At 47.0% G+C, this 116,134-nt stretch overlaps 1 protein-coding gene across 1 annotated transcript; it reads left to right on the top strand.

Annotated features, from left to right (window-relative positions):
* Positions 1–9,746: 9,746 nt before the first annotated feature.
* SH2D4B (SH2 domain containing 4B) lies at positions 9,747–89,038 on the top strand. The gene is made up of 7 exons (XM_056120992.1): positions 9,747–9,920; positions 32,958–33,121; positions 34,294–34,441; positions 47,787–47,934; positions 59,476–59,692; positions 63,106–63,233; positions 88,950–89,038. The coding sequence occupies exons 1-7, from the start codon at positions 9,747–9,749 to the stop codon at positions 89,036–89,038; spliced, it is 1,068 nt and encodes a 355-aa protein (XP_055976967.1).
* The last annotated feature ends 27,096 nt before the right edge of the window (positions 89,039–116,134 follow it).

The following is a 116,134-nucleotide window of genomic DNA, read 5'->3' as shown; positions in this document are numbered from 1 at the left end:
CTCATCCTGCCTTCGGGGAGAAAGGCTGCATGGCTGGAGCTCGTTGGTCGTCTGTGCCCTTTAGTGTTGATAAGAATCAGCCCTGGGTGGCGGCTGCGCCAATCTGTTGTGCTTGTGCCAAGCGGCCTGGCTGTGGGGGTTTCAGAGGGAGCAGAGAGCGTTCTCATGAGGGGGGCTTTGGGAGGGGTGCAGCCGTCTGTGTCGAGGGCAGCCAGCTGAACCCCAGGGCTCTGCCTTGGCAGCTCCTGCAGCAGGTCTGTCTCCCCACTGCATCTCTCCAGCCCAGGAGGGCTTCCTGTGGGGAAGCGGCGACCAGGATGGGCTCCATAGGACATACTTAGTCCCGCCAGCAGCCCTAACTTTAGCCAGACAAAGGGGAAAACTGGAAACCTTGCCTGTGGTGAACCCCCAGCCCCCATCCCCCAGGGCCGTGGTGTCAGGAGGTGTGGTCACCACCGGGAGGTGGGCAGCTGGTGAGGGTGGGGCCCTCCTCCTGGGTGGGACCAGGGCCCTAAAGAGAGAAACAGCCCCCTCCCCCAGTGCTTCCCTTGCCCCTGCTGCCTTGTGATCCATAGGCGGGTGGCAGAAGAGTGAGAGATACACAGGCATCACACACACACATGCACAGAGCCAGTACAATGGGTTGTAGACACACTCACACATACTCATGTACGCACGCACGCACTTACAGAGCCAGCACCATGGGGTGTAGACACACATGCACACACGCACATGCACACATGCACAGAGCCAGCATGGGGGTATAGACACACACATGCACGCACAGAGCTAGCACCATGGGGTATAGACACAACACACACATGCACACACGCACGCATAGAGCTAGCACCATGGGAGTGTAGACACACATGCACACACATGCACACACACATGCACACACAGAGCAGCACCATGGGGGTGTAGACACATACACACACGCACGTACAGAGCCAGCACCTGGGGTGTAGACAAATACACACACACACACGCACACACGCACAGAACCAGCACCATGGGGTGTAGCCAGACATATATACACATGTACACGCACACACGCACGCGCAGAGCCAGCACCATGGGGGTGTAGACACACACACACGCACACACATGCATGCATAGGGCCAGCAGCATGGGGGTGTAGACACACATACACACATACGCATGTACAGAGCCAGCACCTGGAGTGTAGACAAACACACACGCACATACGCATAGAGCCAGCATCATGGGGGTGTAGACAGACATACACACACACATACACATGCACGCACAGACACACACATATATATAGACCCACACACGTACAGAGCTAGCATTAAGGGGATGTAGGAACCCAGGATAGTAGACACCCACTGAGTGGAAGGGGTCTGCAGGCTTGTTGCAGTTGGGGGGACGTTCACAAGGCAGAGGCACCAAGGCCGGGTGCCCAGGCGGGGGACGCACATCACCCTGTACAGACAGGCTGGACTGGGCGCTGAGGGATGGGTGCTTTTTCCTCTTGGAATCTGCTTCCTCTGCACGCAGACCCTGTCACCATGAGTCCCAGCAGCCCCCCTTCAGGCCCCTGCTCCACAGTCAGTCTCAGGCCCCAGGCTCGTGTCCCTCGGGACTCTGCTTGGTCTTCTATGCCAGGAGGAGTGTGGGGAAGCATGCTAGCATCTACTCACCACCCCTACTCCTGGTGGCATCAAGGAAGCAAGACCCTCTCCCCCCACCGCTGCCCACCGGGAGCCTGGCTCCCTCACGCAGCTTAGTGGGGGGATGCTGAGAGCCCCTCGGACTGCCCATAGTGCCCACACTCAGGAGAAGAATGTGTTGTGGGTGCAGGTGCCAAGCCGGAGGGTCAGGAGGCTGTGCAGTGCTGGGCACAGCCACTGTGATCAATAACGTGGGCATGTATGGCCAGAACCAGCCTCATTCAGGAATGGATATGTCGAGAAACTCAGGTATGCAGATTTTGTGACCAAAACCTCCAGGCTCTCACAGAGTTGGGGTTGGGCGACCTCCCCCCATTGCCCCATTCTTCTGGGAGCCTGGCAGTCACGACCATGAACTTCCTCTGGGCCATATAAGCTCTTTAACTGGCCATGATCCAGAGACTCATAAATCTCAAAAGAGATCAACAAGTTGCAGAGATGCCTCTGGACCCCAAAGTCACCATCCAGTTAAAAATTTAACTCCAGCTGTATCATCCCATTCAAAATTTTAGAATTCCTGGACTGTGCGACATCTCAAACTCTACACGGCTACATTAGAAGTAGTACACCACATTGGATGGGATATAAAGTAGAAGGTAACCGATCTCAATTAAGAAAACATTAACAGAGACACACAAATGAATCTCGGAACCAAGTGGCTCTTGGCAGAAATGCCTTCGGACTTTGTGTTAGGCCAGCTTCTCCGGGTCATTCCAGATGGGAGCAGGTGCCACCCTCTGCCTGTTCCCCAGGAATCCTGGTGGCCGCCATCTTCCAGAACTCATTGGAAACCCAGGTATGGGCCAGCAGTGACGGTACATGCCAGGCCTCAGGATAGGGGAGGAGCCGGCCCTTTCTTCTCCTCTGCCCCACGGGATCCTGAGATGATGCCCACAAATAGCCCCCAGCTACTTATTAAGCTCCTTAATGGCCATGATCCCAGAGACACACAAACAAATCTCAGAACCAAACAACTCTTGGTAGAAATCTCTCCAGACCCTAATTATTAAAATTTTACAATTCAACACTGTAGCATAACATTACATCTACCCATAACCAGCAGTACAAAACAAATTGTCTAACGTTGCCTTTTTGGCAGGTCTGAGTGTTGGGGGGAAAATTCCAAATAATAGTGGTAGGACTGGTGTCAAAATATTGAATGTAATCAAAGTAGAGAGAGAGAGAGAGAGAGAGTAATATGGAAATTATCTGCCAGACAGATGGGTAGGGTTGGGATGGGGGTATAGACACTTTTCTTCTTTTTTTTTTTTTTACAGATTAAAAAACTTATTTTTTCATTTTTAACCTTTGGGGAAAAGCTACAAGTGGAAAAGGCAGAGATGCTGGAACAGGTGATTTTGTTCAGGCCAGAGCATTGTTCCAATCAGGCCAGATCTCTGTCCAGCTCTGCACATGCTGCTCCCCAATCCCAATCCACCGCTTGCAAACTGGCTTCACGTCATCTCAGGCTCTAGTCCCAGAGCATGCATGGCTTCCTCCAGGCTGAGAATCCCTCTCTGCTGTCGCTGGCGGTGCCACTCGCCAGAGATTGCAGCATCTACCTGGTCTGCAGCTTTTGGTGGTGGAAAATGTGCACTGGTGAAGGGATGAGTGTCTGATCATTGTATGACCGAGACTCAACCATGAAAGCTTTGTAACTGCTCTCATGGTGATTCAATAAAGAAGGAAAGAAAGAAAGAACATATTAACATATAAGGCTCAACCTGTATCAGCATCTTTGTAATCTCTTACACAAAGGCTTAATGGCTCCAGGGTAAGATATAACAGTCTTCATGTACTTTCTTCTAAGGGAATCTTTTTTGATCACTTATAGTGAATTATTCATAACAAGCAATATAAAATAAATCATAGAGGGCCTGCTAATGGGGGCAGGCTTGGATGGTGGCTGGGAAAACTGGAAATAATGGTGTGGGATTGGTGTTGGAATACTGAATGTAATAAATCAGCGCGAACAACTTTACAAAAATAAAAATCAAAAAAGAAAAAGAAACTAAAAAAAATGTGCATGCGTGTGTGCATGTGTGTATCCTTTTGGACTGTTTATAGCTGTCAGTGTGGGTGGCCTGGCCCTTCAGAAGCCCCCAGACCCCACCCTGAGGGGGAGGCCCGTGGCCGCCCACTTGCCTCCTGCTCCTTCCCGCTCCTGTGGTCTTCAGCCACCTGTTTGTTCTTCGGCTGTGCTGGCAGAATGGGAAGAATTCGTGCCACACCCCCCACCCCCAAGTAGGTGCTCTCCCCACAGTAAATGTTAAAATCTTTTTGGGGAGAAGGGATGAGGGGGATGATAGGCTGCTGGGAAGTCACAGGGGAACATCAGTGGCGGGTCTCGAGCATGTGGGTGATGCCAGTGAGTCCCAAAGCCAGAGCTGTCAATCACTCAGTAACGGGGCAGGGGCGGGAGAGGCGTGATGGAGTGAACACAGGGCTGGGGGGAGGGTGTGTTTTCTGGGAAGCTCAGTGGCCGGCTTGGGTAGTAACCACATCAGCACAAGAAACTTAAACATTATTGAACCCTGTCACGTACACAATACACAATGTTTGTTTTTCCTTCTTTAAAGTAGGGGAAAAAGCCATTCTGATGAAGATCTCAGCCAGGGTGGTCACCAACCTCCAGCTGGGTGGTCCCCTCTCTTCTTCCCCAAACAGGAGCCCTCCCTGATTTCCAGGCCTGAGCAGCTCAGGCCGGCCCCTCGTGACCTGTGGCATGTGTGTGTCCAAATCCAGCCAGGCGGTGGGAGGCACTGAGTTTCTCTAGGTGGACCCACATCCTCTCCTTAGAAGGCAGTGGGATTTGAGGAGCCAGTTTCCCTAAGACAAAAGTGGGGCAGTCGTGTTCAAGACCCTGTGAGCCCCCTGGCCGTAGAGCCCGAGCACCCTTTCATGCCAGCAAACGCTCTGCAGACATCAATTCTTGGCCACTCCACCCTTTAACTCCCCACAAGCACATCGGTGATTTGACGTTTCACCACCTTGACCGGGTCTGCTGTGGCGGTCCTTGTGATTCGCTTCGTGGAAATCCCCCGAGGTCACGGCCCGTAAGGGAAGTAAGTCCTGGATGATTCCCGGGCGGGCATCCAGGTCATTATCCCACAGAGCAGCCTTCCTTCCCCCTATTACTACCTTCGTCCCTATTACCAGCATACAATGAACAATCACAAATCGATTTGTCTGGGCTGCCTGTTCTGAATCCAAATGAAAAGTTCAAATACAGCGTTTGTTTAATATTCCTAGACTTTTATCGCAAGTTCATTTTTGGGACTCACAAAGGGGATATTTCTCAAGCCTTCTTCTACATCCCCATTTAACTTTTTTTTGGGGGGAGGGTGGGGGCCACACCCAGCACTAAATGCTCAGGGGTTACTCCTGGCTTGGCGCTCAGGAAAGACTCCTGATGGTGCTTTCCGCCCAAGCATATGGGATGCTGGAATTGAACCTGGGTTGGCAAGTGCCCTACCTGCTGTACTGTCAGTCCAGCCCCACCCCCATTCCTTTTAGGTTGGACTTTAACATTGTAGTAAGAGGCTTGATGAATCTGAGATTGTGTTAGTTAGCAGCTAGTCACAGAAGACCCCAGAGTTTAGTCATTTAAAATAATGCTGAGATACTAGATCCCCTTTCTGAGGGCCTGAGGGTCAGGAATTTCAGTAATGGCCTAGTGGGTGACTGTGACTTAGGGTCTCCCATGGTATGACATTAAAGTCAACCCCATGGTCCTCAGTGGACTATGAAGCCACCTGCTAGCTTCACCCACTGCCCTTCTGTGGGAAGCAGCGGTTCCAACTTGCAAGATCCGCATAGCCTGCTTCCCCCAGGGGTGCAAAGTGTGTGTGTGTGTGTGCGTGTGTGTGTATGAGAGAGAGAGAAAGAGAGAGACAGAGAGAGTCAGACAGACAGAGGAGAGAAAGAAGGAGAGGGGAGAGAGGGAGAAAGGAAGGAAGAGAAGGAGGGAGAGGAGAGGAACAAAGGGAGAGATGAGAGAAAGAGGAATGCGGAAACGTTTCTTGTAACAATCACAAAAGTGACATCATGGTGGGTGAGTGTGCATGTATGCATGAGTGTGGGGGTGAATATGAGGGTGAGTATATGTGAGGGGCTCCCCAGTGTCCTGGGTACTGGGAGGCGAGGGTGGGGGACACACGAAAGCCCTCTGACAGGAATGACCATTCACAGTCCAGTAGTCCTCCTCAGGGGCCAGTAGTGGATGCCTGAAGCCTCACTTAGCCTGGGCCCCAGGTGGGCAGCCCTTCCTGTACTTGCATCCCTGTGACCAACCCAGGTTATCCATCAGGCCCGGAAGAGGTGACCAGCAGCCATGGACCCGACAGCTCTAGCCCTTGTCCCATCATGAGGGGCTGGGCCTGGGCTTTCTCTCAATGATCTTGTGCGGATGTTTTCGACCATGGGTGAGCGTAACCCAACCTTGAAAAGTGAAAGCGCAGCTCCCAGGGGTGCGGTTTCTCTGAAGCTGAGTGACACCCTCCTACCCCACTCCGGCCCTGGGGTTGTTGTCAGTGAAGTTTTGCTCTTCTTTTTTCGGCAGGGGGGTGGATTTTGGGATCACGCCCAGCTGTGATCAAGGCTTACTCTTGGCTCTGTGCTCAGGGGATGATACGAGGTGCCAGGAATAAGACTGGGGTTGGGTCTCCCCTGCAAGCCCCCCTCCCCAACCTCCATGTGGGCCCTCTAGGAAGGAGGTTGCAGAGTGAAGAGCCCACAAGCTTGTCTCCTGCTGCAGTTTTTTTTGTTAGTTTGCTTGCTGTTTGGGTCACACCTGGCAATTCAGGTATTACTCCTGGCGGTGCTCAGGGGACCATATGGGATGCCGGGAATCGAACCCAGGTCGGCTACGTGCAAGGCAAACGCCCTACCCACTGTGCTATTGCTCCAGCCCCACCTGCTGCAGTTCTTAGCACTGCACCTGCCAGAGTCTACCAGACTCTCCAGGCCAACAAGGGTGCCAGGGTTGAGCAGTGTCGTCAAACCCTGCTCTAGCTTAGTGATCCTGAGACAAGTGTCTTCACGCCTTCTCTGGGGGTGGGTGCGCGGCCCCCATGCAGACCCCTGGCCCACCAACACTGGACCTCCAAGGCAGTTTTGGGGGTCAGTCATTCGACCTTCTCCTAGTCCTCTTAATGAGCTTACTCTTTAGGTTACATAATAGAGAATTGTCCCCGCGGTGGTTCCCTCCCAAGAAGAACAAGAAACCACTTGTGCCCTCTTCCACATTTTCCCTTTGTCCACACACAAGTAGTCATCATAAAAGTGGTAAATTCAGTAAGAGTTCGCTGTGCAAGCTGTTGCCCAGGTCGCCTTTTCATTCTGTCTGCGGATGACACACAGGCGGGAGCAGATGGATGGGCCGGATCCCTTGTGACCCTGCCATGCTTCCTCCTGGGCGCCCTCCACGCCCTCGGAGAAGGATATTTAGGTGATTTCCAGCCGCTTGCACAACAGCAGCGTTCGCGTGCGTGCAGCCCGGGAGCCTCGCTGACGCTCTGCACATCGCAGCCGCTCCTGAAGGGCGAAAACAAAAATAAAACGGGGCAAAGGCGCCGGGAATCCGCCTCTGAGGTCCCCCAGGGCGCTGTGTCTTGATTTGAGTTAGATGCTCTCTGGGCTGGAACCGCTCCGCGTTGGCTAGCGGCAGCCCACAGCGTCCCGGTCCCGCAGTGCAGGGGGTTGGGAGGAGCGTTTTCCCCCACCCGCCTCTGTCTAGGTCTGAGACACTCGGGGCTGGATGCGCTCAGGGCCCGCCCGCAGCTTCCCCGCTCCTTGCGGCGCCCCGCATCGACCGCCAGGGGGCGCCCCGCCCCGCCCCGCCACCTGGCCGCCTCCACCCGGGAACGCGGAGCCGCGGGCGACCGCCAGGGGGCGCTGTGTGTGTGTGTGTGTGTGTGTGTGTGTGTGTGTGTGTGTGTGTGTGTGTGTGTGTGTGTGTGTGTGTGTGTGTGTGTGTACTGCCACTGCCGTGTTCTCCTGGAATGCAGTCACTACCTCCTGCACCACTTACCACACTTACCAGGGACTGCTATAGGGCACCTCCCCCCAGAAAGATCCTCCTTGGAATCCTCAACCCACTTCTTGGGTTGGGGGGCAGTGTCGTTCTCCTCTAGCCGTGACCCCTCCCCCCTTCCCTCAAGTGTCTTCAATAAGGACTACATGTGTCATCCTGTCAGAGGGTTGGACCTAATGCCCAGATCCGGCTGCTCTGTGCACAGTGCTCTCACGGGCTGCAGCTTCGCTTGGACACCTGGCAAGGAATAAGGATGTGGCCGGCAGGTCAGACTGTTGGGGGATGGGATCTGAGGTGGGGACTGGACACATGCAGCTCCCACCTGCCACAAGCGCTGTGCTGGAGGCCAGAGGAACAGGGAGCCCTGTGAGAAGATGAGGGCGGCAGGATGTCATGAGGGGAGCACTGGAAAGGCCCACAGAGGAGAGCAGAGAGCCCAGGGCCATCCTGGGCAGAGACTCCGAGGTGCGCCAAGGTGGCTGGGCCCACCAAGGTGCTAAGATCAGCTCCAGGAGCTCCCTTCTCTTGACCTTGCACCCCTCTGGGATGCAGTGCCCTTCGCTCCCGTCTCATCTCTGTTATGGAGAAACTGGCCAACCCTGTTTGTTTCCCCCTGTAGGGCTCCGTTCCCAAACCAGCAGACGGTGCCCAGTTCCCGACTGCCAGGGCCTGTGAAACTGGAAAACTGGGTAGAGACTTTGCGTGGCCATTGACCAGACTTGGCAACTCACCTCCTTCCAAGCCCACTGTTGTCGTCCCAACAGAAGGGAAGGCCGGCATCTCTGTGTCCAGGTGGCGGAGCTGAAAGGGAGGTGTCCGCTCGGCAGAAGCAGCAGCTGGCGTGGTCCAGGTTGTTTTAGAGTCGGGGCACACAGAAGCAGCGGTTTCTCTCTTTCCGGTGATGACCAGACACTTGTGACCAGCCCCGAGGAGATCAGAACCACCCTAAGCACTGGAGGCCCAATGGTCAGCACTGACCTGGCTTTATCTTTTGGTTTTGGGGCCACACTCTGTGGTGCTCAGGGCTTACGTCTGGCAGGGCTTGGGGGGCCATGTGTAGTGCTGGGGACCGAGTCCGGGTCAGCAGCTTGCAAGAAAAAGCCTGACCTGCTCTAACACCTCTCTGGCCTCAGCCTTGTTTGTTTCATTTGATTTTCGGGCCACACTTGGCAGGTGTTCAGAAACTGCTCCCACTCAGTGCTCAGGAGTGCTCACACATTCCAGGTGTGCTCAGGGGACCTCGCGCCCCAGAGCACACACTCTTTCCCGTTCTGTGATTGCCAGGTCCCCCGAAGGGCCTCTATGCAGGGTCAGGGCTGAGCTGGATCCCAGGGGAGAACCCCGTCCCGCTGCCCATCTTCTGGGCCTGCAAAACAGCCGGTCGGAAAGCGCTCTCCTCCCCCAGCTTTGAAAAAATAATGGCGCCTCACAATGCCAAGTGTCCTGGAAAATAAGAAGGCTGTGGCGAGGACGGGGCTGGGCCAGAGGCTGAGGAAGCCTAGAAACTTCTGGCTGACTCCTTCAGCCTGTTTGAAATGGGCTCAAAAGCCATGGAACCAGCAGGCAAAGGCGCCCCTCCTCCTCCTCTTACGGGCTGAGGAGAGATCGGTTCCCACTGGCCCGGGCAGTGTCATCGATATAGCTGGTGTCACTATTACCTTCCACTAGCAGATCACTCGACACCTGTCCGCGCAGCAGGACCTGCCCGGGCAGTGCCACTGACCCTCCTCTGCATTGTCCCAAACCCCAGGGGAGGCCAGGACACAGGCGCCCCCACAGAGGGTACATTTCCCTCTTACCACGGTCCCGTTTCCCCCCACCCCCCCACCCCCACCCCAGGGTCCCTCCTTCCCTGCTGCCCTCCCACCCCGACTGCTGGCCCAGGCAGCGTCTGCTGCAGGAGGAGATGAGCCGACGGCTGCTGGCCGGCAGCCGTGGCCCCGTGGCCATGTCGCAGAGCTTGGAAGGGGCCCCGGTGTGAGGCGCAGGGCAGAGCGCGGGGGCCGGGTGGCACCATGCTGCACCAGATCCTGCAGGACATGTACATCGATCCCGAGCTCCTAGCGGAGCTGAGCGACGTGCAGAAGCACATCCTCTTCTACAAGATGCGGCAGGAGCAGCTGCGGCGCTGGCGGGAGCGCGAGGCGTGGGATGCCCTGGCGGAGGCCGACGGCCTCAGGCCCCCGAAGGTCAAGCGAGGTAACGCGTGTGCCCGGGAGGGGTAGAACCCCGACCTCCTCCCTTGGAGATGGAAGAGGGCTCTTCCCCTTTAAAAAAAAAGGGGGGCTGGGGGCTGAACCTCTTGTTCTATGAGCCTCTGGTTCAGGGCGTCTAAGTTTGATCAGCTCTGGCTGTGTGACCCGTTGCGCAGGGACCCGGGTGGGGTCCGGGAGTGGGCACCTGCTTCTCCAGTGCCCGGGGGCCCTCCTGGTGCGTGCGGGCTCCCGGTCAGCGCCCGCACTGCCTTGCAGCGGGTCCCACCGGGGCACGGGCACCGCTCCTGTCCTTCTCATCCTCGGGTGGCCTCTGGAAAGTGGGTGTCAGGGCATATACCCATGTCACGAGCAACCAGCCCCTCTTGGTAGTGGCACCTGCAGGTGAGAAGCCAGGGTTCAGCCTGGCTCTGCCTGGTTGGAGACTGCCTACCGCATCTCAGACGGGTGCACCGGGGTCCTGAAGGTGGGAATCAACACCGTAGGTCGGTAGTGGAAAAAGATCCCGGAGACTTGTCCTGGGACTCAAGATCCTCCTGGTGGTGGTTCTTTATATGGAGGTTGCACTCTATTTTGGGGGGAAGTCACTTAATATTTATGGTTTGGGCCACACCTGGCTGTACTCAGGGCTCACTCCTGGCTCTGTGCTCACAAAGCACTCTGGAGGTGCTCAGGGAGCCAAGTGGGGTGCCAGGGTTAGGAGTGGGGCCAGCTTCAGGCAAACACCTTAACCCCTGAACTGGATCTCCTGCCCACAGATGCTGCACCCCAGTTTGCAAAGCCATCTCTCGTTCATGCCCTGTTCATTCATTACCCTGTCCTGTGGCCTCATGGTGTTCACACCCAGGTCACATTCAGACGGAATCAGTGAGGCACTTCAGTTCAAGTCCTGTTCCTGGGTTGGTCACACAAGCTGCTTAGTGATTGGCTCCTGCGGGCCATCCCCACACCCATGGGCACATGCCTGCTTGGGCTTCCGCCTCTGTCAGTTTTCCTCTTGACACTCTGGTCTGTCTTCCGCTCTGGACTCGCTGGTCTTTGCAGGATTCTTCTAGCAGCAGGAAGGACTTGCTCTGCAGCTGCCCACTCGGAGGCCCCCTCCTAGCACTTGCCACACTGACATGGTCACCTGAGCCCCAAGGCTGCCTCCAGTATCTGTGTGGTGACTCTTCCCAGATGCCTGAAACTTTAAAAAAAATTATACAAGTTTTATTGGATCACTGTGAGATAAGTTACAAACTTGCATGATTGTGTGTCATTAGAAGAATGCTCGAGACCCATCCCTCCACCAGTGCACCTTTTCCACCAAAATTGTGCCCAGTGTCCTGCCTGCCACCCCCACCCTGCCCCACTCCCTGCCTCTGTGGCAGGTACAGTCTTTCCTACTCTCTAATTTTGAGCATTGTGATTTGCAATACAGACACTAAGAGGTCGTCGTGTTTGGTCCTTGGTCTACTTTCAGCAAACATCTCCCAAGATGGGTGATCCCTCCAGTCATCCCTTACTTAGTGGGTCTCCTCTCTGTCCTAACTGCCTTTCCCCCCAGCTGTGAAACTATTTTTGTGGTGATTTGTCACACATTGATATCCACATTGTCATTGTATAAATTATACATTCAACTCTTTTGGGTCTCTGATGCAGAAGATTTTTTTTCTGTAGATAATTAATTTCCTGATTGATAAAGGATGGAGAGGAGGAGGCAGTGAAGGAGCAATGGGTCTGTGGTGGGTTGAGTCAGGGTCCCGCTTGGGGTTCAGCTGTGTGCTGTAGGCCTGCCTTTTGCGGGGACCCCCTGGGGCTTCCTCCAGCCTGCAAAGAGTTTCTGGCTGTGTGTCTAGCCTGCCCAGCCTGCTTCCTGGCCCAGATCATGGAGAAGGTTTGTCACTGCCTACCCCAGCCCGTCCATGAACACTCTGGTTCCCTCCCTAACTGCTTCTGGAGGCTGGAAATCTGTCTCACACAAGGGACCATGACACAGCAGTGACACAATCCAGCCAAAGTCCCTCTGTGCTCAGAATTGGAGGGGACATACCATGAGATATTGACCTGGGGGATGGGGGTGGTTGGCGTTCTGTTCACTTACTTCTGATCCTCTGCTCAATGTATGACCTGTGCGTGCATGCGTTCTTTCACTCATTCATTCAGTCTGTTGCCTCTTCACTCATTCACGTATTTACTCATTTATCCACTCACTTATGCATCCATTTGTTCATTCACTCGTACACTCACACATCCCATTTATTCATCACTCGGTCATCCACTTACTCACTCACTCACTGCACGCTTTTCCAGTTTGTTTTATTTTGGGCCACATCTGGCCATGGTGGTCAGGGCTTATTCCTGGCTCTGTGCTCAGGGATCATTCCTGGCAGTGCCGGGGATCAACCAGGGCTCAACTGTGCGAAGGCGAGCTCCTTGCCCACTGTCCTCTCTCTCCAGTTTGATCGTCGCAGTTTACAGGCCCTCAGCGTTTGGACAATCCTGAGACACGCATTTGCCTTCACACAGGAGTCAACCGGGCACATGTCCCTCCCAGCCACGCGGGCGTGTCTTCCTCAGTCTCGCTTTATTAAAAAAAAATGGTTTTGTAATAGCTTCCATCTCTTTGCGGGAGTTGGAGCTCGTCAGCCCAGGCTGTTTCTCAGCTGCCGTCTTGCCTGCTGTTCTTTCACATTCGGACAAGATGCGATGTCCGGTGGGAATCCGTGTCACGATGCGGCGCCTCTGGGACTGCGGGACGTCATGTGGAATGACAGCCACGCCTGACAGCCCTGCTGGAGCCTTTGCAGCTCGTCCCCCGAATCCCTTCTTGTCCTCCCTTGAGTCCCCCCTCCCCGCTGCGGGGCCCCACACCTGGCCAGGAGCTGCAGCCTACACGCACCCCCACCCCCACCCCCTTCTCTGCTTGCCCCGTTCCTCCAGGGCCCTGGACTGAGTTAGGCGTTGCCTGGGACATGGGACTCAGGACACACGGACACACTCCCTACTCTTGTGACCCAGAAGTTTTCCTGCCCCTGCAATCAATTCCATCCTGAGGGACAGTTTCTGCCATGGTGATGTCTGGGTCTCTGTGCCCACCCTCTGTGTCACCTGGACGTGCTTTGTCGTCATCTTCCTCCACTTTCCTTTCTGGGTTCTTTTCTGAGGCAGATGCCAGCCACATAGTGGCCCAGCTGGCATGCAGCTGACTGTGCCCCAGGACAGCTCCGTGTCAGGGTGCCCTCCTCTGTTCCCTTATTCCAGACCATGGAAGGCTCCTTCCCCACGGATGCCACGTCCACGGCTTGCCCCACCCCTGCCTGTGCTCTCGCAGGGGCAGCCTTGCCAAGGCTTGAGGAAAATGCCTCCTTCACACCCTTCATGCCAGCGCTGTGCTGTTGACCGCTTGTTGGCGCTGCACTTGGCATCTCCGGCCTTCATGAGGGTGCTGGATGCTGCCCTTGCCCTGGGCATCTGCCTTCTGGGTCTTCGAGGAAGCCTCCAGGCTGCCTGTCCTGTGGTGGCCTGGGCCCTCAGCCTTGGTTCGAGCCCTTTCTGGGCCTGGATGTCCTGACGGGGGTCACCAGCCCCACCTGGAAGTTCTCACTGACCCACAGATGGTATTTCTTCCACAGCCCTGTTCTCCGTGGGCCCCTCAGGGCCGCCCCTCCAGCCCTCTCCCATCTTCCAAAGAACCGTCCAGCTCTCCTCAGCTCTTGCAGCTCCCTGCCTCAGTAGCCCTTACTGCCAGCAAAGAAGACACGAACTTGCCTCCCCCAGCTCGGCGGCTCTCTGTGTGGAGTGCTCTTTCACCTGGGTCCTCAGCAGCCTGCTTCCCTCCCATCTTCCCTCCCATCTTCCTTCCCATCTTTCACTTCTCAGTTATATGCTCACCGGCACCTGCCTGTTCCTGATTTTCACCCATTATCTGCTTTTCTCTCTCTCTCTCTCTCTTTCTTTCTTTCTTTCTTTCTTTCTTTCTTTCTTTCTCTCCCTCCCTTCCTCCCTTCCTTCTTTCTCTCTTTCTTCTCTTTCTCTCCCTCTTCTTCCTTCCTTCCTTCCTTCCTTCCTTCCTTCCTTCCTTCCTTCCTTCCTTCTCTCTCTCTCCCTCCTCCCTCCCTTCATCCCTTCTTTCTTTCTCTCTTTCTCTCCCTCCCTCTCCTTCCTTCCTTCCTTCCTTCCTTCCTTCCTTCCTTCCTTCCTTCCTTCTCTTTCTCTCCCTCCCTCCCTCCCTTCCTCCCTTCTTTCTTTCTCTCTTTCTCTCCCTCCCTCTCCTTCCTTCCTTCCTTCCTTCCTTCCTTCCTTCCTTCCTTCCTTCCCTCCTTCCCTCCTTCCCTCCCTCCTTCCCTTCCTCCCTTCTTTCTTTCTCTCTTTCTCTCCCTCCCTCTCTCCTTCCTTCCTTCCTTCCTTCCTTCCTTCCTTCCTTCCTTCCTTCTTTCTCTCTTTCTTCTCTTTCTCTCCCTCTCCTTCCTTCCTTCCTTCCTTCCTTCCTTCTCTCTCCCTCCCTCCCTCCCTTCCTCCCTTCTTTCTTTCTCTCTTTCTCTCCCTCCCTCCTTCCTTCCTTCCTTCCTTCCTTCCTTCCTTCCTTCCTTCCCTCCTTCCCTCCTTCCCTCCCTCCTTCCCTTCCTCCCTTCTTTCTTTCTCTCTTTCTCTCCCTCCCTCTCTCCTTCCTTCCTTCCTTCCTTCCTTCCTTCCTTCTCTTTCTCTCCCTCCCTCCCTCCCTTCCTCCCTTCTTTCTTTCTCTCTTTCTCTCCCTCCCTCTCCTTCCTTCCTTCCTTCCTTCCTTCCTTCCTTCCTTCCTTCCTTCCTTCCTTCCTTCCCTCCTTCCCTCCTTCCCTCCCTCCTTCCCTTCCTCCCTTCTTTCTTTCTCTCTTTCTCTCCCTCCCTCCTTCCTTCCTTCCTTCCTTCCTTCCTTCCTTCCTTCCTTCCTTCCCTCCCTCCCTCCCTTCCTCCCTTCCTTCTTTCTTTCTCTCTTTCTTCTCTTTCTCTCCCTCTCCTTCCTTCCTTCCTTCCTTCCTTCCTTTTCTCTCTCTCCCTCCCTCCCTCTCTCCCTCCCTTCTTTCTTTCTCTCTTTCTCTCTTTCTTCTCTCTTTCTCTCCCTCTCTCTCCTTCCTTCCTTCCTTCCTTCCTTCCTTTTCTCTCTCTCCCTCCCTCCCTCTCTCCCTCCCTTCTTTCTTTCTCTCTTTCTCTCTTTCTTCTCTCTTTCTCTCCCTCTCTCTCCTTCCTTCCTTCCTTCCTTCCTTTTCTCTCTCTCCCTCCCTCCCTCTCTCCCTCCCTTCTTTCTTTCTCTCTTTCTCTCTTTCTTCTCTCTTTCTCTCCCTCTCTCTCCTTCCTTCCTTCCTTCCTTCCTTCATTCCTTCCTTCCTTCCTTCCTTCCTTCCTTCCTTTTCTCTCTCTCCCTCCCTCCCTCTCTCCCTCCCTTCTTTCTTTCTCTCTTTCTCTTTCTTCTCTCTTTCTCTCCCTCTCTCTCCTTCCTTCCTTCCTTCCTTCATTCCTTCCTTCCTTCCTTCCTTCCTTTTCTCTCTCTCCCTCCCTCCCTCTCTCCCTCCCTTCTTTCTTTCTCTCTTTCTCTCTTTCTTCTCTCTTTCTCTCCCTCTCTCTCCTTCCTTCCTTCCTTCCTTCCTTCCTTCCTTCCTTCCTTCCTTCCTTTTCTCTCTCTCCCTCCCTCCCTCTCTCCCTCCCTTCTTTCTTTCTCTCTTTCTCTCTTTCTTCTCTCTTTCTCTCCCTCTCTCTCCTTCCTTCCTTCCTTCCTTCCTTCCTTCCTTCCTTCCTTCCTTCCTTTTCTCTCTCTCCCTCCCTCCCTCTCTCCCTCCCTTCTTTCTTTCTCTCTTTCTCTCTTTCTTCTCTCTTTCTCTCCCTCTCTCTCTCCTTCCTTCCTTCCTTCCTTCCTTCCTTCCTTCCTTCCTTCCTTCCTTCCTTCTTTCCCTCCCTCCCTCCTTCCCTCCCTCCCTTCCTCCCTTCCTTCTTTCTTTCTCTTTCTTCTCTCTTCCCTCCTCCCTCCCTCCCTCCCTCCCTCCCTCCCTCCCTCCCTCCCTCCCTCCCTCCCTCCCTCCCTCCCTCTTTCTTTCTTTCTTTCTTTCTTTCTTTCTTTCTTTCTTTCTTTCTTTCTTTCTTTCTTTCTTTCTTTCTTTCTTTCTCACACCTTGATATGCTCGGGGATTACTCCTGATCCTGCACTCAGTAATTACTCCTAGCAGTCCTCAGGGGACCGTGTGGGATGCCGGGGATTAAACCCCAGTCGGTTGCATGCAAGGCAAGTGCCTACACGTTGTACTATTGCTCAGCCCCTCACCTGCCTGTCTTCATGGCTCTGAAAGGAGCTCAAATTTTTTTTGGATGCTGACTAAGTACATAACAAAACATAAAAATGTTCTATCCTGGGCCTTTTGAAGTGTAACATTCAGCGACACATGGTGCATTTGAGGTAGTGTGCAAATACCACCCACATTGCATTCCAGAACATTCTCCTTTGCCTCACCAGGAAAATGCAGTCTGCTGAGCATTCACTCCCCATACCTGCCTCCTCCGCGTCTTCCTCTTCTCTCTCCTACTTCTTTCCCTTCTCTTCCTCCTCCTTTCCTTCCTGCCCCTCTCCCCTGCCCGCTTCCCACTGTGTGCTTGTTTGCGTCCTCCCCTGACCTAATAGCGGGGAGATCGTGCTACTGCCGCTGCCTTATTTCTGTTCTGGCCTCTGGAGCCAGGCCCAGGTGCATGACTGTGGGGTCAGGGGGCTGCAAAGACCCTGGCATGGGTTTGAGGGCTATTAAGTAATTAAGAGATTAATTTTTTTTCATGAAAAGGTTTAATGCTGTGCAGTATGCTTCTTCCTCAGGGCTGAAGAGATAAGATAGGGGGTAAGGGATTAAACCCCAATTAAACCCCATTACAGTGGGTAAGGGGCTTGCCTTGCATGTGACCCAACCCGGGTTCCATTCCCGGCATCCATATGGTTCTATGAGCACTGCCAGGAATAACTGAGTGCGGAGCCAGGAACATCTCTAAGTGTGATCCAAAAACTAAAGCAAAAAAAAAAAAAAAGAAAAGAAAAGAAAAGAAAAAACCAAAATCCAAGCAACCAACCAAACAAAAGCAGGCATAAAAGTATCGGTTCAGAGTCTGTGGATGGGATGTAGCACAATGATAGAACACTTGCATTGCAGCATGAGGTTTGATTCCTGGTCCCACATATACAAAAAGAAAGTAAGTTAAAAAAATAAAGTAAGTTTAAAAAAAAAGCACAAAAAGCCGAACCCCAAAACAAACCTCTAATACTCAAGGGGCTAGAAGATGGTCTAGAAGTTAAGGCACTTGCCTTGCACATAGCAGTCTCCAGTTCGGTCCCTGGAAGCACCATCAGGGAGGACTCCTGAGCACAGAGCCAGGAATAGCTCGTGAGCACCACTAGATGAGGCCCAAGAAAACCTCTCTAATAGTGATGCCAGGGATTCAACTTTTGTTTTCTGCATGCAAAGCAAGAAGAGCCTTACTTGCTGTACTATCTCTCCAGTCCATACTTAATATTTTTTCAAGAATAAAAAGAGTTGGAAAGAAATCTTCAACTTTCTTTATCTCTTTAAAAAAGATTTTTTTTTAAATCACTGTGAGATAGAACCTTACAATATTGTTAATGATTAGGTTTCAGTCACCCAGCGTTCCAACACCAAACCCGTTCCTCTACCAGTGTACATTTCCCAGCACCAGTGTCCCCAGTGTCCCTCCCATTACCCCCATGGTCCTCTCCCTCCCTCTCTTTCCTTTTGGGCAATGTGGTTTGTAATACAGATACTGAAAGGTTATCAGGAATATACCTTTGCCTTCTTGTCTAGCATGATCATGTCCAGCTATTATTGTCTTACCGGTCCCTACTCTATCTTACCTATCCTCCGCTCTACATACTTGTGGTTAATTTCAGCCATTGACCAGTCCTCCTAACCCCTGTTTTCCTTGGCCGTGGATATTAGTCTTTTAACACACACATACACACACATATAGTTTTTGCTTTTTGGGTCACACCTGGTGATGCACAGGGGTTACTCCTGGCTCTGCACTCAGGAATTACCCCTGGCAGTGCTCAGGGGACCATATGGGATGCTGGGAATCGAACCCGGGTCGGCTATGTGCAAGACAAACACCCTATTCGCTGCGCTATCACTCCAGCCCTGACACACATATATTTTTAAGAAATTTTAAACTTTCTTAATAAGGTTGTAGTTGCTTCAGAATTAGAACACCATTATCATTATTTATTCATATCTGAAGGGCTAAAGCATGGGTATAGAGTATTACAAACCAAGAAGGGCTGCCATGTTTGAGTCCACCCCCCTCCCCCATTCCCTCCCTGCTCCTCTCTCAGCCTGGGGGCCCACAGGGTGGTTTCCAGAGAGGCTGTGGCTGTCTGCTCCGGTCTAGTAACCTGAGCCCAGGTGCTGGGCTGAAGTCCTAGCTGCCCAGGCTGCTATCCTGGCTATCTCTCTCAGTGGCTAGCATTACTGCTTTCCAGGTTTTTTCTCACGTAAAAAATGAGCAGGACGGGAGATGTGGCATAAGGGTTAAGAGTTTGCCTTGCATGGATCAGCCAGTTTGATCTTTGGCACTGCATACCCACCTGCCCCCAACAACCTCCCTGCCCCCAACCCGTACTTCCTCCTCCCCATCCAGCACCACCAAGAATAATTCTTGAACACAGAGCCAGGAGGAAGCCCTGAGCATCACCAGGGTGTGGCCTAAAGACAGAACATGTGAACAGAGATTCTTAGGACTTTCTTGTTTGGAACCAGACTTTATTATTCCACACTGGGACCTAACTTGTTTGGGGTTTGTACGGTGAACAATTTTTGTCTTGGATAAATGGTCTGTCTGGTTTACCCAGCATTTCTATGTTTGACAATACAAAGTTCTGCATCTCCTCAGTTCCAGACAAACTAGAAATGCTGGTCTCTGTAGGGTACAGTAGTATCCTCATGACAGAAATGTCCTCAGGCAGAGGTGGATTTAAGGAATAGGAAAGTGGTGAGTGGCAGACAAGAGCAGAGGAGTGAGGAGGGAAGGGGAATCTTCCCGGGTAAATCCCGGAGAGTCACCCTGAGTCTGGGTCTTGGAGGAAGACTAGGTAAGACAATGTGGCATTGATAGCTCAGTCAGCCCAGCACTGGATATCCTATTTCCTAGAGGGAACTTGGGAGGTCAAGACAAAGCTCTTATTTTTTTTGAGTGAGAATGTGGACACAGAAGGAGAGCAAAATACAGTCAAGGTTCTGATATTTTGCGCTTTTTTTTTTTTTTTGCGTATGATTATCTAAGTTTTCCAGTACTGCTTGATGGGAAACCGTATGATTTCTTCATGTAGTTTTCTTCTTGCCAAGTACTTGTGAAAAGCAATGTGCCGAATATGTTGAGGTTAATTTCTAGACTCTATTCTGTTTCATTGATGCGTTTATCTTTTCTTACACACACTAACTGAACTGAATCCTCCCAGCAGTGCTGGAGCCACCAGGACAATACCTCTGTGGTATTAGGGAGACAAGACAGTTCTGGGGTGAGACCTTGAGACTCTGAGTTTGCCAGGCATGTACCCCGGTGCTTGGAGCTCTTCTGGGCCTATCGGTAGCTTTTTGTTGTAGGACTTTACACAGATTGTGTGAGTTATTCAACTTTGTTCGTCTTTAACATTGTTTTGCTTATTAGAAGAACTTTGCTTCTCCAAATAAATTTTATTTATTTATTTATTATTTTATTTATTTATTTTTGACTTTTTGGGTCACACCTGGTGATGCACAGGTGTTACTCCTGGCTTTGCACTCAGGAATTACTCCTGGTGGTGCTCAGGGGACCATATGGGATGCTGGAAATCAAACCTGGATCGGCAGCGTGCAAGGCAAATGCCCTACCCGCTGTACTATTGCTCCGGCCTCTCCAAATAAATTTTAGAGTCAGTTTGTTAATTTCTGGAGACATCTTACTAGTAATTTGAGATGACCAGAATGTAAAATAAGACCAGTTTCTCAGTTATATTTTTTGTTCAGAAACATTGTCGTTAAAAAAATAAGTGTTATTTGTATTATTGAATCATGATTTAACATTATTTTATGCATGTTTAAAATGTTCAGTTTTATTATTATGAATATTCATAAATATAATCCCCATAAACAAAACCTTTTTGAGATATTCAATATATATATATATATATTTTTCCTTTTTGAGTAACACCCAGCGACGCTCAGGGGTTACTCCTGGCTTTGCACTCAGGAATAACTCCTGGCGGTCCTCGGGGGACCATATGGGACGCTGGGAATCGAACTTGGGTTGGCCGAAAGCAAGGCAAATGCCCTACCCGCTGTGCTATGCTCCAGCCCCAAGAGATATTCAATGTTTTTAAAGAATAAAGAGAGATCCTGTGATCTAATGACTTGATAATTATGCTGTAAAGGGTATATTATATGGAGCAGGTTATTTTTTCACACTGTAGACTACTGCATACCACCTTCTATATACCAGAATGAGAAAAATAATTCAATTGCACGTAATAGGGCTTATTTCTTTTGCAAGATCCTTGCCTGGCATATGCCCAACCCAGGATTCAATCTCTGGCACCACATACGGTCTGTGTCCTGTCAGGAGTAATTCCTGAGCACAGAGCCAGGAGTAAGCCCTGAACACTACTGAGTATAGCTCAAAAGTCCCCTACCCCAATACGATGACAAATTTGAATAATATTATTAACAGAGTTCTATTTGACAACTATAGAACTTTATTATTATTTGAATATTGAAATTATGCTCTTTCCCCTTTAAGCTTGCAATAATAAAAGATACTGCATATCTTATTCTTGAGTAGTGCACAAGTTCTAAATCAATGGGGAAAAGTAGCCATTAAAAATTCTAAATGTGGGACTGTAAAAATAGTACAGCGGATAGTGCACTTGCTTGGCACTTGACCGACTCAGGTTTGATCCCTGGAACCGCATATGGTCTCTGGAGCCTTCCTAGGAGTGATGCTAGAGTTTAGAGAGAGGAGTAGCCTCAGAGCACTTCTGGGTGTGGCCACCAACCCCCCATCCCCCCTGCCCCATACAGACAAAGGAAGTAGAAAGTAATTCAGACTTAGGTTTATACTGATGGGAGTGGGAAGGCAGTATGCGCCTACATTTTAGGTATGAATTGTGAAAGAAAGGGGACAAGAAACGGTCAGTATTTTAGCGTAAGAGATTAAATGGCTATTCAAGTTCCTGGAATGGGTGATATGGAAGAAACAACTTGGAGAAATCATCTTCTGTGTCTAGGCCAAATTAAGTTTGAGATGCTTAGTAGATGTCCAATAAAGAGTTGAATTAGATAAAAATTCACAAAGGTTGGAGCTAAAATAGAAAATGTTGGGCTGGAGCGATAGCACAGCGGGTAGGGCATTTGCCTTGCACACGGCCGACCTGGGTTCGATTCCCAGCATCCCATATGGACCCCTGGGCACCGCTAGAAGTAACTCCTGAGTGCATGAGCCAGGAGTAACCCCTGTGCATTGCCAGGTGACCCAAAAAGAAAAAAAAAGAAAAAAAAAATAGAAAATGTTGACATCATAAATTGATGAAGTCCTTAAATCCATGAAATTGGAGAAAAGTGTCAGAGCTTGTGTGTAGAGAAGAGGACAAGGACACAAGCTCAGGACACAACACCTGGAAGGAGGAGAGACAAATAGCCTGTGAGGCAGGGGACACTCAGTGACAACAATGTCTCCAAAGCCAGGGGGAGAAAGAATTTAAGGACTCAAGGAGAGACTGACTATGACAAAGGCTGTTGGTGGCAGATAGACAAAGACTGAGCGTGGTCCACAAAATCTTGCAACGCAGTGCTCGCTGGTGAGCCCGACTAGAGTGCTTGCTTGAGTTTGTGGCAAGGATCCCTTGGAAACTTTAAAATGTAAACACACATCATTCTAACTTTGAGGAAGGAAAGAATTTCTTCTGTAAGACCAAAAGAATAAACTGCAAGAGATTAGGTTGCTAAATTTGAATGTAGATTAAAGCTTAAGATTCCTATACACAAACAATTTTTTTTAAAAAAAAATGTTATTAGTGAAACACCATGAGGTATAGTTGTAGACTTACAAATTTTTGTGCTTGGGTTTCAGTTATATAATGATCGAGTACCCATCCCTCCACCAGTGCCCATTCTCCACCACCACTGATCCCAGTATCCCTCCCACCCCCATACCCCCATCCCACCTTGCCTCTGTGGCAGGGCATTCCCTTTTGTTCTCTCTCTCCTTTTGGGTGCTGTGGTTTGCAAAAGAGGCACCGAGTGGCAATCATTTTCAGTCTATAGTCTACTTTCAGCATGCATCTCCCATCCTGAGAGGATCCTCCCACCACCCTTTATTTGGTGCTCCCTTCTCTATCTGAGCTGCCTTTCCCCCTAGCATGTGTGGCTGGCCTCCAAGCCATGAGGTAAACCTCCTGGTACTTATCTCGGCTATTCTTGGGTGTTAGTCTCCTATTTTGTTACTTTATGTTCCCCAGATGAATGCAGTCTTTCTATGTCTGTCCCTCTCTTTCTGACTCATTTCGCTTAGCATGATACTTTCCATGTAGTACCACTTGTATGTAAATTTCATGACTTCATCCTTTCTAACAGCTACATAGTGGGGCTGGAGAGATAGCACAGTGGGTAGGGTGTTTGCCTTGCACGCGCCCTCCCGGGGTTCGATTCCCAGCATCCCATATAGTCCCCTGAGCACCACCTGGAGTAACTTCTGAGTGCAGAGCCAGGAATAACCCCTGTACATCGCCAGGTGTGATTCCCGCCCCCTCCCAAAAAAACACAACAGCTACACAGTACTCCATTGTGTATATGTACCAAAGTTTCTTTAACCAGTCATCTGTTCTCGGGCACTCAGTTTTTTTTTTCAGATTTTGGCTATTGTGAATAGTGCAGCAATGAACATAGAAGTGCAGATGTCATTTCAACTGTACTTTTTTGCCTCTCCGGGATATATTCCGAGTAGTGGTATTGCTGGGTTAAATGGGAGCTCAATTTCTAATTTTTTGAGAATCGTCCATACTGTTTTCCAAAAAGGCTGAACCAGTCGGCATTCCCACCAGCAGTGAAGGAGGGTCCCTTTCTCGCCACATCTGCGCCAACACGGGTTGCTTTTGTTCTTTTGGATGTGGGCCAGTCTCTGTGAGGACACACACAAAAATTTGAGGCTATGGTTTAAAGGCCATAAAATTATAACTGTAGTTAATAATATTTGTGACAGTGCATATTTGAAAGTTGCTAAGAAAGAAGTAAATATTTTGTTTAGTTTTGTTTTGTTTTGGGACCACACTCAGCAATGCTCAGGAGTGACTCCTGGTTCTGTGCTTGAGTATCACTCCAGGTGAGATGAGGGACCATATGTGATGCCAGGGATCAAACCCGGGTCAGCTGTGTGCAAGACAAACGCCTTACCTGCTATAGGTACTATTTCTCTGGCCCCAAGAGAGTAAATCTTAAAAATCACTTAACAGAACAGGAGACATAAAATGTGGTTCATAAAATGTGCTTTCCAAGCACAGAGCTGGGGTAGCCCCTTTGTCCTTCTGGCTGCAGCGCCCCAATGTCATCACACGCATAAAACTCAAACTTTGGGATGGTAGGTGGTAAATAAATTTACTGTGGTTATCATCTTACATGTATATAAATATAGACTCATAATGTTGTCTGCAACTAATATAATGCTACGTGCCAATTAAACCTTAATTTAGAAGGACAATTAAAACGAAGCCACCAGCAGAGAAGATAATTCATACACATAATTGTCAGATGTCTATAGCAATTAATAACAGCAATAATAACCACTAATATCTTTTAATCATGATTCAACATATTTTACCTGCCTTATTCTAGAATTTTTTTTTCTTGAGGCCACACACAGTTGTTCTAGGGCTTACTTTTGGCTCTGCATTTAGGGATTATTCAGTGATGCTTAGGGACCATATGTGGTGTTGGGGATTAACCCTGGGTTAGGCGTATGCCAGGCAAGCACCTTACTTGCTGTACTACCTCTTTGACTTCTACAGCATTATTTTTTTTATAAATATTTATTAGTGAGACACCATGAGGTACAGTTGTAGACTTACAAATTTTGTGCTTGGGTTTCAATTATACAATGATCAAATACCCATCCCTCCACCAGTGCCCATTTCCCACCACCACGGATGCCAGTATCCCTCCCACCCCTTTAATTTTTAAATTTTGGGGCCATGCCCAGGAGTGCTCAGGGCTTAGTCCTGACTCTGTACTCAGGAATGACTCCTGGCAGGCTTGGGGGAACATATGGGAAGCCCAGGATCGGACCTATGTTGGTCATGTGCAAGGCAAATGCCCTACCTGCTATACTATCGCTCTGGCTTACCACGTTATTTTGAATTAATTTTTGTAAGCAGAATCATACCAGATAGTGTTTGGACTGGGGCCACACATGGTTGGTGGGAAAGGGTAGAAACGCTCAGTGCTGGAGACTGAACTCAAGGCCGCGTATGTAGTAGCCATACACTCCATCTTTGAGTTATATCCCTGGTCCCTTTAAATTGCACTGTCACTGTAGCAGCACAGTTTTCCCATTGTTCATTGATTTGCTCGAGCGGGCACCAGTAATGTCTCCATTGTCAGACTTGTTACTGTTTTTGGCATGTCGAATATGCCACGGGGAGCTTGCCAGGCTCTGTTATGTGGGCGGGATACTCAGTAGCTTGCTGGGCTCTCTGAGAGGGATGGAGGAATCGAACCCCCGTTGGCCACGTGCAAGACAAATGCCCTACCCACTGTGCTATCTCTGCAGTCCTCCAAATTATTACTTAAAAAAGCCTATTTGAGTAACAAAATAGGAGACTAACACCCAAGAATGGCCGAGATTAGTACCAGAAATTTTACTCTATGGCTTGGAGGCCAACCACACATACTAGGGGAAAAGGGAGCTCAGATAAAGAAGGGAACACCAAATAAAGGTGTTGGGAGGATTCTCCCAGGATGGGAGAAGCATGCAGAAAGTAGACCATAGACTAAACATGATTGTCACCCATTGCCTCTTTTGCAAACCACAACACCCAATAAGAGAGAGAGAACAAAAGGGAGTGCCCTGCCACAGAGGCAAGGTGGGATGGGGGGGATGGGGGGTGGGAGGGATCCTGGGATCCGTGGTGGTGGGAAATGGGCACCGGTGGAGGGATGGGTATTTGATCATTGTATAATTGACACCCAAGCACAAAAATGTGTAAGTCTGCAATTGTACCTCATGATGTCTCACTATTAAAAATTTTTTTAATAAAAAAAAGCCTATTTGAGCATTGTGCCACTATATTCTGAGATAAATATAGTGAAACTCCCCACCACGAGCACATAAGCACTTTCAAATCCTTCTTTATTAGTAGGAATTTTTGTTTCATGCTTTGCTGTGTGGTACCAGGCTTTACACTGTTATATCTTCTTTGTGGGTTGCATCTTTTATGCTCACATAATGTCCTTGTTTTGTTTCAGCACATTTATCTTTGAATTTGCTTTGTCTGCTATGGCGGCTTCGGCATTCTCTTCCCCCCTCCCCCCCCCCCCCCCCCCATGGGTTGCTACTGCTATGCTCTTTATTTTTAGTCTTAAAAAAATTTTTTTAAGTGGATGTTTTCTTGTGAAGTAAAAGAAATTTTTCCCCCCTTTTTTGGGCCACATCTGGTGATGCTTAGGACTTACTCCTGACCTGGCACTCAGGGATCTCTTGCAGATCACCTGGTGGGATTGGGAATTGAACCTGGGTTGGTTGCATGCAGACTAAATGCTTTAGCCCCTGTACTACCTGTCTGGTCTCAAAAATATTAAGCATTTTTACCTGAGAGCCTCGGATTTTAAATAGGAAGAATATATTTTGTTCCCGTTGTTATGCTTACAAGCATACTTGGGATTTTGGGCCTCTACGTTATTTTGTGTTTGCTGTCTGCTTCAGGGATGTGCTGGACTATGAGGAGCAAAAACTGTGAGTAATGGTTACTTCATGAAAGAAACATTTCCTATGGATGTTGTCGCAGAAATTCTTACCGAGAGCCAGTGAAAAACCAAGCAGCATTCTCTGAGAGTTGAGAGAACTCAGGTTTATTATACTGGAGGTCCCAGCCAACCAAGCTCATACTCCAAAAGCTGGATCTGGAAAAAGACCAGAAGTTTCATTTTCTGGGGCATCTGATGGGGGAAGAGGCATTTGCACACAGCTGGCAGGAGAGTACAGAAGCAAAAATTCTCAAGCGTGTTATTTGCAAAGTAGGGTCAGGACCACGTCAAGGACACTGAGCATGTTCTGGTCACAGAGCGAGGAGGACTAGCTCACGGAGCACATTATTTTTTTTTTTTTTAAAGTTTTTGCACCACATCCGGTGATGTTCAGGGTTTACTCCTGGCTTTGTGTTCAGGTATCGTTCCTGGTCATGCTTGGGGGACCATGTGGGGTGCTGGGATTTGGACTTGGGTCAGCTGTGTGCAAGGCTAGCATCATGTCCACTTGTACTGTTGTTCTGGCCCCTTCAGATGCAACCACCCATCTTTGGAAGCTCTCATTTCTCTGGTTGTTCATGTTTTCATGATGAGCACAGAGGCCTATCTCCCTTATCAATGTGGCCACATTCACTTGAACAGTTCTAGAACTTCATTCCTTGCGGCTCCATATTTTTTATATGTGATGCAAAGTCTGAGGAGATGGGGAGATAGCAAAGCTGGTAGGGCACTTGTATTGTATGCAGCCAACCTGGGTTGGATCCCCAGCATGCCCTATGGTCCTCTGAGCCCACCAGAAGTAATTCCCGAGTGCAGAGCCAGGAGTAATCCCTGAGCATCTATGGGTCTTCCCCCACCACCCTTGCCTCACCAAAAAACACCCAAACCCCAAATCTGTGTTATTTGCTAGTGGGTGGTGTGGGCCTCAGTGTTCAGTGAGATCGTGCGGGATCCATTTTCTTCTGTCCCAGATGAAAATGTTTTCTCATGTTTTGCCTGTGGATTTCTTCCTCGTGGCTGCAACAATCTTCCAGTCACTCTGGCCATCACTTCAGTCTGGGCAATACCCCCCTCCCCCCAAAAAAGAAATAACACAAAAAAGAAGTTGAGGTAACAGGGTAAAGATGGAGACCTTTCTTATAGGAAGTCCTCATCTTGGTTTGGAGAAGAAAAGCTCTTTGCTGGGACTCCTTTGTCAGAAATGGGGACGTTGGGTCCCTTCTAGATCAATTACTTGCCAATGAGAATAATACTGCACAATGGTCTTAGACCAGTTCTATTTGTTCTTTGATACAGGAGAAACTTGCCTTTCCTAAAATAGAATAACTCCATCACTCCCTAAATGAGATTCCATGCCTTTCTCCCCGCCCCCTTCCCCGTTTTTGTCTTCTTAGGACCACACCTAGTGATTCTTAGGGACTATTTCTGGTTCTTTGTTCAGGAGAAACCCTGGTGGTCATATATGGTCAGGGGGCCATATGTGGTGCAAGGGATTCAAATGAGGTTGATCATGTGCAAGAGAAATAAGTGCCTTACCTCTAAACTATCTCTTTGTTCCCTGAACTGTTTTTGTTGTTGTTAAGGGAAAAAGATGGTCTGGAAAGGGCAGTAAAGACACAGGGGCCAGGAATGTTGCCCCATAGTTGGAAGCCTGTCTCTTAAACTGGAGGAGAAGGCAGGTGGAATGGAGAAGGGATCACTAAGACAATGGTGGTTGGAGGAATTGTTCGAGATGGGAGATGTGTGCTGGAAGTAGATAAAGGACCAGACGTGATAGCCTCTCAGTATCTGTGTTGCAAACCATAATACCCCAAAATAGAGAGAGAGTATGAGGGAAATTGTCAGGCAGGGGGAGGGTTGGAAAGGGGGGAATATACTGGGGACATTGGTGATTGAGAATGTGCACTGGTGGAGAAATGGGTGCTTGATTGTTGTATGACTGAAACTCAAACATGAAAGCTTTGTAACTGTATCTCACAGTGATTCAATTAAAAAAAAAAAAGATGGGCTGGGATAGATAGTGAAGGGATAACTCCCAGCATCTGATGTAAGAGTGATTTGTCTTTTTAGTTTTTTCTTTTCCCTTTAATTGTTTTTTTGTAGGATTAATCTCATTGGTATTTATCACTTACTTTCCCCACTATTAATTTGGAACTTTTAGAATTTGAGTCATGATTGCCTTTCTGCTTCTAGCAGTCATCATTAAACCTGTGTTCCTCTGTTACTATATTGCCTTAAACATACTAAAAGATTGCATTACCCTTATATATTTATTAGTCAGGGGATGAATGCTGCCATCTGCAGTAGATAAATCTTGAAATTTTAGTGGGTTAATACAATGAATGATTATGTCTTGATTACATCTCAGTTTGATGTGAATTGAGTTGCTCTTCTGTGTGGCTTTCTTTCAAATGTCTCATGGATCAAAATGCTTTTGCTTCGCTTCTTTTGCTATTCTACCATCTTGGAGCTATTTATTTCAACTGTGTGAATAAGCGAGATTGTGGAAGTGTAACTGCACCCTGCTTTGACCCGAAAGTGGCCCAAATTATTTACCCTGATATTCCATGTACCTATATTCAGCTGTATGGTCCCTTGAGACTAAGGGAAGTAGAGAGTAGTTATTTGGTGGCTGAGGGATCGGAAATGAGATGCAGGACATAGCATGATCATTGTCACAAATGATCATGCTAGTCCCTACATGTTTTCTTCTCCCTCCTATAAATATATTCACCACTTCATTTTTTTGGGGGGGGTGGGGGTTTGTGTGTGCTCAGGGGATCTGGGGGTCACTCTGGTGATAGTGGGCCATTGGGATGGACAATTCAATCCTGAAGCTTGGTGGTACAGAGTTGCTTGGGTCCAGAGGTGCAGGAGGCTTTCAAAGCTACACTGGGCAGTACCTACAGAATACCGGGGGGGGGGGGGGCGCGTTTTGCCAGGGACGTAACTCAGGGATTTTGACACGTGATGCATACACCTCTGGTCTCTAAGACCTCCAAGTCTCTTTTGGTCATTGCCTTCAGCTTCAAGTTCGTGGTGTGAAGAATTTTGCATTACCACGGTTTGAAGAATTCTACAATAGTCTCTGCAAAAATTCTGTAGATAAGGCTAAAAGGACATGCCTTCTAAGTATCCCATACCTTTAGACACAATTGTCAGTGATGAAGTAGGAGCAGAATATCCACTTTGGCAATGGGGAGATGGTGAGCCCCACAGTTCCATGGCTTTCCTGTATCCTGTAGATCAGGCACTGAGTTCCCCAGCTAGTATGAAGGGAGTTGTGAGTGGCCACTGGCCATCGAGGTGCTTTTCCTGTTCCTCCTTTCCCTTGGTCTCAGCTGGGGTGAGCACTGAAGATCAGTTCTCTAGACCAGCCTTCTCTTCCTAAGGTTGAATACTAAGGATTATTTCAGTCTTGAACAAGCAAAGACTTTTTAAGTCCAGACTCAAAATCTTTGAAGCCTCCTGACTGCTTCATCTTCATGTTCTAGAAACTGTCACTGTCACTGTCTTCCCATTGTTCATCGATTTGCTCGAGCAGGCCCAGTAACACTGTGAGACTTGTTACTATGTTTGGCATATCGAATATGTCACAACCTCTAAAATTCTTTTATAGTTACATTTCGTAAATGGACTGAGCTTCTTTGCTTCTTCATCCATGTACACACCCCTTCAATGGAAGGTTTCTTGGTAGGTTCTTGGTAGCAGTTTATGTGGCTCGCTTTCTTGATGTGTTTGTGGTAGCCTCACTTCTCTGGGGAGCAGAGACAAGGATGGAATTAATCTCAGGTGGGCTTATTTAGCGATGCCTGGGAGAGGAAGACCAGGGCACTAGAGGGACTGGGAGAATCTGTACTCCCTGCAGTGTAGAGAAGAGGAGGCAGCTGGGTGCAGGGATTCTGGGATGTCATGCTGTCTAGGGAAGGTTCTTGCTCTTTAAGTTTCTCCTCAGGGCATCCAGCTCTTCCAGGAATGAGTGTGCCGTGCTCAAAGGCTTGGGACAACTCCTAGGAGCATGACTTTGGGACAACACAAGAGACGGGGAGCTGTAGACTCATCACTAATGCTCCCTGCCTCCTCCCTACTAGAGGTCTGTTTGGTACATTCTTTTAAAAAAATTATTTAAAAAAATTAAATCACCGTACAATTCACAGTTGTTCATGATTGGGTTTTGATCATACAATGTTGAGTACATTTTTGTGGCAACCAAGAACACTTATTCACCTGACAACCTTCTTAAGGCTCTATCAAGCGAACCCTTCAAAAACCCTATCACTTGAAACCTGGACCTTAGGGGGAGGTGGTTTTTCTGATCCTATGAAGCCCCAGACTTCTGTGTTTTCTCTATTCCTTTTTGTTTCTTTGCGTGAAGCACTCAATTATTTTTTTTAAATTTTTTAATTTTTATTAGTGAGACACCATGAGGTACAGTTGTAGACTTACAAATTTTTGTGCTCGGGTTTCAGTTATACAATGATCAAATACCCATCCCTCCACCAGTGCCCATTTCCCACCACCACAAATCCCAGTTTCCCTCCCACCCTCTATCCCGCCATCCCACCCTGCCTCTGTGGCAGGGCATTCCCCTTTTGTTCTCTCTCTCCTTTTGGATGTTGTGATTTGCAAAAGAGGCATTGAGTGGCAATCATCTTTGGTCTATAGTCTACTTTCAGCATGCTTCTCCCATCCTAGGAGGATCCTCCCAACACCCTTTATTTGTTGCTCCCTTCTCTTCTGAGCTCCCTTTTCTCCTAGCATGCGTGGCTGGCCTCTAAGCCATGGAGCAAAATTCCTGGTACTAATCTCGGCCATTCTTGGGTGTTAGTCTCCTATTTTATTACTTTATGTCCCCCAGATGAATACAATCTTTCTATGTCTATCCCTCTCTTTCTGACTCATTTCACTTAACATGATACTTTCCATGTAGTACTACTTGTATGTAAATTTCATGACTTTATCTTTTCTAACTGCTACATAGTACTCCATTGTGTAGATGTACCAAAGTTTCTTTAACCAGTCATCTGTTCTTGGGCACTCAGGTTTTTTCCAGATTCTGGCTATTGTAAACAGTGCTGCAATGAACAAACACGGACGCACTCAATTTTTTTTTTTTTAATTTTTATTAGCGAAACACCATGAGGTACAGTTGTAGATTTACAAATTTTTGTGCTTGGGTTTCGATCACACAATGATCAAGTACCCATCCCTCCACCAGTGCCCATTTCCCACCACCACGGATCACAGTATCCCTCCCACACCCACCGCCCCCATCCCACCCTGCCTCTGTGGCAGGCAGGGAATTCCCTTTTGTTTTCTCTCTCCTTTGAGGTGCTGAGATTTGCAAAAGAGGCAATGAGTGGCAATCATGTTTGGTCTATAGTCTACTTTCAGCATGCTTCTCCCATCCTGGGGGGATCCTCCCAAAACCTTTGTTCCCTTCTCTATCTAAGCTCCCTTTTCCCCTAGCATGTGTGGCTGGCCTCTAAGCCATGGAGCAAAATTCCTGGTACTAATCTCAACCATTCTTGGGTGTTAGTCTCCTATTTTGTTACTTTATGTTCCCCAGATGAACGCAATCTTTCTATGTGCATTCTCTTTCTGACTCATTTCGCTTAACATGATACTTTCCATGTAGTACCACTTGTATGTAAATTTCATGAGTTCATATTTTCTAACCGCTACATAGTACTCCATTGTGTAAGGTAAGGTAAGGTAAAGGCCCTCCCGTTGATCATCGATTTGCTCGAGCGGGCCCAGTAACGTCTCCATTGGAGACTTTGTTGTTACTGTGTTTGGCATATTGAATACGTCACGGGGAGCTTGCCAGGCTCTGCCGTGCGGGCGAGATACTCTCGGTAGCTTGCCGGGCTCTCCGAGAGGGGTGGAGGAATCGAACTCGGGTGATGTACCAAAGTTTCTTTAACCAGTCATCTGTTCTCGGGCTCTCAGGTTTTTCTCCAGATTCTGGCTATTGTAAAGAGTGCTGTAATGAAAAAACAGGGAAGCACTCAATTCTTACTGAATTCTTTTTTTCTCTCCATTTTTAGCATTCCTGCCAAACACAGCTGCTTGCTACCAACGTGCCCTACTAGTGTTCTATTTACCAATCTCTTCCCTTCAAGCATAAAGTTCAGAAGTTAAGGGGGCTTGCTTTTCAAATTACTGTACCTGACAACTTTCCCAATTGTCTTGCTCCCGCATCCCACGGATCTCCAGCCATTCAGCCTGTTAAGTGTCATTCTTCCCTCACCTTGTGGCTGAAGTAGGGCATGATGGTTCTGCTTCTGTTTTAGCAGTTCCTCATTGTGGCAATAGACTGCCATTTTATTTCATTTCATCTTAATTATTGGTTTGGGAACCATGCCCAGTCATGCTCAGGAGTGATCCCTAATGGTCTTGGGGGTGGGAGTCCTATGCAGTTCTGGGGATTGAATGGGACCAGCTATTTGCAAGACCTCCCCCTCCCCATTCCCCATACCAGCTCTCCCACCCAGATTTCCATTTTGCTTGTAATAATTAGTGTAATCTGTTGCAAGAGCTAAACTAAAAAAAAAAAGATCTCAGAGGGTTACTACAACACAGGTCTATTTCCCTGTCTTGTTGCTATCTGCTCTTGGTCAGGGAAGTTCAGGCACTGATACATCCTGCAGTTCCATTAGTTCCTATTCCCTCTTTCCAGTTACTGCAAAGAACTGGTGGATGGGGGGCAGTTAATCTCTCAATTACTAAATCTCCAGTCTTGGCCTGAGGTGACTCAGTCTCTCCTTCAGAACACGCTGAGCTGTCTCACTTGGTTTGGTGTCAGGGGACTTCTTCTGGTGATGCCAGTGGTGGGCACCAGCCCTGGAAGGCTGGCCTTGCTGCTGCTTCCTCGAGAGGGCTGGTATCTTCGCTCAGGTTTTTTTCCTGGTCTCTTCCATAGATGACAGTGTTCTGCACAATTGCTGCAGGATCATACACCCCTGACCTATGTTGGCCCTCTCTCACGAGAGCTCACATCTCTTTCTTCTCTCCATCCTGTTCTGAGGCAGCCAGTGACAAGCACATCCAGTGGCTCCTGGGGGCGGACGGTGAGGTCTGGGTCTGGATCATGGGAGAAGGCCCTGGCGACAAGCCCTACGAAGAGATCTCGGAGGAGCTGATTGCAGAGAGGGCACGGCTGCAGGCGCAGAGGGAAGCAGAAGAGCTCTGGTAAGAGGTGCCCAGAGGTGCGGGTGGGGAACAAGGCTTGGGGTGGGTGCAAGTTAAGGGCAGCAGTTGGTGGGTGGGACAAGGAAGTTCCAGGAAGCTGGTTGGTGTTTTTGAGTTCTCCAAACCCCTAATCAAGGGACCAGAATCTCCATCGGGAGACTAGCGGTTTGCAACCTGGCTCCTCCCATTCTTGGAAGCTGATGGGGGCCTCAGTCAACATATCTGTACAGCGAGCATATAACACCTCTTCCGCGTGGATGGAATTTGGAGTCACTGGGCTAAGGCCTGTGATGTGTCTCATCTGTTTTCTTCATCATATTCCTCCTGATGCAGGACAGCAGCCTGGATTCAATTTTTGTGATCTGCATGTTCCTCTTCATGTTATTCTCATTTCTTAAACAAGATAAACAGTTGAGTCCCTGGTGAGATTTGAAGTCATTTTTCTCCATAAACAACTTGGAACACTTTTTTGGCTGAACTTGAAAATCCATATGAAGTTTACTTCTATGTCTCCTCTTCATCTTCCAATATTTAATGACAGTGTTTTAATTGTAACAACCACCCAGTACCTAAGATAACTATTCTTGGCATTCATGTACATTGTAAATGGCTTTATTTGCGTCTTGATAAAGGACTTAGTATAGATCCAGATACTATTTCAAGATGACAATATGGTTGTCTTTACACGAGAAACCTAACTTAACTGTTGCACTTCATGGAGACTTAAGTTGTTTATTACTTATAACATTTTTTTGAGCTACATCTGGCAATGCTCAAAGGGGTTCATCTTGATTATGTTCTTAGGAATCACTCCTGGTGGTGCTTGGGGTCCCATATGGGATGCTGGGGATAAAACCTGGTCGACCACATGTAAGGCAACTGGCCTACCTGTTTTACTATCTTTCTAGTCTCCATAACACTTTAAAAATAATCCTATAAATGTCTCGTACTTCCACTTTTTCAAATTTGAGAAAGAAATGGGATTTTCGTATCTTTTACTCCTGTTTTCAAGAATAACTCTGCTGATATAACAGGAGTATGGCAATTTCTTGCCAACTTTGAGTTTTGTTGACCTCAAATAGAACAAGAGAAGATTGCCTATTGTCTTTACAAAAAATTGTGTGATGATATGATTCTTCATGAGTGTATACCTGTGGTGTTGTCTTGGAAAGGAGAAAGAAGGAGGCAGAGATCACCAAGAAGTTCCGGGATGCTCTGGCCAATGAGAAAGCCCGGATCCTGGCAGAGAAGTGGAAAGTGGAGATGGAGGACCGCAAGGCTGCCAAAATCCTGGAGGAACGAATCCATGAGGAATTCAAGGTGAACCCAATGACTGGGGCACAAGTGTGTGGCTTCTTGCTTTAGCTCCCACATCACACACCAGATCTCTGGTTCAAAATAGTGATGTGTTAATGGTTGGTACCGAGTGCTTTATGAGGAGAGCTTTGGCATGTAGGAAGGAATTTCATTCTACATCTGAACCAGTTCCCATCTTATTGTACACCGGAGGAAGTTGAGGGTTAAACAGGGGAAGGGATTCGCTTAGGTCATGTGTAATAGTAGCTGGGGACAAAGCTAGGGTCAAAACTCAGACCTTGGGGGCTGGAGTGATAGCACAGTGGGTAGGGCATTTGCCTTGCATGCGGCTGACCCAGGTTCGATTCCCAGCATCCCATATGGTCCCCTGAGCACCGCCAGGAGTAATTCCTGAGTGCAGAGCCAGGAGTAGCCCCTGTGCATCACTGGGTGTAACCCAAAAATCAAACAAACAAACAAACAAACAAACCCTCAGAACTTGGCATCCCAAGCCAGGAATCCAGGAAAGAAGTATGGGAAGAGCAGATCCAGCCAGCCTGGGGTCCACCATTGCTTACAGCTGTGTGGCTGTTAGAAGCTTGTTGATCTCCCGAAGACTTCTCTTTCTTGTTTGAAACTAGGATAGTGACAACCCCTTTCTCAAGATGTTTGGAGAATCCAAGGAGATGAAAAATGCATATATTCTGCCTCAGGATAAGAAATGGTTGGCAATCTTGCGTAGTTCCTTGTACTGGGAGTTTCGAGCTAGATAAAGAGCTTTACAAATCTTGGCTAAGAATTGGGTGTCTAAAAAACACTTTTTTAGCTGGATCCTTTTGAGATTTTGTTTTTACTATAGAAATAAGACTTTAAAAAATTTTGTTACAAAATTCAGAAAATACAAGCAAAATCAACTAAATAATAATCATTTGACAGCTATCTTATTTTTGAATTATATGTTCACGACATTTACTCACTGAAGTTTTAAAAATACCCTTCTTTTTCATACTTATTATTTAATGGGGGACATTGACCCTTTAAAATAATTTATGTTTAAATATTTTCTCATTTTTAAAATTAATTTTCTTTATAGTGCTTTTGGGCATGCGCTAATTAAGAAATCTCATTAGTCAACAGTATTAATCCTTTTTTTTATTGTTGCATTCTTAGAAAGTGTGCTACCACGGGCTTGTAAAAACAGGAGAGATGGTACTGGGATTAAGGTACATAACTTGCATGTAGTCAACCCTGGTTCGATCCCTGGGACCACATGGTCCCCTGAGCATCATTAGACATGGCCCTGAAGGCCCCAGTGCCCCTCTGGGGTAGGCCTGTTCCACAGGACCTGAGAAATTTGCGTTTTTTGGGGGTCTTACATTGAATTGGATGACTGGGAGTCACTGTTAATGACTCCTGGACTCCATAAATATTGCTAAGGAGACCTCCAAAATATATGAATCTACATTTTGTATATCATTTTGTATATACTTCATATATATATATATATATATTTGGTTTTGGGGCCACACCTGGCTATGCTCAGGGCTTACTCCTGGCTCTGGGCTCAGGGTCATTCTGGTGGGTTCAGGGTATCACATGGGGTGCCATGGATGTGCCTTACCTACTGGAATATCTCTCTGGCTCCTCATAAAGATAAAAGGCCCTCCCGTTGATCGTCGATTTGCTCGAGCGGGCCCAGTAACGTCTCCATTGGAGACTTTGTTGTTACTGTGTTTGGCATATCGAATACGTCACGGGGAGATTGCCAGGCCCTGCCGTGGGGGCGAGATACTCTCGGTAGCTTGCCGGGCTCTCCGAGAGGGGCGGAGCAATCGAACTCGGGTCGGCCGTGTTGGCTGCATGCAAGGCAAACGCCCTATTGCTGTGCTGGATATATTTTTTAATTTTAATTTTCCTTCATTTGGAGGATAGTCTGATATAGAGCTCTAACTTTATCGATATAATTTTAATGAAAACATTTCTATGATTTATCATTCATGATCCTCTCAGAGAGCCCAGGAAGCAACTGAGAGTATCCCACCCTCATGGCAGAGCCTGGCAAGCTATCCGTTGGAGTACTCGATATGCCAAAAACAGTAACAATAAAGGGCCTCATTCCCCTGACCCTGAAAGAGCCTCCAATATGACGAGTAAGGAGAGGCTGCTAAAATCTCAAAGCTGGGACGAATGGAGACATTACTGGTGCCCACTCAAGCAAATCGATGAACAATGGGGACAGTGATAGAGTGATACAGTGATCGTTCATGATAGTATGAAATCTCAAGCGTTTAGCTTCACATCCCTGAGATTCCATGCTATATGTGTCTATGAGACTCTATGTATATAAGTTTCACCGTTTCTACTATCAAAGTTCCAGTGACATCCCAGCAGAGAGGTCTCCCTTTATTATTTACTTATGCACTTTAGAGCCTCTTAACTGGTGTTCAGAGGCCCTGGGGCCACTCCTGACAATACTTGGGCAGGTAGACCTGACGGCTCAATATGAGGGCCAGAATATGTGATACTGCTCAGACCTTGTAGTGGTGCCAGAAACTGCCAGGGCCACCCCAGCACTGCAGGGGGCAGGGTGGGCTTGTGGTGCCAGGAATCAAATTTGAGTTGGGCTCATGCCCTGTCCTATCTCTCTGCTCCACTGCCCAAGTTTCCTCTTCATTGTCCCAATATGTTTTGTTCATCTGATCTCTCCTCTCACTGGACTGGATTCTAACATCTTCCTTCTGCATCGCTGTGGATTTATCATTTTGGACCAATGATTCCTGAGCAACAGGTATTTGTTTAATTGTTATAGTTTTAAAATGAAGTTTAACTTCTCTTAAGGTAGAATCTATCATGGCGCTTCCTTTCCAGAACATCTTTGACTCTTCTCCCCCACTTTTTTCTATTAGAGACACACTTGAATTATTGTGTCATTATTCTCCTCCCCCACCACCACAAAAATGCCTACACATTGATTTTTATTAGAACAGCGTCAATGTTATTGCTGTACTTTGGAACATAGACATTTTATAATATTGAGCCACTGAATCTTTTTGTTCAGGAATGTAGTTTGTTACTGAGCAAAAGAGAATTGAAACAGCTCCACCAACGTAGGCATTGGGTTAGGGGTTAGCTTTATTGTCAGGATGCTCAATACTGAGATTCTAACATCACATGAGTCTTGCATGCAGGATGGCACTGGCAACATTCTTTGGACTTAATGATTTTGGGGGCTTGTTTTTGTTTCCAGAAAATAAAAGTTGTTTGAGGGAGGTTCTTGGGGGTGGCAGAAAAACGTGCCATACTTTTAATTTATTTTTTGCTTTTTGGGTTACACCCAGTGATGCACAGGGGTTACTCCTGGTTCATGCACTCAGGAATTACTCCTGGTGGTGCTCGGGGGACCATATGGGATGCTGGGAATCGAACTCCGGTCAGTCATGTGCAAGGCAAACACCCAACCCACTCCAGCCCCCAAATGTGCCATTCTTAAAAAACTTCCAGGGTGCCTGGGGGAATGTGGTAGTAGCTTTGGCCAAACCACATGTTGAGGTCAACTTTGAAGGGCAACGACGAACACCGGGGATAAACATGGCAAAGACTGAAAGTGGAAAGTAGCTGTATGAGATGATGACTGGTTTGATGGGGAGAGAAAAGGACATAATGAGGGGAGCCAGAATAAAAGTGGGAAGACAGTAGAGCCTGTGGGTTTACTATTAAGGAGGAAGACTGTTCTCCGAGGGCAAAACAGCTGCCAGGACCTAGATATGGAGGGGGACGTGGTCAGTTGAAATTTCATGGGGATAATTGGAGGTAATGGTGTGAGTCAAGGTATGGGTGATTGTGGGGAGTGAGGTCAGTGGGGAGTTACTTGAAGAGGCTCTGGCTGGAATTCCTGGCTGGAGCAGGATGGAGGATGTGGTTTTAGAGAAACAGTGATGGTGAGACCAGTAAGAGGTGGCGTTCATTAGATGTCAGATGAGGGAAGGCAAAGATGTCTAAGCCCCAGGTTGAAGGATGGCTCGCTGCCACCACATCCTGCCATGTGGAGCTGGGAGGGAGGTGCAGAGCTGGAGGGAAGAGAGTGTGCTGGACTGGCCATGCCCTGGTTTTTCATTCAGAAGAGGAGAGGGAAGGGGATGCGGGAGGCCAGAAGGCACTGGAGGAGGGCGCTGGTGGTGGTGAAGGTTGCCAGGACTCACGTCAGGGCAGCCTGTGTCACATCTAGAGGCAGTTTCTGCTAATTCTCCTGGTGGGAGGAAAGAGGATACTGAAAATCACTTTTAGAAAAATGCTGGTGGTAGGGGGTGAGGGTCTGGGAATCTTGTGGCAGGTTAAAGGGAAAACTTTAAAAATAGAAGATGCAGACAGATGGAAATCTGTTCCTTAGAACCATTTGTTGTGGCTGCAATTTACAATGAGCATGTAAAATTCCTTTAGAAAAAAGGGATTTTGAAATTAGATGAAGCTTACATTCTGCTCCCCAACCCCCTCAAACACACACACCTCCCTGCCCCTTTCTTCATTCATAAAACTGCTTTGGAATGCTCCTTTCCTGACTGATGACCGCAGAATCTGGACAGTAAGGATCCCACTTGCTCTGTCCCTCTCTTTCCAGTCATGTGACCTTCCTGTCCCCCTTTCAGCCTCGTTCCAGATTCCTTGCTAAGGCCCAGAGAGTTGTACAGTGAACTTACCACTTAATTTTTCACCATTAAATTTTTTGGTTGCTGTTTGGGGCCACAGCCAGTAGTGATCAGTGATTAATCCTGGCTCTGCACTCAGAAATTACTCCTGGCAGGTCTCAGGGGACCAGAGGGAGTACAGGGGATCGAAACCGGGTTGGTATTTAAGATAAGCATCCGATCTGCTGGACTAGGGATCTGGTCTAATTTTTTTCTCCATTTTCTATTCAAGACCGTTTTCTTTGTTTCTTTGAGGATGGAGTTGATTTGGCCACATACTGAATTTCTTCTCCACAGCTATAGAATTAATCTTTGCCTTCTTCCCACTAACGTTAGATAAGTGACGGGAAGACTTTCTACTGTCCAATTTTGTCTCTAGTATTGTGGTCTTTATCTCAGGTCACTGGACCAGGCCGGCATCAGCAAGACAGGGGGCTGAAGTGCTCTGCCGATTCCTTTCATGGACCTTCACACACTCTGTCTTACCTCTGCCCACTCAGGACCTCACTTGCCTCTCTGGCCTGTGTTCATGTTGCTCTCACTGTTTGCTGGACTGTGCTGGAAACGGGCCATGGAGAAACTAAGGACACCAGCTGCTCTTTTGGAGTGAATTCTCTGGGGGTGCTATTGGGCCCAGACTCACAAGAAGCTTCCAGAAAAAGCAACTGTCTCACTGACATTTTCCACTGTGGTGAGGTGGACCCAGTCTCCTGTCGGCTTCCGTGGTGTGCTGTTACTGATGGGTTATCAGGAGAAGGGGGATTGAATAAGCTGGACAGAGCAGAGGGCTTTGGTCTTGCCAAAAAAAAAAAAAGGCAATTGATTTCTAAGTTGTAAGAGGGATTTGCATATCTGCCCCTTGGTTACTTCAGCTGTTTGCTTCCAAACTAAGCAAGGTGCATTTTCCTTCAGTGATCACAGATGGGCGGCAGGATTTTGACAGTTGCAGCAACAATGAGAATTTTTAGGCAATTTTGCTGTGAGGGTTGAGTTACTTTAACAAGACTAGGAGAGAAAGAGGCAATACTCTTTGTTTGTAATTGCAAAATGTTTTCTTTTTTTGTTCCCAATCCTGGCGAGGAGTTTGCTCTGTCATAGTAAATGGCCAGTTATTTTCCTTTGAGATGGTGTCGCTGCAGATTTCTGGTTTCTTGGCTGTTATCCCGCCCTTGGGTGAGAAAGCTGGAGTAGATAGTGACCCTGCATGGAGTAATGAATTAAGTTGTAGTCATTTCATCCTGACTTTATTAATGTATATGAATCACAAGTATAAAGTATATATATATTTGAGTACACAATGTGATGTCTTGATATACATTATGAAATGATGGACACAATCATATAAATTAACATGTCCATCATCTCAACTGATTACCTGCTTTTGAGTGGTGGGGATACTCAGGATCTACCTTTTTTAAAAAAATTTTTATTAGTGAAACACCATGAGGTACAGTTGGAGACTTACAAATTACTCAGGATCTACTTTTTCAGTCAACTTCACATACTGTGTTAACTCTTGTCATCAAGTTGTATAAACTTACCAGAATGGATTCATGCCATGTAACTGATTTCATATCCTTTCACCAACCTCCACGGAAGGACACTCAGGATTTACATTTTTTAGCCAACCTCACATATATAATACAGTTTTAACTCTTGTCATCAAGTTGTACAATCTTGCCAGAATGGATTCATGCGACTTAACTGGATTTTGTATCCTTTCACCAAATCCCATGGAAGGTCTGCCAACAGATGAATAGATATTAAAAAAAAACAACCCTGGTATACATATATCATGCAATATTGTTCCATCTTTAAGCAGTAGGAAATCTTGCTCTTTGTGACAACAAACATGGATGAATCAGGGGATATTATTGCAAAGGAGATATACCCAAGAGAAACCAAGACTCATGATCTCATTGACCTGTGGGGTTTGAAATTGTTAAACTCAGCGGAGCAACCAAAAGTGTAGCTTCTGGGGCTGGCGGTTGCAAGCACTGGCACTGCCATGTAACTTGCCATTTCCACGTTAGCCTCTGCTGCACAGAGGAGGAACTCTGCTCTGTAATTTGAAGTGGGTGGCCAGGTGCCACTTATCCTGGGCATACCAGTCAAGTATATACACTGGCATTGCCATTCTATTGCTTACGCTGGAAGGCTCTTCCACTGTCCTCCTGGAGAGACGACCCCCTCCCCTCCATCAGGGGAGCCCTGAGTATCCCTGCTGAGTCTCCAGGGATCAGATTCTGCTTTCTCTATTACACAGGAATAGACTGCGGAGATTAGGTGTCTGAGTGAAGCCTCCAACGTGAAGAACAGACTCCTCCAATAAAATAAACTTTAGTGAAAACAAAACAAAACAAAACAACAATAATAATAAAACCAAATCTAAATGAGAATGTTTGTGGAAAGAAAAAGCGTGCTGCTCTTCTGAGATAACTGGTTGTATTTGTGAAACAAGTTTAGGACCCTGTAAGCCAAAAGGAGTCTTTTAGTTGCAAAAATAAGAAAGAGATCAGGGAATTACAAGTGAAATAGCTGAAATAAAAAATTTAGGAGAAGCTTTGGAAGAGAAAAGTCCATGAAATCAACCGTGAAGTAGAGCAAAAGCAGGGTGGGGAGGGGCTGGAGCGAGAGTACAGCAGGTAGGGCGTTTGCCTTGCATGCAGCTGACTTGGATTTGATTCCCAGCATCCCATATGGTCCCCTGAGCACTGCCGGGAGTAATTCCTGAGTGCAAAGCCAGGAGTAACCCCTGTGCATTGCTGGGTGTGACTGAAAAAGGAAAAAGAAAAAAGAAAAAGTAAAGCAGGGTGGGGAGACAGTGCAGACATTAAGATGCTTGCCTTGCTTGCTTGCTGCTGACCCCGGGTCAATACCCAGCACCACATTATGGATCTGAAAAGCATTGCCAGGAGTGATCCCTGAGCTCAGAGCCAGGAGTAAGTCCTAAGTCCTGTGCACTTCTTGGCGTGCTCCAAAACAAAATTGGAGAGAGAGATAGAGAGACAGAGAGACAGAGACAGAGAGACAGAGAGACAGAGACAGAGACAAAGGCAGAGACTGAGACAGATAGAGACAGACAGAGACAGACAGACAGAGAGACTGAGACAGACACAGAGACAGATAGAGGGACAGACAGATAGAGAGACAAAGAGACAGAGAGAGACAGAGAGAGAGAGAGAGAAGTAATGATAGTTACCAGAAACAGAGTGTAAAAACGAGTGTAAAAATTTGAGCTTCAGGCTGAAAGCACCCCAAGTGCCTAACACAATCCATGAAAGAAAATCTACACTAAGGCCCATAGCATTTAAATAAATCCAGCACATCAGCGATAAAGACAAAAATCAAAGCTTTATGCAGAAGAATGAGAGTGCAGGTCATGTTTCCAGTGATCCCCTGTTTGATGCTGGGATCAAACCCAGCGCCTCAACCCTGCGAGGCGAGTGCCCTACTGCTAAGCTGCATCTTTGGCTCCAGGGGGTGGATGTGGAGAAGATAAGGAAGTAAAACTTTGAAGTTTTTCAAAGTTCTGCAAGAAATGATTTTTTTTGGTGGGGCGGGGAAGGGGCCTCCCCAGCAGTGCCGGGGACCTTTGGGTCACTCCTGGAGATGCTTGGCTGGGTAGTATCGTGGTGGCTCTGTGCTGTGGTTCTGCCATGAAGCTGGTGCTCAGGGGTGATCGGGGCCACAAGAAGTATTCCTGGTGGTGTTGGGGGACCACTTGTGCTGGGGATTGAACTAGGGGCATTTGTGAGTACTCCAGTCTTTTGGGGTGATCTCCCCAGCCCAAGAAAATGGTCACATTCTGTGCTCAGCCAGATGAGCACTGGAAGGTGGCATATAGCTATGAGGAGCTGGGAATGAGAGACCGTGGCTGTGCACTTACAGGAACCCCTTGTATACTCTGCTTCTGCCTGAGGAACAGCCTGTGGCACCAGGAGCAGGGGCTGCCTCAGGGGGGCTGCTGAGAGGCGAACCCCCGCAGGTGCAGACAGGACACCAGTTACGTAAGAACAAAACAAGAGAGAGCAGTGGGAGAGGGGCTGCCTTCCAAAACAGCTGCTCTTAGAGACAGAGAGCACACGGCTAAGCATGGCAGAATTTAATACCAATCGTCAATACTGCCTTCAAGAGTACACAATTATTTTGGGGGGGGAAAAATTTAAAAAAAGACCTTAAATAAAAAGCATCAGGAGTGTATTGTGCTAAATCTAATATCGTCAATTATAAAGTGTATCATCATCATGATTTACTATTACTATTTTTATTTTTGGGCCACACGTGGCAGTAGTCAGGGCTTATACCTGGTTCTGTAATAAGGGGTCAATCCTGGTAGAGCTCAGGGAACCATATGAGAGGCTAGGAATCTAACCTGGGTCAGCCATGTGCAAGGAAATCCCCTACCCATTGTACTATCTCTTCAGCTACATCATCATCATCATTATTATTATTTGGGTTATAGACAGCTGTCAGGGTCAGGTGAATGAGACCAGTTGTAGTTACTGTTCAAGAAGGGAGACATCCATGACATTGGCAACTATCGCCCGATCTGCCTATTGTCTGTCATCTACAAGTTGTTCACTCGAGTCATCCTGAATAGGATTGGCAGAACACTAGATGAAGGACAACCATGTGAGCAAGCAGGGTTCCGCAAAGGATTCAGCACCATCGACCATATCCACACGATAACCAAACTCATTGAGGTTTCTCGGGAGTTCAAGATGCCGCTCTGCTTAACGTTCATTGATTTAAAGAAGGCCTTTGATTCTGTTGAGACGGAAGCGGTCATTGAAGCCCTAGCCAATCAGGGCATTCAAGCCCAATACATCAGGATCCTCCGTGAGCTGTATTGCGGATTCACTACCAGGATCTCACCATTCTACAAAGAAGTGATCGTTGATGTCAAGAGAGGGGTGCGGCAGGGTGATACCATTTCACCAAAACTCTTCAGTGCCACCCTCGAGAACATCATGCGACGACTGGAATGGGAAGGAATGGGAAGGAATGGGAGTGAAGATAGATGGTCGGCAACTACACCACCTCCGCTTTGCTGATGACATTGTTTTAATAACACCAAACATCAGCCAAGCGGCACAAATGCTGGCCGACTTTGACCGTGAGTGTGGAAAGGTAGGACTACAGCTGAATCTTACGAAGACAATGTTTATGAGAAACAGCCTTGTTCCTGACGCCCCATTCGCTCTCAATGGAACGACCATCTCCGAATGCAACAGCTATGTCTACCTAGGTCGAGAGGTCAACATGACAAATGACCTGGCACCCGAGCTGCGCAGGAGGAAGAGAGCGGCTTGGAACGCCTTCAAGAACGTCGAAGAAATAGCTAAGAGGACGAAGAACCTCCGGCTCCGGGCACATCTCTTTGATTCCACTGTTCTTCCTGCATTAACATATGCCTCAGAGACCTGGGCCCTACGCAAACAAGATGAGAACGCCATTCAGGTCTCCCAAAGAAGAATAGAAAGAGCTATGCTTGGAATATCACGTTTCACTCAAATGAGAGAACGAATCCGGAGTTCTGACATCCGTCGACGATCAAGGATCAGGGACGCTGTCTCATTTGCCAAGGTGTCGAAAATCAGATGGGCTGGTCACGTAATGAGATTTAAAGACGACCGTTGGACTAGAGCTGTTACTGATTGGATTCCACGGGATGTCAAGAGACCGCGTGGCCGCCCACCTACCAGATGGTCAGACTTCTTTGTCAAGGTCATGAACGATCGGTTTGAGGCCCTCCATGTTCCCGGAGCGAAGAGATGCCATTGGGCTACACTAGCACGCGACAGGGACAAATGGAGACGTTACTGGCGCCAGCTCGAGCAAATCGACGACTAACGGGAAGTTAAGTGATTAAGTGATTAAGTGATAGACAGCTGTGCTCAGGGATTACTCTTGGTGTTGCCTGGGGGACTACATGCAACATCAGGGATCGAACCTGGTTAAGCAATATTCAAGTGTGTGAGGCACCTTACCCACTGTACTATCTCTCCGGCTACTGCTTCTCCTTGCCCTCGTTGTCGTCGTCGTCGTCCTCCTCCTCCTCTTCCTCCTCCTCCTCCTCCTCCTTCTCCTCCTCTTCCTCCTCCGCCTCCTCCTCCTTCTTCTCCTTCTCCCTTTCTTCTTCTTCCTCCTCCTCCTCCTCCTCCTCCTCCTCCTCCTCCTCCTCCTTCTTTCCCCCACATCCAGCAGTATTCAGGGCTTACTCCTAGCTCTGTCCTCAGAGATCATTCCTGGCAGTGCTTGAGGGATCATATGCAGCCCCATTATCCAACAAGGTCAGCAGTATGCAAAGCAGCACATAAATCGGGGATGTAAGTGAGGGTGGTTTAGGTCATACTAGGTAATGTTTAGGGGTTGCTCCTGACTTTGTGTTCAGGAGTGACCCCTGGTGGTGATAGGGGGACGTAAGGTACTTGGGATGTAAGGCATAGTTCTTAATCCTTATCTTATCTCTCCAGCCCTAAAATGTAGTATTTTAAGAAGAAGTTCTCTATCTATCTGTCTGTCTGTCTATCTATCTATCTATCTATCTAATTTATTTTTTTGGGGAGGGTCACACCAGGCATTACTCCAGCTTATTACTCCAGCTTATTACTCACAGGCCACTCAGGGCAATGTTCAGGGGACAATATGTGTTATTAGGGACTGGACATGGACCTCCTGCAGGCAAAGTGTACACTCTAGTCCTTGTTGTCTACTTACAAGTTAACTTGTAAGTTTTAAGACATACCAACATTTCAGAGATGGTAGAAAGTCAAAACATATTCTTCACTGATTTTTGATTTAGCCACAAAACTATGACCTACACTTACTGTGAGGATGAGGAGGGGAGAAACATGAGGGGGTATTTGTTTAAAAACTTAAGCACTAAATACTCCTGTCCCCAAAATAAAGGTGTAGCGCATATCTGGAATGGATACTTCAAAACACTAGCAGCACTGGGGCTGGAGCGATAGCACAGCTGGTAGGGCATTTGTCTTGCACGCGGCCGACCCTGGTTCGATTCCCAGCATCCCATATGGTCCCCCGAGCACTGCCAGGAGTAATTCCTGAGTGCATGAGCCAGGAGTAACTCCTGTGCAAAGCCGGGTGTGACCCAAAAAGCAAAAGCAAGAAAACAAAAAACAAAACAAAACAAAAAAAACACTAGCAGCACTATCCAGACATCAATGCTATCACAGGCAGGGACAGCTTAAATAATGGGAAATGGTGGCCTCTGTGACCCCCAGGATGGCAGAGTGAGGTGCTTTTCAGAATTGCTGCCTTTTAAGTACACTGTTAGCTTAGAATGGCTATTTGACACATGTGTGCTACTTTTTTGAAAATAGGAGCCACTCACTTATTCAGTATTTATTCATCCCTTTAATAAATATTGACACAGAGGTAAGGCAGACTTACATGTCTTCATGCAGAATTTCTAAATATGTTGAGAGAGATTGGTATGAATAATAGTAATTGCCACTGTAGGGAAAAACATAGGATGAGCTGGAAGACCAGTGGTTAGACCCCTAATAGAGGGAGAAGCATGAAAATGTTTGAAAAGGCTTCCCAGAGATGGCGTCTTAGCTGACATTCCTGTTACAGAGAAAGAGAAAGGGCTATTGCTTTTGCTCATGACATTTCTCAGTGGAATGCTAGTGCTTTTCAGCATTTGAATGCAAATCTTATTTCTCAATGTTTTTTTGGAGTTCTACCACCCAGCCTCTGTAACTAACCAAACATGCACTGGGATTATGCATATTACTTTGATAGGAAACTTCGAGGTTTAAAAGGGAACACAAAATCAGAGATCTGGAGACCCTAAACCTCTCTCTTTGAAATATGTTAGCCAGCCACAAGATGAAGACATGATCATATTCCACTTAACAGGCTTCTAAGAAGGCCAGATGACCCTCCCCACTCATACACCTTTCCTCTTCCGGCTCCTCTAAATGGAAGTGTGGTCAAGAAGAGTCCAGAGTCCTCTTAGCTGTGTGGAAACCGTCAGTGCTCACAAATCAATCTCCTATTTCAACCCCGTTGACTTTTCAATAGGTGTAATGCTCACTGTTTCCAGGCGTAGAAACTGAGACTGGAGTGGCCACCAATGGCCACCTCCTTTGCATAATAGCTTGGCCTGTCTCCCCTTCTGGTGATGTTAAACCGGGCCAAGATCTCCCCCAAGGAATAAGACGAAGACAAGTGGCGATGCATTAAGCAAAGGGTCTTTATTGGCTAGCTCAAGCTGGGGTCCGAGTCTCATCCAATGCAGTGGAGTCTTGACAAGGACCCTGACTCCAAATCACAAACAGTTTATGTAGGGTTCAGCGTTAAGAGTGGTTTATATGCTGGTCTATTTTTAGCATTGGCCTTATTACATCAGTGGTCAGCAGTTAGACAGCAGGTACCAGTAACTGCTTGGGGTTCTTTCCAAGAAGGGTGGGGTGGCCCCTCATCACTGGCCAGATCCAACTTCCCAGTTTCTTATCTAGGTGAATTACTCAACTGGGAGTTTACCAGAAACTGCAAGTCTTGCCTCAGGGAAACAGAAACTGAGGCCTAGCTGAGACTTATTGTTAGCTTCAGCTTGTCGTGGCATCAGTTTCCCTCTCATCATAGGGCCCCCTCTAAGAACACTCACATACTGTCAGACTCACCTGAAACCATGATGTTCCCCCATCCTTTAGAGGAAAGAAGAAGAGGAGAGGAAGCGAGGAGAAGAGCAGATTCGCCTGCAGGAGGAGCAGAGGGCAAAGGAACTCTACTGGTCTCTGAAGCAGGCGCAACTGCAGAGCCACGCCAGCGAGAAGGAGGAGCAGGAGTGGGCCGAGCAGCGTAAGTCCGGCTTGCTTCTCCGGGATGGACACACTCACTCCACTTATTTCTTTGCTCAGTAATCCTGGCGGTTCACTCGCTCAGTCCAGAAACAGGCTCAGCCCCCTGCCGACGACCCAGCAGTCAGGGATCGTCTTCAAGGAGCTGACGTGCCTGTTGGGGAGAGGTCTTCCATGGAAGCATGTACTCCCCTTTGGACAATGCTTTCTTGGCTCTGTGTTAAGCTTTGGGGATCCTGAGGTGCAGGACCCTGGAGGCATCCACCATCCTGCAGGGGAGAGACAGCCTTGAGAGATCGGGTCTCCCACAACATTGGAGCCCTGAGTGGCTATCCCAGTGGAGTTCTGGAGATAAGTATTACCGAGTGAGGCTTGAGCTTGGCAAAGGAGTTACAAAGAGGTTGAAGAGGGTCCTCGACCTGGAGGATACGGCATGTGGGCGTTGCAGGCCTCTGGAATGTGGTGTGCTTGGAGAGCTGGAGGGGTGTGTGTGTGTGTGTGTGTGTGTGTGTGTGTGTGTGTGTGTCCGTGTGCGTGCGCGCCTGCGTGCATATGACTGTCTGGAGAGTTTGGAGAGTGCTAGAATGATATGATGACAGTGTAGATGGGAAAGGGACAGCAGCTCCAGGAGCAAAGGGTGGCATTGAAGTATTCCTCAGGATGGGTTTTAGTCAGGGCAGTGAGGCACAAAAATGTGGAAATGACAGTCTGGCAGGAAGAAGATTCCGTTCCTGGGTTCTCAGAAACAGGCAGTGTGGCATCCCTTTTGCCCCTGATTGTCCACTTTGTTGGAAATAATTCATAGGATTTTCTTTGAGTCTAGCATTTTAACAAAAGTATCACTTATTATATCTCTTCTTGAGTTCTGACTTTATTATTTATGTCTTTTCTTGACTTTTCTTTTTTTTTCTTTTTTTGGGTCACACCTAGTGATGCACAGGGGTTACTCCTGGCTCTGCACTCAGGAATTACTCCTGGCAGTGCTCAGGGGATCATATGGGATGCTGGGAATAGAACCCGGGTCAGCTGCGTGCAAGGCAAATGCCTTACCCGCTGTGCTATCTGTGCTATCCAGCCCCTCTTGATTTTTCTTAGTCTGGTAGAAGATTTGTATGCCTTTTTCATATCTACCTTTTCTTTTTTCCTTTTTTAAAAAAATTAAATGAATTTTATTGAATCACCATGAGATAGAGCATTACAAAGCTGTTCATGATTGGGTTTCAGTCATACAATGTTCCAACACTCATCTCTCCACCAGTGCAATTTCTCCAGCACCAATGTCCCCAGTTTCGCTCCCACTCCTCCAGATCCCTTCCACCCAGTCTGCCTCTATGGCAGGCACCTCTCTTCTCTCTCTCTCTCTCTCTCTCTCTCTCTCTCTTTCTCCTTTCTCTCTCTTTCTCAGTCTTTCTCATTTTAGGCATGATGGTTTGTAATATGGATACTGAAAGGTTATCATGTCTCTCCCTTTACCTACCTTCAACACTCAGTTCCTGTTCAGAGTGTGATCTTTTCCAACTATTGTTGTGATACTGGACCCTCCTCTATCTTAACTACCCTCCACCCCACACACACCTGTGGTAATTTCTAACCATTGACCAGTCCTTGGCCTTGGATATTAATCTCATACTTTTTTTTATATCCCACAAATGAATGCAGTCATTCTATATCCATCCCTCTCCTCCAGACTCATTTCACTCAGCCTGATACTCTCCATGCCCACCCATTTATAGACAAATGTCATGACTTCATTTTTCCATCCTAACAACTGTGTAGTATTCCATTGTGTAGATGTGCCATAATTTTTTTTTATCCAGTTGTCTGTTCTCAGGCACTCAGGTTGCTTCCAAATTCTGGCTAACTTGAATAGTGTTGCAATGATTATAGAAGTGCAGATGGTATTTCTGCTGTGTTTTTGGACCCTCAGGGCATATTCCCAGAAATGCATATCTACCTTTTCTCATGTCTACCATTTCGTTTATATATTTAAAGACTCAGATGTAGTTTTTTTTTTAAATTTTTATTTATTTACTGAATCACTGTGGGAAAAGTTACAAAGCTTTCAGGTTTAAGTCTCGGTCATGCAAATATCAAACACATTTCCCTTTACCAATACTTATTTTTCACCACGAAGAACCCCAATAACCCCCCCAACCCTCCCAATGCCTGTGAAGCAGATGAATTCTAGTAACACTCTATCTACTTTGATTAGATTCATTGTTTCAACAAAAGATGCACCACTATTATTTAGAGTTTACACTCAGATGTAGTTTTGTTGATTTTTTTCCCTGCTGTTTTATTTTCATGATTTTTTGCTCTAATCTTCATTTCATTTCATTTCATTTTTTGGCTAACATTAGTCTTTATTCTTTTTCTAGTTCTTTGAGATATAAGGTTAGGTTGTTTACTTGTTGCTTATCTTCCTCTTTTTCCTTTATGTGAGCAGTGTCACCATAGCCTTTCTGTTTAGCATGGCTTTTGTTGTATCCCATAAGCTTTGCTGCCATTTTTATTTATCACAGGGTATTTAAAAAATGTCCTCTTTGTTTCTTCTTTAAACCACTGGCTGTTCAAGGTGTGTTTAAAAAAATTTCTGCCTATTTCTGAATTAACGTCTTAATGATTTCTAGTTTCATTTTATTATAATGAGTGAAGATACTTGCTATGAGTTCAATTTTCTTAAATGTATAAAGTTTTTTGGGTGGTTAAACGTGTGATATGGCAAGCTCCCTGTGCCACATTCGATATGCCAAAAACAGTAACAATTCTCATTCCCCTGACCCATGGAGCAAATCCATGAACAACAGGATGACAGTGATACAGTGAAACGTGTGATATCACTGTATCACTGTCATCCCATTGTTCATCAATTTCCTCGAGCAGGCACCAGTAACGTCTCCATTCATCCTAGCCCTGAGATTTTAGCAAGTGCCACGTTGGAGGCTCTTTCAGGGTCAGGGGAATGAGACCCATCATTGTTACTGGTTTTGGCATATCGAATACGCCACGAGGAGCTTGCCAGACTCTGCTGTGCGGGCAGGATACTCTCAGTAGCCTGCCGGGTTTTCTGAGAGTGAGAATTAGACAATAAGAAGTCTCACATCCACGAATGCATTTGTGGCTGCACACTTTCTGGAGCTTGGTTTTATACTCTCTTGGTCTTGGCTGGCTCTCCCGTTGATCATCGATTTGCTCGAGCGGGCCCAGTAACGTCTCCATTGGAGACTTTGTTGTTACTGTGTCTGGCATATCGAATACGTCACGGGGAGCATGCCAGGCTCTGCGGTGCAGGCGAGATACTCTCAGTAGCTTGCCGGGCTCTCCGAGAGGGGCGGAGGAATCGAACTCGGGTCGGCCATGTTGGCTGCGTGCAAGGCAAACGCCCTACCGCTGTGCTATCGCTTGGCTGTTGATGGGATTACACAGCGGGGGGGGGGGGGCAGTTGGTGGATGTAACGTGCAGCCACTGGAAGATGGGGGATCTGGGTGGAGGAGGCTCAGACCCGATCCGAGCAGCCTTGGAGATCTTAGCCCCGGGTCTTGCTCACCTGGGTTCCTCTGCCAGTTCCTTCATGTGTGAGGCTCATCTGAGCATGTAGAGAGTGGTCTTAAGCATGGCTGTGGCTGGTTCCAGAGGTCTTCAGTTGGCAAAGTGTGATATATCCTAAAATATGTCCCATGGGAACTGGAGCAGATAATGCATTGTTGCTGTTAAGTGGAGTGTTTTGTCCATGTCTGTGAATTTGTGGTGTGTGTGTGGAGGGGATGTTCAGCCCTTCAGTCATATAAGGCTAGTAAAATTGTGTGGTCTGGTCCTGGTACATGACAGGACAGATTCATGTGTTTCTTATTGACTGCTTGAGGTCCATCTGCCAATATTGTCTGACTGTGAATGATAATATAAATATCCAAATGGCCCTTGTCAGAAAAAAGTTTCCATAATCCTGGATGTGTAATCACATTGAATGTTCCCTAATCAATTTTCTGATTGGGTAATCAATTATTGAAAGTGGGGTATTGGCATTCTCTACTGTTATTGTCTTCTTTTCTCTCCTTCCTTTTAGAGCTATTAACATTCGTTTTGCATAGTTGCTCTAGTGTTGGGTGTGCACGTGTTTATGATTCTTGTATCTACTTAATGAATTGTCCCCTTTATTAGTATATAGTGACCCTCTTTATTCTTTTTACCATCTTTGGTTTAATGTCTCATTAGTCTGATAGAAGTTCAGTTACTTCTGCTTTCTTTCAATCTACATTTGCATGGAACTTCCTTTTCCATCCGAGAAGGGAGAGCATTTGGAAACACCGTCTGTAGGAAATGGCCTGGGAAAGTGGTAGGGGAGAGGCGGGGTAGGGCGTCATGACAGCACTGAGCAGAAGCACGGTTGTTGCCGACATGGGACATGGTGCCTATTTTCTATGGTGCAGTTTGGGGTTCCTGGTGGGTCATGATAACAATGAGGCAAAAGCCGTGAAGAGTAGGGTTGAAAGAAAAATTCACTCATTTAGATTCAGAATGAGGCACGGGGGTGTAGTACTGTGCTAGCATATTTGCCTTGTGAGGTTCTGGGTTCGATCCCTGGCAACTAAAAAATAATCAGAATGAAAGAGGTGAACAAAGAACGAGAGGGGAGGTTTAGACTGAAGTCAGGGAGTACAGAGAAATCACATGTGCCGTTGTGTGTGGGAAGAAGTACCAGTTATGTTACTTACTAATGTGGTCTTGAGCCAGCCCCCCAACGAGACCCATGTACAGACAAGGATGTGAGGTGACAGTACAGTCGTTCCCGTTGCCCAAGGGTGTGTGGAACAGAAATGGGGGCGGAATGGAAGGTCATGCAACTCAGCGTCTTCCCCTGCACAACAGGGTTAGACTTGAGGTGTCTGGGTGGGAGGGTGCAATGAGGAGGGAGAAAAAGTGCTCACCCATTGTGAAGGGCTGTCACTCAGGGCAGGCATGCTTCCTCTCTCTGTTATGGGTTGGGCTGGTGGTTCATTTGGGACGGAGAGTGGAAATCATCTGGCCCAAGTGCTGACTGATTGCTAATTAATGTACCGTGTGGCAACTGAAAATGGAAAAACCCCAAAACACGGAGAAGAAATGTGATCATTCAGTTCCCATGATTTTGGTTCCTCATTTTATGCTTTCTTAAAGAGTGATGAGCTAAATCCAGGAGCCTGTCATTCAAATCCAGCAAAGCCGTTCTGCACTCAATTAATTTAATATGAAAGATATAGTGGGCCATTAATCTACCAGGAAGCAGCCGTTTTTGATAAAACGCCTAAATTAAATTCTCCAAGATAGAAAAAAAAAGAGAATTGTTCCCTTTAGTATCACTTGAATACAGAGTTAGTTATCCAGTTCCAACAGAAAAGCGGGCTCTGGCTTCTGAGAATATATGAGGCAGAAATTCATTTAAAGATATAAATTCATTTAACAATCGTGAACTTGTAGGAGTGTGAAGTTAGGTACTATTCAGTTGCCCAGAGAGTCAGAGACGAGTCAGCATGGATTGGTAGATGCTATTATTTATATAAGGGTTGAGTTTCCCTCTCTGCCCTGAGCAGAGCCCTGGCGGCTGAAGACCTCCAGGACCTGGCCACAGCCATGCTGAGACCATTCTCCACACACTAGGATGGGACTCATGCATGAAGGAACCAGCAGAGGAACACAGGTGTGCAGGACCCAGGACTGAGATCTCAAAGCCTGCTCGGATCGAGACTGGGCCTCCTCCACCCAGATCCCCCATCTTCCAGTAGCTACACAGTTACACCTACCAACCGCCGTGTAACCCCATCAATGGCCAAGATCCACAAACTATAAAACCAAGCTCTGGAAGTGTGCAGCCTCATTTACAGTTGCATGACCTCTTTTATCTAGTTCTCACTCTCAGAGAATCCAGCAGGCTACTGAGGGTCTCCTGCCCGCATATATGCCTGACTGGAAACACCTGTAAAGGTGATTAGAGGCTGCCCCCAAAGTCTCCATCCCTCTCGGAGAGTCTGGCAAGCTACCAAGAGTGTCCCAACCACACGGCAGAGCCTGGCAAGCTATCCGAGATGTACTTTATATGCCAAAACAATAACAATGATGGTCCTCAATTCCCTGACCCTGAAAGAGCCCCAATATGCCATTGGGCTACACTAGCACGTGACAGGAATGAATGGAGATGTTACTGGTGCCTGCTTGAGCAAATCGATGAACAACGGGGTGATAGTTATAGTGATATATTATTTATAAATATCGGAACTTTATTATTATTGGTTTGGAGAGGACTCTCAAGTAGTGCTCAACTGGTCAAGAGTCAATCATGGCTATAGTCTGGTGTGTGAGCCTGACAGTTTAAGGCCTGGCCCAGTGAGTATGTGATGCTTCGAACTTGATGGTGTTTGGGGTCCCATGCTGTGCCAAGGATTGAACTTGGGGCCTCACATGTATACAGGATGCATTACAGACCTTCTCACCTCCATGGCCTTTTATTATAGTTTCTGTTAATAGAAATATAGCTTCAAGGGCTGAGCACATATTTTGAACGCAGGAGGCCTGCTTCCATCCTTGGCTCCCCATGGTGCCCTGAGCTCCACCACCAGCAGCCTCCAGCACCTGCTAAGTCCCAGCCCACCTTTTTCTCCCCACTCAATGGTTAGAAATGGAAATAGTGACTTACAGCTGTCACCAGACTATCGTTGATGCCTCTACCAGCTTCTTCTTTATTTTTGCTTTTTGGGTCACGCTCGGCGATGCTCAGGAGTTACTCCTGGTTCATGCACTCAGGAATTACTCCTGGCGGTGCTCAGGGACCATATGGTATGCTGGAAATCGAACCCGGGTCAGCCATGTGCAAGGCAAATGCCTTACCCGCTGTGCTATCGCTCCAGCCTCCACCCACCAGCTTCTTGACCTTCCTGGTTTCCCGAAACCACCACTTAAAACCCTGTGCTCTGGTTGTCTGGGTCCTGCAAAGCTGCTGTCAGAGCCCATTGAGAAGACACAGGCAAAGAGGACCAGTCCTGAGGCCAGTCACGCCTCCATTCTTTTCCCTCCCAGAAGGGGGCGCTGTGTGCCCTGGAGTCTGACTCTGCCACCAGTGCTCCTAAGACACTGTGTGCTTGGGACAGACAGAATAGAAAGGGCTTGTTGGTGGAGAGCACAGGAGCTGGGGTGAGTCAGAGTAGAACTTGGAAGGGAAAGCTGAAGAAGAAATTAGAAGAGTGCTTTCTACCTACTGCTCAGAGGGGAATCGTGGCGTTACTTTTCCATGTTTGTCTTTTGTGTTTTGATTTTGGGCTACACCCAGTGGTACCCTGAAGCTAGTGCTCCTGGCTGTGTTCGGGCGACCGTATTCAGTTCTGGGGATGAAACTGAGGTTGGTCCATCCAAGGCAAGTGCCTTAACACCTGCACTATCTACATTTCATTGAGAGGAGATGGAAGTCCAGTCAGGGTGATTCCTTGTTCGGGTCACACGCTGTAAATGGAGTTGGTACCCAGGCAGCCTAGCTCCAGATTCAGGTGTTGGGAGATCCGAAGAAAGGGTCAAGATCAGAGGCCTGTTTTAATCTGATAAAGCTTTCCCCAAATTCTTCTGTTTCTAGTGTTTTTTTCTAGATTTGATTTAACTTTCATACTAGCTCAGCACGGCAGACTTGTCAATCTTATTTAAAAAAATTTTTTTTATTGCATCATTGTGAGCTATGGTTACAAAACTTTCATGTTTGAGTTTCAGCCATTAATGATCAAACACCCATCCCTCCACCAGTGCACATGTTCCACCATCAATGTCCCCAGTATCCCTCCCTCCCACATCCCAACTTTCCCCCTGCTTCTATAACAATTTATCTCTTACTTTATCTCTAGTTAGGGGTATTATGGTTTGCAATACAGTTAATGTGAGGTCATCATGTTTGGTCCTTTATTTACTTTCAGTACACATCTCCCATCCTGAGTGATCCCTCCAACCATCATTGACTTAGTGATCCCTTCTCTATCCCAGCTTTGTTCTCCCCTCATTTTGATAGAGATGGAAACTGAGGCCTTCAGGTACTTTAAGAAGTTGGAGTGGGTTGTTGGAGAGGAGGTGGGCAAAGGGAACCCTGTGTACTTTGTAAAAGGCGAAAGATTTATGCGATCTGAAGAGAAACCGGAGTATGCCCTGTCCACTTTGTGGGAGTGTAAATTGGTGTTATCACTATGAAAATGGTATGCAAGTTATTAAAAGTGAAAACAGTGCTACCGTATGATCCAGCAACTCCATTTATGAGTTTATAGTCCAAGTAACAATACAGGATCTTGAAGAGATACCAGCATTCTCATGTTCACTGTATTCCCATGCTCATTAGTCCCAAGAGCCAGATAGAGATATAGCTCCAGATCCATTAAAAGGTGAATGGATATGATTCTCTCTCTCTCTCTCTCTCTCTCTGGTCAATGGAAATTATTTAGCCATGAGTAAAAGGAAATCCTGCCATTTGCAACTACATGGATTGAATCTTGAGGGCATCAAACTGAGTGAAATAAATCAAACAGAGAAAAAAATTATCGAGTGATACTACTTATAGGTGGGTTCTGACCAAATGGAGTTTTTAGAAACAGAGTGAAACAAAGTTTTTAGAAATAGGTGGTTCCTGGGGACCGGGGTGTGTGTCTGGAAGGTCTGGAAAGATGTTGGGCAAATGGTACGTACTTGCAGTTGGTATATAAATGAGTTCTGAAGTTCTCGTAACAGCTTCTTGATTATAGACATGTTATATACTTCAAAAATTGCTAAGAGACTAGATCTTTTTTGTTCTCACCACAACAAGTAAATAGTGGGTCACAGAGCTAGTCCAGCGGACAAGACTTTGCCCATGGCCAACCCTGGTTTAATCCCCAGCATTGCGTTATGATCTCCTGAGCACCTCCAGGACTGATCTGTGCGTGCAGGGCCAGGTATGACTCCACTCTCCCAAATTAAAATAAATGATAATTATGGAATGTGGTAGGTGTTAGCTATTACCATGGTGATAATCTTAATGTAATTTGTAAATGTATCAAATCAACATATTGTATATGCCTTAATATACACAATTACATACAGTAAGAACTGCAAAGAGAGATAAAAAAAGACAAAAGCTAGTGTGAAGCTGTCCCTTGACCCTGAGTCTGGCTGACACCACATCTGCCTTTGGTTGGTTGGCAGGGTTGGCCAAGCTACCTCCTGGGCTGTGTCCGGAAGATCTGGGATGCTTCCTGCTTGCAGTCTCAGCAACTTCCTCCCCTCTGAGTACCCTCAGTGCCATTTCCTGGCATGTCTGAGCTGCCAGATTGCCCATTCATCAAGGTGGACCAGGCAGGCAGTAGCAGAGCGCAGGGTTTGCAGCCGGTGGGGAGTGTGGCGGAGCCTGAGCACAGACTATGGGGAGGAGCTGAGGAAGGGCCGGGCCCACCAGCCCAAGGGGCTTTCCTTTTCTCTGGGTGAAGAGGGAATCATTGAAGACTTTTGAGGAGGAAAATGGCAGGACTGGAGCTGGGTCATAGGAGGTTTAGTCTACATGACAATGGCTCAGGGCCTGCCATCCTTCCTCCTGGAACTGGTACTGAGCTTTGCTGTCTAGTAGGACAAGGAGGCCTCTGGTGTTTAGTTTTCAGTCCAATGCTTACAACACCTTGGTCCCCAACACACACACACACACACACACACACACACACACACACACACAGAGTAATCATACATCACAGTGCTTTTAGTGCCTGGAACTTACAGATGAGCTAACCGGGCACCCACAGGTTGCTGATCCTCGGGACATCTTCCTGTTTTTTCCTCTTGACCTTTGCTTGGTTCCTGCTCCCTTGCATGTCTCGGGGCTGCTGCTGGCCTCAAACCCTGACAAGACAGTATCATCCTTGTTTGCACTGTGTTAGAGAGATGGATTTCTTTGATTTCCCCAGCTTGAGTCTGAGTGCCTCCAGGGACGCAAGATCTTATCCGGTCTCTGGGATTTCTAGATCCAGTTGAGGCCCGGCACGGAGTTCAGTTCTCTCCAGTGTATAGTTACCCAGGAGCACATGTCATCTGCTTGCCATGTTCTGGAATAAAAAGAGAATCCCCTCACCCCTCATGGAGCTCACAGCCGACTGAGTCCCTTGCAGTGACTCCACACCCATGAGACCTTCTGAGGGGCAGACTCAGATCTCAGGGCCGTTATGTTTTGAAGGGGTTCTCTGGCACCCGTGAGGCAGAAATGCTTCCAGGCCGCAGCTTTTGGCCTGTTCGCTTGCAACTTCTGCAACACAGGTATCTCTGATGTTTGTCATCAGAGTTGCTATAGATGTACTGAAAGGGGTTTGGGGTAGAATGACAGGCTAGATTTTTATTCCAGGAGGGAAAGGTGACCTGTTTGGCTCAGAACAATGGCCAGTTTGTGTGCAGCTAGAACAAGATCAATGTCAACTGCTCTCTACCAACCGGCTGGCTTTTAGGGGCAGAAAACGGCCTGACGAGATGCAACGAGATAATGTTCAAGTGTCTGTTTCGGACCTCACGTCTCCCTGGTTTTGTCCATTCTGCATCTTCTCAGCTTGCATTTCTGAAGCTGCCTTTTCACAACCACATGCCGAGCGAGACAGGACCCAGTCTGAAGGGTGGGAGGCTGGGGACACGGGGTTTTGGAGTTTTGTTAGCTGTGGAGGAAGAGGAGTCACCCCAGTTCCTCTCTCTGCCCCATCCAGTGCTCACACTCACAGCTGTCAGGGCCACAGGAAACCCGAGTGAGGGAAGAACCGGGACCTCAGGGTCTATGACAACCCTAATGGAGCAGAAAGGTGATTGCTGACCTGCTTGGCTCCTGACCCGGGCTGGGGGACAAGTCACTTCTCTTCCCTGACCTCGGTTTCCACATGAGTGATTAGAGAAGGAGGGTTTGGAGGGTCCCAGTGCTCCTTTGGCTCTCTGTGAACCCCTGGTTTGGAAAGGAAAGATGTTTGAGAAGCTGATTGTGCTGGGATGAGGTTTGTAGCTGGGTTTGAGGGTCCCACGCCCCTGAGGTCCAGCCCTGGATTGTCCCTTAGCCTTGATCAAGCTATTCCTGGCGGCTGGTGCTCTGCTCTGCTGTACAGTGATGTCCCTCTCCCCGGAGTGGCCGGGCCAGTGTCCACAGCAAGAACTTGGCAGGGAGGACATAGAGCCGGGGCTCAGCCCAGAGGAAGCTGCAGTTGTCGGGGTGGGGGGCGTGGTGTGTGCTGCTGTGATGACTTTGGCAGGTGTCCAGGAGGCGGGGCAGCAAGCCAGGGTCCGAGGGGCTGGACTGAGCAGGCCTCTCCTAGGGAGAAACCCGTTTGCAGGGTAAATTCCCACCCAGCGCATGCGCAGAGCCACGGCTCAGCCAGTAGACCTGAAACGGTTCAAGGGGCTTTATTCATGCAGGGACAGCTGACCCCAGGGCTAGGTCGGCCCTGCCACGAGCCTCTCTGAAGGCCCCATGGGTGAATGTGGGTGAGCTCTGGACCGGGAGAGGGGTGCGGGAGGTGCAGGGCTGTGGCAAACACCCTCTCTCCTCCTTCCCAGTGCGACGCTCCAAGGAGGCCGACGAGGAGAGGAGCCGCCGAGCGCAGCGTGCCCGGGACGAGTACCGGCGACACTCGCTTCGTGCCATCCAGAAGGGCACCGTCGCGGGCCTCAGCTCCAGGTTCCAAGAGCTGGGACAGAGCCAGGAGCAGGAGGGGAGACTCAGTCAGCACCCGCCCAGCTTGGGGCCACTGTCCCCAATGGCCTTGCCTGTTAGGTGGGTTGAAAGGACTATGCATCCCTGAGTTCCTGAGGGTGGGAGGCCGCGTGGAGTCCCTCCGGCTCTACCTCTGACCTGCTGGGAAACTGATGACCGATTATTTCCCCTAGGTGAGCCTCAGTGTGCCAATCGGAGGAGTAGGACAACAGTGCGCCCGAGAGGAGTAGTGCTCTGAAATTTCTTTCTTTCCTTTTTTTTTTTTTTTATTGAATCACCGTGAGATACAGTTATAAGCTTTCATGTTTGAGTTTCATTCATACAGTGATCAAAAACACATCTCTCCACCAGTGCATATTCTCTACATTCTTTACCATCAATGTCCCCAATGTCCCCTTTCCAACCCTCCCTGTGCCTCCATGGCAGACAATTTTCTCCATACTCTCTTGGGCATTATGGTCTGCAATACAGATACTGAGATGTTATCGCGTTTGGTCCTTTATCTACTTTCAACACACATCTCCCATCCTGAACGATTCCTCCAACCATTATTGTCTTAGTGATTTCTTCTCTATTCCGGATGCCTTCTCCCCCAGTTCATGAGACAGGCTTCCAACTATGGGACAATATTCCTGAGGGCTCTGAAATTTCTAATACGCCTGGGAGACTCAACCTTCCTGGCCTCCAAGATTCTTTTTCAGAAGCTTAAGAAACTGAGTTGCCTCTTCTCTCCAAAATATGCCTCTGCAAAGACCCCCCAAGACATCTCATTTGAAGCCACCTCCTGCCGGCCACATCTGCAAAGGACACACCCTGTAATCTCACTGCCAGCACCTCTGCTGGGCACACCCACCCCCACTCCGTGTGCTGAGGGCAAGCACATATAGCTAATTTTAGGGCGGGTTGAGTACATGTCAGAGTTTTGGGTCAGATGGATTTTTGGAGTACCCCATCCAGGTATTTGAATTTTTTTTTCTGGGGTGCTCAGGGTTTATATGCTCAGGGATCACTCCTGATGATGCTGGGGATTGAACCCAGGGCAGCTGTGCCCAAGGCAGTCGCCCTACCCTCTGTACTATCACTCTGCCTTAATGTGTATTTTTTGAGAATGGAATCTCTGCTGGGTTGGAGCGATAGCACAGTGGGTAAGGCATTTGCCTTGCAAGCGGCCAACATGGCCGACCCGAGTTCGATTCCTCCGCCCCTCTCGGAGAGCCTGGCAAGCTACCGAGAGTATCTCGCCCACACGGCAAAGCCTGGCAAGCTGCCTGTGAAGTATTCAATATGCCAAACACAGTAACAAGTCTCATGATGGAGATGCTACTGGGCCCGCTTGAGCAAAATCGATGAATAACGGGAGGACCGGAATCTCTGCTTAGAAACAGAGGGATGGGAATGAATGCATTTACTCACTGTGATTTGTAACTTCCTCTTGCCTTCTAAGGAAAATGAGTCCTAGAAACCAGAAAATCCTTGCCCTCCACCCCCAGCTCAGTTATTGGCAGGGCAATCAGATGTGAAGAGGCTGAGCAGGGCTGTGGTGTGCTACTTTTTTTTTTTCCTTTTTGGGTCACACCCAGCAATGCTCAGGGGTTACTCCTGGCTCATGCACTCAGGAGTTACTCCTGGTGGTGCTGGGGGGACCATAAGAGATGCTGGGAATTGAACCCGGGTCGGCCACGTGCAAGGCAAATGCCCTACCCACTGTACTATTGCTCCGCCCCTGCTGGGTGCTACTTAATAAGGGGGAATGGCCTCTCAGGTTACTGCAAAGGGGGCATCCTGGAGGTCAGAGGCAGTAGTTAGCAAAGCTGGTTTGGGGGTGGGAAAGGGATGTAAGGGACAATCTAGGGAGGAAGCGATGGGGAACAAGGGGTTTGGAAGACAGGCCAGATGGACAATGGCCGTAAGCCAGGCACTGGGCTCTCTGCCTTCTTGGTATGGCAGCTTTCCTAACGCCTCCCCTCCTGTGTACAGGCATGCAGTTAGATTCCTTCCCGGGCAGGTGAAAGATCACCCACAGAACTCAGTTTGGGGGTCTGTAGGGAGTGCTGAACTCAGTGCCAAGGAGCTGGTGAGCAGGGCACCTACAGAGGCATCTTATGTGGGGAGGCCATGCTGGCTTGGTCAATGAGTAAGACAACGATGGTGAATGCTAAAGGCTGGCACCTCATGGCAGAGGACGAGTCCCCATTGCGTGTCGCTCCACAGCTCTCACAGCAGGGCTAAGGGGCTTTGCTCCTCAGGTGATGTATTTTCATCCAGGGACTGGGGAGATAGCTCCAGGGGGTGCAGGGATGCATGCCTTCCATGCACAAGGCCCCAAGTTTAATTCCCAACACTGCAGGGGCCTCTGAAAATTGCCAGGCATTTCCCTGGAGGCTCAGCACCGCTGGGCCTGAGGAGTGCCACATTGCCACCTGCAAGGCTGAGAATTACCAGGAGTGGCTCCTTGGTTGCTGTTCCACAACCGTGCTCCCCTACCCCAGCCATACTTCCCCTCCCCAATGTGCTCTTGCTACGTATTCCACAAACAGTAAGAGTTGCTGGGGGCCTTCTGGGCCTCATGCGCTAGGGAACTCTTCCACGTGCTTCTTCCAGGTTTGCTCAACTCAAATGCCTCTCATGTGACCGGCACCTGTGTGAAGTCAGGAGTCACGGTTTGGACACAATTCTTGGCTTTCTTGTGAGAAAACATGGAAAACGTATCTCATTACTGTTCTTACTTGGAAATTCCTCCAGTGCCCCTCTTGATTCTCAAGATCTCCATTCTCAGGATCCTCAAGCCCCCTCACTGGATACCTCCTGTGAAGTGCTCCTGGCAGCCCCTCCTGAAGGCTGTGTCTGGCACCTTTCTCTCTCTCTCTCTCTCTCTCTCTCTCTCTCTCTCTCTCTCTCTCTCTCTCTCTCTCTTCCTTTGTCCTTTCTCCCTCTTCGGAGGGGCAGATCAACCTTTTGGGAGCTAAATGAGCAACTCTGCTGCTTCTCCCTGTCTGCAGTCAGATTCTGCCTTACAAAAGCATGGAAGCTGGTGACAAAGGCAGCGAGCTGCCCCCTTAGAAGGCCAGTGATGGGGAGAGTCAGTGTCTTCTTCCCAAAGGGGTTTTGGCGGGGTACAAGGGAATACTCCCATTTTGCTCCCGTTGCATTCGCACCTTTCACGAATGGGGGTGAGGAATGGGGGACTGGCGATTTCAGAGGGGAAACAGGACTCCTCTTTCCTCCAGAGCACCCCCACCTTTCCTCTCTTCACTCCCACCCATGCAGCTTTTTTTTCCCCCCAAATAAGTGATAACAGTTTTCTCTTGGGAAAGAGAATATCTGTTGTTACATTAGAATCTGCGAAGTGCCTTTGAGTGTCGGCTTGCTTTATCTTCTCTGCAGGCAGGAGTGTGGGCTTGGTGCTTGTTCTTCTCACTCTGGCTCTTCTCCTCTCTCCCTCCCTTCCCTTCCCCCGCTCCCTCTGTTTCCAGCAGGTCGTGGGAGCGTCCATTGCGTCCCCTCTCCAGAGATGTCATTGTCCGCTGGTTTAAGGAGGAGCAACTGCCACGCCGGGCCGGGTTTGAAAGGAGCACTAGATGCATTGCCCCCTGGTTCCACGGTAGGACGGGGCATTGCACCTCTCAGCTGGTGTCTGGATTAGGGAGGAGGCCTGGGGGGGGCGCTCTAATCGAGTGGAGTGGAGGACTCGACCCCCCACAAAGTTCAGGCCATCTCTCAGGGTTATGGAAGCAGAGAACCGCACTCCTCACACCGCCCCCCCCCCCCCCGCCCCCTAGCACACAGAACTCCTTGATTTGTTTAATGATTGGTTCAGTTTAAGGCACTACTTTTGATTTCCCCAGGACTGAAAGATGGAGGGTGACCTTTGTCCAAGTTCTTAGGGCCCTGGGCATGGCAGGGTCCAGCAGGAGGCTGGAATCACTGAGGATCGGAACATGTTCTTGGAACATCGGAACTCTCCTGCCACTGCCCCCACTTCCCCATCTCCTTGGCCTTCAAGGGTGCCTCAGAGGCATCTTTTCTGGACTGACCAGGCTATGAATTTCAGTGGACACAGGGTCCTGGTGGGCAGGCCTCTAAAACAGTTTGGTCGGAACTGCATCCTCAGCAATCGGACACAGAGCAGAGATCCTTGCTGATGAGATGCAGGAACGCTGCCCAAACACCGAATGGTAGGGCTGGGTGTCAAAACTTTCTAATTGTTTATAGATAAGAACAGCCCCAGAGAGGCAAGGGTGTTTTCAAAGTCAAGTTCCAGGCTTGTGTGTCCCAAGGCCTCTGTCCAATGAGGGGAATTTGTGGAGGCCTCAGACAGGAAATCAGTTTTGTGATTTCAGCAGGGCTGGAGACAGGGAAGTGAGAATATCAGACCCCTCCATATCAGCTATTGTTGCCTAACAAATCACCCCCAGCACTTGGTGGCTAAAGAAAGAAAAAGCATTTGTTAGTTATTTTGAGTTTCCGAATCAACTGGGCAGTTCAGCCGGGCGAGGATCAGACAGTCTGAGCCAGGCAGCTGGCAGGCCATCTGGGGGCTGGTTCATATGGCACAGACTCCTTTCTGCTTTTCATTCTCCAGCAGTCTGCCCAGACTTTCTCTGGATAAGTGTGGCCTTGATCTCTGAATCTTTCCTCCCTTGCCAGCGTTGGGCTTGGGTTTTCCCAAGGAGTTCCTGGGTCGTAATTGAGTCCTCTTGCCCGTATGCTCTTTCCCTGCCGGTGTCCCTCCTGCTGACCTCCTGGCAAGTGGACTAGTCTACACAGTACCTCTTGTGTGTCTTGAATTTTTCATTTTATCTTATATTCCCCCCTCTGAAAGGTCACTCATAAGCCTCTTACAGCAGTCTTCTGCAATTTCTCTCAGGCTATCCCTTTTCTTTCTTGAAGAGTACTTACGCCATTGGTACTTAACTTGTTGTTGGCTTATTTTTCTATTTTTGACCTGGATATGCGCTTATGAAGTAAAAGATCTGTTCATGTCCCTTATCCCTGCCATAGTAGGCCTCTAAGGGAATGACAGTTGAAGGTGAACAAGAAGTGTCAGAGCTGGGGTTGGGTCCCCTCTTTGTATCTCTGCATTGGACCCTTGGTGTGTGAGTCCTCTCAGAACAGAAAGAGGCCTGGTTCAGGATGATCAAACTTGGGTGTAGACAGAAAGCCTTGGGCCACATGTGAGAAGCTAGAGTGCCTTCCTCTGGCCTTGAGCTTCTGGGGATCAGGGTCTTTTATCTTGACTCTCACCTCTGCTTCTCATCGGCCCAGGGGCTATGTCCAGAAAACCTCTAAGACACTTCTGTCTCTGATTCCACTGAGCTTCTTTTTGTGGGGGTGGGGGAGGAGGATTATGGACCAGACTTGGTGGTGCTCAGGATTTCCTCCTGACTCTGTGCTCAGGGATCGCTCCTGGTGGTGCTCAGGGGACCATATGCAGTACTGGAGCTGGCCACCTGCAAGGCAAGTGCTTTACCTTTATACTGTCACTTCAGCCCCTTTGCTACTCATCAAACGCATTCAAGTGCTGGTCAGATTCCCCTCCAAGTGACTTCTACAATCAAAGATTTACTTTTGACCCATGTTGCAAGACCTCAGGTTGAAGGAGCTGCCTTTACTAGAATCTTTGATGGTCTCATGAAAGAGGAGAGGGAAAAGCGGGTCATGCCAGCTACACACTGGCCCTGCACATGCCTGGAACAGACACATTCCATGGCGGGTCACCTGTGGCCAGAGCCAGCATGGCATACATGAAACCGAAAAGTTTTGAATTACGACTGAGTCTGATCACCGCGATACATATTTAGGGAAGTTCTTATCTATAAACAACTAGGAAGTCTTGACCGCTTCCAGGCTGTGACACCTCCTACAAGAAGGATGGCTTGGCAAGAAGAAGACAGTGCCCATTTCTGGGCGACAGAATCCTGTGTCCTTGGAACCGCTCCTGGGATTCCCTGCCTCTCTGACGTGTCTCTGCAGCCCACTGGAGAGCTTGAGTTGAAGTCACTGCTTTCCTTCCCCGTTATATTCTCTGACGGTCACGGAGGCACGCATCTGGCACTGCAGGCTCCTGTGTGAAAGCAACTCAGAGGTTCAGGGGCTGGGAGTCTGGGAGGGGCTGCTATCTGCTCTGTGCTGCCTGGTGGCGGGGGGTGGGGTCAAACTGAGAAATGATGACAGAAGTGCTTTTACATTTATTCTTAGCTTTATTTTCGATCCTTTATCTTTATTTTCTATCTTGATGAAAAAATGTAATTTTTATACTGTCACAGAACAAACAGAAACATGATTTAGGCCTCGCAATTTATGTAACTACTTTCCTTTGCTCTGACACCTCCACCGTAAAGCACAGGGGAAGGTTGCTAATTCACAGGCTGGAGCTCTTCAGTGACAAAGCTTTCATTGATCTGCGACAGAAGGGGAGAGAAAAACAGTCACGCGGGGAGGGAGGGGGGACCACCTCTGTTTGCGAGGACGGTGTTGTATTCTAAGGCGATATCCTTTCCCAGGTTTGCATGCTCGGATGTCCTCTCTGGAGGGGGAGAGAGTAAACAGTAGCCGTTTGTTTATGTTACCTTTGCTCTGAAAAGCTAAAGGCAAAGTTGCTTCCTAATGCTTTCACTTGGCTCCTGTCCGAATCCCAAATCCAGTGTTCCTGCTAGGGTCCTAATTCTTTCCAAACAGCTTTCCTGGAAGGACTCCTCTAGACTGATTCTTACAGAGATGGGGACCCCACTACACTACAGGCAGCTCCCACCAGTCTCACTCTTTTTATTTCTTTGCAACAAAGTAGCATATTTTTTCATTCAACAGCTATTTGCACACTTACTATGGGTCTGTTATAGCACAGAACAAAACAGACTGAAACCGTTCCTTCACGGAGCTGATGTCTATTAGTGTGAATTTACATTTTGGAATTTAATCCAGTCACTTTCAATCAGAGGTTGATTGCTCCCAAATCCAATGCTTCCAGCCTGAATTTTCAGCAGATTATATCTTGATAAGGTCTGTCTTGAGACATGGTGGTGCTTTTGGATTGTGGAAGAAAGTGGCTGCCCGAGGGTGGGGGGCTCTCCTGGGGGGTTGCACCAGGCTAATCTGGCCCCCTCAGATTTACCCTGGTCTGTTCAGCCACGTGAGGATCTCAGAGGAACCGCGGCTTTTGATCTCTTTTGAGATTATCTATGGGTCTCTGAAGCAAGGCTGATAAATGAGCTTGGATAGCTGAGCTGGAGGTGGTTTGTGGGTGTGGCTCCCACATATCTAACTTTTGGCTATTTAATGTCTTGGGAAATTTGGCCCGTGATGTTGGTCTGGCCAGAGGCACAGTGGCAATTTGGGAGTTTCAGGAAGCCTGAAAGCACCGTCAGGCTGCTGATGCGCTCGCCTGCAGGGACAGGTTCACCTGCTGGCAGCACTGCATCCCTCACCAGTCTCATTCTTGAGGACTCTTTGTCTGAGGCACTGCTGCTGCGGGGGGTGGGGGGTGGTGGTGGAGGGGGGAGCTTTGGGTGGATACCTGAGCTGAGTCACCCCTCAGTGTCCCTTGGGGCGCTTTTTGGCCCCACTGCTGCCCAAGTGCTGGGCGCAGCAGGCAGGGCTCTGGAAGTTTCATCCTCAAACTGACACATGATCTCTTTCACCTCATGTGTGTGACTAGAGACACATGTCACAGAGTTGAGGGGTGGGAAATTTCTGTTTGTTCTGTGTGAGGAATGGAGTCCTAGGTCTGAGGGGGAGAGGAATTCGAGTCATGAGTGCAAGCTCTCACAGGGTCTTTTTGATTAGGAGAAGCATTCCTTGTTGAAGCATTTGGGTTTGAGCTGTGATTTAAAATGACTGCGGTAACTTCTTTCTTTTCTTTTCTTTTCTTCCCATTTTCTTCTCCATTTCTTTCCTTCTAAACACAACTTAGATATGTTGTGTGGTCCAAGACGTAAAGTGGACAGGAGTCTGGATTGCTCAGGTCTACACTAGAATCTACCGGCTCTGTGAACTTGGCTGTGTCCTTTCAATTCAGTGTCGTGAAACTGTAACTAATGTTACTTCACAGGACAGGCAGCAAGATGAAGTCAAAATACATGTTTGTCCACCAGAGTGAGCCCCTATTGGTGTGAATATCTTGGTTTTCTCTGGAGTTTGATCCTTCACCAGGGGCCCCAATTTTTCTGGGACACAGAGTGGGTGATGATGATGCACTGTCTTCCAGCTAGCATAGTGGGGTTCTGTTTTTGTTGTTGTTGTGGGACCACACCCAGCAGTGCTCAAATCTATTCCTTGTCCTGTGCTCAGGGAACTATATGTGATTCCAGGGATCAAACCAGAATCAGCCACAGGCAAGGCCAGTACCTTAACCCTTGTACTATCTTTCGCCCTATACCATGGGGTTCTGGAGTAACGGGAGAGTCATTTCTCATTTCTCTTTGTTTGTTTTAATGTTCCAGGATTACAAGAGAGACTTCTTCTTACATAAAAATAGTCCTGAGAAAAGCTGATGCATATAAGTTTGACATAAGGAGAAAAATGATCTATTTCTGGATTTCAACATATAGCTAAAATTAGGAACGTCTTCTGAACATTGGCCTGCTTGGAATCCGTTCTAAGCTTCACTTCTAGAAAACAGTCTCAGTATGGCTCGGGTGTTTTGCTTTCACCACCAGTTCACTTGCGGCTAGTGCTTAAGACTTGGCAGGGGATGATGCAAAAATGTGGGTGCTGCAGTGGACCTTGGACAGTAACTCCTGCAGGACCTGCTCAGGGTCCAGGATTGGAACACAAGCATGGCTACACCCCTGCTCAGGTCGAATGGTGGGCTCCCAGGGAGGAACACTCCTTGCCCAGATGGACGGTACTGTGGGGGGTCACTCTCCCCTAGGGAGAGAAGCTCCTGAGAGGTATGGGCTCTCCTGAGTGTGTGTGGCAGGGAGGGTGGCAAGGTGGTGGGGTGCTAGAATACCGTCCCCACCTCTGGATTCCTATTCCACTTTCTCTTGGTCACCACAACTGCAAATGAGTCTGAGGGAAAGATAGGAAGTGGAATCCCCAAAAGCCATTTTTGGGGTTCCCCAGATAATGTGTTTGTCTAGGGCAAGAAGTGGGATGGGATGGATGTGGAAATTCCACAGCTTGCAGTCTCTGGAGTCCTGGCTCGTGAGAATGGGGGTTGTTGAGGAGGTCAGAAATGGGTTCAGGACTGGGAGTGCTGGTGATTCCAATGGAGGTTGCCATTTGCCACTGGGCAGTCTGGAAGGCTAGTGAACTCCCTAGGTGGGGGACCAAAGGGCCTGTAGGGGTGCAGTGTGGTTCTGAGGGCAGCCCTTGCCCTGACCTGGCCTCTAGAGTTTCATAGGGAAGGTAGATGCGGAACGAGGGCTTGGGGTATCCATCCCCAGAAAGACTATCTTGCTTGTTTGTGGCTGGTGTTAATCCCTCTGGGAGGATCTTCCTAGGCTCTCTGCTGAGGAGGGCTGGATCCAGCCGACTGACCTGCAGGCAGGTGTTGGGGTCTGTGCCCTGCAAGCACGGAGTGGAGCGGGAATAGAGTTGGCTGCTCTGGTTGTGTGTGGGGTGCCCTGTCCTCTCTGAGGAGCCCATTCTGCAAGCCATAGTGGAAAATATTGCAGCACCCGAGGTCATGGGTGTGGTGATGGAGATGTTTTGAGTGGTTTGTGTGTACACCCTCGTGAACAATCTCAGCTGATCCTTGAGATAGTCGTATTGGCTTTTTTTGTGTGTGTGACTGCACTGAGGTCCAGAGTCCTTGAGTCATCAACCATGATAAACCCAGTTGTACACACGGCAGCCAGGACAAGCAGACATTGGGTTTCTTTACTGTAGAGTACTCTGCACTCTAGGAAAAGTGTCTTTGGATTCAAACCCCTTATTGTATATTCATTTAAACTCTTTTTGGGTGAGGTTGGATCATACCACAATGCTTAGGGGGTACTCCCAGTTCTTTGGTAAGGGGTCGCTCACAGCAAACTGTGGGTTGACAGCATAAAAAGCAAATGAATGGCACAACATGCATCTTAAACCCTGTGCTGTTGTCACTCTGATCTCTCCTTTGAACTCTCACTCACAGCCTGAGTTCTTTGTTTTAAACCCTACGCCTCTTCATTCTGTGACTTTGTGGAGCTCCTTCTTGTCTCCTGGCCCAGTTTGAGGAAAGATCTGGGAAAGTCCTGGGTGGTGTTGGGAAGTCTTAGAGACTAGAGTTTCTGGGGCCGAGATGGAGTGAGTGGGCCAGCCTAAGACCTGGTCCTTGGATTCCAAGATGAAGAGGAGGGTAAGAAACTGTGTTAAGGGCTGGAGAGATAGCACAGCAGGTAGAGCGTTTGCCTTGCATGTGGCCGACCTGGGTTCGATTCCCAGCATCGCATATGGTCCCCTGAGCACCGCCAGGAGTAATTCCTGAGTGCAGAGCGAGGAGTAACCCCTGTGTATCACCAGGTGTGACCCAAAAAGAAAAAAAAAAGAAACTGTGTTAAGACTTTGGAAACTGTTGAGAAGTAGTAGCCATGGTAGGGTAATGAGGGCTGACAAGTTTGCACTGAAATCCTGCTTTCAAGGTTTTCCGGTGTATGAAGCCCTGATTTGCATCTCCAAGCCTCAATCAATCAAATCCATAATGAACAAGGAGTAGCTGAAGTAACCAGAGGGGAAGAAAGTCATAATACCCACTTCATAGTGGTCTTTATAAGGATTAAAGTTTTAATATGTAAAAAAGTGGCATTCAAGAAATATTCCTAATTGTCATATGGAATTAAGAACATGGTAGCCTTGGGAGTTGCATGTCAGAATTTGGTGCCTGTAAATGCCCATAAGGTAGGAAGTTTTCTTACCATCTGCTATGACCTCAAAGTATAATTGACTGTTATCTCCTGCTCTCAGGAGTAAAGACAGAGAACCCATCATGTGAATGTGCACAAGGGAAGAGAATACTTATTTACCCTTCAAAATAAAAATAAGTATAACTCAGCTTTTCTTTTTTTTAATGAAAATCATACCCATCTCAAAATTATTATTATTTTTTTAAGCTGTGAACTGTAACATGGGCTATTTGAGAGATGGTTATCATGTCACAATTCACTGTGTCAAGTGTGAGGGCTGATTTACTTTTCCTGGGCAGAATTTGGAATGGAAAATTTTCATCAACTCTGTTCCAAAATACAAAAATTTCTAAAGAAGAAAAAAGTAGGCTCGTTGACCTACTTTCCACTTAAGTTCTTGCTTAAGCTGTTTCAACTAAGAAATAAAGGAATTTTTTTCCTTTTTTAAAAAAATGTGCATTGGCTATATTGTCTCAGAAAGGGAGTACAAAAAAGAGAAAAATCATGTTATTTTTGCTTTAAGAAAGCTTAAATTATAATGGTGTCTCCAAGATTTTAGCTCTTACCTGTTTATAGATCTATTTCTTGCTTCCTCTGTAGCCAGTGCTTTTTGTTCGGGTGTTTTGCTGACGTCTTTGTTTTCTGACCCTTAGAAGTGGTATCTAAAATGTCTAGGGTTTGGGTGAACCAGATAAACCTGGACTTAATAGAATTGACATTTAAAGTTTATATCTGAATTAAAAAAGAACCCAGAGTAAAAATGAACTAAACTGTAATTTCTTTGATGCAATTTAGCTAATTCACTTTAGACGGTTGTGTCCTCCTTTTAGTATTTCCAAAAGATCCTACCTCCTTGCTACAGGACCATCCTCTGAAATATTAGATTCTTCTTAAACTGTGGGATGCTACTTTTGGATATTTTTTACTGAAACCCTGAAGGCTAGTTTTCCACTAATCTCCAGCTCCAAGATTATCCCAGTTGTGGTTTCCAGGAACTTATGCCAGAACTCTGGGTCTTATGAAATTTTGTTTGTTTGTTCGTTTTGGGGGAATACCTGGAAATGCTCAGGAATTACTCTTGGGTCTCCCAGGAGTATTTACTGACAGTGCTCAGGGGGCCATATGGGGTACTGGGAATCGAACTCAGTTGGCCTCATGTAGGGCAAGTGCCCTACCTTGCTGTTCTGTCTCTTTGGCCCCGAGGCCTCACAATTTGACTCAACAATTTTTCTCTGGTTGGCATGAATTTGGGAAGGAAGACTCTGGTGGAAGGAACAGATGCTGTCTTCAAAGTATGAATGTTCCTCAAAATATAAGGGATGCAAGGCTAGAACTTGGTGGAAACTGCAAAGTGTGAACTTTGATCCAATATGATATAATTTTTAGTAGTTATTGGTCATGAGATAGAATAGGCACCTTCAGGATTCATGAGCTTCCACTGTGAAAGGTGTAAGCAGAAGCCAGCCAGCCCCTCAGTCAATATGGTGAAGGCAGGGATTGTGTAGTCTGATGAGGTTAGATCAAATAACTCAAGTTTTCTACCCTTCCCTTACCAAAGTGAGCTGCTTTTTGGCAGGGGTGGAGAAGGGTGGGTGGTGGTGGTGGTGGTGGATTTATCTGTGAAACAGATATTGTGGCTAGTAGTTAGGAAGCCTTTTTCTGGAAAGGAAGATTCATAAAATATTGGTATTAAATTGTAAGAGTTTATCAGACTTAAATTGCCTTCTCTTTAGTAATTAAGTTCTTTGTAGAGTCCTAATCCAGAGTCCCTTGCTTGTAAGTTTCACTTAATACAATGATGCTTTTGACCTTCATGCCAGATTATTCATACTCCTTCATGGCAGCTCCCAGGAATGCACTAGGCCAGAAGGTGTCCCCTTCTCAGGGACCGGGCAGTTTAGAAATACTTTCCTGCCAGGGAGGAGCACGATTTGCAGTTAATGTCTGTATTCGCTTCTAATCACAATGCAGTCTGCCTCCTGCAGACAGTCGTAGGCTGTTACCAACATTGGTGCAGCCACGTTTCAGACCTAAATGTACAAAGAAAATGCAGTCCTTTTGCTTTTCTACAACATTTCCTAACTCATGAAGTTCTCACCCCAACCCCTGCTCTTCTACGTAGACCATGGAAAATTAATTTCTGGTCCATTAGGTTTAACTTTACCCTAGCCAGTGATAGATCCTTTAAAGTTAATGCCTTCCCTTTAGGGAGACTAGGTCTTCAGCATTTCCTCCACTGCTTCTCCTCAAAAAGACATCTGAAAGTCTGGGGGCTTCCCTTCGTGTGTGGGGAGGTGGAGGTGGTGAAGGCAAGACTTCCAGGCATACATACAGACTCTGTCTTGCGTGAGGAAATGGGGCAGAGAGGCTAAGAGAAGCTCTGCTTCCAGGCCCTACACCCTGCTAAGTCCGCCTGCGGATACTCAGAGGCACCCTGAGTCAATAGCACCCTTGGGCAGGGACATTTTGTGGTGTCCTGCTCTGTAGGTGTGGGCTAGTGGATTTACACAGCATAGGGCTCCTTGTTCTTACTTGTGGGGTCATGCTGAATTGATTATATTAGCAAATAGTTTATTGAGCATTTACGGTGCCCTGGATTTATATCAAGTAATTTGTATCATGTTGCAAAGAGACTCATGGTTGAGTTTCAGGTGTATAATGTTCCAACACCAACACCCTTTTACCAGAGAAAAGGGAAGTCTGGGGAAGTGAGACTTACCTGTCACTCACTGTTATAATGCAAGGGAGGTGGGATCCAAACCCTGGTGGTCTGACTCCTGAGCCAGCACCCATGACTCTGATGCAATTCCTCTAGTTGCCGCATGAGGCACTAGAGGTGCCAAAGACTTAGTTTCTACTGAGTAGAAAATTTATGGCTAATGTTGTGATGCTGTACTTGGTGCTCAGAGGGATGGTTCCTTCCCACCCAGGAACACTCTCTGGAACCAGGGGAGGTAGCTACTGCTCTCAGAGATACCTGGCAGGGCCTGGGTTATGGGACCAGCTCTCAGGCTCTTATTTCTGGTTGGGCCAAGTGTCTTCTCTGGAGGTCAGCCCCACTTTCCTCTAGAATTCCTTGAGAATGTCATCTGAGTCACCACACAATTCCTCTGAGTTTCCGTGTAATAAATGGAGTAAAAAACAGGGACTTGTGAACAAACAAACAGACAAACAAACCCCAAACCCCAAAAGAGCACATTCTTTGAGAAACAGTATAAGAGTAAGGTGCTTGCCTTGCATGCAGCAGGCCTGGTTTTATCCCGGGCACCACATATAGTCCCTAAGCCCCACCAGGAGTGACCCCTGAGCAGAGCCAGGAGTAACCCTGCGAGCACTGTCAGGTGTGGTTTCAGAACCCAAACAAGCAAACACAACAGGGACTTGCCAATTTGAGGGTTGTTGGGCTACTGGGGTATAGGCACTAGGAGGCAGGATCCCTGGGTAAATAATTTAAATGTTGATTATGGGCTGGAGCGATAGCTTAGTGGTAGGGTGTTTGCCTTGCACGTGACTGACCCGGCTGACCCGGGTTTGATTCCTCTGCCCCTCTCAGAGAGCCCGACAAGCTACCAAGAGTATCTCGCCCGCACAGCAAAGCCTGGCAAGCTACCCGTGATGTATTTGATATGCCCATACACAGTAACAACAAAAACGTCTCAAAATGGAGACGTTACAGGGCCCGCTCGAGCAAATCGATGAACAATGGGAGGACAGTGCTTTATAAATTATTAAGCTTTCTTGTACATACCAATAGTACAGCGGTAGGGCGTTTGCCTTGCACGCAGCCAATATGACCAACCCGAATTCGATTCCTCTGCCTCTCTCTCGGAGAGCCCAGCAAGCTACCGAGAGTATCTTGTTCGCACGGCAGAGCCTGGCAAGCTACCCGTGACGTATTCGATGTGCCAAACACAGTAACAACAAGTCTCACGATGGAGATGTTACTGGGCCCGCTCGAGCAAATCGATGAACAACAGGAAGACCGTGACCGTGACAGTGATCTTGTACATACAGAGTATAGGGCATGTGGTGGTGAGCAAAGCTGAGCAAAGCTGAGAACATTCCTGCTCTCATGAACTTTGAAGTAATGAAAAGTTTACAGTTATACCCAGTCCTGCATGGTATAATGGCATAACTGTTTTTCAACAGCCATGGAGCACTGGTGCATCTCTCTCCCTATACCCCCTAGGCACTGGGGTATAGGCACTAGATAGGCACTAAGGACGGTGCTGCCTTGCAAATGTCACTGTGTCTAGCACCAGCAGTGGCACACCCACCTTGTGTTTACTGAGTCTCTTGAGAGCATCGTTTCCCCATATCATATCGTTTTGTTCCTCGTGTCCTGTAAGTATAGAAAATCCGTGGCTAATGCTGCATTCCCACAACAATGGATTCACCTAATGATGCGTCTCTCAGAACAAATCCCCGTTGTTAAGTGATGCATGAGTGTGAACAAAAAGGGAATGTCTTCGCCCATACAGTGGTCTGAAAAACCCAAAGGCGTGACCAGATTTAGGCTTTGCTGGATCCAGGGAGCTTACAATTTTAGCTCCATTTAAAATCTCTCATCTCTCTCTCTAGCTCTCAGCTTTGTTACACTCCACGTAGTTTTGATTCTCCGGCAATGCACCAGTTGTGTTCACATGCCTGCGTTCTCCTAGGTTCACATTTAGCGGCTGAGAGAACACGTTTTCCCTCAACCACTGTTCCAGAATCAGTCCTGGCATTCTGCTTGGTTGAGTCTGATTTAGTTTCTTGGCCCACCCCAATCAGTAGTCCTGGCCAGAGGGATGAGCTCTCTGATAGGCTCGGCTGGAGTCCCACAACTCACATGCAGGACTTGAGTCCATCCAGTTGCCTCCCCACACCTGCACAGAGTGAGGAGGTGACTTCCTGAAAGAAAGTCCCTGTTCCATCACCAGAAGGTGCCCCCACCCCCGGAGAACACAAGCGCAGTCACTGTCTCCCGAGGACCAGAGATGCTGCTGCTGTCCTCATGCAGCTGTCAACGTAGCCAGCAAGACAAGCGTGAATCAATCTATCCACCCAATTGTGGCCGGTGCGACACAGGCGACTTGCATAGCCCGTTTCTGAAGTCATTTTCTTAGGTGTGCAACCCACTCCGTCATGCACAGCAAGTGCTAGTGATTCGAATCTGGCAGGTCAGCTGGGAGTAGACTGTTGCAGACACTGGAGGTTGCCTCTTGTGCAAAAATATATCTGGGACCAAGAAGCTTGTCCAGGGAACCTGGTCTCAGCAGTTGACTGTGGTTAGATTTCATCCGAGTTATAAAAGATGAAGACCTTTGAGTGCATTCATCGTGATCTCTGTGGCTTTCAGGTGCTTTGAATAAATGTGGAGAATGGAGCTTAATAAGCCCAGCCTCCTTAATGATGTCGTTGGGAAAGTATGGCAATAAGAAAGGAAAGTCACAAAAATGAATGAGAAATAGCTCTGCGGTAATGGAGGAGTTAGTTGTCTGCTGGGAAGGAGTTGTCTGCTGCAGTGAAAGCTTTAAGAAATACGCACATCAGATAAATGGAGATCCATAAAAAAGTAACATGTCCTGTCTGGCCTGCCTGCTTCTCTTTCTTGTCAGGAGAAGCCCTTGCAGACAAATAAAAGGAGCTCATTTGGTTACTCAGGTTCAATTCTGTGCTAATGATTCCAGGGGAGCGGTGTGGAGTGTGGAGTCGGAGTGGGGTGGGGTGGGGGTGGGGTGTCGGGAACTGGATGCTGCGGCTGCTTTAGGTTTGCTAACGGGTGGATTTATGGGTCCATTAGAGCAGAGCGCCTTTGCAAAGGCTGCCTGAAGTGTCTTTCCTTTCTGGGGCTGCCACCGATTAGTGCCGATGAGTAAATATTTTGATTGCGAACATGAAGTTGTTGGTGTTTGCGAGCATCTGCAAGGAAGGTGGGGAGCAAAGTGGGGAAGGTGTCAGAGGTGTCAGGAGGATTGGGTGGTGTGGGGTCTGTGCTCAGGGAGCAGTGGCAGAGGAGAAGGAGCTGCTGACCCCCTCCCCCCCCACTCCTTCAGGAGCAATCTTCCCCGTGACCCTGACTGGTGGGTACCCGGAGAGCAGATACAAGCCTGGATTGCTTTGCTCTGCCAGCCAGGAACACCTTTCCCTGCTGCAGAATTGTTGGGCCAGAGGATGTGCATAAAAGACATCCAACTGGACCAGGGATGCTCACGGCTCTCCAGAAGTGTGATCCCGTTGCTGTCCCTGCAATCGTACATGAGAGCTGTTCTATTCTCATGATCCACACCCTGCCCCAGAACGTGGTTGTAAATCTGAATCTCTCCACATCTCACTGTGACTTGGGGCTACGGGCTTTCCCTCATCTTTAGACTCTGCTCTCCAAACACAGCATTTCCATTTGACTGCGGTTACATCATGCAGGTGCAAGGTACCTGTGAGGTTCTTTAACAAAATTTGGGGTGTAGAATGTTCTCTCCTTTTAGTTTAGTTACCTTCTTTTTTTTTTCTTTTTGGGTCACACCCGGCGATGTACAGGGGTTACTCCTGGCTCTTCACTCAGGAATTACTCCTGACAGTGCTCGGGGAACCATATGGGATGCTGGGAATAGAACCTGGGTCAGCCGCATACAAGGCAAACGCCCTACCCACTGTGCTATCGCTCCAGCCCCTTAATTACCTTCTTAATTTGTTTGGGACTCTGGCTACAGAAGAATGGTCGAAGGCACCTGCTTAGTCTTCTCTGCACCAAAGCTCTTTCCTGCCTTTTGTGGTTGTGCAGGGTTTTCTCATAAGTCTTATTGCTGCTGTCCTCCGGAATAGCTGGTAAAACTCTGTGCTCCTACTTCAAGGTATTTCTCTCTGAGTAAAGGAGTTTCTGGGATGTGAGAATCACTTTTACTGCCGCTGCCAATCATGGCCTGCAAAGGCTCTTTACTTTCCAGCTCAGTGAATTTCAAAGCTGGCTACAGATTAGAATTACCTGAGGTATTAAATATTACCAGTGCTTGGGTATAATCCCAAGTGAATTAAACAAGACTCTCCCAGAAGGGGCCAGGAATGAAAACCGTGCTCCAGAGACTCAAGACAGCCATCCTTGACATTTAGAGCTCATTAGTGGCCTTTTTTCCTAGCTGATCAGTATCTCAGCCCCAAAGGACAGAGACTGATTTGGAATAAATATCATAGCAGCCATGTGTGTGGAGCTGTAGAGCAACCGTATAAAGGGATGTTTATTGTCAAGCATTTCATAGACACGGTGCATGCACTTACATAGGTGCAGGCCAAAAGAAAAGGTTTACACAGTCACTGGCTCTGAAATGTGTGTGTGTTTTTCCACATGGTTCAGCTGACTTCCTTCTTCCAGATGTAATACCCGGCCTGAACATTCTGCCCATCATCTCCTTGTCTTATTTGTTGTTTAACTATCAATCTGCAAATATTATAGTGTCTAGTTTTGTGAGATTTTAAATTTTATATAATTGGAACCACTGTGTATTTTGTAATTATTTGTGTGTATAAAATTTTTTTTCTCATTGCAATTATTTTTAACCATCATTCTTTGGAGGTTATACCACTCTCAAAGTCAGTATTTTAGTGGTTAATTTAAATAATTTAACATGCATACTTATCACTGTATCACCCTCATCCCGTTGTTCGTCAGTTTACTTGAGCGGGTGCCAGTAATGTCTCTATTCGTCCCAGGACTCAGATTTTAGCAGCCTCTCCTTACTTGTCTTTCCCAAATGATTGAAGGCCCTATCAGGGTCAGGGGAAGGAGACGCGTTATAGTTACTGGTTTTGGCATATCAAATATGACACAGGGAGCTTGTTAGGCTCTGCCCGTGTGGGCGGGATACTCTCGGTAGCTTGCTGGGCACTCCGAGAGGCATATATATATATATATATATATATATATATATATGTATGTATATATGTATATTTCTCCCTATGATCTGTTGTCTGAACTCCATCAAACATGGTGTGGTAATTATGGAAAAAGGGTAGGAAGTATGTATACTTAGTATATTCTAAAATCTATGTTTCCTTTTTTCTGAAGTTATGCTTGCCACAGTTCAGCTGCGGCAAATGTTCAGGACCCCTGAAGGTGGGCCGGTGGAGCCAGAGAAAGAACACGAACAAACTTTTTCAGGTGTTGAAGGATATCTCTGCTTTATTCCATTTTGTGTCTGTATTTTTATCCATTTTCTATGTATGCATCTAACTTATGACTTCATTACAGCAGGAGATTAGGCAAGAAGCTTTCTGTCTCGCTTGTTTTGGTTGCACAGAATTAAAAATAAGTTGCTCAAGCATAGCATGCACGGTTCACAAATACAACTCATAAATTGCATCAAATTAGCACAGAGGGTTCATCAGACATTGATTTATATCTAGTTTTATTTTCAGTAATATTTTTGTTCCATATCCTAGGATGCTTTTTAAGGCTTTCAGGATATCCAGGTCCCTACATTCTTTCTTGTTAAACTGTTACCAACTCTTTCCCCACCAATGATTCCAGGTCTAATTTGCCTTATGAGATCAACCTTTTGTTTTATATTTAACAAACACCACAATGACCTACTGCACCTTATTCTTTACCAAAGATTCAATGTGTCATATAGTTAGTCATTGTGGTGGGCACTACACTCTTCCTAATTTGGGGCCAGTAGTTTAGTTTCTATTTTATCTTCTCTTTTCTGGGTGCCTAACACATTTTTAGGTGTTTGTGTAATTGTTAATTCATATTTCTGTAAGCCATTCATAAACTTCCTTACTGACCCATCTAGTTTATATCCTGTTGCATATTTTGCAAGAGCCAGGTCTCCAATCATCATTTTTCTGGAATTCCCAGGACTAAACATACAGATCAACCACAATGCACACATATAAGTACATTGATTCCAAGAATTGGAGGGGGGAGTGGGCAGAGGCAAGAGGTCCTTGTCTTGTTCCAGGAAGAAACATTCTTTGAATGTCCTTCCCATGTGTGGACCTTGTCACAGTGCAGGGCTGGTAGATGTGGCATAAACTGAAGTGTATGGTGCCAGAGATGGAAAAAGGGACATAATGAGGCTCATAAGTTCAGCTACTGAGCTACATTCCCGGCTCTAATCACAATGAGTTATACTGAGCTTGCTTGCTCTTTCTTTCTCTTTCTTTCTTTCTTTCTTTCTTTCTTTCTTTCTTTCTTTCTTTCTTCCTTCCTTCCTTCCTTCCTTCCTTCTTTCTTTCTTTCTTTCTTTCTTTTTTTCTTTCTTTCCCTCCCTCCCCCCTCCCTCCCTCCCTCCCTCCCTCCCTTCCTTCCTTCCTTCCTTCCTCTCTTCATTCCTTCCTTCCCCTCTCTCTCTTTCTTTCTTTACCTGTGATGTAGCTGGAAAGTGCTGGATAGGACGGCCAGGCTTTAGTCACAGAGCTTGCCTGGACCATGTTTGGTATATGTGGATCCATGGGGGACAGGACTCATGACCATATCCTTCCATAGCCGATGTTCTCTAATCCTCTGGGCTGTAAGTCAATATGTATTTTTCAACTGTCCAACTCTGTATATACTCATCAGGACTAGAATTCCAGATTCTTTATCCAGGATCAGCCTTTATCTTCCTGAAGAAAATCTCTTAGAGTTTCCTTAATATACAGCTCTCAATTTTTGTTTTTTTGAAGAAAACTTTAATTTGCACTGTTCCTTAAAAGAGAGGTTTTTTTTGGAAACCTAGTTATGTTTCAGCATACTGAGAATATTACCATACTATTCTCTGACTTCTGTTGTTGCAATGGAGAAATTAGCCCCCCATCAGTCATTTGATTGTACTTTGTAGGTACCTCTCCCTTTTCTCTCTGATCAACAAAATGAGACATCAAATGGCTTTGTAGAGTTTCACTGTTTTGTGTCTGATTAATTCTGCACCAGTCACTCTGAATGTTGTCTCTTTTCCAATACCTTTTCTGCTCTTTAGTATTCAAATTACACATATGTGAGACCTCTCCTGCCTCCTCTCCATGTCCTAATCTCCTGAGACTTAGACTAAACTTCTCTGATGTTTCTTTTGTATAGATGTCATGTTTGGCATTTCATTCTGACTCTATACTCACTTTTCCCTTCTCGCATTTTACCTTATCACCGTTCCACTAATACAGATTGACTTTAAAATTTTTTTAAATTTTATATGTTAGTTCACAATATTTGATTACATTTAATATTCAAACACCAATCCCGCCACCATTACACATTCCCACCACCAAATTCGGGATGTTTCCATCCCAAGCCCCAAGCCCTGTCCTAAAACACAACAAAAATAATATATTTTGTATTGTGTGTTATGAAGAATTGATGAACATGCTTACAAAAAAGTGTTCATATAGGAAAGAGTGTGAAGATTGTTCTCTTTTGGCAGGAGCCATTAAGACATTCTATAGGATACCACTAACATGTTGTTAAAGTTTGGGTGATGTGCGCTTTGGCATCACTGTATCACTGTCATCTTGTTCTCAATTTACTTGAGTGGGTGCCAGTTACATCTCCATTCGTCCCAGCCCTGAGATTTTAGCAGCCTCTCCTTAGTCGTCTTAAATTGGAGGCTCTTTCAGTGTCAGGGGAATGAGACCCGTTATTGTTACTGTTATTGTTATAGTTACTGTCAGAGCTTTGGTATATATCTGAAAAGATGTATACACATATTTCCCTCTATGATTTGTTGCCTACTATCTGAATCCCATCAAATATGGTGTGGTAATTATGGAGAATGGGTAGGGAGTGTCTTATGATGTGTCCAGGAATATGTTTACTCATATGTGAGATTTGGCCCGAGTGCGTGGGGTGTGGCCTTGAGCATGGCAACGGTTGGGTTGTGGAGGTTTTCAGCTGTCGGAGCTGGTTCCCTTGGGGCGAGAGGGTTCTCACCCAACCGCCTCTGGGGGTGGCCCGAGTGAAACAGCCTGGCACGGAGTCCAATGGCATGGTTATGGGGCCTCATGTTATGCTCCCTCCCGGGAGAGGCAGCCCTGTGATCTGGATGGTGGCCGATGACTAGATTATCTGGCGCCAGCAGGAGGTGGCTTGTGGGAGTGACTGCTGGGTCGCCGGACACTGGGGGAAACGGGCAGAGGATCTCCGCTCCTGGGTCCCATTGAACCCAGAGTCTGAGGTCACAAAGTTTCGCATAACCTTGTTTCCATGGGACTTCACTCATGCATAAGGCTCGGCTCGAGTGTGTGGAGAGTGACCTTGAGAGTGGCGGCTGTTGGGTTGTGGAGGTTTTCGGCTGCTGGAGCGGGGTCCCTTGGGGCAGGGTGGGCTCTTCCCCACTCCCCTCTGGGGCACCCTGAGTGAAACAGCCTGGCGTGGAGTGTACAGGATTGTCTTTATCCCCCTTTCTTCACCTTGATAAAATGCCCTGACCTCTATGAGCCTCATTTTAGTCTGTTCCTCACTGTCTCTTTCACAGCACTCACTGTCCTTTGCATAAGGAAAGCCTACAGAGCAAACAGCACTTATTTGGGAGACCAGAACCTCAGTACAGATTCTGATTCTACCACTGTATGGGCCTTTGGCATGTCATGTCGACAGTCTTTTTGGCTAAAATCGCCAGGCCAGGATGTATCCTCCCTCCCCAAGGAGACATAATTGCTATTCCCCAGGTGCTGTGTGCTAGGTAGATGCCCCACTTCCTTCTCTCCTCTGTCTCCTCTCATTTCTGCTTACACATCCTACTTGGGGTGGGAATGCCTGCCTCAACAGCCTTCTCATGTGTCCTGGGCAAGTGGGAAGAAGTTTCCCCAGTCTGTTGTCAAATATGTTCAATTCAATTTTATTTTGTGTAGTAAAATGTTTTGTTTAAGAAGCATGAGAGCAAGGGAAAAGAGAGGAAATAAGAGAGAGAGAGAAGGAGGGAGGGAGAAAGAGAGGGAGGGAGGGAGAAAGGGAGGAGAGAGGAGAGAACGAAATAATAGCATAAAATATACACTAGAGTTGGGATACAGGGGATTCTTTTTTTTTTTTTTTTGCTTTTTGAGTGACACCCGGGGATTCTCTGGGGTTACTCATGGCTTTGCACTCAGGAATCACTCCTGGCGGTGCTCAGGGGACCATTTGGGATGCTGGGAATCAAACCTAGGTCAGCCGCGTGCAAGGCAAACACCCTACCCACTGTGCTATTGCTCCAGCTCCTACAGGGGATTCTAAAATGGAGTGCCTGCTGGCTGTTTGGAAAGGTCGGAACAAATATCCAAGTCCACGTTTCACCTCCCAACTCATCCTCAGGAGAACTCACTTGAGGAAAATGCTCCTGATCTTAGACTTAGCTGAAGTCCTGCAGGCCACCCATGGCTGCAGACGCCTTCTAGTCATATCACCAGCTGCCGCTTTGGCATGTTTGTGGCCCTGAAGGGCACCTCATCTTCCTGCTTTGTCTTAGAGTTGAGGTCCCTCATGGAGGGAAGGGAGGGGAGGATGTGACTCTCCTGGGAAGCTGGGGGGTGCTTCTGGATGCAGGTGGAAGTTGCAGCCCAAACTCCTCCTGCCGCCCCCACCCATCCACCTGGGCAGCAGGCGACAACATTACAAAGTTTGTGAAGGGTAAAGAAGCTGGTGTGTACAAGCTCGAGGTGTTGCAACTTACCACTCTTCCCACTTGAAGACAACGGGTTAGTCCCGGTTCCTCAGATCTTCCCCAGATACCAGATGGTTTTAGATTCTTGATGTGACATGAAAGTCGTAAGAAGCAATTAAAAGCTCAGGTGATAACCTTGTGTGGCTTTTGCTTTTAACGTTTTTGTGTTGGGGCCACAATGGATAGTACTGGAAGTTGGTGGGAGGAAGCAATGCTAGAGATCAAATCTGGGGCTCCCCCACGAGGGGCATCTGCTCGATCATGGAAATCATGTTTCTAGCTTCTAAGATGATCACTGAACTGTCAAAGAACAACGGGGAATGTTGAGGGCTTAGCTGAGGATTACACGGCCAGGCGAGGCAGAGAGGGTCTGACATTCTTCATCTTCCCACCACTCTGCTCTCCCCACCACCCTTTCTCCTTAGCGTGAGCCAACAAACACATCAGCTCCCCCTGTGACTTCAGGGGAAGTCCCACGGACATATAAACAACTTCAAGGCCAGAATGGACTGTCACGCCATGGAGAACCCACTTGGTTGGAACACAGCACTTGAGAAATGTGTGTCCTTTGAGCTGAAATTAAGCTTGGTTATGTGCCCTTTGGAAGAAAACCCTTGGCCTGTGTGCACAGGCAGATGGAGGAAGACTTTGACTTCCTGAGAGGAAGTGGTGTTCACGGGGACCTGAGTGATAACAGAGGTAACACCAGAGTCGTTCTGGCCTCATTCAGTCGGGGCTCTGAAGGGCCTTACCAGGCAAACACATAGTGGAGAGGAGGCCAGAGCAGGGCACATCTGAGACCCCTTTCTTCCCCAAGGCTCCCCGGACATTCAGGGGCAGGGGTGAGTGGGGGAGAGGAGAGCACGCAGGAGCTGTTGACGTCTCCCTTTTCTCTTTAAATCAGGAATTATTAGCCGAGAAGATGCAGAAGATCTCCTGGAGAACATGACTGAGGGAGCCTTTCTGGTTCGGGTCAGTGAGAAAATCTGGGGTTACACCCTCTCCTACCGCCTGCAGAAGGGGTTCAAGCACTTTCTGGTGGATGCCTCTGGGGACTTTTACAGCTTCCTAGGAGTGGACCCCAATCGCCATGCCACGCTCACAGACCTCATTGATTTCCACAAGGTAGCCCTCTTTGGGGTGCTGGGGGCAGGGGACGGTAGAGACTTGAGTTGGGGGTGAATCAGGCTATGGTCACTGTAAGGAATGGGATTGGTAGAGGAAGAGTGACAGCCAAGAAGGGCTGTAGGGCCCCAGAACTTAGTCACGGAGTAGAGACATGAAAGATCGTGGGACCAGGTTCTGGGTTTTGCTCTTATGCTCTCTGACTTCCTCTCTGGTTCACGTGAAGATTTTACTTTGTCTCCCTGATTTCTCTTCACTGAAGTTCCTGGCTTCTCCCTACTCTCAGTCCTTAGGGACTGTTTGAGTGCCCTTCTGTCCAGGCCCATTTCTTCTCCCCATTTATTCCTAGGAGAACTCACTTACAAGGCTCTTAGTAAATTCAGCTGAAGTCCAACAGGAGACTCATGGCCATAGACACATTCTTGTTGTGTCGCCAACTGTAGCTTTAGCGTGTGTGTGACTTTCACACCTCATCTCCCTGAAGAGCCCCTCATCTGGTTTCCAAAGGGGGCCTTGGAGGCAATGTTCAGCTCAGATCCTGCAAGCAATCACCCAGCAGGGCTTGAGCTGTCTAGTGGGATGGCAGTGCTTCTTTCTCAGAACTTGGTTATTTGTTCTTCCTCTGTGTACCTCACATGGAGCAAGACATAGTATCTTTTTTTTTCTCTTTCTCACTTATTTATTTATTTTTTAATTGATAATAAATTTATTAAAAGTTTTTTTATGTCATTTTTTTTTAGATTTACAATTTTTTGTGCTTGGGTTTAGATTATACAATGATCAAATACCCATCCCTCCACCAGTGCCCATTTTCCACCACCACGGATCCTAGTATCCCTCCCAACCCCCATCATCCCCATCCCACCCTGCCTCTGTGGCAGGGCAATCCCTTGTGTTCTCTCTCTCCTTTTGGGTGTTGTGGTCTGCAGAAGAGGCTTTGAGTGGCAAACATGTTCAGTCCATAGTCTACTTTCAACATGCATCTCCCCTCCTGGCAGGATCCTCCCAACACCCTTTATTTGGTGCTCCCTTCTCTATCTGAGCTGCCCTTTCCCCTAGAATGCCTGGCTGGCCTCTAAACTATGGAGTAATCCTCCTGGTGCTGATCTCAGCTATTCTTGGGTATTAATCTCATATTTTGTTACTTTATGAGACATAGTATCTTTTGAACAAAATACATTGAGAGAGGTGTCTTCTGTGTTCATGGGACTATGGCAGATTGGAACTGGGAGAAAGCCAAGTGTGGAACTCACTCTTCCAGGAGGGCAGGACCTGGGGAATACCACAGTTGTGGTAGTTGAGGGTTAACCTGAGGGTTAACCTGAGCTCAGCAGGTGGAGGGTTAACTTGAGCTCAGCAGGTGGAGGAAGATTTGGAGAATTATGAGACTGTCTCGTGGACTTTGGCTCTTCTTATAGGGAAGCTTGGATTTGTATGGATTCATGTTTATAAATATACTCAGGGTTTTAGAGAGAGCTTTCTTCTTTTAGGAGGAGGGGCGGGTCTCCCAAGCAGTGCTCATGGGTCCTGGGGGCCACTCCTGGCTATTCTCAGCCGACATGGCCAATGTTTTCAATGTAGGGCCTGAGGAGTTGGTGTTCAGGTCCTGAGGTGCCAGGGATCTAACCATAGATCTAACCATATGCAAGGCTAGTGCTTTGACTTCGGTACTTTCTCCCCAGCCCCTAGGGAGTGCTTTTGATTTGACTCTATAAGTCAAGCACAGAGAAGAGGACCCATTTAACAATACACAGGCACTGAGTAAAAAGTACCACTGGAAAACTGCACTGTGCTGAATCAAGGCAGATTCCATGGTGTTGAACAGAGCTTGTTAGGTCTTCTGCCTCACAACTGCAGGGAGGAGAATGTGAGGGAATGTGTGGATATTAGCCACTTCTCTGGGTCAAGTACAGACTAAGTAACATAGATATCTAGGGGTAAAGCTATGAGGCAAGACTCCAGGAACAGTTTCTTGTATCACAGGGTTGCCTTCAAGCCCCAGCTAAGGCTTCAGTTGCCCATTGCTCTGTATACATGCTACATTTAATCCTCATCACAGCTCTGTGAAAGAGACAGATAGTCCCTTTTCACAGATCAGAAAAGCAAGGCCTGGGGACTTGCATAGCTTGTCTAAGTTTTAATGGCTGGTCCCAGCAAGGTCAGGCTTTGTTCTTCTGAAGTTTGTGGTTTTCTTCTTCTGACACATGGCTTGCTTTCACCACCCAAGACATGAGTAGTGATGAGTTCCTTCTGTCTTGAAGTGTACAGCTACAGGTAAATGTCTATTTCTGAGGCACTTTGGACACATTCCAGCATGGACCAGATGTCTTTGATGATTCTTATTCTCTCCCCAGCCTAAGGTCTGAAACTGTCAATATAGTTTCTAACACCAAGGAGAGCTCTCATGAAGGCCCATGTGGAGATCTGATGAGCTTTTATAAATTAGATTTTTAATTATGTAATTAATTTGCATTCTAAGAAGAGTCAAATATAATATAAAATAGAAGCATCGTTCATTTCAAATTCCGTGTTCATTCTCTACCTTGAAATATTAATTTGGTAGTATCTGGGTATTTCCTATGCATTAACATAAAAATTTAAGAAATACGTAGTCTCATTATTTGGAAACATATAAATTCTATTTTGCTTTGAGGGCCTCCCTGGTGCAGGAGATCCAGTATCCTTACCAGCAACTCTCAGCCAACAGGGCCTGAAGATGCAATATTGCTTGAGTACTCAGGCTGCTTGTGGTTCTGGGGACCCTCAGGGCCACACCAGAGATGCTCATAGGCCTCTGGGCTATACCCAGCCATACACTGCGCCATGTGGTGCCAGGAATCAAGCCTGGGTTAGGTGTGAGCTGGGCATGAGCTTAACTGCTCTACAAACCCCATAGTTTTGTTATTTATCATACAGACTGGGTAATCCTTTACTGATATCTCAGATATTGATTTTTTAAAAAACCATACATAGTTAAAAAATAGATTTAAAAAAGTCATGGCCCCTGGGACAAGGCTGCCAAGCTTAAAATCTGAGCTTCGAGATAGTGACTTTAGGAAACTACTAAACTTCCATGCCTCAGTTTACTCTTCAGAAAAAAGGATTTAATAAATAGTCCCCAATCTCTTAGGGTCACTATGAGGCTTCTGTAAGATCTCAGTGAAAAGTGATAGCAGACATTTGAATGTTCTCAGAACATGTTGAGGTAACTGAAATACATTTGAAAGATCTTTTTCTCCCAATAAATGTACCACATCTTTGCAGAGCCATAAGAGATGGCATGGTATGGGTATATATTATAATTTAGTTATCCATTGTCCCTTTACTGGCCATTGATGTCACTTTGAGGTTTTCTTGGTCACAAATAGTGCTGCAGAGAATTTTTTGCATGTAACTTTGGACACAGTGTAAATATATTTCTAGGATGGAGCTCTTGAACTGGAAATAGTTGGATGGAAGACTATGCATATTTTAATTTGAAAAGCTCTGCCAAATTGCCCTCCAAAATTGTAGTGCCAAGTCATGCTCCTGCCAAAACTATATGAAACTGTTGCCCCACACCGCTGCTGGGGATTATCAGTCATTTTAATATTGACCCATCAAATAGCCGCCCATTATTTAGCTTGCTTTTCTCTGATTGCTACGCAAGCTGAGGACCTTTTCGAATGTTTAATAGCCACTTGGCCCTCTCCTGTGAATTGTCTATTCATCTCTTTTGCCCATTTTTCTACTTACATGTCTCTTTCTTATTGATGGGCCAATTCTTTCAGCCACTATATTGCTCTTTAGTTATGCCCGTTTAGTTCCTCAGTTCTTGTGTTGAAAATTTTCTTCTCTTTTAAATGGGCATCCTTTTTATTTCTAGGGTCTATAATTGGTTCTTTGAAAATAATAGCCCATTCTTGTTTCATGAATGATTTATTTTCTTATTCTGCTGAGCCTATTAATACACATCTCTTAAAGGTTCTGTCTGCATTACAAACTTGATGTTTTCTTGGAGTCAGTTCTACTGTTGAATTTGTTGTCTTTCTTTTATGGTTATAGTTTTCCTTAAGTAAATTTTGGGCTATGTGGTGATCATTAAACTTCGAATTTCCTCTGTCTCCATTAGTTCCTGTTTCTGTCCAGATTGGATTAGAGCTGAGAGTGAGTGGCATATTTTGGATGTAGAAGTGTCTGAACTTTTGGGGTCTTTGGGCCTCCAAAGATTCATTGCTTTATCTGCTGGAACAAACACCCTTGATGTTGAGGTCTCCCTAAACATTTTCACTTATGCTTGCTCGTGCCACTGCCCCACATGGACTCCTTGATATTATCCTCTTTTTTTTAATTTGTGGAGTTGAGCAGGACTCCCAATGGTGCTCAGGGCTTACTCCTGGCTTTATGCTCAGGAATCACTCCTGGCAGTGCTTGGGGGACTATATGTGGTACAGGGGATTGAACCTGGGTTGGTTGTGTGCGTGGCAAATACCCTCTCTGCTGTACTACTGCTCTGGGTTCCCCTCATCCTCTTGCTGTTTTGGTTTTCAAATTTTGCTTTCTTAATAGTTTTCATTCCTATTTTGCAGGTTTCTTTCTAAGAGCCATTCTTCCCTGTCATTCATGAAATTTGAGTGAGAATGAAGCAGGAATAATTTCTTTTGGTCTTTTTCGGCTTTTAAGTTTTAAACCAATCTCTCTCTATCAATTTAATTTCTAATTTAAAATTAAAATTATATCAATTGGATATCAATTTAATTTTTAATTATTAGTAACTTCACCTTTCTCTCCAACTTTTAGGAGGAAATTATCACTGTTTCAGGAGGAGAATTGCTGCAGGAACCCTGTGGACAGAAGGACAGCCCACCAGACTACCATTTGTTGTTTGAATAATTTTTTTTACCCCTCAGCAATTGGACTACCTTGGGTATCCTTTGCCCTGAACTCAACTTAAGAATTTCCCAGCTCCAATGTGAATTTTTTGAAGACTCAAAACTATCAAGAGGATCAAGTAGATTAGACTATTTCAAGGATATTAAATAACAGGTATATATGTTAGTGTTTCCTGACTTAATATCCAGGACAAAATTCCTATTAGCTAGTGCAATTTGTGAAGAATTTTGATATAACACCAGAAGATGGTCTGTTTTTCATGGCTGCCTGAAACTGAGCTCTTAGAGTACATGGATCATATTTTAATAATGAAAAATAATACCAGTGCCGAACCTAAAGTTAATCTGAAGTGGACCTTCAAGCAACTATTTGATAAAGTGAATGAACTTCTGTAAGTTTTCCAACACCAGTCAGTAATGTAACTTATTTTCTAATCTTCACTGTTTTTAAGACATGGAGATCATAGAAAAAATATTGTGAAGGATTTATATGGAAGATAGAGATGCTGTATCTATTTATGATGTTCACTATTTTCTTTATTGGTTCATCATTGGAATTCCTTAAAGTTTTGAACTCCAGATTTCAGAACAGGAAACTAACACTACCTTCCCTTTATTATTTGCTTTATTTGCTGACTTCTCTGCCCTTGGTGATATTGAAGCTGTGAGTTCATATAATCTTACACCTGTGTTAAGACCTGCAAAGGAATTATAAATACAAGAATGGTTTGTAGCTTTCTAGTAAGACTTTTTTTCACTAGGATTTTTGATCTTTATTCAGGTTAGTCAAATGATAACCACCCTCATATTGCTGTTGGTTTTGGTATTATTTCTACTTAGTTTTAGTATTCTCTTCATAAAAGGAAGAAAAATTTCCCAATAGCTTCTCAACAACATTCAGGGCTGCTATCTATGTATATACATTTGTATTTCACATTTATGAACTTATGCACAGACAACATATTATCATGGGAATATTGCAAGTTTTTTTTTAATTAATTTTATTGAATCACCGTGAGATAGTTATAAACTTTCATGTTCGGGTTACAATCACACAATGATAGAACACCCATCCCTCCACCAGTGCACATTCCCCACCACTAATATCCCCGGTATAACCCTCCTTTCCCATCCTCCCTCTGCTTCCATGGCAGTTATGATTCCCCATAATCTCTCTCTACTTTTTTTTTGTTAACTTGTTTCTTTATTATCTTTGTTATTTTTTTTATTAGTGAAACACCATGGGGTACAGTTGTAGACTTACAAATTTTTGTGCTTGGGTTTCCATTGTACAATGATCAAGTGCCCATCCCTCCACCAGTGCCCATTCTCCCCCTCCACTAATCCCAGTATCCCTCCCATCCCCCTCATTTCCCCCATCCCACCCTGCCTCTGTGGCAGGGAATTCCCTTTTGTTCTCTCTCTCCTTTTGGGTGCTGTAGCCTGCAAAAGAGGCATTGAGTGGCAATCATGTTCGGTCTAGAGTCTACTTTCAGCATGCTTCTCCCATCCTGGGTGGATCCTCCCAATACCCCCCATTTGGTGCTCCCCTCTACATCTGGGCTGCCTTTACCCCTAGAGTGAGAAGCTGGCCTCCAAGCCATGGAGTAAACCTCCTGGTATTTATCTCGGCTATTCTTGGGTGTTGGTCTCCTATTTTGTTACTTTATGTTCCCAAGATGAATGTGATCTTTCTATGTCTATCCCTCTCTTTCTGACTCATTTCGATTAGCATGATACTTTCCATGTAGTACCACTTGTATGTAAATTTCATGACTTCATTTTTTCTAACAGCTATATAGTACTCCACTGTGTAGATGTACCAAAGTTTCTTTAACAGTTACATCTTTAACTTTGTTTACAAAGTTTCATCTGTTCTCAGGCACTCAGGTTTTTTCCAGATCCTGGCTATTGTAAACAGTGTTGCAATGAACTTGATTAACTGCAGATATCGCTTGACTATACTTTTTTGCCTCTCTGGGGTATATTCCCAGGAGTGGTATTGCTGGGTCAAATGGGAGCTCAATTTCTAGTTTTTTGAGAATCGTCCATACTGTTTTCCAGAAGGGCTGAACCAGTCGGCATTCCCACCAGCAGTGAAGGAGGGTCCCTTTCTCACAACATCTGCGCCAACACCTGTTGCTTTTGTTCTTTTGGATGTGGGCCTGTCTCTGTGGTGTGAAATGATATCTCATTGTTGTTTTGATCTGCATCTCCCTGATGATTAATGATGTAGAGCATTTTCTCATGTGCCTTTTAGCCATTTGAATTTCATCTTTGAGGAAGTGTCTGTTCATTTCATTGCCCCATTTTTTGATGAGGTTGGATGTTTTGTTCTTGTGGAGTTCAACCAGTACTTTGTATATCCTTGATATCAACTCCTTGTCGGATGTGTGTTCGGTGAATATCCTTTCCCATTCTGTAGACTGTCTTTGTATTTTGGTCACTGTTTCTTTTGAATCTCTCTCTACTTTTGGGCATTATGGTTTGCAGAAGTGATTTTTTTTTTGGGTCACACTCAGCTATGCACAGGGGTTATTCCTGGCAGTGCTCAGGGGACCATATGGGATGCTGGGAATCGAACCCGGGTCGGCCGCGTGCAAGGCAAACACCCTACCCGCTGTGTTATCTCTCCAGCCCCAATATTGCAAGTTTAAGAGTCAAGCGGACTTGGGTTCAAATCCCCACATGGGAATTTATAAGTATTATAATTCTAACAGTATTGGATTTTGTGAGAGAGTGAAACGATGAATGGCTTTGTGGATGAGTGAGACTAAACTGGGTGAAGCATCTTTTATGATTTACGTCACCTCTTACCTTACCTGTTCTTCAGATCCTTGGCCACTTGTATCACCCAGGTGCCATCCCTATAACCAATTTTTCCTAGACACTCCTCTGCTTCATTTTGTTGGTTAACTTCCTATGAGAACCAACCAGAGGTTCCTTGCCACATGTGTGTTATGGTCCTCTCGGCACCCACCGTTACCGCAGAGGTATAATACACCTGACAATTAAGGAGTGTGAGGAAGTTAACGTCCCCTGTGGCAAACATCTGATCAATGGGAGACAGGGCCTGGAAGGTCAATCCTTCTTTCCTCCTGCTGGAAGGAGACAGTTCGGAGATGTAGTTCTCTGAGAAGGTAGTCCTTCACATTATCCGGTGAAGCATCTCTTATGCTTTCTGCCAATGGAGCAGGCACAGTGAAGCCAAGCAGTGGCAGATCACGGCCACACCTTCATGCTTGTCTTCTCTGCCTTCCTCTACCCCCTCTCTGCTATGATGGACCTGAATTCTGGTATAAAATAGCAGCACATACACATTTGCTGTAGGCTTTACCTTTTGGGGGAATATAAGAAAGGAGTCATCACACCAATATGTTCAGGAATATCCAATTTCACAGTCTGGCTTATGACCCTATCTCACAGGCACTGGAATAGATAAAATTAAGAGAAGGTGAGAAACTGCTTTTACATCTGCAAAATGCTTAAATTTCTAACTGATTGGGCTAGAGAGGATACTTAAAGGCCTGGAGCACTTGCCTTGAGGTCTTGGAACCACAGAGGGGCCTCTGACCTGAGCACTACTGAGGAGCCCTCCCAAACAATCCAAACTGTTTATTATTGCAATTCTTTTCTGTTACTTCCCAGCCTAATGGAAGTTGAGTCTTAACTGTGCTGCGTACCAACCATGTGACCTTGTTCAAGTTGCTTTATCTCGTTAAAGTTCAGTATAAGGGAGAGGAGCATGTGGATGACCTTCCCTAGCTAATGATGGCTCAGAAAGCTCTGTCTAAATGAGAGGCTGCCCACAACCTCCACCATAACAGCAATACCAAGTTTGTGCTCTGCAGTGATATGGGGTGAGGTTGGGAGGGAAAAAGGTACCCATCATATGATGATACCCAAGGTGTTAGAAGAAACTAACAAGAAGAAACTTCTCATTCCAAAGCAGCTTTGAAAGTCGCCTAAGATGCACTGAGAACTTCAATCTCTGGGCTATTGTTCCTGTCACCCCTAATTAACATGTGAGAGACAACAGCTGGCCTAATACATTTATTTCATTTTATTTGGGACTTGCACTTTCTTCATGTCTCATATATTTTAGGTTTTACCTGGCCTTAAAATAAATTCCTTGTAAGTTGTCCTGCAAATGAAATTACTGTCTGGAAAACTGCAATTTCATCTCGAGAGTTTTATTATGCTAATAAATGTCAGGATTCTCAAATAAAGGAATTGACTTTTTTTTTCTCTCCCTGAGCCCTACAAATATAATGAAAAACAGGCAGTCAGCTACAGGACTCAGCAGAGGAAAATTTACAATCTCTAGCTACAAAAAGAAGTTATAAAAAAACACTGCGACTTAATAGAAGATAAATTCCCAAGGCTTGTAAGGTTGACTTGAGGTACGGATCTGGGGAGATCTGTGTGGAGGAGTTGGGAGAATAGTTAAGGAGGGGTGGAAAGAGGCGACTGAGAGTGGACCTTTAGAACAACGGTTTTCAACCACCAATCCATGCACCTGTGCTAACCTGCATGCGTAGAAAGATTGAAAACTACTGCCAGGTGAGGACTGGTCTTCAGGACAGGTGCCCATCAGTAAGCGTAGGAAAGGTGAAGAATGCTGCTTTAGCAGACATAGGTAGACAACAAGGCTTGGACACTCAGGGGCACATCCCTTTTGTCCTCTTGAACCCTTCACTATCATTCAGACTAAACTTACAAATAGAAAGACCTTTGCTTTGTAATCCCAAACAAGTTTCTCCACTTCTCCTGGCCATGTTTTCTCTTCTGTGGAAGAAAGGATGCTTGTCTAAGAGGGTGACCCTGAAAATAAAATAATGAAAATAAAATAATACTTCTGAAACCACTATTTTGGACTCTCTGGATGTAGAGGTAGTATATGTGATTCTCTTTATATTGTTTCAACTGAGCCAAGGACACCACTTTTATCTCCAGCTTGTATATGGGAAAACTGAGAGAGAGAGCAATCCAGAACTTTCTCTGGGAAGGTGTATATATATATAGAACTGGGACTTGGCGGTCTGGTTGGTCTCCTGAGTAGCACTTCTATTGATGTTTTTCAAATTGGGATGGGCAAATCAAGTCCATGGGGACTTTCCCCTGCAGTTTTCTTTCTGTGGGTCTAGAGCGAGGATTCAGAGTCTGAGCTTCTCACAATCTCACAGGGTGCGACCAAGGCTGAGACGCAAACCAGGAAATCGGGCATCAGTGAATTATAGTCACAGGCCAAATTTGGTCTGTTGCTTGTATTTCTACAGCCTGGAAGTCAAGAGTGATTTTTACCTTTTTACACGATTGGAAGAAAATGAAAATAAGAACAATATTTTATGGCTGGTGGAGATTAGACTCAAATGCCTGCATTCATAAATAAAGTTTTATTGGAACACAGCCATTGGCGGGTGCCTGGCCGGCAAAGCCTGAAGTGTCACCCACTGGTTCTTCATGGATAAAATTGGCTCACCCTTGCTTGGAATGATGGTGCACGTATTCAGAAGGACTTCTTGCTTTTTCCAAAGTACTCTTAGGCAGGATTATAACTCTCTTTTTGTTCTTTAGAGAAATCTAAAAGGGTACTGTATTTTCTGGTGTGTTCTCATTAAATTTGAATCTCATCTCACCTCACCTCATCTCTAGTTACCAAGGAGGAGGTTCTTTTCTTAAAAAATTTTATACTTTAAGAAGGTTAAAGACTGAAGCCATGCAGATGTTTCTATCCCCTGTACTGCATGGTTCCCTAAGAACCGCAGGGAGTGACCCTCAAACACAGAGCTAAAAGTAACCCCTGAGCTCTGTGGGATGTGACTATAAATACCTTTCCCAGCCTACACCGTCAAAAAAAAAAAAGACATAAGGAAAACAGAGGAGGCTTCCATGAAAAGGAAATAATTAAGCAGGACCCTGTGTGTGTGTGTGTGTGTGTGTGTGCGTGTGTGTGCATGTGTTGTGTTTGCATGACTGTAGTCTCACAAACTAAATATTTGCACAAATTTATCATTATGGACAGAGTCTGCACATAGTGTTAGGTGACAGTCAAGGGTCCGGGTAGCTTCTGCAAGCCTATAGAGTGATAGTAATTTGTATCTAAAAATTGGATGCTGACCAAAAAAAAATTAGCCTAGAGCTTTCTTAACTTGACTGATTTCTTGTGTATCATCTGACTCTCTTCAGAGAACTCCTCCAGACATTGGCTTTTGCTGACTACTTTTAAGCCAGTTAATTTCGCTTTTAGTCTCATAGCTTCATGGATTTTGTACAGTTTTTTCATTTGGCGTGTCCCAGTTGGAAGGAATTCTTGTCTTCCATGTTTCATTGTGTAAGGACTCTTTATTCTCCTGGGTAGTAACTGAGCAATTAAAGTAGGAGGCGGTACCTATACTCAACCCCCTGTCTATGACATGTATATTCTTTTATGCTCTTAACTGACATGTATCTGGTGAACGAGACTATAGAAAGTGAGTATGATAAGTCAGCCTGTGTCTTTGTTTTTTTGTTTCCAGGGATTGAAATATGAAGAGGAAGGAACATTTGGGGCAGACAAGTAAACAATACTAAACAGAGCAATCAAAATATTATACTGAAACATAAAAATTAGTATCGGATAAGTAACTAAATTCATAAAAACATCTGTGAGCTGGTAGCCCACAGCCTGGCTCAAACACATTGTTTTAGGAACAAATCAGACGCCTTCCCCAACTGCCTCACTAAATATCGCTTTCCATTAGCAGCTTAGCAATTTGTCCAAGAGACACGAAATGGCTGAACAAATGGGCCATCGGGAAACTAATTAATGACACTCTGCATTAGAAACATTCTCAACCTTAAAAAGCAGATGCTAACTCATAGCAGAAATGCAAAATCATCTCAGGCACCACTTTTTATTACTGGGGGAGGAAAGCTGGGAATGACAAGCACTTACTTGCAACATCTAGGAAACAATGGACCCAGGCCGGGGTGTGTGTGGAGCAGGGAGCCGGTTAAGAGAAGGTGTCGGGATTCACGATAGAGATTTATGTTCTCAATTAAGCAATTCGGTGAGGGGTTTAAGGGATGTACCATCTTCACAACAATTTTAAAAGTCCCTCAATACTAAATTTTTAACCAATTATACTCAGCTGTACAGTGAGGACCCAGAAAGTATTAGAGACACATTTCATGGGCTCTTACAAGATTTTTTTCTCTTGTTTTTGTCTCTTACTTCTCAGCCTGAATCATTATTCTGTCTCATTACATATGTAATTTGTCTTTTCCCCTATACCTGAGAATGGCCAGGAAAAGAATATCTTGGGGCTGCTGGTAACTGTGTTAATCAGGTCCCTAATAAGAAAGAGAAAGGAGCCTCTGAAAGGGTGTTTTGACAAGGTTTCATTTGCAAAGGCTGGGCTTCAGGGAAGCAGTAATGAAAGTCCAGTTGTGTCTTAGCAGAATCCTAGCCCCACCCTGGGTCTTGGAAGGACTAAGGGACAGAAATGCACATATGGTGGTGTTTAAATTTATTTGTTTTGGTTTTACAATATAGTTGTGTTTTCATATTCTTCAAACAAATGCTCAGAAGTGAGACTACTGTATCAAAATATAGCATGTCTCTGTTTACTTTTTTTTTTCCTTTTTCTTTTTGTTTTTGGGACACACTCAGAGGTGCTCAGGGTTTACTCTTCTCTCTTTCTCTCAGGAATTAGTCCTGGAGGGCTTGGAGGACCATATGGGATGCTGGGGATTAGAACCTGGCTCAGCCACATGCAAGGCGGACGTCTTTCCTGCTGTACTATCTCTCTGGCCCACCTGTTTACTTTCCTGAGAAACTTCTGGGCTGATTCCTGTAATGACTGAGTCCATTTTAGAGCAGGCTGTTTCAAGAGGATCAGGATGGTGTCCAGGGGCAAAGCCAGTGTGACCTTGTAGGGAGCAGACAGGGCCATAAATGAACACTCTGCCCTCTCCCCGTCCCCTCCTTTGAAACTCTACTGGGCTCAGCAAGCCTAAAGTCAGGGTGTGTGAACTCTGGGTGTAACTATTCTGGTTAGTGTCCCAGGGGTGGTGGGGGTGGAGAGGGTGGTGAGGGTATATCTGGGGGCTGGGGCAGTGAGCAATGGCCAGGCCCCTGCCTTTCTGGCCCCCACTGGGTCCTCACACATACCCAGAGTACCCACTGCTCCCCTATTCCAACCACCCCACTGTCTTTTCCAGGTCCTCATGGAGACTTGAAATGGGTACTTTATTTTTATTTTTTTTGCTTTTTGGGTCACACCTGGCGATGCTCAGGGGTTACTCCTGTCTCTGCACTCAGGAATCACTCCTGGTGGTGCTTGGGGGACCATATGGGATGCTGGGAATTGAACTCAGGTTGGCCTCGTGCAAGGCAAACGCCTTACCTGCTGTGCTATTGTTCTAGCACCAAGTGGGTCACTGTCACTGTCATCCCATTGTTCGTGGATTTACTCGAGCAGGCACCAGTAAAGTCTATTCATCCCAGCCCTGAGATTTTAGCAGCCTCTCCTTACTCGTCTTTCCCAACAATTGGAGGTTCTTTCAAGGTCAGGGGAATGAGACCTGTTATAATTACTGGTTCTGGCATATTGAATACACCACAGGGAGCTTGCCAGACTCTGCCCATGTGAGCGGGATACTCTCAGTAGCTTGCCGGGCTCTCCGAGAGGCATATAAATGGGTAAGAAGTGTCTTATGAAGCGGCTGTGTGGTCCGGAAAGCAGCCTGGAGCGTGGCGGCAGTTGGGTAGTGGAGGTTGGCTGCCGGGGCTGGGTCCCTTGGGGCAGGGAGGGCTCTTGCCCACCACCACCCCTGGGCACCCCGAATGAAAACAGCCTGGCATGGACTCCGTGCTTAGCGGATATATCACTGTCACTGTCCTCCTGTTCTTCATCGATTTTCTCAAGCGGGCCCAGTAACGTCTCCATTGTGAGACTTGGTTGTTACTGTGTTTGGCATATCGAATACGTCACGGGTAGCTTGCCAGTCTCTGCAGTGCGGGTGAGATACTCTCGGTAGCTTGCCAGGCTCTCTGAGAGGGGCGGAGGAATTGAACTCGGGTCAGCCTTGTGGGCCGCCTGCAAGGCAAACGCCCTACCCGCTGTGCTATCTGAATATCTGAATATATATATTCAGATATATATATATATCTGAAAGCAGGAGGCATCACAGACCGGGCTTCTGGTCACAGGACCTGGGCTGTGGTAGCCATTGGTAGGGCCTTTCTCCATCCTGTCTCTCATCAGTCTGCCCCAATCCAGGGGATACTTTTTTTTTTTTGCCTCAGATCCACATTTCTCTAGCACCCCAAACCAGCTTTCGCTTTGAAATCCCTCCCCTCTGCGTCTGTATCCTCATTCCCAAAGAGCAGAAAGCAGCTCTCAGACTCCGCTTTTCTTTGAGGTTGGCCAATTTGAAGGCAAAGGATTAAAAATAGCCGTCTCTCCAGAGTCAGCCTGGATGGATCCTTCTGGGGACCGGGCCGTGAAAGCACATCAGTCAGGGGCGCGCCAGCCTGTCCAAGCCTGCCGTCCCCTTGCTAGCGGGTGAAGGGAAGTGAGCCGCCGCAGCAAATTGTCCATGTCCTTCGGGTATTTTATGTGACTTCTGGAAGCCACCGGCATTTGTTCCAGCTTCTGCCTTCTTCCCAGGGGCACGGAGAGTTGTTGTCAGGCTGTGTCTGAGAACTCCAACGCTTGTTCACTTTCCAGAGACAAGTGTTCCCTCCACTCTAGATTCTTGCTAGCAATAGGGGCCCTTTGTCCCTGGAAACCCCATGAATCTTTTCCTTTGATGGAGACAGAGCAGCCTGGACGAGCAAGGTCGTGAAGGAGCCTTGCCTGCTTGCCTCCTGCAGGTGTCTACATGTGTTGCGTTAGCTTCATATTCTCCGCCAGAAGCACCATGGCCCCTCTGACCAGCCTCTGTTCACATTTTGATCATATTTTGGATGCCTTGCTAAGCTCCTGCCCTGTGTTGGGTGCTGGAAACATAAGAACAAATCAACCTCAGGAACTCCTTTCAAAAGGGGTCCCAGTATAGTGGGGATACTGCAGCCAACAGCATCAAGACCCTTAGTTTATCCCCTTGGACCCCATTTTTACCATCACTGCTGTTGCTGCCTTGCTTTCAATAGCTTGCACCTGCTCTTACTGGAGAATTGCACTGGGCCAACTAAAGCCACTTGTCTGGGATGTGCCTTGGCATCAGTTGCAATGTCTGCTACCTTTCAGGCTGCCTCGCATTGTCTAAGTCCCTTAGCTGAGTGAGTCTGTCTAGAATTTAGGCTGTGCCCCACTCTGTAGAGGTTGAAAACACAACATTTTCATTCCTAGTCCCTTTGGTAAGAAGGGCAGATTCTCAGGTTTGCTTCCAGTGGGCATATCTGTGTGGGACTTGGAATGTTGCTGAGTGTCATTCCCCGATCATCATGGCGGCAACCAAGGGGTGCCTGCAGGGTGGAGGACACTCATTGGCAGAGAACACACTTAAACTCCTGGGCTCAGTTGGTGGCAGAGGGGTCAGCCCTGGGCTGTTCTGCATGCAGCCTTGATTGCACTTCTGACTCCTTTCCTTTCTCCAGATTTTCCTGCTCCTGCTGTGAGCACCTCACTCTCTGCAGTTAGGCTGATTTGCCCCATTGCAACAGAATTCTGTCTGTGAGACAGAAGTTTAGAAGATTAGAAGATTGTGGGAAAGGGCAATAGAGGGCCTCCTGAAAAGGGATGGAAGCATAAGGGGGCACCAAGATCATGAAGCCCTGGAGATTTGGGGGTCACGATCACAATCATCCTGTTGTTCGTTGATTGCCTCGAGTAGGCACCAGTAACGTCTCCTTTGCCCTAGCCCTGAGATTTTTAAAAAAGTGCCATGTTCAAGGCTCTTTCAGGGTTAGGAGAATGAGACCCATCATTGTTACTGGTATTTGGCATATTTGGTACACCACGGGGAGTTTGCCAGACTCTGCCATGTGGGCAGGTTACATTCGGTAGCTTGCCAGGTTGTCCAAAGTAAGAATGAGATAATAAGATGTCACGCGGCCGCAAATGTGGTAGCGCACTTCCAGGAGCTGGGTTTTATAGTCTCTGGGTCTTGGCCTTTGATGGGATTACACGGCATGGGGTGGGGGGGGGGTTTGAGGGAGGTGGGGGAGGGGTGGGGGTGGGGTGGGATGGCAGTTGGTGGGTGTGACCCTGTCCTACTGGAAGATGGAGGATCTGGGTGGAGGATGCTCAGCCCGGATCCGAGCAGGCTTGGAGATATCAGCCCCGGGACCCGCATGCCTTTGTTCCTCTGCTGGTACTTTCATGCGTGTGGAGAGTGGTCTCAGCATGGTTGTGGCTGGTGCCGGAGGTCTTTGGCTGCCGGGGCTCTGCTTGGGGTGAGGAGGGAAACTCAATCCGCCCCCTCCAAAGGACCCCTGTGGGGACAGCCAGGCGTGGGGTAGGAGATTCTGCGTTGTTCTCTTCCAGGAGCTGGGTTTTTTAGTCTCTGGGTCTTGGTCTTTGATGGGATTATGGGATTATGGGAAGAAGCAAAAACACCTTATGGGAGAAATGACTTGAGTTGGTTCAACAGGTCTTTGCTTCAAAATGTAACCCAGCTGGGAAGATGGACCTTCAACACTTGATGACCTTACTTCTTCAACTAGAAAACACATTTTAGTCTATTTATGTATGAATGAGAAGTTCTGAACATTGGTTGCCTCCAGCTTCCTGCTTCTTGGTCTCAGATCTAAGGCAAGGGATCATTTTGATTTTTTTGGTGTGTGTGTGTGTGTGTGTGTGTATGTGTGTGTGTGTGTGTGTGTGTGTGTGCACATCCAGAGACACTCATGGGTTACTCCTTCCTCTGCTCTCAGGAATTACTCCTGGCAGTGCGTGGGGGACCATATGGGATGCCTGGGTTGGCCTTATGCAGAGCAAACACCAAATCTGCTGTACTATCACTCCAGTCCAAGGAATCATTTTGAAACAAGCCTGTCACATACTAAATTCAGACATATGATTTTTCTCACCTCACTCTGCAGACAAGGAAACTGAGGCTTCGAGGATAAGTTTATGGAGGGACTCAGTGACAGAGCACACAGGCCTGTAGGAGGATGAGTCTTCTAGCTACTGGCATCCAGCCTTTCCCTGTGTGCTTGCTGAAGGCTTTGTGTGCAGGTCACGTTTTGGTGTCTGCCTAACGGACACGGGAAATACAGCTCACCTCCAGACTGGTGATGGGGCATCAATCTAATTTCCTTTGTGTCTTTCCATTGGATGTGAGAGAAGACAAGCATTCATCAGGGCTGCCTGGGACACGAAGAGGGACTCAACCCTAACTCACCGAGAACCTCATAGCAGTAGGGGGTTCTCACCTGGGTAGTGAGGGGCTGACAGTCCAAATGATGACGTTCTTACATCTGAGATACTTTGACTTACGTGCACTTACAAATAAATCAAAGGCTTTTACAGAATCCTGCAGCAGTGAACGGCGGAGGGTCTGAACTTGGCAGGGGAAGTCCTTCAAGTCTACTGCTAAGGCACTTACCCAGTCCATACGGAATGCTGATGCAGGCATGCGCATAAATGGGATTGGAATTCTGGGTTAAGTCCTTTGTCTCCTCACTGAACAACTAAGTAGAAAATTGGGGTTCAGACCATTCTGACTCCAAAAGTTGTGCACTTTCTTCTAGAATTTTGCTGTTCCAAGTGTGGTCCCCGACTGCAGCATTGCCAGGGAGTTTGTTAGTAACTTGAGATCCCAGGCTCCACCTGACATCCAGCTCAGCAGAATTTGCATTTTAACAAGCTCTCTAGGGGATATCTGTTTACATTACCTTCAAGGCACAGGGCTTTGCGTTCCACCTTTGCTGGATCTTGTGCGTGGAATTCTGATGGCCATAGTCTCAACTGAGCATGAAAGAAACCAAATCTCATATAACATTATAACATTTCCTTTCTCCTGTGTGTCCAGAAATGTTTCACTTAAGACCCATATCTGACTTGCAGGCTTTGAAAGTGCTGGAAACACTGAAAGGGAAGCTTGGCAGGTCTGTGATTTTTTGGCTGACCAGCAAGGGGCGCCTGCAGCATCTGCCTCTGCAGTAGTTCCAGCACTAGGAAAGAGGCAGGGAAGTTCAAACCCTGGTAGGGAGTATTCTTGATAACTCAAGGTACTGTCACAAATACCGCCTTGCTCTGAGCTTGCCTGTCCTGGGGTACTTGGCTTTGCAGTGATGTGGTGCAAGGGCTCAGTGTGTGTTTGTGTGTGTGTGTGTGTGTGTGTGTTGTGATGCTTTTGTCAGTGTGTGTGTTTCTGAGCCATGGGACTAAGCCTTTGCAAATACCCCTAGTCTTTAAGTCTGCACATGTAGGCAGGTGTGTATGGACAGAGGCAGAAGATCTGATTTCTAAATCTGCCTTAGGTCACGCTCTCTGGGTGTAATTTTGGTTCTTGGTCCCTTCTCTGTCTTAGCTTTCTCAGCTATCTGAGGAATAAGATGTATACAATCATCTCAAAGGACTTTTAAACCCTAACATTCTATGCAGTCATAATTAAAATGCCTCTGGAGAATAAGTCCTGGAAGAACTTTTTTGTTAAATCAAACTGTGTATCTAATTATCACTCCTTAAACATCTATTTTATAACTTCCACCACTTTCTACTTAAGTTTCTTCTAAGGTGACTGATACATCGGGTGGAGCGATAGCACAGCGGGTAGGGCATTCGCCTTACAAGCGGCCAACATGGCCGACCCGAGTTCGATTCCTCCACCCCTCTCGGAGAGCCCGGCAAGCTACCGAGAGTATTCGATATGCCAGACACAGTAACAACAAAGTCTCCAATGGAGACGTTACTGGGCCCGCTCGAGCAAATCGACGATCAACGGGAGGGCCTTTACCTTTACCTTTGACTGATACATAAAATATGAAAAAAATACAACCAAGCATAAGTTTAAGTTGTGAGATACCATAAACATCTTCAAGACCCTAAAGATGGCATAATGTTTTTATTAAATAAATGCCAAACACACCTCTATAGTACTTCCACCTTCCTACATTGATTTGATTTTACAATCTTCAATAATCTCTTAGGGCTGGAGTGATAGCACAGCGGGTAGGGGGTTTGCCTTGCACGCGGAGTGGCCCGGGTTCGATTCCTCCACCCCTCTTGGAGAGCCTGGCAAGCTACCGAGAGTATCTCGCCCGCACGGCAAAGCCTGGCAAGCTACCTGTGACGTATTTGATATGCCAAAAACAGTAACAACAAGTCTCACATTTGTTGTGAGACATAACTGGTGCCTGCTCAAGAAAATCGTTGAACAAGGGGAGGACACTGCTACAGTGCTACAATCATCTCTTTATACAGTTGTAATTTTGCAACATTTTCAAAAAAATTTTTTTACAACATTTTCAATACAACTTTTAAACTAAAATGATAGAATTTATTTTCTTTAAGACTTAATTTAAACTGGTTTGGTTTTGATATTTTGGATATTTATGATTTCAGACCCATAAGCCACCTCCTGTGGGCTCCAGATAATCTCCTCATCGGCCACCCTCCAGAACTCACGGCTGCCTTTCCCGGAAGGGAGCATAAAATGAGGCCTCCATAACTGTGTCACCGGACTCCGCACCAGGCTGTTTTCACTCGAGGCGTCCCAGAGGAGGGTGGGTGAGAGCCCTCCCTCCCTGCCCCAAGGGACCCAGCCCTGGCAGCCGACCTCCACTACCTAAACGCCGCCATGCTCCAGGCCTCTTTCCACACACTTGGGCCGAGCCTCATATATGAGTGAACATATTCCTGGACTGACACATCATAAGATACTCCCTACCTATTTTTCATAATTACCACATCATATTTGATGGGGTTCAGACAGTAAGGCAACAAATCATAGAGTGAAATATATATGAGAGAGCCCAGCAAGCTATTGAGACTATCCCACCTGCACGGCAGAGCCTGTCAAGCTACCTGTGGTGTATTTGATATGCCAAAAACAGTAACAATAACGGGTCTCAATGAGAGACCCTGAAAGAGCCTCTAATATGTTGGAAAAGACGAGTGGGGGGGGGGGGGCTGCTAAAAGCTCAGGGCTAGGATGAATGGAGACATTACTAGTGCCCACTCAAGTAAATCGATGACTAACGGGATGACAGTGACAGTGACAGTGATAGTGATGATTTCAGACCACATGTAATTATTGCCTGTTGAATTGTTATGGGTTATATGTTTCTTCTTTTAAGTGTCAGGAAGGGGCCTCCAAGCAATGTTGAAGACTTTTTTTTTTATCATTTTTTTTATTAGTGAAACACCATGAAGTACACTTATAGACTTATAAATTTTTGTGCTTGGGTTTCAGTTATACAATGATCAAGTACCCATCCCTCCACCAGTGCCCATCCTCCCCCACCACGGGTCCTAGCATCCCTCCCACCCCCCATCCTCCCCCCCCCCCCCCCCCCCGTCCCACCCTGCCACTGTGGCAGGGCATTCCCCCCTGTTCTCTCTTCTTTTGGGTACTGTGTTTTGCCAGAGAGGCATTGAGTGGCAATCATGTTTGGTCTATAGACTACTTTTAGCATGTCTCTCCCACCCTGGGAGGGTCTTCACAACACCCTTTATTTGGTGCTCTCTTCTCTATCTGAGCTTCCTTCTCACCTAGCACATGTGGCTGGCCTTCAAGTCATGGAGCAAAATTCCTGGTACTAATCTGAGCCCTTCCTGGGTGTTAGTCTCCCATTTTGTTGCTTTATGTTCCCCAGATGAATGCAATCTTTCTGTGTCTATCCCGCTCTTTCTGACTCATTTCGCTTAACATGATACTTTCCATGTAGTACCACTTGTATGTAAATTTCATGACTTCATCTTTTCTAAGAGCTACATAGTACTCCATTGTGTAAATGTACCAAAGCTTCTTTAACCAGTCATCTGTTCTCGGGCACTCAGGTTTTTTCCAGATTCTGGCTATTGTAAAGACTGCTGCAATGAACAAACAATTGCAGATGTCACTTCGACTATACCTTTTTGCCTCTCTGGGATATATTCCCAGGAGTGCTATAGCTGGGTCAAATGGGAGATCGAATTCTAATTTTTTGAGAATTGTCCATACTGTTTTCCAAAAGGGTTGGACCAGCCTGCATTCCCACCAGCAGTGAAGGAGGGTCCCTTTCTCGCCACATCCGCGCCAGCACCTGTTGCTTTTGTTCTTGTGGATGTGGGCCAGTCTCTGTGGTGTGAAATGATATCTCATTGTTGTTTTGATCTGCATCTCCCTGATGATTAGTGATGTAGAGCATTTTCTCATGTGCCTTTTTGCCATTCGGATTTCTTCTTTGCGAAAGTTTCTGTTCATTTCCTCGCCCCATTTTTTGATGGGGTTGGGTGATTTCTTGCAATGTTGAAGACTTAGCCAGGAATTCTCCCAGATTACTGGTTAACATAGCCTGGCCTTCAGTGCACCATTGCTTGGACTCAACAGTTCTGGGTCAATAGGGCCACTCCGAATGGCACTTGGAATCCCCCAGAGCTTTACCTGGTGGTTCTTGAGTGGGTGGGTGTGTGTGGGGGAGTGGAGGCATGTGATTCCAGAGATTGAACTCAGAGTCTTGGGCATGCAAAGTGTATATCCCAACACTTTGAGAACTCTCTCTGGCTCCAGGGTTATGCTTTTCAAACAGGAACTCTGAAAAAGTGACATTTTGCTCAATTCTCATCAATACGGAGAAAAAATTCGGTGCATTTGTAATTTTATACAGTCCATATATTTTCTCCAACAGTTCATTATATTATTTTAATCTTTATTGGAGTAACACAGCATTAAAAAGGCCCTCCCGTTGATTGTCGATTTGCTCGAGCGGGCCCAGTAACGTCTCCATTGGAGACTTTGTTGTTACTGTGTCTGGCATATCGAATACTCTCGGTAGCTTGCCGGGCTCTCCAAGAGGGGCAGAGGAATCAAACTCGGATCGGCCATGTTGGCCGCTTGTAAGGCGAATGCCCTACCCGTTGTGCTATCGCACAGCATTAAAATATTCTAAATTTCAAGTATACATTATTATAATCGACATCTGTATATAATATATTAAATTCAAAACTAAGGAGGGGTGGCGAAAAGATAATAAAGGAGTCAAGATGCTTGCATTTCATACAGCTGAGCCCAGTTGGTCCCCAGTACCACATTTGGTTCCCCAAGCTCTACCAGGAGGGATCCCTGAGCACAGAGCCAATAGTAAGCCCTGGGCACCTCGGGGTGTGGCCTCAAAACAACAAGGACATCAACAACAAAATTTTCACTGAAAGTCCGATTTCACTCTTTGCTATATAACATAACTTGTGTCTCCTCCCCTTTCTATTCTGGCGACCTTAACTGATATTTTAATCTAAAAGTCTGTCTTTGTTTTGCATGTCTGTTTGGTTTCTCCATATGGGAGCGATATCATACACTTGTTTGAAAGTTTGTCTTTCTCTAAGCATAATACCCCCAGGTCTATCATTGTTACACATGGCAGTGTTGCATCTTTTTTAATTTTCATAGCTGAGTAGTATTTCATACAGTACATACACCACAGCTTCTTTCTCCAGTCATCTATGGATGAAACAATGTAGGTTGTTTCCTTGTTTTTACCATTGTAAGCACTGCTACTATTCACATAGTGGCAGCGAAAGTCCCTTTTATTTGGTGGTGGGGAAATCTCTTGAGCCATGCTTTGAGGAGCTAGGGTCATTCCTGACAATACTTGACCCACCAGACTGGCTTGTTTCCTGCTAAATCCTGAAGATGCTGTACTGCTTATACCTGGCTGTGCCAGGGACCACCAGTGCCACCCTGGGCCTGAAGCGTTCAAGGGTCCCAGAGCTACATCTGGTAATGCAGAAAAAGAGGGGGGGGACTATGTGGTACTGGGGATGTAAGTGGGGCACTGTGTATGCAAAGTTTATGACCCCTCTGCTAGCTTCCCTGGCCTTACAATGTAAACTTTGGGGGGGTCTGATGTATGCTGGGCTGGAGCGATAGCATAGCAGGTAGAGCGTTTGCCTTGCATGTGGCCACCCCAGGTTCGATTCCTCTGTCCCTCTCAGAGAACTTGGCAAGCTACAGAGAGTATCCCACCCGCACGGCAGAACCTGGCAAGCTCCCGTGGCGTATTCTATATGCCAAACACAGTAACAACAAATCTCACAATGGAGACATTACTGGTACCCGCTCCTGCAAATCGATGGACAACAGAACGACAGTACTACAGTGTTACAGTGCTGATGTATGCTGGACCCCTCTCATTCTCTGTGCTCAGAGAAGGCTTGCTAAATAAAAAGGCTAACAGGCAACAGTAATTCATCCTGGGAAATAAATTTGCATCCTGGGTTGGCCTCTGCCAAGTGGGAGTACCAGGTGGGTGCCTGAAGACCCCTGGGGAGTGGGAGAGAGGTGGGATGAGCTCCTCAGGGCCAGTCTGCTCCGCTGAAGGATGAAGCACGAGTCCTGGTAGAGTAGCCACTGGCTTGGGATTCTCAGGCCTGGCTCCACATTAGCGCCTCCCTGCGTCTTCCAAGCGAACCCTCACACACAGCCAATTGAAACAGCATCTCAGGGGTGGGGTGGGGACCCTGGTGTGTTATTTATAAAAAATCCAACCAGATGATTGTGATTGCCGCTGAGGTGGGGAGGCGCCGGGCTGTGGAAATCTTCGTCCCACCACGGAGCTGCGATTTAATGGAGTCATTTACAAAGCTGCCAGCTGTTCCATGTGGGCCGTGCCAGCAGAGAAAACCAGCGTTGAGGGTTTTTTATTTTATTTTTTTTTTTATTTCTATAAAATACAGTTGACAGTAAACAAGGGAAGGTTCTTAAAACCATATGCTTTAAGAGAACACTGGGCTTTGTTGTCAAGAAGAGAAATTCCAGGCTGGCGAGATAGTACAATTGGGAAGCTGCTTACCTTCATGGAGGTGACATGGACTATTCCAGATGTTTCCTTGGCCAGGGGTGGGAAGAATTGCTGACTCAACTCATCCTCACTGGACCTAGAGGAGTGCCCAGCAGCCCATGGCAGAAGGAGGCAGCTGTACAGGGTGTGAGGTCCCACCTGCCCATGTGAAGCCTCTGCAGACTAGAAACAGTGGCTGTCGGGGTGGCCAGGCGAGAATATACTGGCACTACTCACCCCCAGACTTTGAGGGGAGGCCTCCGAAGCGATGCTCAGAGGAAGCCAGTGACCCTTGGCCAACTGGGCTGGTGATTCAATGCCAGGACCAGAGGATGCAGAACTGCCCCTGCCCACACTGCCGGGGAACTACCTGTACCACCCAGCGGTGGTTGTGGACCTGTAGGGCCACACTCAGAAGTGCTCAGGGACCTCTGGTTTGGTCATGCTGGGGGCCACCAAGGCCACACCAGGCAGCGCCTGGGGGTCCTTGTGATGTTGGGGATTGAACTCACGGAAAGGTGGGTGCCCTGACCCCTGCCCCTGACTCTCTAGTCCTCATCTAGATTTGTAACCTCAGAACCCTCCTTGTGTTCTTAACTCTGCAGGCAGAGGAAGCCAAGCCTCTAGGATGCAAAAAGCCTGGAAAAAAAGCTTTGCAGAAGTTCAGAGTGTGATTCCTCAACCAGGCTTCAGTCTATTTCTCACAGTTCAGCCTGCTGCAACACGTTTAATTTTTCTATATCTACTTTGAGTGCCAGTTCCCCGAGACCAGGGAATATGCCTGAGTGTCACTGCTGTCTTCCTGTTCATGGGAAGGAGACAGTGCCCAGCCAACCGCTGCAGTGCGGCTGGATGGGCTGATGGCTGCATGCATGGCTGTGTGGATGGCTATGCTTATGGCTGTGTAGACAGCTGCATGTGTGGCTGCGTGGATGGCTGTGTATGTGGTTGTGTGGATGCCTGTGTGGATGCCTGTGTATTTGGCCTGTGGATGGCTGCATGTGTGGCTGTGTGGATGGCTGTGTGTGTGGCTGTGTGGATGGCTGTGTGTGTGGCTGTATGGATGGCTCTGTGTGTGGCTTTGTGTGTGGCCGTGTAGATAGCTGCATGTGTGGTCCGTGGATGGTCGCATGTGTGGCTCTATGGATGGCTATATGAATGGTTGTGTGTGTAGCTGTGTGTGTGTCTGTGTGAATGGCTGTGTATAGCTGTGTGTGTGGTTGTGTGTGTGTGGCTGTGTAGATAGCTGCATGTATGGCTGTGTGGATATCTGTGTGTGTGGCTGTGTGGATGTCTGTGTGTGGCTGTATGGATGGCTGCCTGTGTGGCTGTGTGGATGACTGCATTTGTAGTTATGTGGATGGCTGTGTGCATTGTTGTGTGCCTGATTGTTTGCATGGTGAGGGCCGGGGGGTTGCAGGAGGGGACCGGTGGTGGAGACAGAACCTCTGTCTTCTGATGGCTCTTTTCAAAAGCAGAATTGGCGAGGGACCTCTGAAAGCAGAACAGCCCATAAATCCATTTCTCAAAAAGGCCAAAGCCTCAGAGCCTTGGGAGGTTTCAGTTCTGCTCTTTCCGTGTTGGCTGGGTAAGATTTCAGGAGAGTAACCACTGCATCAGCCTATCTGTGACAGGCAGACCCCACGACTGAGGACAAGAAGGAAAGTGCATGCCTCAGAAAGCCACTGCCTCACAGTGACCTTTCAGAGACAGTGATTTATAATAGAAGGGAGAATGAAGGCAAGGAAAAGAATAGGATTCCCCTCTTTGGCTTCCGGCTTTTTTCATTCCCGGAGGAAGTATCTGAGCTGCCCTTTGTTCCACCTGAGCAGAAGGGGATCCCTCAGGGCAGAGGGACGGGTTTGCCTGCTGAGCCGAACCAACAGGCCTGTGGGCTCCTGAGTGAGATAGTGGACAGCCAGCTTCTGGCAGCTCTTCCCCCTTCCAGAACGCGGGCTCCAGGACTACCTAGAGGACCATGGTCAGGCAGCTGGTCATTCTGCTCACTCTGTGGAACTGATTGTGGGTCAGGTCTAGAGGTTAGAGGGGAGAAAGGTCCATTGAGATCCCTGGTCAGTGGTTGACTTTATAGTCTTATTGGTTCTCATCTCCCAGCTCTGAGTGTCCTTACCCAGGCAGGACTGAACCCCACAATGTGTGAGAGGTGATAAGAGGGTCCCCTACCACCCCCATCAGGTCTGTTGGAGGGTCAATACCAGAAGACATAGGTTTTTTAAAATTTATTTTTTCATACCTGGGGGTACTCAGGGATTATTACTGGCTCTACCTGGGGGTACTCAGGAATTATACCTGGTTATATGCTCAGTGATCAATCCTGGCTGACTTGGGGACTACATGGGATGCTTGGGTGGAGCCCAGTTTGTCCATGTGCAAGGTAAACGCCCTCCCTGCTGCTGTACTATCTCTCTGGCTCTATCCAGGGCGCCAGTTGCACCATAAAGTATTTGGTAGACTGGGGTCAGGTGTGTGTGTGTGTGTGTGTGTGTTACTTAGTGGCTGTCAGTGTTCATTACTGAGTCATGCTCTGAACTTTTCACATGTTATCATCTTTAATCCCACCAAAAACGTGTGGCTGAGTATGATCACCCCATCTTCGAGAAGGGGAAATAAAGCCAGAGTGATTCAACAAGCAAGGGAAGGGGCCAAGATCAAAATCTTGATATATTTGCTGCAAAGTTCAGCGAGGGCACCTGTAGCCCCAACAGAAAATCCTGTAGCTTGAAGGGCACAAGAGGCAGAGATGGGAGGGGAATCTTGTAGGCAGGACCTGCCTGGTGGTATCAGGAGTATGGAGCCTCCAGGTCAGAGACTTGCTGTGACTGCCAGCTCAGGGCCCCAAGGCCTGGTTAATTCAGTTTACAGTTTGTTTAACAAGAGTGGGGTTGGCCTGGTGTTTGGGGCAAGACTTATGAAAGAAATGAACAGTTGACTCTGGACAATTAGGGTTTGAATTATACAGGTCCACTTACATATGGACTTTTTGTTTATCTTCTGGCTCCTTATTTGTGGCACCTATGAGTGTGGATACTCTGGAGCCCTTAATATAAAGGATATGAGTATCCCTGGAGTTTGGTATCCACAGGGAGGTCCCGAGACAATCCCCCATAGATACCAAAGGTTGACTATGGTTATGTGTTGGTGGCGTTAAAATTTATATAAGATTTTCAACACTCTCTCTCTCTCTCTCTCTCTCTCTCTCTCTCTCTCTCTGTGTGTGTGTGTGGCAGTGATCAGCATCTCTAACCTTCATTGTACCAAGAACAAGTGTGTTTTGCTTTCCATTCTCTGGGTGTGGTAGATCAATCTATGTATTAACCCATTGAATGGGAGAAGTGAAACAATGTGTTGATGAAAAGACCCTCAGAGGCAAACTCTAGGACCGGGGCCCACTGAAATGTATTTTCACAGCTGACTATTAGGTCTGTCCCATCAGCAGGACTGAGAACTGTCTGAAGAGGCCTCTGCTAGGAGAAACTACAGAAACAGAAGAAAGATGGAAGCAGCATTTGCTCTACAAAGATTTCATCTGGGGGTTGCACTGGTCAGATGTCTGGCCAATGTTTGCATAGAAAGTACTCATTCATTTATAATCAATCTTCTTTCTTTGGGGTGGGGGAGGTGGCATCATAGTGGTGCTCATGGACTGTATTCTACTGTGCTTAGAAGACCACGAGTGCTAGAGATTCCAACAGACAGGTCTCTTCCACACAGAGCATACGCGCCAACCATTGCCCCATCTCCCTGGCCCCTCATTTACTTATTTCAGTGGTATTCTTGTGAGCACCAACGAGGCCCAAGCCTTCCTGAATCTCCTCATCTAATGTTGAGGCTGATACTAAACCAGAGCAGAAATAGTAAGACTTATTTAGATGCTGATGTAAATACATGAAGAAACAGAAATGGGTTCTCAGTAAGTGATTTGTGAGTGAAGGTACCTTTGGATGGCCAGAAGATTTGTGAACTGAAGTTGAGATGATGCGATGGAGTCAGTCATGCCACAGCCTGGGCAAAGGGAGCCATAGGAGACAGCACAAAATAAGGCACTGGGCTTTGCTTTTAGGTTGATGGTAGAGAGGTGAGCATGGTTAACTACCCATCAATTATGCTGCTTCCAACACCCAAGTCTTATATATTTTCTGATCACTCTTGGTGTTTGATGCAACAATTCAGCTAATGGAATGTGAGTGCAGGAAATCAGTGTGACAGCTAGTCCTGGCCTGTCAAAATCCACCATCTGTTTTTTTTGAGTCTACTTTGCTCTTGTTGCTTTGATAAAATGAGTTAACATATTAATTACATTATATTAACATATTAATTAACATATTAACACATTAACATTATATATACATATGTGCAGTTATTATATATAACATATATAAATATTAATATTAATAGTAATATAGTGATATTGGGCTGGAGCAGTAGCACAACAGGCGGGGCATTTGCCTTGCATGCAGCCCACCCAAGTTTGATTCCTCTGTCCCTCTTAGAGAGCCGGGCAAGCTATTGAGAGTAACCTGCCCACACGGCAAGCTCCCTGTGGCACATTCCATATACCAAAAACCAGTAACAACAAGTTTCACAATGGAGATGTTACTGGTGTCCACTCAAGCACATTGGTGAACAATGGGAGGACAGTGCTACAATAATATTATATGTTATGTGGATGCATTCTATATCGTTATTTTTTTTGAAGTAAAACAGATTTTATTTGGAGGGTTTTTGAAGGTGTGGAGGGGGAGAAAGTGAGACAGAGAGAGAGAGTGATGTGCTCAAGAGAGAATGTGGGCTTCTCCAAGGGCAGAGAGAGCCCTTAGACACATCCCAGCATCAGACACGAAAGCATGAAAGTACATATCTCAAGAGGGGGATGCGGGTGACACATGTGCTCTGGCACCACATGTGCTTAGGCACAAGCAGCACATGGGCTCGGGCAGCATATGTGCGCCTATGTAGTTATTTTGAAAATTCTAATTAATAAATTCATTCGGGGGTGCTGAGGGGCTCTGAGGCCACCTGGGCTAACTGGGCCAACAGCTGCACAGGAGAGTTCGAGGGTGCAGTGTTTCTGGGCCCCGGAGTGCTGGGGTTTACCTGGTGGTGTGCAGCAAACCTCCATGGCTGCAGGTGGTGATGCCTGGGTGTGTGCAGGGGCCGAGCGTGTGATGCTGGGAATTGAACCAACAACGGTTGCATGCAATGCATGTGCCTCAACCCCTGTGTAATCTCCCCATATTTTATTATGTCCTGACTCAATTATTTCCCCCTTTCCTTTGCTGCTGTTGTCTTGAGGATAAGATGGGGTGGAGTCACACACCTGTTGTTGTGGTACTCATTGGGAACCATTCTCCTGGCTGTGGTGCTCTCCCAGGTTCTGGCTGTGGTGATGCTAAGGTCTCTATCCTGGTCCCTGGGTTCCTTCATCTTTCATTTCGGAGGGGTGGGGGGTCGTAGGTACCTTCGTTGCAGTGCTGGCACACACTTGGCCCAGGGGCTCTGGAAGTTACCTACTCTGTTATAGTGCCGAGATCCTGAGCCCCAGAGCCTCTGGGGCCCTGCTTGGCACAGGTGGGCTGCACTGGGGATTGAGATTTCCACCTCAAACTGCAACAAGGCTCATTTCTGCCATGGAGTCATTCCCCAGGGCCAAAGGCACTGTATTTGGCAAAAGCCCTACCCACTGTACTATCTGCTCCAGCAATAGGCACTGTATTTGAAAGGTTTGCAAAATATCATTCAAATTTTGGAAGGACAGCTCAAGATTCCTGTGTTGGATCTGATAGATTTGCGACTCCACCGATGTTCCTTGTGGAGTCAGAAGTGGAACCTGACAAGACCAACCCTTGCCTCTGTCGTAGGCTGCAAGTTAAAACAATCTGCAAGCTTTAAACCATCTTCATGCCTGATGATTCATTAGCAGGACTCATGGAATTCAGCAAAAACTGTTTTTCTCCTGTGGATGATTTTCTGCAAGGGAAGGATACAGTTTAAAACCAGTGAAGGGAAGCATGGAGGAGACTGGAAGTACCACGCCAGGAGCTTGCGTGATCATTCCCTCATGTGGCCTGGGTTCCATTGTTCCCTGGGTATGAGAGTGTGACCACACATTTGGAATACTGCCAGCAGAGGAAACGGAGCCTGGCCTCTGTTTGGAGTTTTTATTGGGGCACCATCATGTAGGAATGATTGATTGCTCATGTGGCTGATCTTAATTTCCAATCTCTCTGGTGGTGCTGATACCACTAACTCAAATCCCCCACCCTAAATCACTTTGTTAGACTATTTGTGGTGATCCAAGGCCCCTCCAGCAAATAAAGACATTCCAATCAGGCATGTCATTCCAAGGGCTTAGAGATAATCTCCCAGGAGCCAAGGGCAAAAAGTAGACCTCTTTCTGGCAAGGTTAAATTCTTTACTGCACAATATCCAAAAGGAAATGTGAAGCTGTTGATATATATGAGTCTGGAGTGCAACGCAAATGTCTGAGCTAGCAGTAAAATGATTGAGGCTGTACGCTGAGGGAAGTCGTTCAAAGCCAGGTGAAAGTGTGAGAACCACGACAAAGCCCGCCATGTGCATGTGTCCAAATAGACTGAATCAAGCAAGAACCTGAGCGGTTAACAAGCAGTGAGGTGGGAGAAAGCTGGACACTTTTGGAGAGCCTTCCCACCCCGCACCTTTCCCCCCGAGACTTCCCTGGCCTACCTCTCTCAAACACACACACACACACACACACACACACACACACACACACACACACACTACACATATATAGCACTGTCCTCCGGTTGTTTATGGATTTGGGCACCAGTAATGTCTCACAACAAATTGTGAGACTTGTTACTTTTTTTTTTGGCATATCAAATATGTCACTGCTTTGCTGTGTGGGCGAGGTACTCTCGGTAGCTTGCCGGGCTCTTCGAGAGGGATGGAGGAATCGAACCTGGGTCGGCTGTGCGCAAAGCAAATGCTTTGCCCGCTGTGCTATTGCTCTAGCCGCTAAAGGTATCAGAATAATAAAAACAAAAGTCTGAAGGAAAAGTATCACTTGTATCACTTGACATCCTGTTGCTCATCGATTTGCTTGAGTGTGCGCCAGCAACATCTCCATTTGTCCCTGTCGAGTACTAGTGTAGCCCAGTGGTGTCTGCTCACTCCAGGAACATGAAGAGCCTCAAATTGTTCCTTCAGGGTTTTGACGAAGAAGTCTGACCATCTCGTGGTTGGGTGGGCACATTGTTCTTTTGACGTCCTGTGGAATCCAATAGGATTACTAGAAATATAATAATTATTAGAAATGTAACAATTATTAGAAATATAAAAATTGCTCTTCCTTCAGAGACTGACTGAAGGAAGAGTAATTATTATATTTCTAATAATTGTTATGTTTTGTCACCACTCAGTGTTCAGGCACTGCTCCTGGATCAGTGCTCTGGGGTTGACCTTCGTGGTGTTTAGGGAGACCAGGCAGTGTAGAGAACTGAATCTGGGGATTCAACATGTGAAGAAGCTTGTACTCAAGAATTTTGTGCTATTTCCCTGGTCCCACAAGTTCTTACAGAATATGTAATAATGTAAATGGGTATAATGCACCCATTATTGCTACCCAGGCAATAATGGAAATGGGTTGCACACATCCCTTACATGTGCAAGAACCTGAGTTCAAGGCCCAGCACCTCATAATCCTCTCAGCACCACTGGGGTGTAGCTTTGTTCTCCCCTGAGCACTGCTGAGTATGACCCTGGTGATCCCCATTGACCCTGAGCACTACCAGTATGCCTCTGGGCTATCCAAAGAAAGTAATGCATGCTGCATATAAAACATGATGAGCCTTATTCTTTACATTCTATATGTAAAGAATATATAGTATTTCATGAGTGTTTCATATATGTTAAGATCGGTGTTTATGCAAAAAACTCCAGAGCTGCCCTCTCTATTAGATTCTCCTTTTTATAGAGGAGAACTTAAGTCTTTGGAGGGTGAAGTTAGTAAACAGGGTGGATATAGATTTACTTCATATTGTTGACAACAGAGAACCTTGCAAGTAGGCGCTAAGTGCCCAAGGCTTACTGGGTACTGGGTACTAGGAAGGAATGGGGCATTCTTTTTTATTTTTTTAATTTTTGGGTCACACCTGGCTATGCTCAGGGGTTCC

The sequence above is a fragment of the Sorex fumeus genome, unplaced genomic scaffold, assembly GCF_029834395.1.
Source record: "Sorex fumeus unplaced genomic scaffold, SorFum_2.1 ptg000043l, whole genome shotgun sequence".
NCBI classification, from domain to species: domain Eukaryota; kingdom Metazoa; phylum Chordata; class Mammalia; order Eulipotyphla; family Soricidae; genus Sorex; species Sorex fumeus.
Note: the sequence above shows the minus strand (reverse complement) of the source record. Positions and strands in the feature narration are given on the sequence as shown.

Coding starts and splice junctions, on each gene's coding strand:
- SH2D4B (XM_056120992.1), top strand. CDS start 9,747: ATGCTGCACCAGATCCTGCAGGACATGTACATCGATCCCGAGCTCCTA. Junction 9,921..32,957: donor ACGGCCTCAGGCCCCCGAAG/GTCAAGCGAGGT, acceptor TCCTGTTCTGAG/GCAGCCAGTGACAAGCACAT. Junction 34,442..47,786: donor GAATCCATGAGGAATTCAAG/GTGAACCCAATG, acceptor CCCATCCTTTAG/AGGAAAGAAGAAGAGGAGAG.